Genomic DNA, 132,019 nt, shown 5'->3' with positions numbered 1-132,019 from the left:
CCTCATGGTTCCGGAACTCAATCCCTCGATTAATAAAGGCCAAAACACTGTATGCCTTCTTAACAACCCTGTCAACCTGGGTGGCAACTTTCAGGGATCTGTGTACATGGACACCGAGATCTCTCTGCTCATCTACACTACCAAGAATCTTACCATTAGCCCAGTACTTTGCATTCCGGTTACTCCGACCAAAGTGTATCACCTCACACTTGTCCGCATTAAACTCCATTTGCCACCTCTCAGCCCAGCTCTGCATCCTATCTATGTTTCTCTGCAACCTACTACATCCTTTGTCACTATCCAAAACTCCACTGACCTTAGTGTCATCTGCAAATTTACTAACCCACCCTTCTCAGCCCTCATCCAGGTCATTTATAAAAATGACAAACAGCAGTGGACCCAACACCGAACCTTGCGGTATGCCGCTAGTAACTGGACACCAAGATGAACATGTTCCATCAACCACAACCCTTTGTTTTCTTTCAGCAAGCCAGTTACGGATCCAAACTGCTATGTCTCCCACAATTCCATTCCTCCACATTTTGTATAATAGCCGACTGTGGGGAACCTTATCGAACGCCTTGGTGAAATCCACATACACCACATCAACCGGTTTACTCTCATTTACCTGTTTGGTCACTTTGTCAAAAAACTCAATAAGATTCGTTAGGCACGACCTACCCTTCACAAAACCTGTGCTGACTGTCCCTGATCAGATTATTCTTTTCTAGATGGTTATAAATCCTATCTCTTATAACCTTTTCCAACACTATACCAACAACTGAAGTGAGACTCACTGGTCTGTAATTACCAGGGTTGTCTCTACTACCCTGTTTGAACAAGGGAACCACATTTGCTATCCTCCAGTCCTCAGGCACTATTCCTGTAGACAATGATGATTTGAAGATCAATGCCAAAGGCTCGGCAATCTCTTCCCTTGCTTCCCAGAGAATCCTAGGATAGATCCCATCCGGCCCAGGGGACTTGTCTGTTTTCACACTCTGCAGTATTTCTAATACCTCTTCCTTGTGAACCCTCAATCTCTTCTAGTCTAGATGCAAGTATCTCTGTATCTTCCTCGCTAACATTTTCATTTTCTATAGTGAACACTGTTGAAAAATATTTATTTAGTGCTTCCCCTATCTCCTCTGACTCCACACACAACTTCCCACTATTATCCTTGACTGGCCCTAATTTAACTCTCAACATTCTTTTATTCCTGACATACCTATGGAAAGCCTTAGGTTAACCCTGATCCTATCCGCCAACAACTTCTCATGTCCCCTCCTGGCTCTTCTGAGCTCTCTTTTTAGGTCTTTCCTGACTTCCTTGTAACCCTCAAGTGCCCTAACTGAGTTTTCACATTTTGTCCTAACATAAGCCTTCTTCATCTTCTTGACCAGGGATTCCACTTCCTTCGTAAACCACGGCTCACGCGTTCTATATCTTCCTCCCTGCTTGACAGGTACATACTTACCTAGGACACACAGGAGCTTTTCCTTGAATAAGCTCCACATTTTTAATATGCTCATCCCCTACAGTTTCCTTCCCCATTCTATGCTTCCTAAATCTTTCCTAATTGCATCGTAATTTCCCTTTCCCTAGCTGTAACTCTTGCTCGGTGGAGTACACCTATCCCTTTCCATCACTAAAGTAAACCTGACAGAATTGTGATCGCTGTCTCCAAAGTGCTCACCTACTTCCAAATCTAACACCTGGCCAGGCTTGTTACCCAGTACTAAATTTAAAATGGCTTCACCCCTTGTAGGCCTGTCTACATACTGTGTCAGGAAGCCCTCCTGCACACACTGGTCAAAAGTGTAGGGAATGCTGGATGACAAGAGAAATTGAGGGTTTGGTTAAGAAAAAGAAAGAAGCATATGTCAGGTATAGACAGGATAGATCGAGTGAATCCCTAGAAGAGTAGAAAGGCAGTAGGAGTATACTGAAGAATATACTTAAGGAAGAATGTTGTGAAACTTGAAAGGGTTCAGAACAAGATCTGAGCTATAGGGAGAGGCTGAACAGGCTGGGGCTGTTTTCCCTGGACCGTCGGAGGCTGAGGGGTGACCTTATAGAGGTTTACAAAATCTTGAGGGGCATGGATAGGATAAATAGACAAAGTCCTTTCCCTGGGGTGGGAGAGTCCAGAACTAGAGGGTATAGGTTTAGGGTGAGACGGGAAAGATATAAGAGGGTCCTAAGTGGAAACTTTTTCACGCAGAGAGTGGTGCGTGTGTGGAATGAACTGCCAGAGGAAGTGGTGGAGGCCGGTACGATTGCAACATTTAGAAGGCATCTATATGGGTATATGAATAGGAGGGGTTTGGAGGGATATGGGCCGGGTGCTGGCAAATGGGACTAGATTAGTTTAGGATACCTGGTTGGCATGGACGGGTTGGACCGAAGGTTCTGTTTCTGTGCTGTACACCTCTGTGACTCCATAACTCAAACAGGAAAATCAGAAGGTCAGAAAGAGATAGCTTTGGCAAATAGATTTAAGGAGAATCCAAAGTGGTTCTACAAATACATTGAGGACAAATGTGTAACCAGGGAGAAAATAGGGTCCCTCAAAGATCAGCAAGGCAGACTATGTGTGGAACCACAGGAGATGGGGGAGATACTGAACAAGTATGTTGCATCACTGTTAACTGTGAAGAAGGACATGGAAGATATAGAATGTTGGGAAATAAGTAACAACATCTTGAAAAATGTCCGTATTCCAGAGGAGGAGATGCTGAACACCTTAAAACACAAAAAAGATGGATAAATCTCAGCACCTGATCAGGTGTGCCCTAGAACTCTGTGTGAAGCTAGGGAAGTGATTGCTGGGCCTCTTGCTGAGATAATTGTATCATCGATAGTCAGAGGTGAGGGGCCAGAAGACTGGAGGTTGGCAAACATGGTGCCACTGTTTAAGAAGGGTGGTAAGGACAAGACAGGGAACTGTAGACCAGTGAACCTAACATTGGTGGTGGGTACGTTGTTGGAGGGAATCCTGTGGGACAAGATTTACACGTACAGAGGAACCTCAATTATTCAGCATTCGATTAACCGACTTTTGGATTATCCGAACAAGATCGTAATGTCCCGATGCTTGGCTAACTATGTTATCCAGCATTTGACTATCTGATTAGCCGAACCAAGTACTCCCCGCCCATGTCCTTCAGATAATTGAGGTTCCTCTGTATTTGGAAAGGCAAGGACTGATTAGAGATAGGCAACATGGCTTTGTGTGTGGGAAATCATGTCTCACTAACTTGATTGAGTTTGTTGAAGAAGTTATGAAGCTTGATAAGGGCAGAGCGGTGGACATGATCTGTATTGACTTCAGTAAGTTGTTCGACAAAGTTCCTCATGGTATACTAGTTAACAAGGTTAACATGGAATACAGGGAGAACTAGCCAATTGGATACAGAACTGATTCGAAGGTAGGAAAAAGAGGGTGGTGGTGGAGGGCTGTTTTTCAGACTGGACGCCCGTGACTAGTGGAGTGCCACAAGGATCGGTGCTGGGTCCTCTACTTTTTATTATTTGTGTAAATGACTTGCATGTGAACATAGGATGCATGGTTAGTAAGTTTGCAAATGACACCAACACTGGAGATGCAGTGGACAGTGAAGAAGGTTACCGCAGATTACAATGAGATCTTAATCAGATGGGCCAATGGGCCAAGGAGTGGCAGATGGAGTTTAATTTAGATAAGTGCGAGGTGCTGCATTTTGGAAAAGCAAATCAGGTCGGGGTAAGGTTTAAGATGAGAGGGGAAAAATTTAAAAGGGACCTAAGGGGCAACCTTTTCATGCAGAGGGTGGTGCATGCATGGAACGAGCTGCCACATGAAGTGGTGGAGGTTGGTACGATTACATCTTTTAAAGGCGCTTGGATGGGAATATGAAGGGGAAGGGTTTAGAGGGATATGGGCCAAGTGCTGACAAATGGGACAAGGTTAGGTTAGGATAGCTGGTCGGCATGGATTTGTTGGACCAAAGGGTCTGTTTCTGTGCTGGACATCTCTATGACTCTAATAAGGAGGGCTTAGAGGGATATGGGCCAAATGCTGGCAAGTCATGGACGACTTGGACTGAAGGGTCTGTTTCTGTGCTCTTTATCTCTATGACTCTATATTGGGGACAATTTGTAGTAATACCTACAGCTAGCTGTATTTCAAATATTTCAGCATGTTAATGGTGTAAAGTAATATTAGTACTCAACACCTTTCAGTTACAAAAGTTCATGTTTAGAGCCAGGCTCTTTGGAATTAAGTTAAATAAACTAAAATCTCCTTCTTAGCTAGTCCTTGGAGATTGAGGGTTACTAGTTTCCATTTTGGTTCAGAAGTGGTCATGAACTGGAATCACCTCTGATGGGCTCAGAACCAAGGGACAGTTATGGCTCTATTCGTGGACTCCTTGACAACTTGATCCTTTTTCCTCCCATCTTGTAATCCCACAGTGACATCCACTATCAGTTCATGCATTCATGCCCTGGCTTCAAAACACGTGAGACTTTATCGATGAATGATCCTGGTTTAGGATGGCAATGCCTGAGGCGATTACACTTTGATGAGGAGATTGTCTTCAAAGTCCAAGTAGATTAAATGCTTTCTGCCTCAGAAATTATCTACATAAAAAGAAAACTGACCAATGTGCAAACTGCTTCCTATGTACTTCACTGCCTCTGCCTCAGCTCTTCTACTGCTGAAACCCTCCTAGACGCTGCTGTTATATCCGAATGAGATCATTCCAATACAGTTCTGCCTTCTACCCTCTGTAAACTGAAGTCATCCAAGACTCTGCTGCCTCCACCTAACATGCATCACCTTTGTGATCACTGACCTACACAGGCTCCTGACTCAACAGCACCTTAATTTTAAATTTCTCTTTGTTGTTTTCAAAATGCTATGTCTCCTGGTCCCTGTCTAAATCTATAACCTCATCCAGCCCCATGACCCTCTGAAATATCTCACAGATTTCATTCTGGTTAGTGGACAGCTGTGATTTTATTTCCTTCACTATTGATGGTTATGTTCCAGGTGTCACAATCTGAAGCCTAAGAACTCCGTGTCGAATGAAAGTTAATAATATGTATATATTATTTTTGGAGTTCAGATTTCAACATTGAAGCATATAGATCCTGGTTACATTTGTGAAGGCTTTGGGTTTTTTGAAAAACGAGGCCTGAGTCCTTGAGAAACAGTGAGTTTAATCGACATTACTCAAAAATCAAGAGTTTGTAGAGCCCTGAGGTTAACAAAAGCTGAGAAAATTTAAGCTGTCAGTTTTGTGAGTATTCATGTAAGAAACCTCTGTTTTTCATGGGAGACAAATAGGAACAGGCCTAAAAGGAGCGGTAATCAGTTAAGCAGAGCTTAAAGATTTTATATTGAGATTCAATTTCTCTGGCGTTAGTTAATGGTGTTGACAAATATGTTAAAACCATTTTTTGCTATGTTTTAAGATTTTTCTAAACTCTTCCATAATTAGGTAGCTTGTGCCTTTTTGTGTATTAACCGTGTGTCCTTATTTTTAAATAAACAAAGCAGTCTCGTGTAAAGATGTTTCAATGATTGACCACCATGTTTAACTGAGCTATTAAACAAAATGATCCATCAAGCCAGATTTCATCCTGGAAGCTGACCTGTCCAGTAATACCATCAGCTGAGATCATAGACAGCTACTTAAGCTGCTCTGCCTCTTTATCTCATTTTTCTTCCTTAAAGGGCTCATAAAAACCTAACTCTTCGACCAGGTTTTTGGTTGTTTGCCCTAATATCTCTTCACATTATTCAGTGTTAAATTTTGATTATACAGTTCATGTGTATCTCATTGGGGAACTTTATAACATATCAATAAACATCTTGTCTTGGTGTCTATGCTCATCCCTATGGATAGATATCAAGCACTGATCTATATATATTAATTTTTTTTTATTCATTTGTGAGATGTGGGCATCGCTAGCTGGGCCCAGCATTTATTGCCCGTCCCTAGTTGCCTCTTGAGAAGATGGGGATGAGCTGCCTTCTTGACCTGCTGCAGTCCATGTGCTGTAGGTTGACCCATAATGCCCTTAGGGAGAGAATTCCAGGATTTTGACCCAGTGACACTGAAGGAACAGTGATATATTTCCAAGTCAGGATGGTGAGTGACTTGGAGGGGAATGTGCAGGGGATGGTGTTCCCATTTATTTGCTGTACTTGTCCTTCTAGATGGAAGTGGTCATGGGTTTGGAAGGTGCTGTCTGAGGATCTTTGGTGAATTTCTGCAGTGCATTTTGTAGATAGTACACACTGCTGCTACTGGGCGTTGGTGGGGGAGGGAGTGGATGCTTGTGGATGTGGTGTCAATCAAGTGGCTGCTTTGTCCTGGATGGTGTCGAGCTTCTTGAGTGTTGTTGGAGCTGCCCCCATCCAGGCAAGTATTCCATCACACTCCTGACTTGTGCCTTGTAGATAGTGGACAGGCTTTGAGGAGTTAGGAGATAAGTTGCTTGCTGCAGTAATCCTAGCCTCTGACCTGCTCTTGTAGCCACTGTGTTTATGTGGGGAGTGTAGTTGAGTTTCTGGTCAATGAATAACCTCAAGGATGTTGATAGTGAGGGATTCAGTGATGGTACCACTGAACATCAAGGTGGGGTTGTTAGATTGTCTCTTATTGGTGATGGTCATAGCTTGGCATGTGTGTGGCGTGTATGTTACTTGCCATTTATTAGGCCCAGCCTGGATATTGTCCAGACCTTTTTGCATTTGAACATGGACAGCCTCTGTATCTGAGGAGTTGTGAAGGGTGCTGAACATTGAGTGAACTTCCCCATTTCTAACCTTATGATGGAAGCAAAGTCATTGATGAAGCAGCTGAAGACGTTGGGTCCAGGACACTTCCCAGTGGAACTCCTGCAGAGATGTCCTGGAGCTGAGCTGACTGACCTCCAATAACCATAACCATCTTCTTGTATGCTAGGTATAACTCCAACAACTGGAGATTTTGCCCCCTGATACCCATTGATGCCAGTTTTGCTCAGGCTCCTTGATGCCACATTCAGTCAAAAGCAGCCTTGATGTCAAGGGTTGTCACTCTCCCCTCCCTTCTGGAATTCAACTATTCTTTTCCTGTTCGAACCAAGGCTGTAATGAAATCAGGAGCTGAGTGGCCCTGGCAGAATTCAAACAGGGTGTCCTTGAGCTGAGCAGGTGCTGCTTGATATTCATAACTTTCTTTTGCTTTGAAGGTGTAGGCATGTACTGTACCTTTAAGAGAGTTGAAAAGCTAGTAAAGACTGACTGAAAGCAAAGAGAGTCCTGACCAAAGTAAAAAAAAGTAACACTTGGTTGAAACAAATGGCTGGAGTTGTGTTGCTATGGAACAAAAACAAATTCAAATTTGGCCAATCCATTTAAATTATGTCCCAGATACCAAACTCCAATCAAATTTGAATTTTACTATTTGGGGTGACATCAAACCAATGAAATGATCCGAGGTTTTGGTGTATAAAATCAAACTGCCAAGGACACCGACAAGTACAAACCTCTAGCAGAACAGCTCTCTGAAAGGTATCTGTCTATAAGAAGTTTGTGCAGCAGAACATCAAAGCTGACCTAGAGAAATATCGAAAGAGGAAAAGCTACAAAGGAGAATCAACAAGACTGGCTGGATTTGAAACATGATTTTTTAAAAATCTTAATTGGAGGTTTTATCAGGCCAGTATTGTAGAGTGGGAGATAAAAGGTAGGTTTAAGAGAAAGGAGTTGTTGGTTTAAATAGTCTCTGTTGGTCTTAAACAATAAAATTGTTAATTTTATCTGTAAGTAGTGATCTCTGGGATATTTCTTTGCCTGTCAAAATTTAACAGATTACGACACAAGGTGAACTTTTCTGGTGTGTCAGGTTTAAATTAATGGAGGGGCTAACATCATGTTGTTATATTTTAGCTACTTTAATATAAAATTTGACCCTTGATCCAATTGTATTTCGGTGGATAGTCTGTTTTGGTAAAAGATTTGAGTCACTCCTCTATGATCCCTTTAGCTGTGATACTGTGTAATAGGATGGCCTGAAATCTCATAGACATATCCATTATAGTCAACAAATACTGATTCCCACTTTCTGTTTTAGGTAGGGGTCCTGTGCAATTAATTAAGACTCTTGTAAAATGTTCCTCAAATGTGAAATGGGTATTAAAGGTGCTGGTTTTATCACTGCCTGAGGTTTCCCAATTACCTGACACATATGACATTTCCAGCAAAATTCAACCACATCCTTGTGCAATCTAGGCGAAAAAGAATGTTTTTGTAATTTAGTTTGAGTTTTCCTTATTCCTAAATGACCTCCTACTGGTAATTCATGTGTTACCTGTAACACCATCTCTCTGTAATCCACCAATAGTAAAACTAGAAAACACTGGAACTTTTTTATTTCTCTTTCTTCCTCATGAGTTACAGAGTTCTACTCTGTAGTCAATTATCTTTGCTATTTTCAATGAGATCTCCTTTTCCCTTACCACCAGATGATTTCTCTTTTCTCCAATTTCTATTCCTCATGGATTGAAATTGATGCTGGAAGCCAAACTTTGCTTTATGGATCGACTCATAATCATTTGCAATTTCCGTTGCTAATCTTGTTGGTTTAACTCTCTGCTCTTCCACGAGTTCTCACTCCTTCAGGAAGTAAATTTTTGAACTCCTCCAAAATAATCTTCTCTCTAAGAGTGTCATATTGGTTTATTTTCAAGGCCCTTATCCACTTATCAAAATTACTTTGTTTGATTCTTTCAAACGCTACGTACCTTTGACCAGGTTCCCTCTGAGATTGCTGAAATGCTGTCTGTAGGCTTCTGGCACTTGCTCATGTGCACTTAAGATGGCTTTTTTCATCTCATTATAGTCCCCGGATACCTCCTCTGATAGTGATGCAAATACCTTACTCGCTCTACCTTCCGATTTTGTTCGGATCAACAAAGCCTACATGGTCACCAGCCAATTCGTTTGTTCAACAAGTTTGTGCAACTTTCCATTGTGTGAAAATCCAAATGTACCACATCCAAGGATTCTCCCCTATTCAGTCTACCAGCTATTTCTTTCATTAACTCTTCACAGATTCATGCCTTTCTATTCATTTATCAGCACTGAGTCTACTCAGTTATTTTATTATTTTGTAAATATCCTTTTATCACTTGTCTTACATTCGATTCTGGCATTTTCCTTGTTGCTAGCGTTACGCTAACAGACCCTGGCTGTCATTGTTCTGCCTCCTTCATTTTCTGAACAGTGGGGGAGCATTTTGAACTATCTGCAGGAATTCTGCAAAATTAAAGCTAATACTTCCTTCATCTCTGCAATTACCTTCCCTAAAAACTCAATGTCATCAAATTCAAGGTTTTTATTGGCTTTTAGTCCCACTAGTTACTTCAGAGTTATTTCTTTAGAAATCCTAATGTCTTTATGCCCCTAACTTTCAGTAGCCCCTTGGTTCTCCAACAATTCCAGAATGTTCTTCTTATGTTGTTGCAGATGGATGAAGTGTATTTAAAATGTTCCCAGGATAGTTTCTCCTAAAGTTGTCCTAAGGGACCTCCATTTTCTGTCACTAATCTCTTCCTTGCTTCATACTAATGGAAACTTTTAAAATCTATCTTTAAGCTTCCAACTAATTGATATTCATTTCTTAATTATTTTCTCTCTCTTGTTTTGTGCTATCTCCCTGACTGTGCGGAGGTGATGCCCTTGTAGAGTTATTGCTAACTCAGTAATCTAATGATCTATGGAACATTCTGGGTTCGAGTCTTGCTATGGTGGAAATTGAATTCAGTTCTTCTAAAAAGCAGTCAAGAGCGAAGAAATGAACAATGACTATTATCGGGGAAAAGCCCACCTGACGTATTAATGGGAAGGGAATCTGATATCCTACATGTGACTCCAGACCCATGGTAATGTGGCTGACTATTAACTTGGTAATGTGGCTGACTTTTAGTGATAAATCTTGGCAGAGCCAGTGACATGCTCATCCTGTGAGTGAATTTAAAAAAAGACCAGTGTGTGCTGCCTTTTAAAATCCCACCACCCCCTCCCCCTACCCCACCACCACCGCACCTCATTGGTCTAGTTTACTATTCCGAGAGAAAGTAAGGAAGCAGATGCTGGAGAGTTAGAGTCAAAAAGCACAGCAGGCAAGGCAGCATCTGAGGAGCAGGACAGTCGACGTTTCAGGCATAACCTCTTCATCACTTACTGTGCACCTTGGTATCATTTTTAACGTTTTCCTTTAATGGTTTCTCTACCTTTTCTCGTTAGCCAGTTCGACCATTTCTGTTGTGGCATTTTTATTCCTGAAGGGAAAATATTATCGCTGCAAATTATAAATTAGTTCTTCAAATATATTTTATTGCCTAGATCCCATCACATCTTTTAATATACCTTACTACAAGTTTCCCAGTCCACCTTAGCCACCTCGTTACTCATTCTTAAGACATTGGCCTTGCTCAGACTGAACTAAATCACGTTCAAACTCAATATAAAATTCTATTATATTAGGATCACCACTCCACAGAGGCTCCTCTATTATTAGGTTATTAATTAACCCCATCTCCTTTCAGAATATTTCATCGATAATAGCCTGGTCCCTCTTGGCTCTTTGGGATACCCATCAAGAAAACTATCTATACTGAGCCCTCCCACTGCTCCTCTTTGCACTAATTCCTTGTACTGACCCTTTGTCCTTTACCTGTTACACTAATCTCCAAATGCTGATCCCATTATACCGATACATTGTGTACTGACACCCCTCGTACTGAGCCCCTCAGAGTGATCCCCTTACAGTGATAGCTCTTGTTCTGATACCTTGCTGATTTGATGCACTGATCCCATATGCTATTCTTGTTATTCTTATCCCCCTTATACTGATTCCGTTATGCAAATTCCAGTTGCCGTACATTAATGCTCCTTACATTGATTCCTTGCAATGCTGGATCTGACCTCATTGTACTCACCCCACATGGATTTAAGGGCTAATGAAGTATAAATTCATAATGAACACTTTCCTTTTAAACAAAAGAATGAAACTTTACAAGTTATTGGGAGAATTTACTCATCTCTTCTTTCCTGTAAGTTTATAGAAAAACAAGACCTCCATATTCCTAACGTCTGCAAAACTGTTCGAATGTAAATAAGCTCTCTGTTCAAATCATTCAGAAGTCATTAAAATGCAAGCGACATTTTCTGTGGTTAATGGCTACACCTCTCCAAAATAATTACAGAAAGTTTCCATAATTCTCATGACTCACTGGGCAGCAGCATTGAAATCAAACCCTATTAATCCTGACATCATCACAAAAAAATCACTCAAGGGGCAGCTCGGGAGGGGCAATAAATACTGGCTGGCCAGCCAGTGACACCCACATCCCGTTTTAGTGAATTTAAAAAACTAGAAGTTTTAAAAGAAGTGTTTAAAATCCCCAAACTATTTGATTTTCAGACCCAGGTTTATAGCAACCACAGGATTTGGCATTTAACAAGAATGATGAATTATTAGAAGTAATTAGGTTATAACTACAGATAAATAATTAAATTAAATTAAGTAAACTCTAAAATATAAAGCTCTTATGAACACTCCCTTACAAGACAAACACCACACACAGACACAGACACACACACACACATACACAGACGCACACACAAAGACACACACAGGCACACACGCAGACAGACACACACATACACACAGACACACACACAGACACAGACATACACATACACACAATCACACAGACACCTACACACACAGAGACACACACATGCACACACACAGACACACACAGAGACACACACACAGACACATACACAGACACACACGCACTCACACACACAGACACGCACACAGACACACACACACAGACACACACAGACAGACACACACACACATACACACAGACACACACAGACACAGACACATACACACAGACACAGACACACACACACATACACATAGACACACACACAGACACAGACCCACACACACAGACACATGCACAGATACAGACACACACACAGACACAGACACACACACACAGACACACAGACACACACACACACACACACACATACACACAGGCACATACACAGACCACACACAGACACAGACACACACACACACAGATACAGACAGACACACACAGATACACAGACAGACACGCACACAGACACAGAAACACACACACAGATACAGACAGACACACACAGACACACACAGATACACAGACAGACACACACACAGACACAGACACACACACACACACAGTCTCACACACAGACGCAGTCACAAACACACACTTCACACACGAAATAACTCCAGGATCCTGTTAGAGCTGGAAAAGCGCAGCAGGTCAGGCAGCATCCAAGGAACAGGAGAATCAACGTTTCGGGCAAAAGCCCTTCTTCAGGAATGAAGGCAGGGAGCCTCCAGGGTGGAGAGATAAATGGGAAGAACGGGTGCACACATTCGGGACACCACCCACGCCCTCCACCGCCTCCAAGACATCCCGGTTTCCCCAGCTCCCAACACCTCATCTTCACCATGGATATCCAATCCCTCTACACCTCCATCTGCCATGACTAGAGCCTTCAAGCCCTCTGTTTCTTCCTCTCCCGACGTCCCCAACAGTAGCCTTCCACCAACACTCTCATTCGTTTGGCCTACCAACCTTCACATAAACCAAATCATCCGCCGACATTTCCGCCACCTCCAAATGGACCCCACCACCAGGAATATATTTCCCTCCCCACCCCTTTCCTCATTCCGCAAAGACCGTTCCCTCCGTGACTACCTGGTCAGGTCCACGTCCCCCAACAACCCACCCTCCCGTCCTGGCACATTCCCCTGCCACTGCAGGAACTGCAAAACCTGCGCCCACACCTCCTCCCTCACGTCTATCCAAGGCCCTAAAGGAGCCTTCCACATCCATCAAAGTTTTACCTGCACATCCACTAATATCATTTATTGTATCCGTTGCTCCCGATGCGGTCTCCTCTACATTTGGGGAGACTGGACGCCTCCTAGCAGAGCTCTTTAGGGAACATCTCTGGGACACCCGCACCAATCAACTATACTGCCCTGTGGCCCAACATTTCAACTCCCCCTCCCACTCTGCCGAGGACATGGAGGTCCTGGGCCTCCTTCACCGCTGCTCCCTCACCACCAGACACCTGGAGGAAGAACACCTCATCTTCCATCTCAGAACACTTCAACCCCAGGGCATCAATGTGGACTTCACCAGTTTCCTCATTTCCCCTCCCCCCCTTACCCCAGTTCCAAACTTCCAGCTCATGACCTGTCCTACCTGCCAATCTTCCTTCCCATCTATCTGCTCCACCCTCCTCTCTGACCTATCATCTCCATACCCACCCCCATCCATCTATTGTACTCTTTGCTACCTTCTCCCCAGCAAACCCCCCCCCCCCCCCCCCCCCCCTCACCTCCTATTTATCTCTCCACCCTGGAGGCTCCCAGCCTTCAGTCCTGATTTAGGGCTTTTGCCCGAAATGTCAATTTTCCAGCTCCTCGGATGCTGCCTGGCCTGCTGTGCTTTTCCAGCACCACTGTAATCTAGACTCTGATTTCCAGCATCTGCAGTCCGCACTTTTGCCTAGAACCTCTGTTTCTATCTGTCAGCCAGGGCTCACTGATTGGACCAGATTAACAGCCCCAATCAGGGAACTCATATTCTGTCCTCGTTACACTCACAGCTTCCCTCTCCCTCTGAGTCCGAGGACATAAGCCGTTTTTTCCTGTAGCTCCTCCTGGGGCATTTTAGCACCGGGTCAGGTTACTCCCACTCTGTCTGTAATACGGGGGGATGGCATGTAGCTCACCTCTTGTGCCCGGAGTGTCTCAGAAGAAATCCATTCTTCTCTTCCTCAAAGGTGCCGAGGCAGTGACATCCTCCGTGTCCATCTCAGTTTCTGAGGAATTGTCAACGCTCAATAGAGAGGAAGAACTGATGGCTTTCAGAACAGTTAGGAAGGTTGTCGAGGAGCTGGGCACATTTTGCTCCCGCACCATTTGGGAGTTTGCAGCTTTCATTCGGTCCACGTACTTATTCAGGTCGGTCACACCAACCAGAACTTTGTACATCCCTGGCCCTGACCTCACATCGACCATGCCCCTTACCCACAGAGGGCCATTCCTGGGGTTCCTACACCAAACCTCATCCCCTGAAGTAAATGGTCTCTCTCAGTTAGTGGAGTCTTATTGACATTCCTGATGCTGTTTTACCCTCCACACCAGGTCCAGGAAGAACAGATTTAACCTGGTGCAGAGTTTTCTCTCCAGTAGTAACTCTGCTGGAGCTGAGCCTGTAGTTGCATGACGGGTGGTCCTATAATCAAACAGGAACTGGGACAGTTTAATATTGAGTGAAGCTCCAGGCTGTTGCTTTAAGCCTGCCTTCAAAGTTTGGACTGTTCTTTCAATCAGACCATTGGATGATGGGTGATGTGCAGCTCTCCTTAAATGTTAAATACTATTTGACTTTACGAAATGCTCAAATTCCCTGCTGGTAAATGATGTCCCATTACCTGTGACCAACACTTCCCAGAGGTCGTGTATTGTAAGAGATGCACACAGTTTTTCCATCGTCGTCCCCATGTTTGATGAATGAACTCTATGTGCATCCAGTCACTTTGAGTGGGGAATGACAATGCATAGGAACATTGAGCCCACAAATGGACCTGCATAGTCGCAATATCACCAAAGTGTGGGATTGTTTCCTGGTCAACATGCAAGGTAGCTTTGGCTCATTTGATAGTCCCTAGACCTTCCTGAAAAACATCCAAGTATTTAATTAGGACTTCACTCAGGCAGCCATTTTCTAATGAGAAAATGTTGACCCAGTCTAGGTGAATCTTTCTCAACCAATGTTGCTCATCAAGCTCAGGCTGGAGCCTTTTACTACAACCACTGGGAACTCAACCAACTGCTGCTCGTAGGAGGCTGGAATTGAAGTTGCCCTCTTAATCTGTAAAGGTTCCCTGGATACATTCTCAGTCTAGCTGAGGTCTTCTGCAAAATTAAGGGTCAGAGTCCAGAATGAATTTTGTTAAGGACTGGTTCTGTGATCACTGAAATGTCAATGCCAGTCTTGATATCCATTGGAACTGGGTGACCATTTAACCAGATGCTTATTTTGATTGGTTCTGATTTGTAAGTTGCTAAGAATGTAACTGTTCCAGATGTAGGTGGACTTTCTAGGGTGTGTACTCTCCTGGATGCCGGTCTATGAGTTCTCTTACTCCATTGGGGTCCAGTGAGACTCTTTGGCTGTCCCTAGTCCATATACTGGCAACAACTACAATGGCTTACCGGCCCAGATCCTGAAGAAAATGCTAACCATTTGGCTGAGGCTTGGCTTTGTTTGAGGTTTTGCTGTGTGCTGACCCACAGTCCCTCTGTTCAGGTTATGTATGTTGCTATGAGGCTATGCAATTGCCTGCGCTCAAGTGGTGTTCCCCAAGCTCAACTATTCCATCCTTTATGGGAGACTCTAGCATTTTCCCAATAGCAGACATTAGGTTAACTGGCCCATAGTTACCAGCTTTTTTTGTACCTATCCCTTTTTAAATAAGAGTGTTACGTTGGTAGTTTTCCAATCCTCTAGCACTTCTCCAGAGTTTCTGGATTCCTGGCAGATTACTCCCAGTGCATCCACTATCTCCCTTTGAGATGCATCCCATCAGGTCCAGTCTTTAGCTCCATTAGTTTCTCTAGCACCTTTTCTCTAATAATACTTTTTGGATTTATTTCACCATTTCCTTTCGCCCCTTGATATTGAGTAATTTTGGAATACGGTTAATGTCTTCTATTGGGACGATTGATGCTAAGTATTTATTCAACTCGTCTGCCATTTCCTGGTTCCTCCCATTTTCTGAGGGGCCATTGTTTATTATTCAGCTACTAAATGGCTCTGCAACCTCAGCTCGACTCACTCGCATGCAGATACACAGTGTAACCAGCTATCCAGAGTATCTGGGTGGTGGGAAGCAAGTGTCAGGAAATGGCAAGTGGGAGATGGAAAGCAATGGATGACAGTGTCAAAAAGTAGCAAGTGGTCAGAATAATAAGCAGAAAGAGGATTTTGGATTTAAGGTTTTTAACGCAAACAGTACAGATTAAAAACATGATTCACCCTTAACACCTGCTTTCTGGGGGATTCAAGATGGCGACGATCTGAAGAGATCAGCCTTGCTGAGCTCTGCACCCCACCCCAGGGAAGTAATATTTTTCCACCTCCCACCTCAGTTTCTTTGAAAAAGATTATTGTTAAATGGTAATACAAACATTTAAATCCTTTTTTGAGCATGGGAAAATGACGAAGGGGAAGCAAAACGGCCAAGTCTCAACACTCAGGGCATTCAAAACCATAGGGCGGGCCTGAGACTGTCACTGGGGCAGCAGCTGCAGCTCCCTCAGTAGCTGTGAAAGAAATGCCTGCACAGCAGAACATCGTGGGGGACTCAGGGTGATCCGACAGCTGATCCAGGAGAGTGAGGGAAGAGACTCGGAATCAACTGGAGCCCATCCCAGCCATGCTGCAAAAGCACGAGAAGAAGTCGGAAGGACTCGGGAAGCAAGTGAAACAGATTGAGCGGCGGGCCACGGAGTCGGAGACCGAGGTGGAGTCCTCGGGGGAGGAGGGGGTAGGCGAATCCACGTCCTCGAGGAACAGGTTTGGGCTGTGACTGAGCACAGAGATGACCTGGAAAATCGAGCTCGGAGGAACAATATTCAAGCTGTTGGCCGACCAGTCGGAGTAGAAGGTGGGCAGCAGCAAGTTTTTGTGATGATCGGTTGCCACAGTTTCTTGGCTAGGATGCCGAGGCAGACCGGGTGAAGGTTGACAGAGCTCACCCGGTTGCAGTGTGCAGATCCAGTCAGGGTCAGCGCCCCGGGTTCTGATACAATTTCAATGCTACAGGGACAAGCAGAGAGTTATGGATACTTTTAGAAGGTTAGGGAAAGGTCTGCAGGCCCTATCAGGGAACTAAGATGTTTTTCCAAAACTTCTCTGTGGCAGTGATCCATAAGAGGAAATCGTATGATGAGGTTAAGAGAAGGTTAAAGAACCTCGGTATTCAATATTCGCCCCGTGGGCGGCACGGTGGCTCAGTGGTTAGCACTGCTGCCTCACAGCGCCAGAGACCCGGGTTCAATTCCCACCTCAGGAGACTGACTGTGTGGAGTTTGCACGTTCTCCCCGTGTCTGCGTGGGTTTCCTCCGGGTGCTCCGGTTTCCTCCCACAGTCCAAAGATGTGCAGGTCAGGTGAATTGGCCATGCTAAATTGCCCGTAGTGTTAGGTAAGGGGTAAATGTAGGGGTATGGGTGGGTTGCACTTCGGCAGGTCGGTGTGGACTTGTTGGGCCGAAGGGCCTGTTTCCACACTGTAAGTAATCTAATCTAATCTATTCAATGTGATACCCAACTGTGCTCCTCTTACTTATGAAGAAACTGTGTAGTCGTTTGATTCCTTGCAGCAAGCCAAAAAAGTTTGGACACTTTAAAATAATGTAGATGTATTTATGGACATGAACAATAGTGTCTTGCTTTTATTTCTTGTACTTTCACTCTTTTCCCAAAGAAGCTGTTGTTGGTGGGTTTTTATTCTCTCTGAGCTGGAGTGGTATTGATATATTATCAGGGGTGGGCAGAGTACTCTGGATAGCTGGTACACTGTGTATCTGCATGCGAGTGAGTTGAGCTGAGGTTGCAGAGCCATTTAGTAGCTGAATAATAAACAATGGCCCCTCAGAAAATGGGAGGAACCAGGAAATGGCAGACGAGTTGAAATAAATACAATAACTATCATTAGAGACACTCTACAACTGTAGTGTCTCCCACCCGCCCTCCTCCTCTCACCTAGTTAATAAGGTAAGGTTCATTCTAAACTTTCTCTATTGAATATAAGTTTGTTATTAATTTTATAGCAACTTGAACTAAGCTTTCTACTTTAGTACTGAGTGCGTGTTCAGATAAGCCGGGTACGGATGCTAGGGCAGTTGCTTACTCCTCCTGCAGAATGTGGCAGGTGGGAGACAGGGCACACGTCTCCGCTGGCTACATCTGCGGGAAGTGCACCCAACTCCGGCTCCTTGAAAACCGTGTTAGGGAATTGGAGCTGGAGCTGGATGAACTACGGATCATTCGGGAGGCTGAGGGGGTAATTGAGAGGAGTTACCGGGAGTTGGTCACTCCTAAGGCTCGGGATAAGGATAGATGGGTTACAGTCAGGGGGAGGAAAGGGGACAGACAAACAGTGCAGAGATCCCCTGTCGACATCCCCCTCAGCAATAAGTATACCGTTTTGGATACTGCTGGGGGGGGGGGGGGGGGTGGTGACCTACCAGAGGAAAGTCATAGCAGTCAGTTCTCTGGCACTGAGCCTGACACTGTGGCAAAGAAGGGAAGGGGGCTGAATCGAAAAGTACTCGTGGTAGGGGACTCGATAGTTGGGAATCGACAGGAGATTTTGTGGTCAGGATCGGGATTCTCGGAAGGTATGTTGCCTTCCTGATGCCAGGGTCTGGGACGTCTCCGATCGGGTGTATAAGGTTCTAAAAGGGGAGGGCAAACAGCCAGAAATCGTGTTACATATTGGCACTAATGATATAGCCAGGAAAAGGACTGAGGATATAAAAAGTGATTTCAGGGAGTTAGGATGGAAGCTGCAGAGCAGGACGAACAGAGTAGTGTTCTCGGGTTTACTACCGGTGCCACGAGGTAGCGAGGCGAGGAACAGGGAGCGGGCACAGCTTAACATGTGGCTGCGCAGCTGGTATAGGAGGGAGGGCTTCAGATATGTAGATAATTGGGATGCCTTCTGGGGAAGGTGGGACCTGTATAAGAAGGACGGGTTGCATCCGAACTGGAAGGGGACCAATGTCCTGGGTGGAAGGTTTGCTCGAGTAGTTCGAGAGGGTTTAAACTAGTCTGGCAGGGGGGTGGGAACCTGAGCTGTATACCGGAGGGGAGAGTTGATGCAGATGAGGCAATAGCAAGAGGTAGACCAGCTAGTGGGAAGGATTTTCCTGGGAAGGAACCAAGGGATCAGTTAAAGTGTGTTTGCTTTAACGCAAGGAGTATCAGGAATAAAAGTGACGAACTTAGAGCATGGATCAGTACCTGGTGCTATGATGTTGTGGCCATAACAGAGACATGGGTTTCTCAGGGGCAGGAATGGTTGCTGGATGTTCCAGGGTTTAGAGCATTTAAAAAGAATAGGGAGGGGGGAAAAAGAGGAGGGGGTGTAGCACTACTAATCAGAGAGGGTATCACAGCTACAGAAGCTCCCATTGTCGAGGAAGATCTGCCTATCGAGTGAGTATGGGTGGAAATTAGGAACAGCAAGGGAGCAGTCACCTCATTAGGGGTTTACTACAGGCCCCCCAATAGCAGCAGGGAGATGGAAGAAAGCATAGGTCGGCAGATTTTGGAAAAATGTGGACGTAGTAGGGTTGTTGTAATGGGTGACTTTAACTTTCCCAATATTGATTGGAACCTCCTTCGAGCAGAAGATTTGAATGGAGCTGTTTTTGTAAGGTGTGTTCAGGAGGGTTTCCTAACTCAGTATGTTGACAGGTCGATGAGGGGACAGGCCATTCTAGATTTGGTGCTCGGAAACGAGCCGGGGCAAGTATCAGATCTTGTGGTGGGAGAGCATTTTGGTGATAGTGACCACAACTGCCTCACATTCTACACAGCTATGGAGAAGGAGAGGATGAGAGAAAATGGGAGGATATTTAATTGGGGAAGAGGAAACTATGATGAGATTAGACATGAGTTAGGAAGCATGAACTGGGAGCAATTGTTCCATGCCAAAGGCACTATAGACATGTGGAGACTGTTTAAGGAACAGTTATTGCAAGTGATGAATAAATATGTCCCTCTGAGACAGGCAAGAAGTGGTAAGATAAAGGAACCTTGGATGACGAGAGCGGTGGAGCTTTTCGTCAAAAGGTAAAAGGTTGCTTACATAAGGTGGAGGAAGCTAGGGTCAAGCTCAGCTCTAGAGGATTACAGGCAGGCGAGGAAGGAGCTCAAAAATGGTCTGAGGAGAGCCAGGAGGGGGCACGAGAAAGGCTTGGCAGAACGGATTAGGGAGAACACAAAGGCATTTTACACTTATGTGAGGAATAAGAGAATGGTCAAAGAAAGAGTAAGGCCAATCAGGTATAGCATAGGGAACTTATGTGTGGAGTCTGAGGAGGTAGGGGAAGCCCTAAATGAGTCTTTTGCTTCTGTCTTTATGAAAGAAACAAACTTTGTAGTGAATGAAACCTTTAAAGAGCAGGTGTGCATGCTGGAATGGATAGAGATAGAGGAAGCTGATGTGCTGAAAGTTTTGTCAAACATTAAGCTTGACAAGTCACCAGGCCCGGACCAGATTTGTCCTCGGCTGCTTTGGGAAACGAGAAATGCAATTGCTTCGCCACTTGCGAAGATCTTTACATCCTCGCTCTCCACTGGAGTCATACCTGAGGACTGGAGAGAGGCAAATGTAATTCCTCTCTTCAAGAAAGGAAATAGGGAAATCCCCGGCAATTACAGACCAGTAAGTCTCACGTCTGTTGTCTGCAAGGTGTTAGAAAGGATTCTGAGGGATAGGATTTATGACCATCTGGAAGAGCATGGATTGATTAAATGCAGTCAACACGGCTTTGTGAGGGGCAGGTCATGCCTCACAAACCTTATCGAGTTCTTTGAGGATGTGACTAGAAAAGTTGATGAGGGTCGAGCTGTGGATGTGGTGTATATGGACTTCAGCAAGGCATTTGATAAGGTTCCCCATGGTAGGCTCATTCAGAAGGTCAGGAGGAATGGGATTCAGGGGAACTTAGCTGTCTGGATACAGAATTGGCTGGCCAACAGAAGACAGCGAGTGGCAGTAGAAGGAAAATATTCTGCCTGGAAGTCAGTGGTGAGTGGTGTTCCACAGGGCTCTGTCCTTGGGCTTCTACAGTTTGTAATTTTTATTAATGACTTGGATGAGGGGATTGAAGGATGGGTCAGCAAGTTAGCAGATGACACAAAGGTTGGAGGTGTCGTTGACAGTATAGAGGGCTGTTGTAGGCTGCAGCGGGACATTGACAGGATGCAGAGATGGGCTGAGAGGTGGCAGATGGAGTTCAACCTGGATAAATGCGAGATGATGCATTTTAGAAGGTCGAATTTGAAAGCTGAGTACAGGATTAAGGATAGCATTCTCGGCAGTGTGGAGGAACAGAGGGATATTGGTATGCAGGTACATAGATCCCTTAAAATGGCTGCCCAAGTGGACAGGGTTGTTAAGAAAGCATATGGTGTTTTGGCTTTCATTAACAGGGGGATTGAGTTTAAGAGTCGTGAGATCTTGTTGCAGCTCTATAAAACTTTGGTTAGACCGCACTTGGAATACTGCATCCAGTTCTGGTCGCCCTATTATAGGAAAGATATGGATGCTTTGGAGAGGGTTCAGAGGAGATTTACCAGGATGCTGCCTGGACTGGAGGGCTTATCTTATGAACAGAGTTTGACTGAGCTCGGATTTTTTTCATTGGAGAAAAGGAGGAGGAGAGGGGACCTAATTGAGGTATACAAGATAATGAGAGGCATAGATAGAGTCAATAGCCAGAGACTATTTCCCAGGGCAGAAATGACAAACACGAGAGGCCATAGTTTTAAGCTGGTTGGAGGAAAGTATAGAGGGGATGTCAGAGGCGGGTTCTTTACACAGAGAGTTGTGAGAGCATGGAATGCGTTGCCGGCAGCAGTTGTGGAAGCAAGGTCATTGGGGACATTTAAGAGACTACTGGACATGCATATGGTCACAGAAATTTGAGGGTGCATACATGAGGATCAGTGGTCGGCACAACATTGTGGGCTGAAGGGCCTGTTCTGTGCTGTACTGTTCTATGTTCTATGTTCACCAAGTCCTTTGGTTGGTTTCTTCCATTGCTTGGGTTTGGGGTGCGGTTTGAGCTGGAGGGGCTGAGTGGAGGGGTGTGTGGGAAATGTAAGTGCCCTCTGTGGGCAGGGGATAGAGGCCCCCATTAAGTGCCTTTTGTATTTTGTAGTTAACTTTTTTTGTTTTTTTTTGTGAATAGACTCTATGAGTCTCCTTTTGAGTTTGCTCAGTGTGTTTCAAGACAAATTCTTTTTCCCAGCAGGTCAAAGGTGATTGCAAAGGATCATGGTTAGCAGCATTCTTAAATGGTGCACCTGGAATATCAGAGGGATTCATTCGCCAGTTAAAAGAAAAAAAGATGTTGCCGAGCCTTAAAAAGGAGAGGGTAGATGTTATCCTATTACAGGAGACTGATCTTAATGACAAGGTACAAGTTACAGCCGGGTGGGTTTGATCAGATGATTTTCTCGTCTTTTAGTACCAGGAGCAGAGGAGTGGCAATAGCCGTCCGAAAGGGTCTCCCATTTAATTTAACAGATTGTGTTAAAGATGAGGATGGTTGGTTTGTTATTCTCAAGGCCCTTATCCATGGCGAGCAATATGGTATTTTGAATGTCAACTGTCCTCGATTTGGAGATGCCAGTGTTGGACTGGGGTGTACAAAGTTAAAAATCACACAACACCAGGTTATAGTCCAACAGGTTTAATTGGAAGCACACTAGCTTTCGGAGCGACGCTCCTTCATCAGGTGATGTATGCAGCTTTTGAGCAAAGTGCAATGTAACTCTGCAAGTACAAATTCACCACACAAAATATATGTGTGCATGTGGGTCTTTGTCTGTGTGTGTGTGTGTGTCTGTCTGGGGTGGGGGTTGTGAGTGTGAGAAAGTGTGTGTGTGTATGTGTGTAGTGAGTGCAGAGTGTCTTAAGTCTGTGAGGGGGTGCATGTGTGAGTGTGGGAGTGTGTGTGTCTATAAGGGTGTGTGTGGGTGTCTGTGTGTGCGTCTGTGTGTACCTGTGTCCGTGTGTATGTGAGAGTGTGTGTGTGTAGGAATATCTGTGTGTGTGTGTGTGTGTGTAGTGCAATGGTGGTCACCTGTAATGTGACATGAACCCAAGGTCCCAGTTGAGGCCCTCCCTATGGATACCGAACTTAGCTATCAGCCTCTGCTCAGCCACTTTCCTCTGCTGCCTGTCCCGAAGTCCACCTTGGAGGATGGTCACCCGAAGGTCCGAGGCTGAATGTCCTGGACCACTGAAGTGTTCCCCAACTGGGAGGGAACCCTCCTGTCTGTTGATTGTTGTCTGGTGCCCATTCATCCGTTGTCGTAGCCTTTGCTCGGTTTCCCCAATGTACCATGCCTCCGGGCATCCCTGCCTGCAACGTATAAGATAGACAACGTTGGCTGAGTCACATGAGTACCTGCCATGTACAAGGTGGGAGGTGTTCCCACGCGTAATAGTGGTATCTATGTCCACAATCTGACACGTCTTGCAGCGTCCACCGTGACAGGGTTGTGTGGAGTTGTCCTGAGAGCCGGGCAGTTTGCTACGAACAATGATCTGTTTGAGGTTTGGCAGTTGTTTAAAGGCAAGTAGTGGAGGTGTGGGGAAGGTCTTGGTGAGGTGCTCATCCTCACTGACAATGTGTTGCAGGTCAGAGATGGAAGAGATGAATAATTACAGAGGGGTCAATATTGGGGTTCAGTGCAGGGATTATAAACAAGGACAACTCAATATCCATGGTAAAGGGTCACCACTAACCCACTGTCATAACCTTCCACAACTTTAAAGGAAACTTAACAAATCTAATTGGCGATTATTCCCATGGGGGATGATGATGCATCAGCAGCTCCCCCACTGTACAGAATTACAAACGCCTGAAACAAAGCAGCCAACACAATATATTTTCTCTCTCGGATCATTCAAGCACAGATGTCGATGTGAAAGAGAGGCAGAGAGTTGGGATAAATGACCCTTTGAACACCCAATGATGGGTTCAATAGAAGGGGGATCAGTACAGGGGAACAGTGAAATGCTGCATCCCAGGAAATATCCTGGTGAATCTCCTCTGCACCCTCTCCTGTGAACTCGCAGCCTTCTCACAGCGTGGGGACCAGAATCGAAGTGGTGACCTTTGATTGTTATTCATCTGTGTCTCACCTGAAATGCAGGTGGCCAGCAATTTTTAAGAATTCATTCACAAGGCATTGGCGTCACTGGCTGGGCCAGCATTTATTGCCCCTTGGAGAAAGTTAGGACAGCAGAAGCTGGATATCAGAGTCAAAAAGTATCACCATGGAAAGGCACAGCAGGTCAGGTAGCTCTGAGGAGCAGGAGAGTCAATAAGCTCTTCATCAGGAATGGGAGGGATGGGGGGAACATGGAGAAGGGGTGTTAGATATAAATAGGAGGGCGGAGGTGGAGGTGAGGTAGCTGGGAATGCGATAGACAGGTGCAGGTGGGGGGGGGTTGCGAGGGGGGGTGATGGTGATCGGTCGGAGAGGAGGATGGATCGGGCAGGTGGGAAGAAAGATGGACAGGTAGGACAGTTCAAGAGGGTGGTGCCGAGTTGGAGGGTTGGATCTGGGGTGAGGTGGGGGGAGGGAAGATGAAGAAACTGGTGAAATCGATGTTGATGCCGTGTGGTTGGAGGGTCCCAAGATGAAAGGTGAGGCATTCTTCCTCCAGGCATTGGGTGGCTTGGATTTGGCAGTGGAGGCAGACCAAGGTCTGCATGTCCTTGGCGGGGTGGGAGGGGGAGTTGAAGTGGTCGGCTATAGGATGGTGGGGTTGTCCCAGAATATTCCCTGAAACATTGCCCCATCCCTAAATACCCAGAGGCAGTTATGAGTCAATCAGATTGCTGTGGGTCTGGAGTCAGACCTGGTAAAGATGGCAACTTCCTTCCCTGAAGGACATTCGTGAGGATGGGCTTCTCCTGACAATCGACAATAGTCATCATTAGACTCTTAGTTCTAAATATTTATTGAATTTAAATTTAAATATCAACTCTGGCAGAAATCAAACCCGGATCCCCAGCATATTACCTGGGTCTCTGGATTAATACTCTAGCGATAATACCACTAGGCGTTCACCTCCCCCAGTTCATAACTGGGATCTGGGTACACTACCATCTGATATTTCTGGCATGGTATTCAATTTCCTTAACAATCCTCTTTCCACAAAGAAAACTCTTGCCCAATTTCCCTCCACGTCAAATCTTGTTGCACTATTTGGTCAGACACAGTATTGGTGAAGGTGACCAAAGATTTTCTGTTTGAGACACGTGTCATTGATTATGTAGTTTGCAACATTGGAATGAGAATCAAACTAAAATAAATCTCAGTAATATTTCAGGGTGGTGGGTATTCTGTGTGTTACTGTAACATACATTCTACAAGCATTAGGACTGTGTAGAATAGTTAAAAAAAACAGCAGTCTGAAAAGGGTATGTGAGGTAGGATCACAGGAATATACACAGCAAGCTAGACACATTTCTAAAAGACTGTGAGCCTCAGTGGAAAGCCAGTAATGATGTCTTATTCAGTCTTTGATCTGTTGCAATTTATAATCATTGTGAATAAGTTGGAAACAATTGGGGCTATTGATTACGTTCTGAATACATCAGCCTCTAGCTCATTACAATGTTAGATATCAGACTCACTGAGCTCTTGAGAAAAAAACGCAAGGTCGTTCGATATCACCTATCTGAAACAATATCTTCATCAATGCTTAAAAATCACACAACACCAGGTTATAGTCCAACAGGTTTAATTGGAAGCACTAGCTTTCGGAGCGCTGCCCCTTCATCAGGTGGTTGTGAAGGAACGTCGCTCCGAAAGCTAGTGCTTCCAATTAAACCTGTTGGACTATAACCTGGTGTTGTGTGATTTTTACCTTTGTACACCCCAGTCCAACACCGGTACCTACAAATCATGACTTCATCAATGGTGTTTAGAATGACATTGTACTGATTGCATTTCAAGTATCTGCTCAAGCCATTTTGGCAAAATAAAACTAATAATAGTGAACTAACACTGTGAAGCTAATGTGAATGATAGCACATGCAACTGAAGAATGAAGAGGCCTCATTGTACATGTGGAAAAATGATCTAATAAGAAACAAAGAGGAATCTGATAAGGGTCTGAGCAATCTGGACTATGGTGGGAATTGATGGCAGAATCTGGTGGGAAGTCAGGAGTATATTGTCCATCTTTTATGTTTTTGCTGGGAGTGATGTGACTTTCTCACTCAAGGGGCCAGCTCCCCTCATTTGTAGTCAGTTTTCAATCTTCCCAAACTATCCCTTTTATACCAGGATCTATAGCATTCTTCATGAATGTATTGTGTGATACTGTATCAAACACCTCCTGGAAATCTGTATAATGCAACCCTCATCATCCCATTATGTAACCGCTTCAATAAACTTCAATAAGTCAGTTAAACATAATTTCCTCCATCATATTCCATGATGACCCTCCCTAATCAAGCCATCTGTCCCAATGTGATTCCTAATTCTATCCTGGATAATTGTTTCTAGAAACTTCCCCACCACCAAAGTTAGACTGACTGGTCTGTAATTGCTGGGATTATCCTTACAAACCTTCTTGAATAAATGTCTGTAATTCTCCCACCTCCTGGCACCTCCCCTGAGCCAGGGCAGACTGGACGACAGTGCCCATTGACCCACAACTTCACCCCTCACCTTCTTCAAAACCATTGGATGCCTCTCCTCTGGTCCAGTGCCTTGTTGCCTTTAATTGCCAACTGTCTACCCGAGACCTTTATCTTATTAATTTGGATCCTTTTCAGTGACTGGGATTCCTCTCTGACACCATGTCCTGGGCAGCAGACTCCCCTTTTGCAAAGATTGATGCAGAGTATTCATTTGATATCTCAGTTGTGTCTCTTGCCTCCATTTATAAATTTCCTTTCTCGTCTCGGATCAACGCTATTCCTTCCCTAACCATTTTCTTACATGTCTCTAGAAGACTCTGGGATTTCCCTTTATGTTAACTGCTAATCTTCATCATGGGTCCTCTTTGTTTTTTCACCTCATCCCTGCACCTTTAGTATTCCTGTTGATTCTCAATTACTTTTTCTGCTTCTCTTCTATCATAAGCACACCTTTTTCATTCTAACGTTAATTTCTATCTCCTTTGTCATCTGGGGAATTTGTTTGACTATCTTTTCCATTAGAGGGGATATGCATTGATTATACCTGACCAACCTGCTCTTTGAAAGTGGCCCATTGTTCAGTTACTGATCTTCCCACCAACCACTTTTTCCAATCAATTGTGATGAGCTCTGTTCTAGCCCCATTGAAGGCAGCTCTCTGCCAATGGGTTTTTCTGACCCTGGATTGTCACATGTTATTCTCCACCATTATCCTGAACCTTATGATATAATGATCACTGTCTCCTAAATATCCCTCCGCTGACACCTGATCATCTTGGCCTGCCCCATTTCCAAGGACCAGGTCCAACAATGTATCTTCCCTTGTTGGGCTGGACACATATTGCAGTAGGAAACTCTCTCAGATACAGTCCAGGATCACCTGACCTACACTGCCGATGACACACTATATTTGGCTAATTGAAGTTCTCCATTATAACTTCTCCATAATGTGGCCTTTCTCTGTAATTTCCCTGCAGATTTGCATCTCTACATCCTCTGCCCAAGTGGTACTTTGTAGGCTACATTAGGAAGTGTAATTGTCCCTTTTTAAATTCTGTAGCTCTGACCAAATTAACTCCATCCTTGAACCCTCTGAGATACCCTCCCTCTCCAGCACTGTAGTGCCCCCTTCATCAAAACTGCTGCAATTCTTTCTTTGCCTATTTTTTGTGAATAACATTTACCCAGGAATATTTAACATCAAGTCTTGCAAGTCTTTCAGCCAGGTCTCTGTCGCCATGACAGCATCATAATTCTGCATTGTAATATTGCAGCTGTAACAACTCACCCTCATGTGCTATACAATTGCACATGCACTGACTCTGTCTTCATCTATTTACTTACTGTACTCTATTCTAGTGCCTGCTCTGTCCCAAAGTATTTGCAAGCATTAGGTTCCTTAAGCTTTGGATTTTGCCAACCTGTGCAGAAGCTGTGTTTGAACTCAGGTCAGTAGGATGTGTCGGTGCAGGAAGAGAATCTTATTCCAGCCACAGTAAAGCGAGCCTTTGTAGGTGCAATATTTTGTTTGGGGACTTCTGGGTGTTCTACTCGTGGAAAATTAATTATGCCGATAAAAAAGTGCCATTTATTATTGAGCTTGCAGTTTTTTAAATTTACTCACGGGATGTGGGCACCTCTGCCTAGGTAGCATTCATTACCCATACATAATTGCCTAGAGGGCAGTTAAGAGTCAACCACATTACAGTGGGCTTGGAGTCCCATGGAGACCAGACCAGGTGAGGAGGGCAGTTTCCTTCCCTAAAGGATGTTAGTGACCCAGATGGGCTTTCCCAACAATTGACAATGGTTCATGGTCAACATTACACTCTTAATTCCAGATTTATTAAATTGAATTCAAATTCCACTAACTTCTGTGGAGGAATTCAAACCCATGTCCCCAGAACATTACCTTTGTATTGCTGCTTTTGTGTTCTTTCAATTATGCAATCTATTTCAGACCTACCTCCAAGTCATTCTAATGAAGATTACACTGTATGTGAGCCACAGACAAGTTGTTTCCTTATCATCGTCTTGCACCTACACTACCTCTCAGCTTCCCCATCACACTGGCCACAAGGAAGTCAAGGTCACCAAATCAGGCTGTTGGTCATTGAAGCACTTTTCAATATAAATATGCAACAGAATTAAAATGTTGTAATTACAGATTTGTTTTGATTTACTGGTCATGTTGAATTACATATAATGAAATTAAGCCATTGAGTCATAGATATATATAGCACGGAATCAGACCCTTCAGTCCAACCTGTCCATGCCGACCAGATATCCCAACCTAATCTAGTCCCACCTGCCAGCACCTGGCCCATATCCCTCCAAACCTTTCCTACTCTTACACCCATCCAGAACCCTTTTAAATGTTGCAATGTACCAGCCTCCACCACATCCTCTGGCAGCCCATTCCACACATCACCCTCTGTGTGAAAATGTTGCCTCTTCGGTTCCATTGCCCCTCCCACCTTAAACTTGTGCCCTCTAGTTCTGGACTTTCCCACCCCTGGAAAAAGACCTTGTTTATTTGGCCTATCCATGTCCCTCATGATTTTATAAAACTCGAAGGTCACCCCTCAGCCTCCAACGCTCCAGGGAAAACAGCCCCAAACTGTTCAGCCTCTCCCTATAGCTCAAATCCTCCAACTCTGGTATCGTCCTTGTCAATCTTTTCTGAACCCTTTCTAGTTTCACAACATCTTTCCTACAGGACGGAGACCAGAATTGCATACAATATTCCAACAGTGGCCTAACCAATGTCCTGTACAGCCGCAACATGACCTCCCAACTCCTATACTCAATACTCTGACCAAAAAACAAAAGCATACGAAATGCCTTCTTCACTATCCTATCTACCTGTGACTCCACTTTCAAGGAACTATGAACCTGCACACCAAGGTCTCTTTGTTCAGCAACACTCCCTAGGACCTTACCATTAAGTGTATAAGTCCTGCTAAGATTTGCTATCCCAAAATGCAGCGCCTCGCATTTATTTGAATTAAACTCCATCTGCCACTTCTCAGCCCATTGGCCCATCTGATCAAGATCCTGTTGTAATCTGAGGTAACCCTCTTCGCTGTCCACTACACCTCCAATTTTGGTGTCATCTGCAAACTTACTAACTGTACCTCTTATGCTCACATCCAAATCATTTATGTAAATGATAAAAAGTAGAGGGTCCAGCACCGATCCTTGTGACATTCCACTGGTCACAGGCCTCCAGTCTGAAAAACAACCCTCCACCACCACCCTCTGTCTTCTACCTTTGAGCCAGTTCTGTATCCAGATGGCTAATTCTCCCTGTATTCCATGAGATCTAACTTTGCTAACCAGTCTCCCATGGAGAACCTTGTCGAACACTACTGAAGTCCATATAGATCACATCTACCGCTCTGCCCTCATCAATCCTCTTTGTTACTTCTTCAAAAAACTCAATCAAGTTTGTGAGACATGATTTCCCAAGCACAAAGCCATGTTGACTATCCCGAATCAGTCCTTGCCTTTGTATATCCCGTCCCTCAGGTTTCCCTCCAACAACTTGCCCACCACTGACATCAGACTCACTGGTCTATAGTTCCCTGGCTTGTCCTTACCACCTTTCTTAAACAGTAGTACCACGCTAGCCAACCTCCAGTCTTCCAGCACCTCGCCTGTGACTATCAATGATACAAATATCTCAGCAAGGGGCCCAGCAATCACTTCCCTAGCTTCCCACAGAATTCTAGGATACACGTGATCAGGTTCTGGGGAATTATCCACTTTTAAGCATTTCAAGACATCCAGCACCTCCTCCTCTGTAATTTGGACATTAATCAAGATGTCACCATCTATTTCCCTACAGTCTATATCTTCCATATCTTTTTCCACAGTAAACACTGATACAAAATATTCATTTAATATCTCGCCCATCTTCTGGGGCTCCATACAAAGGCCGCCTTGCTGATCTTTGAGGGACCCTATTCTCTCCCTTGCTACCCTTTTGTCCCTAATGTATTTATGAAAACCCTTCTTCACCCTATTTGCCAAAGCTATCTCATGTCCCCTTTTTGCCCTCCTGATTTCCCTCTTAAGTATACTCCTACTGCCTTATACTCATCTAAGGATTCACTCGATCTATCCTGTCTATACCTGACATATGCTTCCTTCTCTTTCTTAACCAAACCCTCAATTTCTTTAGTCATCCAGCGTTCCCTACACCTACCAGCCTTCCCTTTCACCCTGACAGGAATATACTTTCTCTGGATTCTCGTTATCTCATTTCTGAAGGCTTCCCATTTTCCATCCGTCCCTTTAACTGTGAACATCTGACCTCCAATCAGCTTTTGAAAGTTCTTGCCTAATACCGTCAAAATTAGCCTTTCTCCAATTTAGAACTTCAACTTTTAGATCTGGTCTATCCTTTTCCATCACTATTTTAAATCTAATAGAATTATGGTCGCTGGCCCCAAAGTGCTCCCCCACTGACACCTCAGTCACCTGCCCTGCCTTATTTCCCAAGAGTAGGTCAAGTTTTGCACCTTCTCTAGTAGGTACATCCACATAATGAATCAGAAAATTGTCTTGTACACACTTACCAAATTCCTCTCCATCTAAACCCTTAACACTATGGCAGTCCCAGTCGATGTTTGGAAAGTTAAAATCCCCTACCATAACTACCCTATTATTCTTACAGATAACTGAAATCTCCTTGCAAATTTGTTTCTCAATTTCCCTCTGACTATTGGGGGGTCTATAATACAATCCCAATAAAGTGATCATCCCTTTCTTATTTCTCAGTTCCACCCAAATAACTTCCCTGGATGTATTTCCAGGAATATCCTCCTTCAGCACAGCTGTAATGCTATCCCTTATCAAAAATGCCACTCCCCCTCCTCTCTTGCCTCCCTTTCTATCCTTCCTGTAGCATTTGTATCCTGGAACATTAAGCTGCCAGTCCTGTCCATCCCTGAGCCATGTTTCCGTAATTGCTATGATATCCCAGTCCCATGTTCCTAACCATGCCCTGAGTTAATCTGCCTTCCCTGTTAGGCCCTTTGCATTGAAGTAAGTGCAGTTGACTTTATCAGTCCTACTTGTTCTCTGCTTTGTCCCTATCTGCCCTGACTATTTGACATGCTCCTTTTCCCAACTGTACTAGTCTCAGATCGATCTCTTTCCTCACTATCTCCCTAGGTCCCACTCCCCCATCTTACTAGTTTAAATCCTCCTGAGCAACTCTATCAAATTTCCCTGCCAGTACATTCGTCCCCTTCCAATTGAGCCGCATCGATCCTTCTTGTACAGGTTACTTTTACCCCAGAAGAGATTCCAATGATCCAAAACTTGAACCATTCTGCCCTGCACCAGCTCCTCAGCCATGCATTCATCTGCTCTATCTTCCTATTCCTGCCCTCACTAGCTCGTAGCACTGGGAGTAATCCAGATATTACTATCCTTGAGGACCTCCTTTTTAAATTTCTGCCTAACTTTCTATATTTTCCCTTCAGAATCTCACCCTTTTCCCTTCTTATGTCTTTGTTACAATGTGTACAATGACCTCCTGCTGTCCCTCTCCCTTTGAGAACATTCTGCACCCTCTCTGAGGTATCCTTGTTCCTGGCGCCAGGGAAGCAACACACCATTCTGAGATTTCACTGCTGGCCACAGAAACGTCTGTCTGTGCCCCAGACTAGTGAGACCCCTATCACAATAATCACTTGGAAGCCTATCGCGATACCAGAATCTTGGGCTGCTTCTGCTACATTCCCCAGAGAGTCCACCATCACCTACATTTTCCAAAACAGCATACTTGTGTGGCCACTGCCTGTTGTCTGTCTTCCTCACTTTTAACAGTATCATTGTTTTGACTTTCTTTCGCCCAAAGTTCCAAAAGAACACAACAGCTTATATAAAAGGAATTGTTTCTCCTGGAATTTGAGGAAACCACCTTCAAAAAAGGAGCAGCTCTTAACGCCATATATTTTCCCATCCCCTATCTTGGATTATCCAGAATCCTTCCAAATATTTAAATTTCTCCATTTCATCATAGAATCCCTACAGTGTGGAAACTGGCCATTTGGCCCTGCAAGACCACACAACCCTCTGAAGATTATCCCACCTAGACCTATTCCCCTACAGAAACGTCTGTCTGTGCCCCAGACTAGTGAGACCCCTATCACAATAATCACTTGGAAGCCTATCGCGATACCAGAATCTTGGGCTGCTTGTGCTACATTCCCCAGAGAGTCCATCATCACCTACATTTTCCAAAACAGCATACTTGTTTGAAATGGGGATACGCACAAAAGACTCCTGTACAACCTATCTACCTCTCCTAGCTTTCCTGGAGTTAACACATCTATGTGACTGTATCTGTGGCTTTTCTCCCTTCCTATAACTGCCATCCATCACACCCCATCACTTGTAAATTCCTCATTGCCTCTAACTGCCACGCCAAACGATCCATGTAATCTGGTAGGAATCGCAACCAAAGACACTTCCTGCAGACAAAATCACCTGTAACATGGAAACTTTCCCTAAACTCCCACATCCGACAAGAGGAGCATATCACTCTGCTAAAGGCCATCTTTGCTCCTTCACAATCTACAGACCCAGAACATAGCACCATCTTATTGCTCTAAAAAACAGTGTTCCAGGCTAACTTAGTATTTCTGGTTTATGTTTTAAATTTTAATCAAGGCAGATTTCAATAAAACATATAATCAAGAGAGAACCCACTCTAGTCACTGCTATAGACATATAGCAAGGTTACATGTTAAAAATTATGCACTTCCCTGTTCCTATGCTGTGAGCTCTCCCACATTGGTTCCTCCCAGTTTAGCTGTGGATTTCACTGTTTGTTAATTTTTTCCTGGACACACTCTGATGTCCAGAGATACATGAACTCAAACAGCAAAGGCAGTAACTGTGCAGATTCACTGCTGTGTCAGTTAGCAGTGTAGGTTTCTTTCTCTCTCTGTCTCTCACTGACCGTGTGGCCACTGCCTGTTGTCTGTCTTCCTCACTTTTAACAGTACCATTGTTTTGACTTTCTTTCGCCCAAAGTTCCAAAAGAACACAACAGCTTATATAAAAGGAATTGTTTCTCCTGGAATTTGAGGAAACCACCTTCAAAAAAGGAGCAGCTCTTAAAGCCATATATTTTCCCATCCCCTATCTTGGATTATCCAGAATCCTTTCAAATATTTAAATTTCTCCATTTCATCATAGAATCCCTACAGTGTGGAAACTGGCCATTTGGCCCTGCAAGACCACACAACCCTCTGAAGATTATCCCACCCAGACCTATTCCCCTACCCTATTACTCTACATTTCCCCAGACTAATGAACCTAACCTGCACATCCCTGAACACTATGGGCAATTTAGCATGGCCAATCCACCTAACCTGCACAACTTTGGACTGTGGGAGGAAATCCACACAGACACAGGGAGAATGTGCAAACTCCACACAGACAATCGCCCAAGATTGGAATCAAACCCAGGTCCCTGGCGCTGTGAGGCAGCAGTGCTAACCACTGAGCCACTGTGTTGCCCTTAGAAAGGATAACTCATTGGGGATTTGAGCCCATGACCTCCAGCATGTCTGCGCGGTAGAAGACCAAAGAGCTCTAGCCCCTCAAAAATACATTTCCTTGGGATTTGGCTCGAATACAATGAAAAATTAGCATTTAATTTGTCTTTTTGACAAAAGGGAACCATTAGAGGGAGAAAAACCGAGCTGATAGATTTGGACGGCAGCAGCTGGAAAGGGAAAAGATGAAGTGAAATGTAAGATTAGTTTTCTTATGGAAATTACCAAGTAAAAGTTAATCAAATACCATGGGAACATCTCAAAGTTGTTGACATGAATGTAGAGAATTTATCTTATCCTTGAATATTCACGGTGCTCTTGTTATAATGCTTCGTTTTTGAGAATGGAAAAGATTCAGAGAAAAGTAACAATATTGGAAGCAGTTTGGATGCTCACTCCTAGTGATGTCAGTACTTAGAACACCAGTTTATGAAGTGCAATGTCCTCTAAGGCTCTATTCATATCCTTGGGGAAAATATTGAGGTGATATATGATTTAAACTGTCAGTGTGTATCTCCAACTCTGAAGTGGCCTAGTGTGGATTATAATATTCTACCTTTCCCAGTCTAACTAAAAGAGTCTTATTGAGTAAACTGTATAAAGTTTATTGACTTACTGCAAGTAATTACAGATTATCTGAATTAGATGTACTGTACCACAGGCACCGTTAGGGGCAGCATTCAGGTCTCTGCTCTGTCTCCTGTAAGCTTCTTCTTTATTGACTATTTATATAATTATGACATAATCATAGCCATCTTTCTCCAATGAGAGAAAATTCTCATGGGATTATGATAACCTTACTGCACAACTTCTTGAGTGGCACAGACAGCCTAATTGTTGTCTTTTTGCTTGTATTCCATTTGAGCAAAGTAATTAAACAGCTCCTTAAATGTCTTTCACTGTTACTCAACTGTCCTACCTTTTAATCTTCCTAACCCCAGCCCAAAAGGGCCACATCTGTCCTGATGCCAATGTAATTACCTTTGTTTAAGACCAGAACACTCATTTCTCATCCTCAAACTAAATGTGAACTACCAGCATGTTGTGATTACTCTTCCCTAAAGGATCATTTACAACAGATCATTAATAAATATCACCTCATTACACAACAGTAAATCCAAAACAACCTGCTCAGATTGGAGGGAATGGTAACCTGAACCCAAGTCTTCTGTCTTAAAGGTAAGGATGTTATCACTGCACCACAAGAAACTGTCAAATGTCATCATCTGCCATGGAATGAATGCTTGTGATTTGTTCCAGGATGGTCCTTGCAAAATGTAGGACTCCCCCTCATGTTTATTAATGGAAACAACTGAATTGTTCTTTCTGTAGGTGCTTATTCGATGAAAATTTTAGAAGTAACTATTCCTAAACTGTTATGTACACATTGAAGTGAAAATTCTGTATAAACATTTAGTTTGACAACTCGTACATCGTTATGCCATTCCAGCCTATAAGTCAAACATATAACAGATTGTAATATATAAAATAGAGTGGCTAAATTGATGTTTCATATTTCCATTGGACTGGAGGTGTCATCTCAGCTACTTCCATTACATAATAAAATGGTAAATTAATGGAATTGTGTGGATAATCCACCAATTGGATGTTGTGCCAGTGAATTATTCAAACAGTCAGCATTTCACCTTTTAATATTGTTATAGGTCACTCAAAAACTCCTATCTTATTTTCAGAAGCTATGGATTTTGGCATATTCAACAGAAATAAAAAAAACTTGAAATAGATATATGAGAAAGTGATAAACTGCAATATATTTTGAAGCTTTGATTTCTTTTAGCTGTGAAGGTGTATCAGAGAGTGACAATGTTAATGATTGGTGCCTGTAGCAAGCATACTTGTTCAACATTCATAATCAGCTGAAAGGGTAGTTGCTGTAGAACATTTGACTCATTAATAGATTAATAGATTCATTAAATGATTTCATAAAACCCTTCTTGGGACTTTTCTACTCCATCTGATTATCTTCTGAAAGCTCAGAGTTCTTAGAGGACAAAAAGCTTAATTTATTCAATTTTATGCTTCACTGAACATTTTTTAATTTACTTTCATGGAACAGTTCAAGGTCCCTGAGCAGATCATCATTCATTTAATTCCAATTCAGACCCCATTAGAAAGTTATAAAATTAAGATTTAAATGCCAGCTTTGTTCATATTAGAGAGGTGGAAACTTTAGTTACCCTAGTTCCAGGAATAGCAATGGAAAGATGAGGTGAGCTCTTGAAAATCTATATCCATGTGCAAGCAGGTAATTACATAGAGAAATTAGAGAGCGCAGCACTATATATTTACAAAAACTGATTGACCTTGCTGAACAATTAAAACATTACTTACCTTCTCCTGTAAGCAAAATTAAAGAATCTGGCATTTAAGCAAATACTTTGTGAATATTTAAATTTTCAGTGCGTTTAAAAATAAATTCTTTGGCAATAATTTTAACATCTGAAGCACTAATCAACAAATGATTTCAATTCAATAATGTTGGTCGTAACCATCTTGTCAGCAACAAAGCAGAGGCCCTCAGTATTGACTTTAATTTTGAACACAGTCGTAGAGTCACAGGGATATACAACACGGAAACAGGCCCTTTGGCCCAACTCGTCCATGCTGGCCGGGTTTCCTAAACCAGTCCCATTTGCCTGCCGTTGGCCCAGTAGAATAAAATTACATTCCCACCTTTCTCATTCATACTCTCGTCAGTCAAATGGCTACATCAGCAGGTCGGCTCTGCTGCTTGTTACCAGCAAAGACTTTACTCCTCGGGCGTCCCATTGAGATCTATCTCCAACTCAATGATAGCTAAATGTTTTTAAACATTTGCTATTTGATCTGATGTGGTTTTAATTGCTGCTCACCCCATCACATCGCCCCCCCCCCCCCCCCCCCGCACCGCTAGTACATCCTTCACCCCACCCCAATAGACAACCCCCACTCCTCTATTTACTCTCAACCCTGGCACCCCAGCTTCACTCTCCCTGTGCCCAGATCCCCTGACCAGTCTCCCCCACCCTGACACGCCCACAGTGCTCCGCTTCGAGACCCTCGTCTGCATCCACATCCCTCAGACATGGTGCCACCTCCCTATCCTGGTTCACCCCCACCCCTCCCTCGGGTTCTATTCCATGTCACTCCCTTCACCCATGACCCTTCTCCCTCCATCACCCATCCCATCACAAAACCCCAGCTCCACTCCTGCTCCTGATAGAGTCATTGAGTCATAGAGATGTACAGCATGGAATCAGACCTTTCGGTCCAACCTGTCCATGCCAACCAGATATCCCAACCCAATCTAGTCCCCCTGCCAGCACCCGGCCCATATCCCTCCAAACCCTTCCTATTCATATGCCCATCCAAATGCCTCTTAAATGTTGCAATTGTACCAGCTTCCCCACTTTCTATGGCAGCTCATTCCATACACATACCACCCTCTGTGTGAAAATGTTGCCCCTTAGGTCTCTTTTATATCTTTCCCCTCTCACCCTAAACCTATACGCTCTAGTTCTGGATTCCTGCAATCCATGGAAAAGACTTTGTCTATTTATCCTATCCATGCCCCTCATGATTTTGTAAACCTCTATAAGGTCACCCCTCAGCCTCCGACGCTTCAGGGAAAACAGCCCCAGCCTGTTCAGCCTCTCCCTGTAGCTCAGATCCCCCAACCCTGGCAACATCCTTGTAAATCTTTTCTGAACCCTTTCAAGTTTCATGACATCCTTCCGCAATATTCCAACAGTGGCCTAACCAATTTCCTGTACAGCTGCAACATGACCTTCCAACTCCTGTACTCCATACTCTGACCAATAAAGGAAAGCATACCAAACGCCTTCTTCACTATCCTGGATGATTTTAGCAGTTGAAATGGTGTCTTGTTACCATCCACAGGGAAGATAACTTCCATTCTCTCCTGGAGAACATCGAGGAGGCATCATGAATGCAAGGTGCTGCATTTTAGCTGCTTCCTGACATTTCCAGGGAGGGCTGCAAGTCTCCCTGTTTCTGGAGACATTTTCTTATCAACTGTTCAGAGATGTTATTGCATACCTCGGTGGAACTTGGACCAATGCCTGATGACCCAGAGGTAAGGACACTACCACTGTACCATAAGACCCTGGCCAGGCCGTTCTTTGATGATAATTTTCCAAAGTGCCTTCAGATCATTAGCAGCTTCTTTCTGATGTAGGCAGTACCTGGTGCTGACCAAAAGGCATCAAGTTGAGTTTCAGCACATCTCCCACATTGATGTTAATACTGCCCACTTGTAGGTTTAGGGGAATCTCTGCATCCTCATTTTGATTTGGTAACAAGTTCAGTGCCTCCAAGGCAATCGCTTTAGTATCAGGTCTCTAACAGGTGCTCAATTGTTTGTGATCAATTTCCACAGTGAATTGCTTATAGAACAGGTATGTGTATTGTCACCAAATACCAGAGTGTTTCAGGCTCTGCTTTGGAATGATTGGTTTGCATTTTTGTCACAATTCAACTGGGAAGATTGCCCCATTTTTCAGAGTCACAAATGTAGAACTACCCAATTAAACCACAAAGGTGATCAATTTGCTTGTTATACTGTGAGTTGGGATAAAATAAATTCATAGCAGCTTTCCCCTTGAAAATGCATATAACTCAATTTATTGTCAACAAACTTATTCTTTAAGAATTGACAGGCAAATTAGATGTGCAAGGATGCCTGCCTTGAAGAAGTTTTCCTCCTCTCTCTACAAGAATCTCAGGGAGTCTCTCTCTCACTGAAACTCCCAGGTCATTTCCTCAGCCCTGAAGCTCTTCAACCATGTCCTGCCGCCTCGGAACACTTCAACCCCAGGGCATCAATGTGGATTTCAACAGTTTCCTCATTTCCCCTTCCCCCACCTCATCCTAGCTTCTAACCTCCCGCAACTCGATCCCCTGACCTGTCCGGACTTGTCCGACCTGCCCAGCTCCTTTTCCACCTATCCACTCCACCCTCTCCTCCCTGACCTATCACCTTCATCTCCTTCCCCACTGACCTATTGTACTCTATGCCACTCTCTCCCCACCCCCACCCTCCTCTAGCTTATCTCTCCACACTTCAGGCTCTCTGCCTTTATTCCTGATGAAGGGCTTTTGCCCGAAACATCGATTTTGCCTGTCCTCGGATGCTGCCTGAATTGCTGTGCTCTTCCAGCACCACTGATCCAGAAAGAGGCAAATTAGATTACTCATTATTACTATAAGATGCAAACTAACCCCTTTAAAATTCCAAACATGCACACACTCAGTCCCACATAAACAAGTGACCCAAATATGGCAAGAAAAATCTAGGCAGGAAAATCAAATTCTGTCAATTAAAATTCCAGCCCACAAGGGTAGACAGTTATCTCTAATAGTTGTTTTCTTCATCTTTACAATGACAACATTATGCTTTTTGCAGCGTGATGGTCAATTATCGCTTCAATAGCTGATCAGCTAGACCTAGGTCTTTTCTTGTATTACAATTATTTATTTTCAAAGTCTTTGGGATGTTTTTGTCTTGCTCACTCATAGGAAGCTGGTGAGTGATGTTTCCTGTCTGTGGCTCTGGCTGCACTATTCTCAAATATGTAACAAACTGCAGCTGCATCAGTTCAAAGGTGGTCATTAGGCATTAGGTCATTTTCCTTAACTCAAAGTCTCCTGAAGTCACTTTGTCTCACAGTATCACAGTATGAAAAAGAACATGTATATGCTAGCATAACTAAAATGTACACAACACAATCTGACTGGGTCTTTAAATTCCAGAGAAAAAAATATTCTCCTGGCACTTTCTAGTTGTTTAACAGTGTTCAACTTCTATTTTCCAGATTATAGCCCAAGGGAAAAGCATGCAGCTTCTTACTCTGTTGGGTCCAATACACAGGGTATTTTACCATCTTACATGAGAGCTCTCCTGCCTCAAAGCTGAAGAAAGAAATGAACAAGGAAAAGAAGAAGATGAAATGTACACTGGCCTGGAGTGAACAAGCTCTGACAAACACTCCCCAACGTGCCAGCACCGAATAAAAAACTGCAGATGCTGAAGATCTGAAACAAAAACAGAAATTGTTGGAGAAGCTCAACAGTATCTGTAGAGAGAAGCCAGAGTTAACCTTTGCAGTCCAAAGATTCTTCTTCAGAACAGTCTCCAATACAGAGAATTTGTTTACTCAAAGGAAGCTCAGTCCTTTAGTATATTTACATTGGGGGTTAATACATTTCTGGTTCCCAAAGATATGAAGGGTCTGGGGATACTGTGGGGAAAAGGCATTGAAGTCTTCAGTCTTGATTGAGCCCATTAAAAAGTGATGACCAGTGGAGTCTTTGTGTATATATTCAAGGGGATTGACTTTAACAGATCCTCTGGATTTGGAGTCATAGAGTCATGGAGTAATACAGCATGGAAACAGGTCCTCCAGTCTAAACTGGTCCATGCTAACCCCAAATCAGCTTATTCCAATTACCTGCATTTGGTCCATATCCCTCTAAACCCTTCCCATCCATGTACCTCTCCAAGTGATTTTTAAATGTTGCTATTATACTGGCCTCAACCACTTTCCCTGGAAGCCCATTCCATATGCGCACCACTGTCTGTGTGAAGAAGTTACTCCTCAGGTCTTTCTTAAATCTTTCCCCTCTCACCTTAAACCCATGCCCTCAAGTTTTTAATATCCCATCCCTGGGAAAAAAGATGATATGCATTCATTCTTTCTATGCCCCTCATGGTTTTAGATTAGATTAGATTAGATTAGATTACTTACAGTGTGGAAACAGGCCCTTCGGCCCAACAAGTCCACACTGCCCCGCTGAAACGCAACCCACCCATACCCCTACATCTACCCCTTACCTAACACTACGGGCAATTTAGCATGGCCAATTCACCTGACCTGCACATCTTTGGACTGTGGGAGGAAACCGGAGCACCCGGAGGAAACCCACGCAGACACGGGGAGAATATGCAAACTCCATACAGTCAGTCGCCTGATTCCCCTCATTCTCTTACATTCCAAGGAATAAAGTCCTATCTCAGCCAACCCCTCCCTGTAACTCAGGCCTACTAGTCCTGGAAACATTTGGATAAATCTTCTTTGCACTCTTTCCAGTTTAACCATGGCTTTCTATAACAGGGTGACCAAAATTGTACACTATACTCCAAGAGTGGCCTTGCCAATGACTTTTCCACCTGTAACATAACATCCCAACTCCCATACTCAATGCCTCGACTGATGAAGGCCAACAGGCTAAATTCCTTCTTCACCGCCCTGTCTACCTGTGATACCACTTTGAGAAAACTATGTACTGTTGCTCCGAGGTCCCTCTGTTCCACAACACTCCTCAGGACCTTACCATTTACTACCTTAGTCCTACCTTAGTTTGACTTTCAGTGTTTCAAGACTGAAAAAAGGAATCAAGCTCTAGAAAAATGAAAAGAAGAAAGATCGGGAAATGCACAGCACGTCACTCACCATTTGGAAAGTGAGAAATGAATGGTTACTGTTTCAGATGGGACTCCTGCCCAATGCCCCCTCCTCCGACTCCTTGTGAACTGACCAGTCCTTCAGCTTCTCAGCTACCCAATGGAGGTGGGGTGGGGGAGCGGGCATGGTTCCCAGCAGAAAACCTCAAATTCCAGGAACAACAATTACCATTTTATATGCTGTTGCATTGTTTTGGAACTTTGGAGAGAAAAAAGTAAAAACACCAGCACTTTTAAAAGGGAGAGGAACAGACAAAGGCAGGGCATGGTGAGGTCAGTGCAGGGGACAGAGAGAAAGAGAGAGAGAGAGAAAAGCCCACACTGCTAACTGACACAGCAGTGAACCTGCACAGTTACTGCATTTACTGTTTGAATTCATGTATCGCTGGACATTGGAGCGTGTCTGGGAAAATTAACAACAGTGAAATTCAAAACTAATTTTGGAGGAACCTGTTTGGGAGAGGTCACAGCACAGAAACAGATAAGTGGGTAGTGTTAAGCGTGGCCTGACAGTTACTCTGCAGTAGTGTATAGAGTGGGTTCTTTCTTGGTTATGTGCTTTATTGAGGTATGTCTCTTGATTAAACTTAAATATAAGCCATAAGTATTCATTTAACTTGGAGCAATGTTTTGTAGAGGAATAAGACAGTGCGATTTTCTGGGTCTTTAGTAGAGTGATATGCTCTTCTTGTCAGATGTGGGAGTTTAGGGAGAGTTTGCAGGCTACTGAGGATTATATCAGCAATAAATGCCATTGGCTGAGAATCATATCAGATCGAATGGGTCGGTTGGAGCGGTAGAGGCAATGAGGAATTTACAAGAGCAAGGGAGTGTGATGGATGGCAATTATAAGAAGAGGGAAAGGTTTCAGATACAGTCACATAGATGGATTAACTCTAGGAAAGGTAAGAGAGGTAGGCAGGTAGTGCAGGAGTCTTCGGTGGCGATCCCCATTTCAAACAAGTATGCTGCTATGGAAAATGTAGGGGGTGATGGACTCTATGGTGAATGTAGCATGATCAGTCAAATATTGGTATTGAGACTGGCTCTAATACAATGAGGGGTACGTTGGGTTCCAAGAGATCGATTGTGTGAGGGGACTCTCTAGTCCGAGGCACAGACAGACCTTTCTGTGGCCAGCAGCGAAAAATCAGAATGGTGTGTTACTTCCCTGGTGCCAGGTTCAAGGATGTCTCAGAGAGGGTGCAGAATGTTCTCAAGGGGGAGAGGGACAGTGGTTCAGTGATTAGCACTGCTGCCTCACAGCACCAGGGTCCCAGATGCGATTCTAGCCTCGGGTGACTGTCTGTGTGGTGTTTGCACATTCTCCCCGTGTCTGCGTGGGTTTCCTCTGGGTGCTCCGATTTCCTCCCGCAGTCCAAAGATGTGCAGGTCAGATGTATTGGCCATGCTAAATTGCTCATAGTGTTAGGTGCATTAGTCAGAGTGAAATGGGTCTGGGTGGGTTACTCTTCGGAGGGTCGGTGTGAACTGGTTGGGCCGAAAGGCCTGTTTCCACACTTGAGGGAATCTAATCTAATCAAAGGGATAGTGGGAGGTCATTGTACACATTGGAACCAATGACAGAGGAAGGGAAAAAGATAAGATTCTGAAGGGAGAGTATAGAGAGTTAGATAGGAATTTAAAAAGGAGATCCTCGAGGGTAGTAATATCTGGATTACTCTCGGTACTATGAGCTAGTGAGGGCAGGAATAGGAGATTAGAGCAGATGAATGCATGACTGAGGAGCTGTATGGGAGAAGGATTCAAATAGGGATGATCACTTTATTGGGATTGTATTATAGACCCCCCAATAGTCAGTGGGAAATTGAGAAACAAATTTTTAAGGAGATCTCAGCTATCTGTAGGAATAATAGGGTGGTTGTGGTAGGGGATTTTAACTTTCCAAATATAGATTGGGACTGCCATATTGTTAAGAATTTAGATGGAGAGGAATTTGTTAAGCGTGTACAAGACAATTTTCTGATTCAGTATGTGGATGTACCTACTAGAGAAGGTGCAAAACCTGATCTACTCTTGGGAAATAAGGCAGGGCAGGTGACTGAGGTGTCAGTGGGGGAGCACTTTGGGGCCAGCGACCATAATTCTATTAGATTTAAAATAGTGATGGAAAAGGATAGACCAGATTTAAAAGTTGAAGTTCTAAATTGGAGAAAGGCTAATTTTGATGGTATTAGGCAAGAACTTTCCAAAGCTGATTGGGGGTCAGATGTTCACAGTTAAAGGGACGGATGGAAAATGGGAAGCCTTCAGAAATGAGATAACGAGAATCCAGAGAAAGTATATTCCTGTCAGGGTGAAAGGGAAGGCTGGTAGGTATAGGGAACACTGGATGACTAAAGAAATTGAGGATTTGGTTAAGAAAAAGAAGGAAGCATATGTAAGGTATAGACAGGATAGATCGAGTGAATCCTTAGAAGAGTATAAAGGCAGTAGGAGTATACTGAAGAGGGAGATTAGGAGGGCAAAAAGGGGACATGAGATAGCTTTGGCAAATAGAATTAAGGAGAATCCAAATGACTTTTACAAATACATTAAGGACAAAAGGGTAAGTAGGGAAAGAATAGGGTCCCTCAAAGATCAGCAAGGCAGCCTTTGTGTGTAGCCGCAGGAGATGGGGAGATACTTAATGAGTATTTTGCATGAGCGTTTACTGTGGAAAAGGACATAGAAGATATAGAATGTAGGGAAATAGATGGTGACATCTTGAAAAATGTCCATATTACAGAGGAGGAAGTGCTTGATGCCTTGAAATGCATAAATGTGGTTAAATCCCCAGGACCTGATCAGGTGTACCCAAGAACTCTGTGGGAAGCTAGAGAAGTGATTGCTGAGCCTTTTACTGAGATATTTGTATCATCGATAGTCACAGGTGAGGTGCTGGAAGACTGGAGGTTGGCTAACGTGGTGCCACTGTTTAAGAAGTGTGGTAAGGACAAGCCAGGGAACTATAGACCAGTCAGCCTGACGTCGGTGGTGGGCAAGTTGTTGGAGGGAATCCTGAGGGGCAAGATGTACATGTATTTGGAAAGGCAAGGACTGATTAGGGATAGTCAACATGGCTTTGTGCTTGGGAAATCATGTCTTACAAACTTGATTGAGTTTTTTGAAGAAGTAACAAAGAAGATTGATGAGGGCAGAGCAGTAGATGTGATCTATATGGACTTCAGTAAGGCGTTCGACAAGGTTCCCATGGGAGACTGATTAGCAAGGTTAGATCTCACGGAATACAGGGAGAACTAGCTATTTGGATACAGAACTGGCTCAAAGGTAGAAGACAGAGGGTGATGGTGGAGGGTTGTTTTTCAGACTGGAGGCCTGTGACCAGTGGAGTGCCACAAGGATCGGTGCTGGGTCCTCTATTTTTCGTCATTTATATAAGTGATTTGGATGTGGCCTCTTTTCCTGCAGTTGGCAGGGTGGTTTTGCGAATGTTGAGTTCCAGACTTGAAGGGAGGCCTGTAATTACAACTCCATTCGTGAGTTAAAATACGTTTAGTTTCCATGCAGAGCTACCATGAGTGTACTTCAGCATCAATGTACCAATCCAAGGAATGGGTGACCCATTGTATACAGTCAGCTTTGCTGCTGTGGGATGGATCATTGGCTCCCAATGGCCCAAATACCTGTCCTTCAGAACTCTGGCTGGTAAGGTGTTTACACCAGTTCCGGAATCATCTTGGGTCTGGTGAGTGGGTTTACCAAATAATAATGGAAAATGCTGAAGGCATTCAGCAGGTCTGACCTTACCTGTGAAGACACAGGCAGAGTTCAAGCTTTGAAAAGGAAACTGTCCCAAGAAGAGTCATGGGACTTGAAACATGAACTTGGTTTTTCTCTCCACATTGATGTTACCAGACCTGTTGAGTTTCTCCAGCATACTCTGTTTTTATTTTAGATTTCCAGCAGATTATGTTTTTATTTATTTTGTACCAATTTTCTTTGAGTGCACCCATTTGTCAGTGATAAAGAGATCTTCATCTGTTCTGCCATCTTTAGCAGTGCATCATGGCATGGGATATCTTTTACTCCAAGAGGTTTATTCTTTGGGAGTTGGACTTTCCCATTATCTGCTCAGCCAGCTCAGCCTCTGAGAAACTGTACTTGCCCTCGTCATGGCAATTCATTCCCGTTGTCGCAGCCTTTAGGAAATCAGCTGGAGGTGCTGAGCTCTGAAGTTCACTTTTGCACATTGTTGATCCACCTGTATTTTCTCGCATTTCACACAATCCCTCCAGTCCTCAGACTGTCGACTAGATGATGCAAGAGCAGAGTAGGCCATTCAATCCATTGAGTCTGCTCTGCCATTCATGACTTCCTTGCTTTATCTCCATTACTCCTGATTTCTGTAATGATTAGAAATGTATGTATTGCAGCCTTGAATATACTTAATTACACAGCCTCTACAGCCCTTCTGTGGTGAGGAATTCCACAGATCCATCACACTCAGAGAAAAAAAAATCTTCCTCATCTCTGTCTTAAATGTGTGACCCCTTATTCTGAGACGATACCCTTTAGTTCTAGACTCTCCTGTAAGGGGGATCTACCTCCACATCTTCCCTGTCAAGGCCCCCAAGAATTTTATTAAGGTCTCCTGCCTTCCTTCTGAACCCCAATGAGTACAGGCACCATCGACACAATCCCTCCTCATAAGAAAATCGTTATGTGGCACTTCCTGGAATGCTGCAGCTAAAATTGGGGACAGGCTTTCAGAGTGAAACTACATCGCAGCTTCAGCGATGGGTTTAAGTACATTCACTCAGTCTACTCGAACTGATTACATTGTTTATAAGTTAGAGTTAATGACAAAGGCTGAAATAGGATGGACAGAGCTTTCATTTCCCTGATGGTTTTACCTTTGTGTTCATCAATGTTCATCATGAGAATGAGAGCTGGCTGATGGAGACGTGGAGGAAATGTAAACTGATCATCCACCACAGGGAATTATAATCTATCCTTATTGGTTAAATACATTTCTGTCAGATTGTAAATACATTTCTGTCAGATTGTAACCGATGAGAATAAATATCACAGCATCTGACAAATTTCATTTCAATTCAAGAAAAATATTTCATTTCCCAGATTGGAAGGTCAGTTTCCTAAAAGGAAAAGCGCAGCAGGTCAGGCAGCATCCAAGGAGCAGGAGAATCGACGTTTCGGGCATGAGCCCTTCGGGAATCCTGAAGAAGGGCTTATGCCCGAAACGTCGATTCTCCTGCTCCTTGGATGCTGCCTGACCTGCTGCGCTTTTCCAGCAACACATTTTGAGCTCTGATCTCCAGCATCTGCAGCCCTCACTTTCTCCTAAAGAGAAAACAAACCATTCCCCTTCTGGACAGAGTGGTGTAGTGAACCTTGTGAAAGTCAAAACATACTGACACCAAGTGGAGAGAGCCAGAGAAAACGTCAGCCGTGTGTCATCATCATTACATGACTGTGACAATATTATGGATGTTGTTTTAAAACAGCCAGGTTACAACATTCTAATAACACACTGACATCTCTGTCTTTCTCGGCTGTCTTTAGAAAAGTGAATTGGAAGGGCATTGGAAACTTGCAATAAGTATGAGGTCTTGGTGAACCACAAAAGAAAGCTTAGATTGAGTTTTCATTTTTGTTGCACGTGTAATTGTTACTTCAGATACTTTGCTGCAGAGGGCAGTGTCTCTGTCCTTCACATTGTGTAATCTGGAGTACTTTCAGTCTCCTTCAGTAAGAAAGGATATTGTTGCATTTGAAGCCGTACAGAGAAGGTTCACTCTCCTGGGTTCTGAGGAAGGGTGGCCCAAAATGTTAACTCTGATTTCTCTCCATTGGTGCTGCCAGACCTGCCGAGCTTTTCCAGCAATTTTTGTTTTTTCTCATTCAACTAAATCCAAGGATGAACAGGTTCTATTACTAGGAAAGGTTTGGCCTATGTCCATTGGAATTTAGATAAAATTAGAGAAGATTTTAGATAAACAAATAAGATCCTGAGAGAACTTGACAGAGTATATACTGGGAGAAAGTGAGGACTGCAGATGCTGGAGAGTGAGAGGTGGCTGATGGCTGATGGAGAGTATATACTGGAAAGAGGTTTCCCCGAAAAAAAAGTTGCTGGAAAAGCTCAACAGGTTTGACATCATCTGTCGAGAGAGAAACAGTTAACATTTCGGTTCTGGTTCCCCTTCTTCAGAATGCATTCTGAACAAGAGTCATGCCAGACTCGGAATGGTAACTCTGCTTTCTTCCTACAGATGCTGCCAGACCTACTGAGTTTCTCCAGCAATTTCCATTGGTGTCTGATTTCTTGTATCCACAGTTTTTTTTGTTTTAGATGTTACTCCTCACTGGGAAATCTAGAAAAAGAGGACCCAGTTTAAAAATTAGGAACGTCCCAGTTAGGATTGAGTAGAGGAGAAATCTTTTCTCTCAGTGTGTTTGTTAGTCTGAGGAATTCAGTGAATCTATTCAAGTTTGAATTTGATGGATTGAGGTGGTCTAGGGCTATCGAGGACAGCTTGGGAAGTGGAGTCAAGGTCACAATGAGATTGGTCATGATTTTACCAAATAGCAGGGGATGTTTGAAAAGCAAAATATCCAACTCTTGCTCCTGATTCTTTTGCAATTTATCAGCATCCTATCAAACAGAGGCAGTACAGATGAATGATGTTTTTAGATTAGATACCCTACAGTGTGGAAACAGGCCCTTCAACCCAACAAGTCCACATTGACCCTCCGAAGAGTAACCAACCCAGACCCATGTCCGTCTTACTAATGCACCTAACACTACGGGCAATTTAGCATGGCCAATTCACCTGACCTGCACATCTTTGGACTGTGGGAGGAAACCGGAGCACCTGGAGGAAACCCATTCAGACATGGGGAGAATGTGCAAACTCCACACAGTCAGTCAAACGAGGCCAGAATCGAACTTGGGTCCCTGGTGCTAACCATTGAGCCACCGTACACCATCTTTGCAATAGGCACCTCTGATAGAGTGCTCTGGTTGACTTCAACACACTGTAGACATCAGGTGTCCGTGTGCTGTGTTCGAGAGAGAGGGTAGTTGATGCACCCAGCCCATCAGATGTCTGAACCATTCTTTCATGAAATGTTGACTTTCCCGCATCCCTCCCATTGACTAACCAGGTCATACCCTCTACCTGTCTTCAGCTATCCCCACTTCACCCCCCTGCCCCCGCCAGCCCTTTATCTGCAGCTCCCCCTACACCCTCCCCCTGTCCTGAAGAAGGGTTACACCTGAAATGTTGACTTCTCTCCCTCCTGATGCTGACTGGTTTGCTGTGTTCTCCCAGCCTCCTGCTTGTCTACCCTGGATTCCAGCGTCTGCAGTTTCTTTTGTCTCAGCTGTGGATATCACAGACCGATACTGTTTTGTATATCCTCACTCTTTGTCTTTCTCCATCCCTTGTTCGCTTCTCCCGAGGAGTAAGTACAGAAGCCTTTCCCTGGGACGGTCTGTGACTCTAATAAAGTAAACATTCTCCAATTGCATGACTTCAGTCTGGGAAAACCCCCCTTTAAGTTTACCTTTCCTGGTGGATTGCTACCTAACAGACATCTCCTACTCAAGAACCGAAACCTAATGACAAAGGCCTATACCATTCCACATCACGTGTGGGTAACTGAAGGCTAATGGATAGTGGAAAAGGAAATAAAGCAAATTAATACAATGAATCTGTGGACATTATTGTTCAACACTAGTTCAATCAGATTGGAAAGAAAGGAGATGTAAGGTTCTGGATAGCACAGGACCCAAAACTGGTCATCAAGATGAAGGAGCAGACACTGTTTGGAAAACACAGAGATGTAATTAGCACCAAACCGTTCCAAGCAGCTTGAGAAACAGCTCTGGGGGGCTGGGTAGGTGAGTAAGAGCACATACAAGATAAGGGACTGCAACAATTATCAGAATGCAGCTCGATGTGAGACCAGTGGACAGCTGCAGGAGGGGAAGGGTTTCACAGATATCACCGGGAGCTGTGGCACAACAAAACGTGTGAGCCCGAGACTGAGGGCGGATGCTAGTTTGTCTGTCAGACTTGATGGTCATGGTTGGTCACTGGGAAGCAGGTGGATGAGTACAGCCAAGTTTTCCAATGCCTGCACAGTCGGAATACTGCAAGGGCATGTAACCTGAATTAACGGGAAATGTCTATAATCATCAAAGTGAAGGCGGACAGACAGAGAGAGAGAGAGAGAGACAGAGGGAGATACTGTCTGTCAGTGTGGTACTGTCTATTAGTGTGGTACTGTCTGTTAGTGTGGTACTGTCTGTCAGTGTGGTACTGTCTGTTAGTGTGGTACTGTCTGTCAGTGTGGTACTGTCTGTCAGTGTGGTACTGTCTGTCAGTGTGGTACTGTCTGTTAGTGTAGTACTGTCTGTCAGTGTGTTTCTATCTGTCAGTGTGGCTCTGTCTGTCAGTGTGGTACTGTCTGTCAGTGTGGTACTGTCTGTTAGTGTGATACTGTCTGTCAGTGTGTTTCTATCTGTCAGTGTAGCTCTGTCTGTCAGTGTGGTACTGTCTGTCAGTGTGGTACTGTCTGTTAGTGTGATACTGTCTGTCAGTGTGGTACTGTCTGTTAGTGTGATACTGTCTGTCAGTGTGGTACTGTCTGTTAGTGTAGTACTGTCTGTCAGTGTGTTTCTATCTGTCAGTGTGGCTCTGTCTGTCAGTGTGGTACTGTCTGTCAGTGTGGTACTGTCTGTTAGTGTGATACTGTCTGTCAGTGTGGTACTGTCTGTTAGTGTGATACTGTCTGTCAGTGTGGTACTGTCTGTCAGTGTGTTTCTATCTGTCTGTGTGGCTCTGTCTGTCAGTGTGGTACTGTCTGCCAGTGTGATACTGTCTGTCAGTGTGTTTCTATCTGTCAGTGTGGCTCTGTCTGTCAGTGTGGTACTGTCTGTCAGTGTGGTACTGTCTGTTAGTGTGATACTGTCTGTCAGTGTGGTACTGTCTGTTAGTGTGGTACTGTCTGTCAGTGTTGTACTGTCTGTCAGTGTGGTACTGTCTGTCAGTGTGTTTCTATCTGTCTGTGTGGCTCTGTCTGTCAGTGTGGTACTGTCTGTCAGTGTGATACTGTCTGTCACTGTGATACTGTCTGCCAGTGTGATACTGTCTGTCAGTGTGGCTCTGTCTGTCAGTGTGGTACTGACTGTCAGTGTGATACTGTCTGTCAGTGTTGTACTGTCTGTCAGTGTGGCTCTGTCTGTCAGTGTGATACTGTCTGTCAGTGTGGTACTGTCTGTCAGTGTGGTACTGTCTGTCAGTGTGGTACTGTCTCACAATGTAGTACTGTCTGCCAGTGTGATACAGTCTGTCAGTGCGGTACTGTCTGTCAGTGTGGTACTGTCTGTCAGTGTGATCCTGTCTGTCAGTGTGGCTCTGTCTGTCAGTGTTGTACTGTCTGTCTGTGTTGTACTGTCTGTCAGTGTGGTACTGTCTGTCAGTGTGATACTGTCTGTCAGTGTGGTACTGTTGGCCTCCTTCTTTAGAGACCGCAATTTCCCTTCCCACGTGGTTAAAGATGCCCTCCAACGCATCTCATCCACATCCCGCACCTCCGCCCTCAGACCCAACCCCTCCAACCGCAACAAGGACAGAACGCCCCTGGTGCTCACCTTCCACCCTACCAACCTTCGCATAAACCAAATAATCCGCCGACATTTCCGCCACCTCCAAACAGACCCCACCACCAGGGATATATTTCCCTCCCCACCCCTCTCCGCCTTCCGCAAAGACCGTTCCCTCCGTGACTACCTGGTCAGGTCCACGCCCCCCTACGACCCACCCTCCCATCCTGGCACTTTCCCCTGCCACCGCAGGAACTGTAAAACCTGCGCCCACATCTCCTCCCTCACCTCCATCCAAGGCCCCAAAGGAGCTTTCCACATCCATCAAAGTTTTACCTGCACATCCACTAATATCATCTATTGTATCCGTTGCTCCCGATGCGGTCTCCTCTACATTGGGGAGACTGGACGCCTCCTAGCAGAGCGCTTTAGGGAACATCTCCGAGACACCCGCACCAATCAACCACATCGCCCAGTGGCTCAACATTTCAACTCCCCCTCCCACTCTGCCGAGGATATGGAGGTGCTGGGCCTCCTCCACCGCCGCTCCCTCACCACCAGACGCCTGGAGGAAGAACGCCTCATCTTCCGCCTCGGAACACTTCAACCCCAGGGCATCAATGTGGATTTTAACAGTTTCCTCATTTCCCCTTCCCCCACCTCATCCTAGCTTCTAACCTCCAGAAACTCGATCCCCTGACCTGTCCGGACTTGTCCGACCTGCCCAGCTCCTTTTCCACCTATCCACTCCACCCTCTCCTCCCTGACCTATCACCTTCATCTCCTTCCCCACTGACCTATTGTACTCTATGCCACTCTCTCCCACCCCCACCCTCCTCTAGCTTATCTCTCCACGCTTCAGGCTCTCTGCCTTTATTCCTGATGAAGGGCTTTTGCCCGAAACGTCGATTTTGCCTGTCCTCGGATGCTGCCTGAATTGCTGTGCTCTTCCAGCACCACTGATCCAGATACTGTCTGTCAGTGTTGTACTGTCTGTCAGTGTGGTACTGTCTGTCAGTGTGGCTCTGTCTGTCAGTGTTGCTCTGTCTGTCAGTGTTGTACTGTCTGTCAGTGTGGCTCTGTCTGTCAGTGTGGTACTGTCTGTCAGTGTGGTACTGTCTGTCAGTGTGGCTCTGTCTGTCAGTGTGGTACTGTCTGTCAGTGTGGTACTGTCTGTCAGTGTGGTACTGTCTGTCAGTGTGATACTGTCTGTCAGTGTGGCTCTGTCTGTCAGGGTGGTAGTCTGTCAGTGTTGTACTGTCTGTCAGTGTGGCTCTGTCTGTCAGTGTGGCTCTGTCTGTCAGTGTTGTACTGTCTGTCAGTGTGATACTGTCTGTCAGTGTGGCTCTGTCTGTCAGGGTGGTACTGTCTGTCAGTGTTGTACTGTCTGTCAGTGTGGCTCTGTCTGTCAGTGTGGTACTGTCTGTCAGTGTGGCTCTGTCTGTCAGTGTGGTACTGTCTGTCAGTGTGGCTCTGTCTGTCAGTGTGGTACTGTCTGTCAGTGTGGCTCTGATGTCAGTGTGATACTGTCTGTCAGTGTGGTACTGTCTGTCAGTGTGGCTCTGTCTGTCAGTGTGGTACTGTCTGTCAGTGTGGCTCTGTCTGTCAGTGTGGTACTGTCTGTCAGTGTGGCTCTGATGTCAGTGTGATACTGTCTGTCAGTGTGGTACTGTCTGTCTGTGTGGCTCTGTCTGTCAGTGTGATACTGTCTGTCAGTGTTGTACTGACTGTCAGTGTGATACTGTCTGTCAGTGTGGAACTGTCTGTCAGTGTGATACTGTCTGTCAGTGTGATCCTGTCTGTCAGTGTGGCTCTGTCTGTCAGTGTGATACTGTCTGTCAGTGTGGTACTGTCTGTCAGTGTGATACTGTCTCTCAGTGTGATACTGTCTCTCAGTGTGATACTGTCTGTCAGTACCTATAGCCTTCCATCTTTGCACAGCTGTGATGTGTGAACCGTAGCCTCTCAGGACGCTGAGACTGTCAGATCAGATATTGCGAGTCGGTCAATGTCGAATTTGCAGATCAACTCTGTGAGGCTAAATCACATTCCTACATTATGAAACAATGTTGCTGAAGATCATACATCATTGGAGCACTACCTGCCAATTGCACACTGACACAGCAATAACTGCTCCCCCCAGGGAACGTTTAAAATGCCAATTTCCGACTGTAAACCTGATATCCGGAACTGGTCACTTGTTTGTTTCTCTGGCAGATCACAAACCTACTGAGACACACAGAAGAATGAATGTACCTTCCACAGCTACATCATCATGTGTTGTACATGGGTCAATAATTCAAAGTATTATTAGAAATTCAATTTCTAAAAAATAATTATTTGCAGGCAGTACCTTTGTCATTGTAGCTTCTGCTACGTAATAGTAACCACACTCCATCACAATTACTGCAGCTATTGACAGACGGGCAAGGATAATTAGGCTAGCATGCTCACAGTCTCAACTTCAGATATGTTAAAGCATTGCAAAAGACACTGGGCCCTGAATCTCATTGGAATTTCTGCTATTGTACTATCTTTACTACAAGTAGGATGGGATCTCATTAATGCAATAAGTGAGGTTTTATTGACTTCTGCCAAGGTTATGGGTTATCTGAGGAAATGATACACAGTTCTCCTTTCTGAACACTGAGTTATGGTCAGAACAATGCTGTTTGCACAGTGTGTGAGGGTGGCTGACTTTGGTCACGACCAAACCCTGTCCCCATTGGCAAGAAAGCCCATCAGAACAACAGCCAATCAGATGCAAGTGTTGGGTTCTCAGCAGGCTCCTGGTCTTATCACAGGCCACACCAGGAAAGGGGACTACCCTGCCTGAAGTTGCTGGCCAATCAGGAGCCTGCAGCCACTGGGACCTCCCAAGAGTCACGGGAGATCCAGGCTGCACAGCTGTAAGGTCTGGGATTGACAAAAAGGGTGGGTGCTGTTTTCAGGGGGAGTGACTGAGTGGGGAGTGCAAGGAGAAGGGAGGGAGTCAAAAGGGGTCAGAGACAAGGACAGGGCAATGGGTTTCAGTGACTACCTCCCGTCCACAACCATACCCCCAAATTGCCCCCAGGTTGAGGCACATGGTGGGCCATGTTGGTGAGGTGGCCTAAGAGGGATGAGTACCTTTCCAATGCCAACCCACCTCATTAGTTGCCCTTCCCACCAGCTGGCCCACCACTCCTAAGAAAGTGTAAAGCTGTCCTGTTCATTTGTTTTGATTTCACTTTTATTACCGGTTGTTACAGTGAAACGTCAAAAAGTCAAAGTCCAACAGGCATTCTTAACCCTTAATTCCAAAATGTGTTTCTTTAAAAGAGGGTTGATATAGACAGAAATTACTGTGGATGTAAATTAATGGCTATCTAAAGATAGTGACCAAGGAATGTAACACTCAAAAGGTCAAAGTTAAAAATCCCACAACAGCAGGTTATAGCCCAACAGGTTTAATCCCACAGCAGCATGAACAATCATCTGATGAAGGAGCGTCGCTCTGAAAGCTAGTACTTCCAATTAAACCTGTTGGACTATAACCTGGTGTTGTGTGATTTTTAACTTTGTACACCCCAGTCCAACACCGGCATCTCCAAATCATAAAAAGGTCAAAGAATCTTCAGACTGCACTATGATATCTTGTGACTACAAAGTGTGATGATGCTGTCACTTTAAGAGGTTATTTTGTCCAAGTTTTCTTTGAAGAGAGGTTACAAGGCAAGAGGTGCTGAGTTGGCCACTGCAGACCACTTGAGTAAACAACTTGGGAGGCCTCTGGGTATTTTAACAGCCTGAATGGGTGTGGCCAGTTCTCACAGATTGGCATTTCTGACTAGCATCAGAAGCTATTGGGGTCTCACAAGAGTTGGAAGCTTCAGTGCATGTCTCCCAGCTGCTACTCTCTCTGAACCTTATCTTGATGGTTTTTCCTCCAGGATTAGAGAACTGCATGTGAGAATCTGTGTCTGAATTTTTCTTTTTTGCCAAGAGGTATGTTTATGGGGATGTTACTATATTGAAACAGTATCTATTATTCTGTTATGTTTCCAGTCGAGTTAAGTTATTCTAAAGTCTACTTTTTTTGGTTGTACTTTAATGACAGCGTTTAACTAAATTGCATTTTGCTTAACATTGAGTAGTTTGACCAGTTGCATCCCATCGTGAAAACATACTTTACATCTGCCTTTAAAGTAAGAAAAGGTTAGCATTTAGGCTGCCTTATTAACATATTTTGAGGGGGTCTGGTTTGGCCAATAACAAAAAATAACGAGGTACTGACGATTCCCTGCTCAACATTAAGCCACCCTGTGAATTATGTCCCAAAATTCAGACACTATTGATGCTTTTCTCTTGGAACAAGGCCATGGGTTAAAAAATTGTTTTCAACTCTGCTGGAGTGGACTAGTGGGACTGAATGCGGTTACATATACCAGCTTGGGTTTGAGCATTAACATGCTCCATCAGCAATAGTTGAGGAATTATCCCTGTTTATCCTAGTGTCACAGGTAAAGATCTTCTCCAACTCTAATGTGTTGCAAACCAATTTTAAAAATAAGTAGGAAAAAGGAAAATCAATCAGCTCACAAACCAGGAATCTGCTGAAAACAGCTGCTCACCTATCAATGTCAATGCTTGTTGTAGCCACCATTGCAGCGGCTGTAACATTCAACAGTCAGCTCTTTACAAACAATTCGGAGACTGCTCCTTCTGCCTGCTTCTGATTAACTTTTGTCTTTTGGGCTCCCCTCTTATTTTGGGTCTGGGTGTATGTTGCACTCGGATCTCTTCTCATTCAGTGATTAATAAACGCATTCTATTTTGTTAATGGAAGTGAGCCTGGTTAAAACCTGACTTCCTGTGAGTCTGGGAGAAGGGGAGGGATCAGTTTTAATGATCCCAAGGGACTGGCTGAATGCAGACGGGTATTCAGCAATGTTCCCTCTAACATTTATCTGCACTCCAAACAACAACCTTTGAACAGAGAGGTCAGTGTGTTGGCACATTGATAGTTCATTCTTCCTCACCTAGTCTGGGGTAACCCATCTGGAGCTTAATGAACTGTGGAACTTTACCCTTGGATCTGGTTGTAACAGTGGTCTTGCTCCAAGGAGCACTGAATGAGACTGGAAGAGTAAGCAAACTCTCAAAAGAAAGCAAATGGAGTCTCTTTGAACATGCCAAATGTGCAGAAGAATTTGAATTACCATGAGAAGTTTTAACAAATGAAGTTCAAGAGAGTACCGGTGAGGGACGCAGCTCAACAACATTAGAGACCAGGCTTAACCAGACTCCAACAGAGGGGCCATCTTTGGATGCTAACTGAAAATTAGTGTTTGAAATAACATGGCACTTGGATCATTCACCAAGACACTTAGACAACAGCATTCCAGCAAGGATTGTAATGCTCATTCCATGGATGATATATAGTGACTGAAGGGCACTAAAGATATACAGCCAGTTCTAAGCTGAGACCATTCCCTTGCAGAGGAGCAGGCTTAGAGGCACGTTTTCAAAATCCAAAGAAGTCTAGATTGAGTAAACATGGAGGAACCATTTCTGCTCGCAAGAAGTTCAAAAGTGACAGGGTATGGATATAAAGTGATTTGCAAAAGAAGTAAATGCGATGTGAGAAAATCACAAATAGTTGGGCTTGAGAATGCACTGCCTGGAAGTGTGGTCGAGGCAGTTTCAATCAAGGAGAAAGTGAGGGCTGCAGATGCTGGAGATCAGAGCTGGAAATGTGTTGCTGGAAAAGCGCAGCAGGTCAGGCAGCATCCAAGGAACAGGAGAATCGACGTTTCGGGCGTAAGTCCTTCTTCAGGAATGAGGAGGATGTGCCAAGCAGGCTAAGATAAAAGGTAGGGAGGAGGGACTTGGGGGAGGGGCGTCGGAAATGCGATAGGTGGAGGGAGGTCAAGGTGAGGGTGATAGGCCGGAGTGCAGTGGGGGCGGAGAGGTCAGGAAGAAGATTGCAGGTTAGGAAGGTGGTGCTGAGTTCGAGGGATTTGACTGAGACAAGGGGGGAGGGGAAATGAGGAAACTGGAGAAATCTGAGTTCATCCCTTATAGTTGGAGGGTTCCCAGGCAGAAGATGAGGCGCTCTTCCTCCAACCGTCGTGTTGCCATGGTCTGGCGATGGAGGAGTCCAAAGGCCTGCATGTCCTTGGTGGAGTGGGAGGGGGAGTTAAAGTGTTGGGCTACGGGGTGGTTGGGTTGGTTGGTCCGGGTGTCCCAGAGGTTTCAATCAAGGCATTTAAGAGGGCATTAAATAATTATTTGAACAGAAATAATGTGCAGAGAGCTGGTACAAACATGCTGGGCCAAATGGCTTTGTTCTACACCATAATAATTCTGTGATTCTGTGAGTTCAGTCCAAGTACTAAACAGGTTAGAGTGATCCAGACAGACAACCTGCTTCAGCATGTTACTGCCAGGTCAGGAAGAGCTGAAGGCTGTTGGCAACAGTCTATATTTCAGCACAAAACCAGTTAAAAATAAAGGAAATTAATATCTGGATTGGGAAAAGCAGGGTTTCCTCAAGAAACCCAGCAGTAAAAACAATTTTCTGTTTATTTAGGTACAATGAAAATTAAGTGAATAGCATTTAGAATAATCATTTTAAACACCATTAAATCATATAAAAATATCATTTTAATTATTCACACTATCTCTGACCTATTAGGATCTAGACTCATTTTAATGCATTTCAGGTCCATGCTCACCATTCATTTTATTTCTTACCTCTCATCCTGAGCTTCTCCAGGGACGGCTTATGGTTAACTTTCAAATCCACGCAGAAGTGGTTTAATTGATTGTAACGTGAGCAGTCACTTCAGAGAAACCTGGGGCTGGCCTGGGAAATCCGGAACTCAGAAAAATCGTTACAGTTTAGAACATAAAACAAGGAACAGTGCAGCACAGTCCAGGCCCGTCAGCCTGTGCCGTGCATTTATCTTAATCTAAGATCAATCTAACCTACACCCCCCTCAATTTACTGCCGTCCATGTGCTTGCTTGTCCAGCAGTCGCTTAAATGTCCCTAGTCTCTCTGACACTACTCCCACCAATGGCAGTGCATTCCATACACCCACCACTCTCTGTGTAAAGAACCTACCTCTGACATCTCCCCAAAACCTTCCTCCCATCACCTTAAAATTATGACCCCTCGTGACAGCCATTTCTGCCCTGGGGTAAAGTCTCTGACTATCTCGTCTATCGAAGCCTCTCATTACCTCGTACACCTCTATCAAGTCACCTCTCTTCCTTCTTCTCTCCAGTGTGAAAAGCCCCAGCTCTCTCAACCTCTCTTCATAAGACATGCCCTCTAATCCAGGCAGCATCCTGGTAAATCTCCTCTGTACCCTCTCTAAAGCATCTACATCCTCCCTATAATGACCAGAACTGGACACAATATTCCAAGTGTGGTCTAACAAGGGTTTTATAAAACTGCAGTAAAACCTCAGGGCTCTTAAACTCAATTCCCTTTTAATGAAAGCCAAAACACCATACGCCTTCTTAATAATCCTATCAACTTGGGTGGCAACTTTGAGGGATCTATGTACATGGATCCCAAGATCCTGCTGTTCCTCGACACTGCCAAGAATCCTGTCTTTAACCCCAAAATAAATAATTTCGCATTTATCCAGATGGATCTCCACCTGCCACTTCTCAGCCCAGTTCTGCATCCTGTCAAAGATGGGAGAGCACTTTGTGTAGAAAATATTCTCTGACAGTACAGTCTTCTTTAAAACTTCTATATACTAAAAATGTAGCAGAGAGGAAACTTAACGGCTCAGTATTTAAAAGATGAAAAGAAATAAAACCTGTAATGGTCAGCAAAGTAATGAACAAAGGGAAGAATGTCTCTTCCATTCTGTTAGACCTGGGCCTAGTGCAAGCCCAGCCATTGATCTCCTGCTGAGGGAACCTGGAGAATTTTGAATTTGAATCTGAGCTTCAACATCTGTCTAAGTGCCTGTTGATGTGTTAGCTTTTTATCTGGTACACTGTTGTCTTTGGATCCCAGTTGGTTCCAACCTCAAAGAAGCTAATATGACCTGTTCCTTGCAGATTTATCAGCATGAAACAGCAAGTCTTCAGCTTTGGTAGACACTGTATTGAATAGAATGTTCATCTTACACTCATTAGCAATGTAATGACATATTAGGTGTACTCAGTCAAAACTTAGTAAACTCCTTGCTGATGTTTCCCATTCGGTTTCAAGAACAGTCTCAAGGCTCTCAATGTAAGGCAGATCTATCTCTCGCTGACGGCGACCACTGTCAACACACTTGTTCAGTTTATCCTTGGCAGTCTATATGCCTCAGGATCATTAAAAATCTAAATGTGAAGTAGAGTCATATAATGGCCATGCCATATATGTGACAGATTCCCTTCCCTGACAGTCTATATATATTTCTAAATTACAAATCACGTAATACCAGGTTATAGTCCAACAGGTTTGTTTCAAAGCACAAGCTTTCAGAGCACTGCTCATTGCTGTCCTGTTGCTAACCCACAAATTAGCATGATTCAGAACATACCATGGTGAGATTTGAACTCATAACCTCTTCTTTCACAAAGATGAGATTCCTACACTCTACCACAATCATTCTCTTTTATTTATTTTTGCATTAATGAAAGGGTGGCCCTTGTGGTTTTCTTAGCTTTTGAACAACCTTCTCTTTAAAATTCCTCCTGGTCGTTGGGTTGACGGTTGACATCAGTTGAAACTAATTGTAGCAGGAGATCACTCTTTGTTCAGGAAACCTGGGTTTCCTACCTCATTTGGCGATGTTTTCCTGGCTTCGACACCTGTAGGCCTACCAGCCAGCAGATCCTGTACTGACATGCTTCAGTAACTGAGTGCCTTTTCATGTGCCCAGGTTGTTACTCAAGGAAGACAATCAGGAGACTTGAATAACAGCCAGTCAGGCAGCCCACAGCTCAGGCGACTCAACATTGAGGTCTCCAATTTCAAATAACCTCCCTTCCCATCCTCTCAACCCTCCCTTCCATTGCTCTCAATGACCCTTCCTTCAGCTACCAATCGGATTTGTTCCTCTCATTGACCAATCAGGCTGTACCCTCTACCTCTATCCCCACCACACCTCTCCACCCCTCTTCCCACCAAAACCCTCCCCCACCCCCCTTTACCTGCAGCTTCCCCCTACACCCTCTCCCTGTCCTGAAGAAGGGTTACTTCTCCAACTCCTGATGCTGCCTGGCTTGCTGTGTTCTTCCAGCCTCCTGCTTGACTACTTTGGATTCCAGCACCTGCAGGTGTTTTTGTCTCTAACTCAGATTGTTAATCAGACTGACATCTCTCCACCCAGGGGGCTGACCAGATGTAACAAGGAGGTGAAAGTGAGGATTGCAGATGCTGGAGATCAGAGTCTAGATTAGAGTGGTGCTGGAAAAGCACAGCAGGTCAGGCAGCATCCGAGGAGCAAGAAAATCAATGTTTCGAGCAGGAGCCCTTCATCAGGAATGCCCTTCATCCTGATGAAGGCCTCCTGCCCAAAACGTTGATTTTCCTGCTCCTCGGGTGCTGCCTGACCAGATGTAACAAGGAGATGCTATATGATCATGTGTAAGTACAGGGCTATCCCTCTCAGCACACCCCCCCCCCCCCCCCCCCCAGGAAGGAGGAGATGCCAGCACTGACCCTTGAGGAACAGAGTTAGTCGAAATGACATTGACCTGTTTTTGATGTGTGGGTAAATAAGGTGCAATCGAAGCAAATATGTTGAATTTGTCTCTTCCCATTGAATCTGACAATATTGATTTGATGGCCAGTTAGAACCCAGGGTCTGTTGTTGTTCTCTTGCCTGCACACGTGTTGTTGACTGTCAAGTTTTTGGAAATGAATACAAAACGTCAGAATTCCTTTGGTCTCACCTGATTCAACCCAGGGTTCCAGCACCTGCAGTCCTTGTTTTTACACGGTTGTTACTCTGACAGCTTTAATGGGTGTGAAGACCAGGTAACTCAATTCAACAAAACGTTTCTCTGGGACAGATTGTATAGAAGGCAGTGAGTGGGGGAACCCTTTAATATGGAGTGTAACAGGAACTGTACTGTCATTGGCCATTGACATAAACACTGCCAGCATTTGTTGACACAGTATGAAAAGAAGCAAATGGTTATATTTTATTTCAAAAATATGTTTTATTCATAGAGTCCCTACAGTGTGAGATCAGGCCATTCTGTCCATTGAGTCCACACCAATCCTCTGAAGGCATCCCACCCAATCCCTGTAGCCCCACATTTCCCATGGCTAAGCCACACATCCCTGGATGCAATGGAGCAATTTCCCATGGCCAATCCTCCTACTCTGCACATTTTTGGACCAAGGGTGGAAGCCATTATAGGAAACCCACGCAGACAAGGGGAGAATGTGCAAACTCCACACAGTCACCGAGCTTGATATCGAAGCCAGGTCCCTGGTGCTGTGAGGTAGCAGTGCCAACCACTGAGCTGTCATGCCACTCAAAATTCATCTCGAAAGATCTTTATGTACATACACAGTTACTAAAGCAGTTGGGTGCTGTATAGTCTTCCCACATGGAGAAACAAACAAAGAAGCCAGTGATTAAATCTGTGTAAATGCAGGGCTCTGATGGGGTGCTCAGCTCTTACCTACCATGTTGAGGTCAGTACTCTATTTTTAACTCTGCCGAAGTCATACAGAGTGTTTAAATATTGACAGCGCTGGCACGTTGCTGTTGGCCCTGTATCGTCCTTCTAGAGGCCCTGCACTGCCAGGTGTCTTATTGAGTTCCTTGCTCTGCTTGATGTTCTTTAGCACCTCCTCCACATCTGTAACAGGAAAGCTAGGAGCTCGTTCCTCTCCTGCAAATGTGCCAACCATTTAAAAACAGGACTCAATGCTGAATTTCCACAGGCCTGTCCCTTTAAATCCTACGGCAGAACATGACTTTCCGCTCCCCAGCAGGTGAACTTCAAATCAGACGCATTCCCAAATCCGCAGCACACAATAAATATTTTAATTAGGATTGTCCTGGGAATAATTGTGGAGTCAGCAGCATATTTGCCAGATTGATGTTTGGTTAATGTGAATTGCATTTCACCTCCTTTCTGCTGGGGATTGTATTCAAGTGGAAAAGGGAGACTCGACTCATGTTGCAGACTGCACCCCGTTCTGGAACTATCATTTGGCAGGAGTCACCTTCTTCAGAAAGGAAGGGTAACTCAACCTGTTCAAACTGAAAACAGGTATTGTTAGTTTGTTAATGCATCGACCCGAATATCTGACTGAAATATCTTTACGCCTTTGGTTTCTAAACACAGCAGTGAACACAGGAGCTAGCTCGTCATTAAAATAAACATTTTTGCATTTTACACATTGATGGGAAAATCTATGATGCATATGATTATGAGATGGATCAACACATTAGCATTCAGGGCTTGAATCATAATGCATTTATTTGAAGTTAACTGTATGTTACTTATGTGGTGCTTGCCATTCATGTTAAAATCATCAAAATGTCTTCTTTTCTGAAGAACTCAGCTGAAAATTCCCAAGACTGTGGTAACTTCACAGAACATGTGTTTATTTGTCCCTGCAGAGCAGCTTTCAGACTGAAATATTTTAACAGGTGAGTGCATGGACTATCATAACAGCTTTTGGTGTCAGCTATGCTGGTGGTTAATGCTCTAATGACGCACTCATTTCTGTTCCCATGGTTCAGCAACTCAGCTAGATTCTACAGTGAGATTAATTATCATTCTTAACTCTTCAAAACAAGCCATTCTGAATGCAAGGTTATGAAACATTAAGACAAATCTAATGTATTGGATAGAAAATCAGGCCCATTCCACCACAAATGTGCAATTCCTTTTTCCAAATTTTCCTCTATAGTCTCTATCTAGGTGAAAGTTTACACACAGGAATAAAGGGAAAGATGCATCTGTGCAATTCAGAGCTAAGGATTGTTGGTACAGAAGTAGGACATTGTGCTCCTGAACATGTTTCCTGAACAACTTTTATAACTTCTTTCAGGGTTGTGTGTTTGGCTGGCCAGGAATTTGCTTTATGGTTAGTGTCCATCCCTAATTGTCCTCGAGCAGATGGTGGGGTAACTGACGCACTCCCTGAGGTGGCGATATACCCAAAGTGCTCCATGGATGGCAGTTCCAGAATTTTGACCCAGCAATGGCAAAGGCATGTTCCAAGGCAGGATGGTGAGTGGCCTGGGGAGAAGTTGCAGTGAGGGTCTTCCCATGTAGCTGCTGCTCTTTCCTTTCTCAGTGGCTTTGAAATGTGCTGCAGAAGGAACCTTGGTGAGTTACTGCCGTATGTTTTGTAACTAGTACACACTGCTGCCCGTGTGCACCGGGGGTGGAGGGTGAGTAGTGAATATGGTGCCAATCAAGTGGGCTGCTTTGTCCTGGATGGTGTCAGCTTGTTGAGTGTTGTTGGAGCTGTACCCATCCAGGGCAAGTGGGGAGTATTCCATCACCCTGCTGCCTTGTGTTTTACAGATGCTGACTGGCTATGTCAGAGACAAACATTGCTAGGCTCAGTCCTGCTCTTGCAGCTACAGTATTTGTAGATGTTTTTAAACGGCCTGTCCAGAGGAATGATGATACACATCTGGAGCAGATGGGATTTGAACCTAAACCTTCTGGCTGAAAGTAGGGACACTGCCATGCCACCACAAGGGCCTCTGCTAGGGAGACTCGGCTCACGTTGCAGACTTCACCCGTTCTGCTACATTTAAATGCCTCACCCAGGCCAGCTTTAGCTCCCACAATGACGGACACATTGAGTTCAGTGATAATAATTCAAGGGAAGATGAATCAATTCTGTCTTGTCAGAGATGGTCATTGCCTGATATCGGATAAATATTGCTTTGTCACTCACCAGCCCAAACCATCATGTGGTCCAGGTCCTGCTGCATATGGACATGGGCCGTTTCAAATTTGAGGACTCATGAATCAGACTGAATATTGTGCAACCATTCGTGACCATCCCCACTTCTGACCTTATGATGGAGGGAAGATTATTGATGAAGCAGCTGAAGGTGGTTGGGCCTCGGACATTACCTTGAGGAACTCTTGCAGAGATGTCCTGGAGCTGAGATGACTGACCCTCCAACAACCACAATCACCTCCTTGTGCTAGGTATGAGAAATGGCAGATCAATGGAGAGTGGTCTCTCTGATTCCGTTTGGCTCCAATTTTGCCATGACTCCTTGGTGCCAAACTTGGTAAAATGCAGCCCCAGGAACTCAGGAATGAGAGTAGTTCATCTCTCAAGCCTTGATGACAAAGGCAGTCACAATCACGTCATAAGTTGACTTCAGTTCATTTCTCCATGTTTTACCCAAGGCTGTAATGAGGTCAGAAGCTGAGTGGCCCTAGGGGAACCCAAACTGGGCGTCACAGAGCAGGTTATTGCTGAGTAGCTTAAAAATGTGTTGCTGGAAAAGTGCAGCAGGTCAGGCAGCATCAAAGGAGCAGGAGAATCGACGTTTCGGGCATAAGCCCTTCTTCTTATGCCTGAAACGTCGATTCTCCTGCTCCTTGGATGCTGCCTGACCTGCTGCGCTTTTCCAGCAACACATTTTTAAGCTCTGATCTCCAGCATCTGCAGTCCTCACTTTCTCCTATTGCTGAGTAGTCATGATTTGGAGATGCCGGTGTTGGACTGGGGTGTACAAAGTTAAAAATCACACAACACCAGGTTATAGTGCAACAGGTTTAATTGGAAGCACTAGCTTTCGGAGCGCTGCTCCTTCAGGTGTTGTGTGATTGTTAGCATTGCTGAGCAGGTGCTGCTTGACAGTGCTGTTGTTGACCCCCTTCCATCACTTTTACTGAATTGACTGATGGGGAGGTAATTGGTCAGGTTGATTTTGCCGAGCTTTTTTTTTGAACCCAGACCTGGTCAATTTTCCATATTCTTGGATAGATGATAGTACTGTAGCTGTACTAGATAGCTTAGCTTGGGACATAGCTAACTGCAGCACTATTCTTCATTACAATTGTTGGAATGTTCACAGGGCTCATAGCTAGTTCATGGCTTCAACTCTAGCCATTCAGTTGATTTCTTTATTCCTTAATGCCTTTACCTAACCATTCTGGGAAGCAGATTTTCAATAAACAATGGGCATTAAATTAACTTCTTTATTTCACTCTTAACTGGCTCAGTTCATATATTGAGAGTATGCGTGCTTGTTCTGGTTTACCCCAGAAGAAATGATATCTCTCTGTATACCCAATTGAATATTGAAGTTTAGACACTGTGGGTGATAAGGATCTAGTAACAGAGACATAGAAAGTCCAGTGACTTCACACGGGTGGTAAAGATCAGTGAATGCACCATCACATGACATTTCTTACTCAGTGACCTACTAGTTCCACACACTGTTCAAGACACGAACCTGCACTCAATCACTGGACAGCATTCTGGATCCAAACCTAACAGGCAGGGAGTTCACCTCACCCTCACACATATTCCCCTGCTACTGGCCTCACACACCGGCTCCCCTGTTTCCACACAGACCCTGCTACTCCACTGTCAGTACTGCCCAAACACAAGGCCATTCCATGCATGGTATTCTCCTTTCCTTCTTTCTTACAAATGTTACTCAGTCAAAGCAAGCATTGCTGGGTTGGCAGGGAATGAAGATGGTAAACACAGGGCAAAAACAAGGGCTGCAGGTGCTGGAAACCAGATTCTGGAGTAGAGTGGTGCTGGAAAAGCACAGCAGGTCAGAGAGCATCCGAGCAGCAGGAAAATCGACATTTCGGGCAAAAGCCCTTCATCAGGAATACAGGCAGAGAGCCTGAAGGGTGGAGAGATAAATGAGAGGAGGGTGGGGGTGGGGAGAAAGTAGCATAGAGTATTCTTGTAGAGAGAGGAGGAAAACTTCTTCAAGGCAGGCATCCTTGCAAGAGGATTCGCAGTAGGGTTAAAATCAACGAGGTAAAAACAATGACTGCAGATGCTGGAAACCAGACTCTAGATTAGAGTGGTGCTGGAAAAGCACAGCAGTTCAGGCAGTATCCAAGGAGCAGGAAAATCGACGTTTCGGGCAAAAGCCCTTCATTAGGAATACAGGGAGAGTGCCTGAAAGTAAGGAGTGAAGATGCTTGCATCCTTGGTAATGTTGATTCTCCACACAATAGGACAGACTAGATAGAACCATACATAATAGGTGCAGGAGTAGGCCATTCAGCCCTTCGAGCCTGGCCCACCATACAATACAATCATGGCTGATCATACAATCTCAGTATTCCATTCCCACCCTCTCCCCATCCCATTGATCCCTATAGCTGCAAGGGCCATGCCCAGCTCCCTCTTGAATCCATCGAATGAACTGGCCCCATCAGCTTCCTGTGGGAGAGAATTCCACAGATTCACAACTCTCTGGGTGAAGAAATTCTTCCTCATCTCAGCCCCGAATGGATGACCACTTATATTTAGACTACAATATCACAGAGAATTTGGAGGATGTTACTATGGTCCTGTTTTATGCCCCTTTTCAACTCCTAGATCATCTTGATCTCACTGTCTGGCTTGATGAGAGGACCACTGATGGAGTCATCTTAAATCTCTAAGAAAGGATGGAGATAGAAGGTTGCTTTTCAGACTGGAGTCCTGTGACCAATAGAGCACCCCAAGGATCAGTGCTGGGTCCACTGCTTTTGTTCATTTATAAGAATGATTTGGATGTGAACATAGGAGTTACATTTAGTGAATTTGCAGATGACGCCAAAATTGGAGGTGCCGTGGACAGTGAAGAGGGTTACCTCAGAGTACAATGGGATCTTGATCAGACAGGCTATTGGGCAGAGAAATGGCAGATGGAGTTTAATTTAGATAAATGTGATGTGTTGCATTTTGAAAAGGCAAATCAGGGCAGGACTTATACACTTAATGGTAAGGACCAAGGCAGTGTTGATGAAAAGAGAGACCTTGGACTGCAGGTTCATAGTTCCTTGAAAGTATGGCCTTTAACGGTCAGTGCATTGAGTTTAGGAGATGGGTCATGTTGTGGATGTACAGGACATTGGTTAGGCCAATTTTGGAATACTTCTTTTCAATTCTGGTTTCCCTGCTATAGGAAGGATGTTGTGAAACTTGAAAGGGTTCAGAAAAGATTTATAAGGATGTTGCCAGGGTTGGAGGATTTGGGCTATAGGGAGAGGCTGAGTAGGCTAGGGCTGTTTTCCCTGGAGCGTCAGAGGCTGAGGGGTGACCTTATAGAGGCTTATAAAATCAGGAGGGGCCTGGATAGGGTAAATAGACAATGTCTTTCCCTGGGGTGGGGAGTCCAGAACTAGAGGGCATCAGTTTAGGGTGAGAGGGGAAAAAATGTAAAAGGGACCTACGGTGCAACTTTTTCATGCAGAAGACGGTGCGTGTATAGAATTAGCTGCCAGAGGAAGTGGAGGATGCTAGTAGAATTGTGGCATTTAAAAGGCATATGGATGGGTACATGAATAGGAAGGGTTTAGAGGAAGATGGACCAAGAGCTGGCATATGGGACTAGATTAATTTGGGATACCTGGTCGGTATGGACAAGCTAGACCAAAGGGTCTGTTTGCATGCTATACAGCTCTATGATTGTATGTGATAGATCAAGGAAATAAAACATCGGACAAAGAATAGTACTGCACAGGAACAGGCCCCTTCAGCCTGATATTGTGCTGAACATGACACCAATAGGACTCAATGGATTTCTTGACAGAGAGCCAATGGGACAATCGACATTTTTCTGTGCTAAATGATTCGATAAACGATATAGGTTAAACAATTTCAAAATAATATCCACGGTCTGTTTATCCTGCTGAAAAGCACTTAACTGTAATGTCACTGGCAATGATTTTGTAATTTGTGACTGTAAGAAGGTATCCTTAATTTTAAAGGAGTAATAGGTCTCAGTGGGATCGTTTATTGAAATGTAATCATTATTTGCGTTTTGCAACATTAATTGCTGATAGTCAATGCCACTGTAAACATGACGTCTTTAACAAACCATACTTCAATGTGTATCAGATATCAGGGGGTGAGAATATAATATAATCCCCTATTCGTTGATTTGTTTATTCACATTTCAAATAGAAGGTTAAGTAATGATTCAGATATTGCCTTGTTCGGTCAAATGGAAAAACATTTGAGCCCAATTGAGGTGGGCTCTATAATCAATCACAGTGTCCTTCAAATTGGAGCCAAGAACCAATCAGAGGTTGCAAACCCAAAAAAAAGAAAGACCTTTTATTCATGTAGTACTTTCCTGGACACGGGATGCTTTTAAATTGTCATCACTTTCACAACGAAGGAGACAGTCAGTTGGCATCCATCAGTTGAGTGAGCTGTCAGGGTAAAACTGGTCCCCCATGGCTCGTGTGTACCCTGAGGGCAGCATTTCCAGCAGGCTGCTTCATGTCAACACCTTGAAGGGCACACTAATAGAACGGGGGAAAGAATCAGGAGGAGAGGGAGGAAGCAACATGGAGGCTAAATGTGGAAGCCACCAATTTCACAAATCACTGACAGAAAGTGACAAACCCTGCACCCAGGTGTTCCTTAAAGACCAATCAACGTGGTCACTCTGTGATATCTCTGGGTGCGGTCGATTGGTGGGAGCTTGGGCTGAGAGCAATCTGAGCAGCAGCTTAAATAGTGACACAGTGGTTAGCACTGCTGCCTCACAGCGCCAGAGACCCGGGTTCAATTCCTGCCTCCGGCGACTGACTGTGTGGAGTTTGCACATTCTCCCCGTGTCTGCGTGAGTTTCCTCCCACAGTCCAAAAATGTGAAGGTTAGGTGAATTGGCCATGTTAAATTGCCCGTAGTATTAGGTTAAGGGGGAAATGTAAGGCAATGGGTCTGGGTGGGTTGCTCTTGCAGGGTCGGGGTAGGCTTGTTGGGCCGAAGGGCCTGTTTCCACACTGTAAGTAATCTAATCTAATAACCTTTGAGTCAGAACAGTATCAGTCACCTCCAACATGACTCTGATACTTGTCCCATTCAAAGGACAAAGGAAACCTGTCCTTTAGGTCACACCCAATACTCAAGCCTGATGGAGAAAATGTTTCCAATTAGGCCACAACTTCCTCAGGGACATTGTGGATCTCACAGTTGGAGAAGTGAAAGCCAGAACTGCACAACACCGGCACCACATGTTTCCAATGGGTTATTCTGCTTTTAGATAGATGACAGAATTCTGAGGTGCAGAGGGATCAGTGGTTGAGGACTCTGGGTCTGTACTCAATGGTGTTTGAAAGGATGAGGCAGGATGTGATTGAAACTTACAGAATACTGAGAGGCCTAAGTAGAGTGGACATGGAGAAGATGTTTCCACTATTAGGACAGACAAGGACCCGATGACACAGCCTCAGAGTGAAGGGATGAAGGGAGATGATGAGGAATTTCTTCTGCCAGAGGATGGGGAATCTGTGGAACTCATTGCCGTAGAGGGCTGTGGAGAGAAAGTCACTGAGTGTCTTTAGGACAGAGGGAGATAGGTTTCTGATTAGTAAGGGGTTTCAAGGGTGCAGGAAGAAGGCAGGAGGATGGAGTTGAGAAACATCTCAGCCATGATCAAATGGTGGAGGAGACTCAATGGGCTGAAAGGCCTAACTCTCCTCCTATATCTTATGGTCATATGGTCTTGATATTCTAGTGTTTGAATCTCAAATGGTTAGTATGCAAGTAATTCGGAAATCCAATGGACTGTTATTGTGAGGAGGATTTAAGGAAAAGTAGGGAGGTTATGCTTCAGCTAAACAGGGCATTAGACACACCAGATCTGGAGTCCTGTGTGCAGTACTGGTCCCTTATTTAAGGAAAGTTATCAATGTTCTCGAAGCAGTTCAGAGAAGGTTTCCTAAGCTAATACCTGGAATGTATCCAGGCAGGAGGCTGGAAGAACACAGCAAGCTAGGCAGCATCAGGAGGGGGAGAAGTCAACATTTCAGATATAACCCTTCTCCCCCTCCTGCTGCTGCCTGGCTTGCTGTGTTCTCCCAGCCTCCTGCTTGTCCACTTTGGATTCCAGCATCTGCAGTTTTTTTTGTCTCTAATACCTGGAATGGCAGAATAATTTCTGAGGAAAGGTTGATGGACTAGGTTTGCATCTGCTGGAGTTTGGAACAATAGGATGTGATTTGGTTGTAATGTACAGGATGCCGAGGGATACCGACTGGTTGGAAATGGAGAGAATATTTCCTTTGTGGAAGAAGCTGAGAACTAGGGGTCACTGTTTAAATAACTGGTCTCCCATTTATACAGAAATAAGGAGACATTATTTTTCATGGAGGTTGTGAGAATGTTGAACTGTTAACCTTGCAATGCAGTGTAAGTGGAGCCTTTACATATAGTTGAAGGCAGAGTTAGATTACCTAGTCAGGGAGTGAAGGTTACTGGGGGTTAAGTGGGAAGGTGGGGTCACAGCAACAGCCATGATCTCACTTAGCAGTGAAGACAGTTCCAGGGTTGGTTGTCAACTCCTGTTTCTAATTAAACATTTATTCATATATCTGGCCCCAAATAGGAACAAGAACTAGCCAATGCTTCTAGTGATTGTGATTATTTTGAATCTCTGTAAATCAATTCTGAGTGCAAACACTGAAGTCGGACGATACCAGGTTATAGTCCAACAGGTTTATTTGAAATCTCAAACGTTTGGAGCACTGCTCCTTTGTCATGTTAAGTATGACTTCACCTGATAAATACCTGATGAAGGAGCAGTGCTCCAAAAGCTTGTGATTTCAAATAATTTAGGGCGGCATGGTGGCTCAGTGGTTAGCACTGCTGCCTCACAGCGCCAGGGTCCCGGGTTTGATTCCAGCCTCGGGTGACTGACTGTGTGGAGTTTGCACATTCTCCCCGTGTCTGAGTGGGTTTCCTCCGGGTGCTCCAGTTTCCTCCCACAGTCCAAGGTTACGCAGGTCAGATGAATTGGTCATGCTAAATTGTCCGTAGTGTTAGGTGCATTAGTCAGGGCGAATGGGTCTGGGCAGGGTTGGTGTGGACTGGTTGGGCCGAAGGGCCTGTTTCCACAGTGTAGGGAATCTAATCTAATCTAAAAACCTGTTGAACTATAATCTGGTGTCGTGCAACTTCTGACCATAAAATATAGGAGCAGAGGACATTCAGCCCATCGAGTCTGCTCTGGCATTCAATCAGATCATGACTGATCTAATCTTCCTCAACTCCACTCTCCTGCTGCTTCCAATGGCCCTGGCTTGTCTGATTAAAAATCTGTCTATCGCAGCTTTGAATATACATATTGACTGAGCTTCCAACCTCTGTGCTAAAGAATTCCACAGGTTCACTACCCTGTAAGACGGGAAACTCCTCCTCATCTGTGTCTTAAACATGAGACCCCCTTACCCTGAGATTATGCCCTCTGGCCCTGGAAGGGAAGTGTTTAAGAGAGGGATTGAGGAAATAGAAAGGAGGTTAAACATTGCATGACTTGTGCTGCCAGCTCATTAGCAATACTGTGAGATAGCCTTCAGTCCATATCAATTTCAGCACATTTGTTTGTTTTAAATTGATATGCAGTTTTAAGTTCACTGACTGTATTACCCACCAAAGCAACATAGAATTACAGTTAAACATTCACATACATATTTGATAAAGATTAATCCTTTTAAATGTCTTTTATATTTATGCTCCTTTCTCCTCTGTGCCTGGTGGCACATGAGGCAGTCCATTTTTTTTCCAGCAGATAGTGCTGTGGGTTGTTTCCTTAACAAAGGCCTTTTTCATGTGGATAGCTCATTAGGCTGACTCACAACTCTCTATCGGGCAGAGCAGCCTATACAATGGCTGAGGGGGAGGGACACCACGCCACTCCTAATGGATACAAGTATCCTGCCGGAATTCAACGGAGTATTTAGAGAGGAGAACTCTTGTCTTTGTTTGCTGGGGCTCTCTGGAGTGGGGCTTTGAACCCACCTTTATCTCAGAAATGTGAATACTGCAACTCACTGTTTAGTGCAAGCACATTGTAGCATCTGAATGGACACTTCCACAACCAACATCATAAAGTACTTTCTATGATTTGTCATTACTATCTTCAAATAATAGCAAACAACATAAAAAATATAGTTTCTTCCCAATCTTCTCAATCCAGACAGATACACAATATTGTGCCAAAGTCCTTTAAATGGGTCGTTAAACCCAGATTAGTTTACAAGTTTCTTAAAATTGCAGTCAGTTAAATGATTCAATAATTCAAGCTATAAACTAAACAAAACTAACAACATGTCAAAAGAAAGTGATAAAATAAATGACTGGACCATCTGTAAGATTCCAGGCAATGGATCCAGTCGCAGTATTTAGGGTCTATTTTTAACAGAGGCCGGCGGGTGGGGGCTAAGGTTTATTTATGGGACTGGTCAGTGTTCCTGATTATCTTCCCAGGCCTATCAGGGCTGGGATCCTCTCTGTGTGGTCAGAGGGGTCAGTGGTCAAAGATCCTGTCTAGTCAGTGCCTTTATTCCTGATGAAGGGTTTTGCCCGAATCGTCGATTTCGAAGCTCCTTGGATGCTGCCTGAACTGCTGTGCTCTTCCAGCACCACTGATCCAGAATCTGGTTTCCAGCATCTGCAGTCATTGTTTTTACCTTCCTGATTATCTTCCCAGGCCTATCAGGGCCTGGGACCCTATCACTGGTCCTCACCTACCACCCCACCAACCTCCATGTACAACGTATCATCTGCTGCCATTTCCGCCACCTCCAAACGGACCCCACCACCAGTGATATATTTCCCTCCCCTCCCCTATCAGTGTTCCGAAAAGACCACTCCCTCCGTGACTCCCTTGTCAGGTCCACACCCCCCACCAACCCAACCTCCACTCCCGGCACCTTCCTCTGCAACCGCAAGAAATGCAAAACTTGCGCCCACACCTCCCCCCTTACTTCCCTCCAAGGCCCCAAGGGACACTTCCATATCCGCCACAAATTCACCTGCACCTCCACACACATCATCTATTGCATCCGCTGCATCTGATGTGGCCTCCTCTACATTGGGGAGACAGGCCGCCTACTTGCGGAATGTTTCAGAGAACACCTCTGGGACACCCGGACCAACCAACCCAACCACCCCGTGGCTCAACACTTCAACTCCCCCTCCCACTCCACCAAGGACATGAAGGTCCTTGGACTCCTCCATCGCCAGACCATAGCAACACGACGGTTGGAGGAAGAGCGCCTCATCTTCTGCCTGGGAACCCTCCAACCACAAGGGATGAACTCGGATTTCTCCAGTTTCCTCATTTCCCCTCCCCCCCACCTTGTCTCAGTCAAATCCCTCGAACTCAGCACCGCCTTCCTAACCTGCAATCATCTTCCTGACCTCTCCGCCCCCCACCCCACTCCGGCCTATCACCCTCACCTTGACCTCCCTCCACCTATCGCATTTCCAAAGCCCCTCCCCCAAGTCCCTCCTCCCTACCTTTTATCTTAGCCTGCTGGACACACTTTCCTCATTCCTGAAGAAGGGCTTATGCCCGAAACATCGATTCTCCTGTTCCCTGGATGCTGCCTGACTTGCTGCGCTTTTCCAGCAATACATTTTCAACTTTGTAGGAATTAGAAAAGCAGGGAGAGTATGAAATGCAGCAGGTAATCCTCAACTATCAGTAGCCCTTTCTCACGGCAAGTGAATTAAAATTGGATTTTTAGAAATGTGTTTGCTTTAAATGTGGATATTGGGGATAGTCAATGTTAAGATTTACATTTTCCTGTTCCATGTCAGAGTTACTGACTGTTATAAGTGAATATTGTTGTATGCTGGTCCTCTTCAATATGAGAACTTGAATTGGCTGTGGGTTTTTTATTCTGCATTCGACTTTGTGTGTCGTTGTGGAAAGTTCCCTTGCAATTCTTCAAAGGGTTAATCTTTGCACGCCACATCCATACAATACAAAACCACGCTTTCAGCCAATCTACATATCAATACCGTGCAGAGCCAACAATATTCGGAATGACCATCACACTTGCAGCTGTGTAGTTGCAGCCTATTCACTGTCTGCCAACTATTAATCCCAAGCAGCAGAAAATGGTTTCATCCATCCGGGATTCTCAGCATTTGATTGATTCGTAACAAAAAGCTTTTTGACAAGTCAGTTAATTTATTTTCACTTTGTTGTTGTGGGTTGGCGAGAGACAGGGTAGCTATATCTTACAATCCCCATGCTTCCTCAGATAAAACTAGCCCGTGCGTTCTATATTACGAGATCAGCATAACTTAGTCAGGCTGCCCCCCGCCCACCCCCCCACCCCCCCCCACGTCACCATCCTTCTCCTCTGCCAAACCAAATTATTCATGCTGGGAAACCGTTCTGCAGAGGCCACCAGCCTTCCAGTGCCTCAGTCAAATGACCTTTATTAATGTGTGAACAGGGACAGTGAGCATCAGTTAATTATTCAACCATGGGAGCTTTTCCACCAATGTTTCTCACCCTTATTATTCCGGCACATAGTTTCCAGCAGCATTCACTGGATTTTATCAGGAACAGAATGCGTTGACAATTTCTAAGTTTCTGTGCTCATTGGTACTGTGACCAATCTAACTCCACTGCAGTTGAACTTGTCCTAACCTGGCAAGAAGATCGTCATAATGGTTTTGAATATTAAATGCATTGGGGCTATTGGGAAATAGAGGGATAAAACTGACTGGGCCCATCACTGGTTGGTGGGATGGCTTTGTTCCATTACCTTGTGATTGGTTGGTTTTTTTCAGATTAGGTTAGATTCCCTACAGTGTGGAAACAGGCCCTTCGGCCCAACAAGTCCACACCAACCCTCCGAAGAGTAACCCACCCAGACTCATTTTCCCTCTGACTAACGCACCTAACACTGAGGACATGGCCAATCCACCCTAGCCTGCACATCTTTGGGAGGAGGCCGGAGCACCCGGAGGAAACCCACACAGAGAGTCACCCGAGGCTGGAATCGAACCTGGGACCCTGGTTGAGGCAGAACATGGTCAATCTCATCCTGCATGATCATCTGATTGATTACAGTCTCCAACCCGAAGTGAAGTGTGCTGCTGACTCTCTGTAGTGTTGGTGAGACCTCTTGTAGAGTACAGTGTCCAGTTCTGGTCACCCTGTTATAGGACCCAGGTTCAATTCCAGCCTCAGGTGACTGTCTGTGTGGAGTTTGCACATTCTCCCCGTGTCTGCATGGGTTTCCTCCCACAATCCAAAGATGTGCAGGTTAGGGTGGATTGGCCATGCTAAATTGGCCACAGTGTTCAGGGATATGTAAGTTGGGTGAATTAGTCAGGGGCAAATGTAGAGTAACAGGTTAGGGGAAAGGGTCTGGGTGGGATACTTTTTGGAGGGTCGGTGTTGGGCCAAATGGCCTGTTTCCACACTGTAGGGATTCGATGATTAAACTGGAGATGGTTCAGAAAAGATTTACCAGGATGTTGCAGAATGGGGGGTTTGAGTTATAAAAATAGGCCAAATAGGCTGGGAATTCTTTCACTGGCATGGAGGAGGTTGAGGGGTGGCTCTTATTAGAGGTTTTTAAAATCATGAAGGGCAGAGATAAGGTGAATGGCAAAGGTCTTTTCCCGAGGGTAGGGGAGTTCAAAACTAAAAGGGGCATCTTTTTAAGATAAGCAGAGAAAGATTTAAAAAGGAAACAAGGGGCAACTTTTTACGCAAAGTGCTTAGTATGTGAAATGAACTGCCAGAGGAAGTGGTGGATGCAGGTACAGTTACAACGTGTAAAAGACATTTGGATAAGTCCATGATAGGAAAAGTTTGGAGGAAAAGGACCAAATGCAGGCAGGTGAAACCAGTTTAGTTTGGGAACATGGTTGGCATGGACTAGTGGGGCCGAAGGGTCAGCTCCATGCTGTGGGACTCTGACTAAAGGGCCCAGGTACCTGTGCAATGCACAACTCAGCTGCACTTCTTAAAGGACAGCCTATCCCTCTGAAAGGAAGGTGCATTCATACGGCAACATACAGGTATTATGGCTGGATTGTTAATCTAGACACCCAGGTAATGTTCTGAGGACCCAGGTTCGAATCCAGCAATGGCAGGTGGTGGAATTTGAATTTGATAAATATCTGGTATTAAGAGTCTAGTGATGACCATGAAACCATTGCCAATTGTCAAGAAAAACTCATCTGGTTCAGTGGTGCCCTTTGGGGAAGGAAGATGCCTTCCTTACCTGGTCTGGTCTATATGTGACTCCACACTCACAGCAATCTGGGTGACTCTTAACTGCCCTTGGGGTAATTAGGGGTGGGCAATAAGTGCTGGCTTGGCCAGAGATGTCCATATCATGTGAATGAATAAAAATAACACAGCTGCAGGATTGTGCCCAAAAGTCTTTGAGGGCAGGAGGAGGCCTGTCGATCAGGGGGCAGGTCAGAGAGAGGCCGGTCATATTGGAGCCTCAGGTGAGGACGCTGTAAGGAGTGGTGAGGCCACTGAGTCAGGCCCCAAGGGTCAGGCCATAGTTCCATAAAGAAATTCAGTAATTTCACACAATTGGTCAAGATCATCTGCACCATCAATCTCTGTAGAATGTGTGGGACTATGGGGATTCAATGTCCTAGCCCAGGACAGTTCTCAGGCTGGTCTTTTTCTGCTCTGCAACTGACAAGTAAAGTTAATATGAGAATACAGTAGCAACGAGGAAGGGAAAGAATAGGAAATTTAATCTCCTTCTGTGCTCTTGAGTATAGTAGTTAGTACATTAAAGGGTTAACTGAATTAAGGGATAAGGTCCACCTATCAGGATATAAAGGCCTGTTCCTGGGAGGACCGAGCCCCTGCTCTACTATAATCTAATTCTATTTGTAGCCTCTAATGGCTCAGGAGCAGGAAAACCTACTTACTCTTAAATATAGGGAGAAAGTGAGGATGAGGAAGCTGATGACGGACTTATGCCCAAAACATCGATTCTCCTGCTCCTCGGATGCTGCCTGACATGCTGTGCTTTTCCAGCACCACACTCTCAACGCTTAATCTTAAATATACCTGATATTACTCAAGAGGCAATTAACTCAGATAGTGTCATGGAGTCAAACAGCATGGAGAAGGACCCTTTTGTCAAACCAGTCCATGCTGAACATAAATAAGATTTATTGTAACTAGCTACTAATTACTACATAATAAATAAATTCGGTTGAAGCCTTTGAGAGGGCATGCTTCCTCATTTGGAACAGAAACAGAAAGCTCAGTTTTACCAGGCTCGCAGCGATGTGAGCTACGGTGAAGTAAGATTTTCAACAAGACGCACTGTGATCATAGAATTCTCACCGTATGGAATCAGGCCATTCAGCCTACACGGGCCATCCAAAGGACATCCCACTAATCCGTGTACACCTGCAATTCTCATGGCCAATCTACCCAACCTGCACATCTTTGGATTGTGGGAGGAAACCGGAGCACCCGGAGGAAACCCACACAGACACGGGGAGAATGTGCAAACTCCACACAGTCAGTCGCCTGAGGCTAGAATCGAACCTGGGACCCTGGTGCTGTGAGGCAGCAGTGCTAGCCACTGTGCCACCCCCCAATGTTTTCAAAAGGTGTGGTAACTTTCTTGCACAGCAGTAGTAAGTTACTAATTTACACTCCTTATTGTTAACCCCCACCTCACTAGAGATTGTCATCATTTAACTAGCTTTCTAAACTAGCAACTGGGGCATCTCTCTCTCTGCTATTTCCAAGCAAAGCTCAGGGACCACACAGGGTAGCTCCGCACGGATACACTGCTTGTCCAGGTACACAGCTGTTAAAGATGCTGGAGGTGGAATGGGATACCAATCAATTCCAGGATCTCCAGTGAGTGATGAGTTGCTGTGTGGGTAAGATGGGGTTGGAACTGATCATGAGTGTGGCATATTTAGTAATGTATGGTGGAAAAACTACAATAAACTCACTTCCAATTGCATTTCGCTAAATAACTGTAAGACTCAGCTCTTAGATTAAGAAGGACAGGTGGCAGAGAATCTAATTCAAGACCCCAGATGGTTCTGGTCAAATATCACATACAGACAGCAGAGGGGAGAGTCTGCCATTTTTACCTGGAATACAACCTGAGACTCTCCACTAGATATTTCTACTCCCTTTAAGTTAGTTACTTATTGTTGGACTCAGTTTTGGGACAATGTTGTAGGAAGTTATTAATCCATTGAATATTACCAGTCCTCAGGAAAGGAGCTGGGAGTGAGATGAGTTAATAAAACAACCGCGAATGATGCTCAGATTGAAGCCTGACTTTGTGACTTGCTGCAGAATGGTATTTTTATTAAACTTCAATGGGATGAGGGCAACGCTGGCTCGGCCCAGCATTTATCACCCATCCCCAATTACCCAGGGGCAGGTATGTCTCAACCCCATTGCTGTGGGTGTGGAGTCACATGTAGGCCAGACCAGGTAAGGATGGCCATTTCCTTCCCTAAAGGACATTAGTGAAGCAGATGGGGTATTTTGTACAACAATTAATAATGGTTACATAGCCATCCTTTAGTTAGCTTTTTAGAACATAGAACATAGAAAAGTAAGGCACAGAACAGGCCCATTGGCCCATGATGTTGTGCTGAGATTTAATCCTAATGTAAAACATAGTAACTTAACCTACACACCCCTCAACTCACTGCTATCCATGTGCATGTCCAGCAGTCGTTTAAATGTCCCCAATGACTCTGCTTCCACCATCACAACTGGCAACGCAATCCATGCATTCACAACTCTCTGCGTAAACAACCTACCTTTGACGTCTCCTTTATACCTTCCTCCTAATATCTTCAAACGATGACTCCTCGTACCAGTCAATCCTGCGCTGGGGAAAAGTCTCTGGCTATTGACTCTATCTATTCCTCTCATTTTTATTCCATATTTTTATTGAATTCAAATTTCACCATTTGCCATGTGGAATTCAAACAGCTCACCCCAGATAATAATCCCCATTGGGATTACTTGCCCAGTGACATTACCACTAAGCCCCTGCCTCCTGTGATACTCCCAATTCAGGAATAGCAGTGGCCCTGGTGCTCACTGACCAAGAGGTGGCCAACTGATACATTCAATGAACCATCTAAGTAAGAGCTCCCCATTGCCCCGGCAGTATTTTGGTTGTCATTGTGATGGGCACCTGCCATGTCAGCTCGCTGTGGAGCCCCTCCAGGATGTCTTCCTTTCTGGGTACTCCACCTTCACTCAGAGGACCTCATCGTTTCAAGAATGCTTCCTGCAGGGTTAATGTCATGGTTAGAGGGTTCACCCCTACAATGATCAGGACGGGTGCCCAACCTCAGCACGTTAACAACACCTCATTATTCAGCCTTCAAGAAGGCTCCATCTTCTCCTCCCATCAGCCTCAGCAGTGACTCGCTCTGTAGGTGTTGGTATCGACATGCCAACCTTCTGATGAGGCAGTCAGCAAAGGAAGGCAGGTCCCAGACCTCAATCAGGTGGCATTCTCTTAATTAGCATCTAGCTGGGGGAGGCAATGGCCCCTAGTGGTTTTATTGCTAGAGTTTTAAAGAGAGCCCCAGGTAATGTTCTGGAGACCTGCGTTTGAATCCTGCCATGGCAGATGGTGGAATTTGAATTCAATAAATATCTGGAATTAAGAGTCTAACACCGACCATGAATTGATTTTCAGGAAAATCCCATCTGGTTCAATAATGTCCTTTTGGGAAGGAAACTGTCATCCTTACCTGGTCTGGCCTACATGTGACTCCAGACCCACAGCAATTGCCTCTGAGCAATACCTACTGGCCCAGCCAGCAATGCCCTTAACTCAGGGAACAAATGAAAACAAATCTGTGAAATTGCCCAAATTCTGGGCAGGACCCATCTCTGATCAGAATGCTTACCTTAAAATTCCAGTCACTGTTTCTAGTTCTTCCAAGATAATATCAATCTTTCCTCCAAAAAAAACAAGTCCTGGCTGGATGATGAAATTGCACACTTTCTCCATTCAAACTCCAAACTAAAATTTACAATAAGGTCCTGACGATGGTTTGTCTTCAGTCTAGAAGCGGTACTAGTCAATTTCAACAATTAGTGCACTTTCTCAATAAGGTCTCCCCCACAAACAGATGTCCAAAACAACAACAACTTACTTCTCCCCATGGGCCAGCGATTCACTGATGAACACAATCAGAAAAACTGACATGAACACAAACTTGAAAAGCAGTGCTTTACACCATTCCTATGCTTTACACAACTCCCACTTTGTGCCTGTTTTAATCAATAGCTGAACATCTCTGTCATATCATCTGGTTAAAATGTGCTGCATCTGAATCCATTTCATTCCATTAGGTCAACAGAATCTGTCCTTGAATATGGAGAATATGGTGTTTCTATTCAGTTTCATATGTCTACCATAAGGATGAAGCTAAACTATAATCCTACAGACATCTGGCATGCAGAGTTGTCACTACACACATGGAAAAAGCTTCTCCCACTTCCGATCAAAATGTTGTATTTTCCTGGAAATCACATTGGTGTTTGTGTATGTGTGTGATTGGGTGATTGAGAGATTGAGTGAAAATTGACCAAGAGATGCAGAGTTAGCCAGAAATAAGGCCACATTTTGAGGCCCAGAGAGGAACAAGGGAACAAGAAAGAACCATGTGCACAAGGAAACGGATTGAATTCGGAAAAAACCCAGGGACAGCAGGAAAAATAGGCACAAAGTGCTCAAGAAGCTTCTTTGTTCATGAGTTTGTTTAAGTTAGTTTGCTGAGATCAGGAGGAGGCCGTTCAGCCAACTGAGGCATCTTCACCATTCACAATGAGATTATGGTTATTCTTTGAACTCAGTGCAGGAAAGTTGCACTAACTCCATATTCCTTAGTGTGTTAGTTTCTGGTAATCTATCAATTTCTGACTTGGATATTCTCAATTACTGAGCTTCAACAGTCTTGTGGAGCTGAGAATTCCAAATATTTACTACCCTCTGAGTGAAGCAATTCCTTTTTATCTCAGTCTGAAATAACCTGCCCCTTATTCTGGAATGATATCCTCTGGTTTTAGAGACACCAGCCAGGGGAAACATTTTACCACACAGTCAGGATTTTGTCACTTTCAATTATTTCACGTCTTATTCTTCAAAACTCCGTAATGCTGACTCAGATTTCTCAATCTCTCCTCATGAGACAGTCCCTACACCCTTGAGATTAATCTGTTGAAGATCCATTTAATTCCATTAGGACAACAGAATCTGTCCTTGGATAAGGAGAATAAAACCATTGACAGCACTCAAGCACCATCTCACCAAGTTTCAATACAACTGCAGTAAGGTATTTTTATACTGGGATTCAAATCCACCTGCAATGGAGACAAACACACCATTTGCCTATCTAGTTCCTTGTTGTATCTGCATGCTAACCTTCAGTGACTCAAACAGGGACACTCAGGCTCCTTCAACACTCTCTGATTGTTTAAGAAATGTACTTATGAGCAAAGTTAGAGTTTAGGAAATGAACAAGACAGTGGCAAAAGGTTGCAAAATTTGCCGAGAGACAGGAAATGTAGAGTAATGGTTAACAGTTGTGTTTCAGACTGGATGATGGTTAAAATGGAGCACCCCCATAGACTACTGTCTGAATCCTGTTTCTCTTGATACATCTTGTTGCACTGGGCCTGGTCTACAGGGCACATTTTCAAAATTTATGGACAATCTAAAATGATGAAACGTTGTGAGATGTGAGCTGGACATTATAGAATTGCAAAGGGACGTAGACAGGTTGTCGGAGTTTAATGTAGAGTGGTGTAAAATAATTCATTTTAACAGGAAAAAAAGGCAGACAATATACAACTCTGAAGGGAGTGTAGGAGCAGAGATACCTGGATACACCGGTGTCAAGTTGTTCAAACTGGCAGGTCACATTGTGTGTGTGATGCATGGCATCCTGGGCTTTATTAATAAAGGCTATAACCATCCGATCCTGAAAGAGGGTCCAAAATTCAGAATGAGCTGTCCCGAGGCGAGAATCCCAAATCTCTCCAGTTCCAGACAGCGACCGTCAATCCATTAAGCTATCAGTCCTGGGTTATTCAGCCATCTCTTCAGTGATCATAAGAAGGAACATTCCAGAAGGTTCCCAATACTTGTGAATACCTTTCTGCCAGATATAAAATCACTTCTATTTTAAAAGAAGTCTATTTAAACAAGCTTAATTAATTTGACAATTTGCACCACAGTGGTTCAGTGGTTAATACTGCTCCCTTACAGATCCGATTCCACCCTCAGGGAGACTCTCTGTGTGGAGTTTGCACATTCTCCCCGTGTGTGCGTGGGATTCCTCCGGGTGCTCCCGTTTCCTCCCACAGTCCAAGGATATGCAGGTTAGGGTGGATTGGCCATGAGAAATGCAGGGTCACAAAGATGGCTGTAAAAACGGCGGGTCTGGGTGGTATGTTCTTCAGAGGAACAGTGCAGAAATGATAGGCCAAATGGTCTCTTTCCACATGATCGGAATTCTATGGTGATTAAAAGAACTGGTTTATTAATTACTAGATGTGCAAAGAATTAGTAGCATGACACACATGCACAGAGATTAGAACTTAGAGGTGAACAGTAAATAAAAATATGTTGGCTCTCAATTTTTTTGGAAGCACATATAGTTGAATGTTGTTACTATTGTAGTAGATATTAACAGATATTGGTAATTTAACAGTCAATTTTGAGATTTTTGGCTTGGTATGTGATTGAAAATCTTTTGACCTGATTCCTTTCAACGGTGGATGTTGGTCAGCTGCCTTTGAGCACTTTGAGTGAGAGAGTGAGAATCCTACTGCTGTCCTGTTTCCTTTTCACCAGCTTATTGGTAAATCGGCTTCCAGTAGTCAACGTGAGAAAGTGCCATTTCCCATGTTTTATCTGCATTGCAGGAATGTTTAATGGCAGTTCTCAGGCTGTGGCCTTCACTGTAGACTAGTCCATACAGGAAAAAAAGTCAGGTCAGTATTATAACTGGCTTTTACCCCTGTTTTTAGACCAGAAGATATAGGAGCATGAGTAGGCCATTCGGCCCATTGTATCTGCTCCATTGTTCAATCATGGCTGATAAGTTTCTCAATCCCATTCCCCTGCCTTCTCCCCATAACCCTTTGATTTCCCCATTACTAATCAATAACCTATCAATCTCTGTCTTAAATACATGCAATGACAAGGGTGGCATGGTAGCTCAGTGGTTAGCACTGCTGCCTCACAGCGCCAGGGCCTCAGGTGACTGTCTGTGTGAAGTTTGCACATGCCCCCCTCCAGAGTCTGTGTGGGTTTGCTCTGGTTTCCTCCCATAGTCCAAAGATATGCAGGTTAGGGTGGATTGGTCATGCTCAATTGTCCCGTAATATTTACGTGCGAGGTGGGTTAAATATTGTAAATGATGGGTCTGGGTGGGATACTCTTCAGAGGGTTGAATGGCCCTCTGTCTACACTGTATGGATTCTATGATCTGGTCTATACAGCCCTCTGTGACAATGAGTCCCACAGAGTCACCACCCTCTGCCTGAAGAAATTCTTCTGCATTTCAGTTCTCAAGGGTCCTCCCTTCACTCTGAGGCTGTGTCCCTGAGTCCCAATCTTTCCGACTAGTGGAAACATCTTCTCCACATCCACTCTATCCAGGCCTCTCCGTATTGAATCAGATCCACCCCTCATCCTTCTAAATCCCATTGAGTACAGACCCAGAGTCCTCAACCGCTCCTCACGTGACAAGCCCTTCATCCTCGGCATCATTTTTGTAAACCACATTTGGACTCCCTTCAATGCCAGCACATCCTTTCTTAGATGCAGAGCCCAAAACTACTCAGAATATCCCAAATGCAGTCTCACCAATGTGTTATACATCCTCAGCAGTATATCTCTGCTCTTGTATTGTAGCCCTCTTGAAATGAATGCTAACATTGTGTTTGCTTTCCTAACTGCCACCTGAACCTGCATATTAAGAGAATCCTGAGCTAGGACCCCCAACTCTCTTTGTACTTCAGATTTCTGAAGAGTTTGCCCATTTAGAAAACAGTCTACAGCTCTATTCTTCCTGCCAAAGTTCATACTTTCCCACATTGTATTCAATCTGTCACTTCTTTGCTCACTCTCCCAGCCTGTCCAAGTCCTTCTGCAGCCTCTCCACTTCCTCAACACGACCTGTCCCATCACCTCATAGAGTCAACATGGAGACAGACCTTTCAGTCCAACTCACCCATACCAACCAAGTTTCCCAAACCAAACTAGTCTCATTTGCCTGCACTTGGCCCCTATCCTTCTAAATCTTTCTTATTCATGTACCTGGCCAAATGTCTGTTATATGTCTCTTAAACTTGTCAAAGGTCTTCTGGAAATTCAATAGATCATGTACACTGGCTCTCCTTTGTCTAACATGCTCATTACCTCAAAGAATTCTAACAGATTTGTCAGGCATCACCTCCCCTTCACAAAGCCGTGCTAACTCAGCCCTATTTTACCATGAGCAGTTAACACTGTCTGTGGTAGTTTGGGGTTCTAATTCACCATCCTGTAAAGTACAAAAGCATGGAAGTTATATTTAATCTGAACAAAGTACCCTATGGATGACACTTTGTTGTCATAATGTTATCCGGTTCAACATGAGTGTAGTGATCACATTTGGGCACTAAATTGTAGGAAGGACATGAGACATTAGACAGAGCACAGATATGATACACAAGAATGTTTCTGGAGTGACATAGATCGATTGGAGAAACTAGGGCTCTCCTTTAAGAAGAGAGGGTTGAAAGATCAAGGTCGAAAGTGAACAGAGCAGGTAGTGGGAAACACTTCCCAGTGGAGGAAACACAAATTCAAGCCTACTGACAAAAGGTGCAATAGTGACGTGAGGATGAACCACCACAGAGTGAGTGGTTAGGATCCAGAAAGCACTGCCTGGGAATATTGTGACTTCAACTGAGGCATTCAAGAGGAAATTGGATAATTATCGGAAAAGGAAGAGCCTACTGAGCTCTGGGGAGATGGTGAATGGGTGGGATTTGTGGAATTGATCCTTCAGAGAGTTAGTATGGACAGGACGGGCTGAATGTGCTCTATCTAGTCCATGAAAATAAATGGCTATGTCTGTTGATTTTTTTTTTTGAATTCATGCCAATTGGGAGTGGTTTGCAGGGAAACCAGAATAGGAGGCATTATTTCTGAGGCTGTAGCAGAAATTGTGAAACGCTGTAATCAAAGTGTGGCTGGTTCACTCAGTTAGCAAGATTTGGTTAAGAATAACAGCAATAGTGCAAGATAGGCCCATCCCAGGTAAGGTAGACCTGGGAGCAGCCTCCTTGCTCTAGTCTGAGAGTGCACAGTAAATCAGTGCCAGGGAAAACCACTTCACAAAGCATCAGCCAACAAACCTCAGGTTCCCTTTCAACAGCTGCCCACATTGCGACAATGAGCAGAAAGAAATAGCTGCAGAATCATACCTTTGTGGGTGTGATGGTTGGAATGTAAATTTTGAATGGATAGATCAACATGATGTGGAAAACCAGGAACATTTCATTACCTAGGTTCATCTCAAAAGTGGAATCTTGGAAAAGACAATAAAAAAGCTGGCTTTCTGCCAAAGGTATTAAACATAACGACCAGGGTGGCATTAGTGATCCTAAATGACCAGGGTGGCACGGTGGCTCAGTGGTTAGCACTGCTGCCTCATAGCACTAGGGTCCCAAGTTCGATTCCAGCCTCAGGCGACTGTCTGTGTGGAGTTTGCACATTCTCCCCGTGTCTGCGTGGGTTTCCTCCGGGTGCTCCGGTTTCCTCCCGCAGTCCAAAGATGTGCAGGTTAGGTGAATTGGCCATGCTAAATTACCCGTAGTGTTAGGTGCATTAGTCAGGGATGAATGAATGGGTTGTTCTTCGAAGGATCGGTGTGGACTAGTTGGGCCAAAGGGCCTGTTTCCACACTGTAGGGAATCTAATCTAAATGAGAAGAGTCCGAACACTGTGAATTCCACACCATATGAATTAGAGGAGCTGGTGTTGGACTGGGGTGGACAAAGTTCAAAATCACACAACACCAGGTTGTAGTCCAACAGATTTATTTGGAATTGTAACTTGGTGTAGTCTGATTTTTAACTTTGTACACTGTATGAAGTTACTGAGGTGACAGCAAAATTGTATGTGAAAAATGCAACATAAAGAAAGACTTACTAAATTAAGTCAGAAACTCAACTGTACTACCTAGGTAAATACAGTAGCAATAAAAGCAGGTGAAAAGTTTAGAATTCTGTGATAAATAACTATCTCCAAATTCTCTAAAGCCTGTCCAGAGTTTACAAGGCAGAAGTCATGGAAGACTCTCCACTTGCCATGTGAGCAACCTCAGTAACACTCGTTAAGATTCTCAACAAACAGCAGTTTTAAAAGGGAGATGGCAGACAAAGGAAGCACATGGTGAGGTCAGTGCAGGAGAGAGAGAAACTGACACTGCCTTTGCTGTTTGAATTCATGTATCGTTGGACATCGGAGTGCATCTGGGAAAATTAACAAACAGTGAAATTCACAACTGATCTTGGAGGAACTGTTGGGTGAAGTTCACAGCACAGAATCAGATAAGTGAATTGTTCTAAGTGTGACCTACAGAAAGTCTGCAGTAGTGAGTAGAGTGTGTTCTTTCTTGATTATATGTTTTTGGAGTTATGTCTCTTGATTAAACTTAAAATATAAGCCATAACTAATAATTTAACCTGGGGCAGTGTTTGTAGAGGAATAAGACAGTGTTATTTTCTGGGTCTGTAGATTGTGAAGGAGCAAAAATGGCCTTTGCAGTGATATGTACTTCTTGTCAGATGTGGGAGTTTAAAGAGAGTTTAAGGATTACTGTGGATTATATCTGCCATAAAAGCTGCTGGCTGTGAATCTTATCAGATCGAGTGGATCGGTTGGAGAGACAGATAGAAGCAATGAGGAATTTGCAACAGCAACAGTATGTGATGGATGGCAGTTATAGGAAGGGGGGGAAGTCTCAGATACAGTCACATAGATGGATTAACTCCAGGAAGGGTAAGAGAGGTAGGCAGCTAGTGCAGGAATCTTTTGTGGCTATACCCATTTCAAACAGGTATGCTGTTTTGGAAAATGTAGGGGGTGATGGATTTTCAGGGGAACGTAGCATGAACAGCCAAGTTTCTGGTATTGAGACTGGCTCTAATGCAACGAGGGGTACGTCGGCTTCCAAGAGATCAATTGTGTTAGGGGATTCTCTAGTCTGAGGTATAGACAGACGTTTCTGTGGCCAACAGCGAAAATTCAGAATTGTGTGTTGCTTCCCTGGTGCCAGGATCAAGGATATCTCAGAGAGGGTGCAGAATGTTCTCACGGGGGTGAGGGGCCAGCAAGAGGTCATTGTCCACATTGGAACCAACGATATAGGAAGGGAAAAGGTTGAGATTCTGAAGGGAGATAGAACATAGAACATAGAACAATACAGCGCAGAACAGGCCCTTCGGCCCTCGATGTTGCACTGACCTGTGAACTATTCTCAGCTTGTCCCCCTACACTATCCCATCATCATCCATGCACTTTATCCAAGGATTGTTTAAATCTCCCTAATGTGGCTGAGTTGACTACATTAGCAGGTAGGGCATTCCATGCCCTTACCACTCTCTGAGTAAAGAACCTGACTCTGACATCTGTCTTAAATCTATCACCCCTCAATGTGTAGTTATGCCCCCTGGTACAAGCTGACGTCATCATCTGAGGAAAAAGACTTTCACTGTCTACCCTATCTAATCCTCAATTACAGAGAGTTAGGCAGAAATTTAAAAAGGAGGTCCTCAAGAGTAGTAGTATCCGGATTACTCCCTGTGGTAAGAGTTAGTGAGGGCAGGAATAGGAGAATAGAGCAGGTAAATGCATGGCTGAGGAGCTGGTGTATGGGAGAAGGATTCACATTTTTGGATCATTGGAATCTCTTTTGGGGTAGAAGTGACCTGTACAAGAAGGATGGGTCGCACTGGCAGGGAGATTTGCTAGAGCTGCTCGGGAAGCTTTAAACTAGTAAGGTGGGGGGGGTGGGATCCAGGGAGATAGTGAGGAATGAGATCGGTCTGAGACGGGTACAGCTGAGAACAGAAGTGAGTCAAACAGTCAGGGCAGGCAGGGACAAGGTAGGACGAATAAATTAAACTGCATTCATTTTAATGCAAGAGGCCTAACAGGGAAGGCAGATGAACTCAGGACATGGTTAGGAACATGGGACTGGGATATCATAGCAATTACAGAAACATGGCTCGGGAATATTCAGGACTGGCAGCTTAATGTTCCAGGATACAAAGGCTACAGGAAGGATAGAAAGGGAGGCAAGAGAGGAGGGGGAGTGGCATTTTTGATAATGCCACTAATACTACAGGCATTAGTATGGCCTGTCACAGAGTGAGAAAATAGGGCCCCTCAAAGATCAACAAGACGGTCTTTGTGTGGAGCTGCAGAAAATGGGGTAGATACTAAACGAGTATTTAGCATCAGTATTTACTGTGGAAAAGGATATGGAAGAGAGAGACTGTAGGGAAATAGATGGTGACACCTTGCAAATATCCAAATTACAGAGGAGGAAGTGCTGGATGTCTTGAAACGCATAAAGGTGGATAAATCCCCAGGATCTGATCAGGTGTACCCGAGAACTCTGTGGGAAGCGAGAGAAGTGATTGCTGGGCCTCTTGCTGAGATATTTGTATCATCGATTGTCACAGGTGTGGTGCCAGAAGACTGGAGGTTGGTTAACGTGGTGCCACTGTTTAAGAAGGGTGGTAAGGACAAGCCAGGGAACTATAGACCAGTGAGGCTGACGTTGGTGGTGGGCAAGTTGTTGGAGGGAATCCTGAGGGATAGGATGTACAAGTATTTGGAAAGGCAAGGACTGATTCGGGATAGTCAACATGGCTTTGTGTGTGGGAAATCATGTCTCACAAACTTGATTGAGTTTTTTTGAGGAAGGAACAAAGAGGATTGATGAGGGCAGAGTGGTAGATGTGATCTATATGGACTTAGAACATAGAACATAGAACAATACAGCGCAGAACAGGCCCTTTTGCCCTTGATGTTGCGCCGACTTGTGAACTAATCTCAGCTTGTCCCCCTACACTGTCCCATCATCATCCATGACCTTATCTAAGGATTATTTAAATCTCCCTAATGTGGCTGAGTTGACTACACTGGCAAGTAGGGCATTCCACACCCTTACCACTCTCTGAGTAAAGAACCTACCTCTGACATCTGTCTTAAATCTATCACCCCTCAATGTGTAGCTATGCCTCCTCGTACAAGCTGATGTCATCATCCTGGGAAAAAGACTTTCACTGTCCACCCTATCTAATCCTCTGATCGTCTTGTATATCTCTATCAAATCCCCTCTTATTCTTCTTCTTTGCAATGAGAACAGACCCAAGTCTCTCAGCCTTTCCTCATAAGACCTTCCCTCCAGACCAGGCAACATCCTGGTAAATCTCCTTTGCACCTTTTCCAATGCTTCCACATCCTTCCTGTAATGGGGTGACCAAAACTATACACAATATTCCAAGTGTGGCCGCATCAGCGTTTTGTATAGTTGCAGCATGTTATTGTGGCTCCGGTACCCAATTCCTCTACCAATGAAACCTAACACACTGTATGCCTTCTTAACAGCACTATCCACATGGGTGGCAACTTTCAGGGATCTATGTACATGGACTCCAAGATCCCTCTACACATCCACACTACCAAGAATCTTTCCATTGACTCAGTACTCTGCTTTCCTGTTATTTTTCCCAAAGTGCATCACCTCACATTTAGCTGCATTGAACTCCATTTGCCACCTCTCAGCCCAATTCTGCAGTTTATCCAAGTCCCCCTGCAACCTGTGACATTGTTCCACACTGTCCACTACTCCACCGACTTTAGTGTCGTCTGCAAATTTACTAATCCAACCACCTATGCCTGCGTCTAAGTCATTTATAAAAATGACAAACAGCACTGGTCCCAAAATAGATCCTTGTGGCACACCACTAGTAACCAGACTCCAGGCTGAATATTTTCCATCAACTACTACTCGCTGCTTTCTTTCAGAAAGCCAGTTTCTAATCCAAACTGTTAAATCACCCTTAATCCCATGCCTCTGCATTTTCTCCATCAGCCTACCATGTGGAACCTTATCAAAGACTTTACTGAAGTCCATGTACACCATGTCAACTGCCCTACCCTCATCTACATGCTTGGTCACCTTCTCAAAAAACTCAATGAGGTTTGTCAGACATGACCTGCCCTTGACGAAACCATATTGATGATCTGAAATCAAATTGTTGCTTGCTGGATGATTATAAATCTTATCGCTTATAATCCTTTCCAAAACCTTTCCTACAACAGAAGTAAGGCTCACTGGTCTATAATTACCTGGGTCATCTCCATTGCCCTTCTTGAACAATGGCACAACATTTGCAATCCTCCAGTCCTCAGGTACTAAACATGTAGACAATGATGACTCAAATATCAAAGCCAAAGGCTCTGCTATCTCCTCCTAGCTTCCTAGAGAATCCTCGGATAAATCCTATCTTGCCCAGGGGACTTGTCTACTTTCATTCCTTCTAGAATTGATAACACCTGTGCGTAACTAACCTCGATGCCTCGATCCTTTCTAGTCTAATATCCCGTACCTCATTTTTCTCCTCTACAATATTCTCCTTTTCCTGAGTGAAAACCGATGAGAAATGTTCGTTTAGCACCTCTCCAATCTCTACAGGGTCCACACTCAACTTTCCACTTCTGTCTTTGACTGGCCCTATTCCTACCCTAATCATCCTTTTATTCCTCACATACCGATCGAAAGCTTTAGGGATCTCCTTTATTCTATTTGCTAAAGACAGTTCGTGTCCTCTCTTTGCTCTTCTTAACTCTCTCATTAAATCCTTCCGAGCTGATCTGTAACTCTCCGTCGCCTCACCTGTACCATCTTGCCTCATCAACACATAAGCCTCCTTCTTCTTCTGAACAAGTGATAAGGTTCCCTTACCTTATCACTTCCTCCCTGCCTGACAGGAACATACCTATCAAGGACACGTCATATCTGTTCAATGAGGCGTTCGACAAGGTTCCCCATGGAGACTGGTTAGCTAGGTTAGATCTTATGGAGTACAGGGAGAACTAGCCATTTGAATACAGAACTGGCTCAAAGGCAGAAGACAGAGGGTTGTGGTGGAGGGTTGTTTTTCAGACTGGAGGCCTGTGACCAGTGGAGTGCCACAAGGATCGGTGCTGGGTCCTCTACTTTTTGTCATTTACATAAATGATTTGGATGTGAGCATAAGAGGTACAGTTAGTAAGTTTGCAGATGACACCAAAATTGGAGGTGTAGTGGACAGCGAAGAGGGTTACCTCAGATTACAACAGGATCTGGACCAGATGGGCCAATGGGCTGAGAAGTGGCAGATGGAGTTTAATTCAGATAAATGCGAGGTGCTGCATTTTGGGAAAGCAAATCTTAGCAGGACTTATACACTTAATGGTAAGGTCCTAGGGAGTGTTGCTGAACAAAGAGACCTTGGAATGCAGGTTCATAGCTCCTTGAAAGTGGAGTCGCAGGTAGATAGGATAGTGAAGAAGGCATTTGGTATGCTTTCCTTCATCGGTCAGAGTATTGAGTACAGGAGTTGGGAGGTCATGTTACAGCTGTACAGGACATTGGTTAGGCCACTGTTGGAATATTGCATGCAATTCTGGTCTCCTTCCTATTGGAAAGATGTTGTGAAACTTGAAAGGGTTCAGAAAAGATTTACAAGGATGTTACCAGGGTTGGAGGATTTGAGCTACAGGGAGAGGCTGAATAGACTGGGGCGGTTTTCCCTGGAGCATCGGAGGCTGAGGGGTGACCTTCTAGAGGTTTACAAAATTATGAGGGGGATGGATAGGATAAGTAGACACAATATTTTCCCTGGGGTCTAGCAGTCCAGAACTAGAGGGCATAGGTTTAGGGTGAGAGGGAAAAGATATAGAAGAGAACTAAGAGGCAACTTGTTCACACAGAGAGTGGTATGTGTATGGAATGAGCTGCCAGAGGAAGTGGTGGAGGCTGGTACAATTGCAACATTTAAAAGGTATCTGGATGGGTATATGAATAAGAAGGGTTTAGAGGGATTTGGGCCGGGTGCTGGCAGGTGGGACTAGATTGGGTTGGGATATCTGGTCGGCATGGATGGGTTGGACCGAAGGGTCTGTTTCCGTGCTGTATAAGACTCTATGACTCTATCTGGGATGAAGCGGCCTGCTGGATTAGCACCACCATCACCATCTTCAAATTTCACTCCATCCATCACTGGCATAAGGTGGCAGCTGGCAGTGCCATCTACATAATGTAGCAACTGACCAAGGCTCCTTCAACACCACCTTCCAACTCACAACCTGTACCATTTTGAAGACAAGGGCAGCAGCTACATGGGAACACCACAACCTCCAAGCTCCCTTCCAAAGCATATACCATCCTGACTTAGAAGTATTCATAATGCATTCATAATATTCATAAATATTCATAAAGCATTCATAGAATCCCTGCCCAACAAGTCCACACTGACCCTCTGATGAGTAATCCACCCAGAACCATTCCCCTACCCTATTATTCTATATTTACCCCTGACAAATGCACCTAACCTACACATCCCTGATAACTATGGGCAATTTAACATAGCCAATTCACCTAACCTGCACGTATCGTGGATTGTGGGAGGAAACCAGAGCACCTTGGAGGAAACCAACCCAAAATATATCTCTGTTCCTTTACGTTTGTTGGGTCAAAATCCCAGAACTACCTCCCTAACCGTATAGTGGGTCTACTCACAGCACATGGACTACTGAGGTTCACAAAGACAGCTCACCATCACCTTCTCAAGGGCAATAAATGCTAATCCAGCCAGTGGTGCCACATCCATGAATGAAGAAAGAAAATTGGCCCATTGAGCATTTACAGCTTTTCTGTTTAGTTTCAGATTGATGTTGAAGTGGTGTGCTAATTTTTCAGGTCAGTCTAAAACATCATTTTATGGGAGAGAACAGGACTTTGGGTGTCCCCTGAGAAAGTCTATCCTACCCTGAATGTCCCTTATTACATTGTGAGAAGCCACACAAAGTATCCTCTGCTTTTACCCAGAAACCAACAGATGGCCAGGATCTCTCTGATCTCTGGATCAGTGGTGCTGGCTGTGCTCTTCCAGCACCACTGATCCAGAATCTGGTTTCCAGCATCTGCAGTCATTGTTTTTATCTCTCTGATCTCTGCCTACTGGCAGCTATTCATCCTTGGCCTTTCGAAATAGCTAAATTCAAACTGTAAAACATGGAATAATTGAGGACAACATTGGTTAGAGAACAGAAGAGTACATGTGCAGGCCAGAGCTAGCTGATAGATGGAAAGTTGCAGCATGTAACCAACTGCACTGGGATGGTTTGTTCAGAAATAACTGAACCAGTTTACAGAGGCTGGTTCCATTATTCATGGATAACATCAGCATAACACAGTGGCACAAACATGACATTAAAGGGAAGAGGAAAGCAAAGTCCTGCTGATAATTGAAAACTGTAACTCAAAACAGAAAAGCTGAACAAACCAAACAGGTCAAGCAGAATCCATGTCAGGGTAATTGGCCTTTCCTGTCCACTGGTCGATTTTACTGATGCACAGCTTTCCGAATGGAGAGAAGGGGGAGGGGAAAATCACCAACAGGCACGAAAGGAAATAGAATGACCTGTGAGGCGCTTGGGTACAGGACACAAGGTGATTAAATCGCAGACATGATACAAGTGAGAGACAAAGGCAGGTTAAACCTGAGCAAGCATCAAACAGAGCAAGGGTTTACACAACCGGAATTTTTGTCTCAACAGATCATTTTCACCTTTTTTTGTTTCAACAACAGAAGGAAGGTTTTGTAGGGAGAAATTGTGCTCGCTTGAGGCTGTGCACTTTTAAAATGTTCAATAGTGAATTGTAAAAAATACCCTGCTGAGGAATATTCAATAAAAAAATAGATTTGGCATATCAAAGCTTTACATTGGCAAAGTTTCAAAGGAACATTAGCATTTTGTTCAGCTCTCTACACAACTATTCTTCCCAACTCCCGCCTTGGAGATTGCTTTCCAGATAGCTCTGAATTGATAAACTTCAGCATGACTGAAAGAGGTCGAGCTGGCCTATACAGCTCGATCCGTCAGTGCCCTTCCGGCCCTTATACTCCCAGATTGTTTGGCACAGCCTCTGGCTTTGCAGGGGATTCCTACTGTACATATGTCATCTATTCACTGACACCAAAAATAGATGTGAGAGCTGAGGTTAGACAGAGAGGTAGTAGATGTCTCACCCTGCAGACGTACAACTGTATATTTCAGTGTTCCTGGCAGGGGGAGAAGCGTACACCGTTCTCTGCCTGGGCAAAAGTGAGGCCTGCAGATGCTGGAAACCAGAGTTTATATCAGAGTGATGTTGGAAAAGCACAGCAGGTCAGGCAGCTTCCGAGGAGCAGGAAAATCAGCGTTTCAGGCAAAAGCATTTCATCAGGAATAAAGCTATTCCTGATAAAGGGCTTTTGCCCGAAACGTTGATTTTTCTGCTCCTTAGAAGCTGCCTGACCCACCGTTCCCTGCCTGTCTATATATCCCTTTACCTGTCGGCAGAAAAGCAACCTTAAATATTCAGCTCAGATGTTAGATTTTGTGCAGAGATGGATCTCGTGAACTGATTTTAAGCACACCGTCTGAACATGTGCAGTATGCCTAATTTCACAGGATACATCCTCAAGTCAGAGAGATGTGCAGAACAGAAACAGCCCTTCAGAGCTGAAAATGCGTTGCTGGAAAAGCGCAGCAGATCAGGCAGCATCCAAGGAGCAGGAGAATCGACGTTTCGGGCATGACCCCTTTTTCCAGCAACACATTTTCAGCTCTAATCTCCAGCATGTGCAGTCCTCACTTTCACCTATTTATAAATGTCTGTTTAAAGTTTGCATATCGGGCTCATGCCCGAAACGTCGATTCTCCTCCTTGGATGCTGCCTGACCTGCTGCGCTTTTCCAGCAACACATTTTCAGCTCTGATCTCCAGCATCTGCAGTCCTCACTTTCTCCTAGAAACAGCCCTTCAGTCCAACCTATCCATGCCGACCAGATATCCCAACCCAATCTAGTCCCTTTCGCTTGCACTTGGCCCATATCCCTCTAAAAGGTAAAAACAATGACTGCAGATGCTGGAAACCAGATTCTGGATTGGTGGTGCTGGAAGAGCACAGCATGAACTGCTGTGCTCTTCCAGCACCACCAATCCAGAACCATATCCCTCTAAACCCTTCCTATTCATATACCCATCCAGATTATTTTTAAATATTGTAATTGTACCAGCCTCCACCACATTCTCTGGCAGCTCATTCCATACACGTACCACTCTCTGTGTGAAAAAGTTGCCCCTTAGGTCTCTTTTATATCTTTCCCCTCTCACCTTAACCCTATGCCCTTTAGTTTCAGTCTTCCTACCCTGGGGAAATGACCTTGACTATTCACCCTATCCATGACCCTCTTGATTTAGTCATCTATATAATTAAAATGTATTTCCTATCATAGTGTATCCTTTAAGTAATTTTGCATGATGACAGGACAAATTTCAAAAGCTTTATTTTAGCAAAATTAATGATACAGCAGTGAAGTGGGCTATTTGGCCCATCTTGTCCAAGCCGACTCAAAGACACCCAGATTGCCCTTCTAATTCCGCATGGTGGCTCAGTGGTTAGCACTGTTGCCTCGCAGCTCCAGGGTCCCAAGTTCGATTCCAGCGTTGGGCGACTGTGTGGAGTTTGCACATTCTCCCCGTATCTGTGTGCGTTTCCCCCAGGTGCTCTGGTTTCCTCCCACAGTCACAAAGATGGTGGGCCAGGTGAATTGGCTGTAGTGTTAGGTACATTAGGTAGAGGGGAATGGGTCTGGGTGGGTTACCCTTTGGAGGGTCAGTGTTGACTGGTTGGGCCGAAGGGCCTGTTTCCACACTGTTGGGAATCGAATTGAATCTAATCTAATATTGCTGCAGACAGCTCATAACCCTGCAGCTTCCAGCACTTAAGATGCACATCCAGGCAGTTTGTTTCAAAGCTCAGTGTCTCTGTCTCCACCAGCAACTCAGCCAACAAATTCCAGACACCCATCACCCCTTGAGCGAAAAGCTTATTCCTCATGGCCCCTCTAATCCTTCTGCCAATGGGTTTGAACTGAGTTCTCATTAATTTCTTGATCTTTTTGAAGCAGAGATGTTTTGTTTGTATGTTCTTCACAACAAGCAAGCAAAATGAAAACCAGAAATGATCTAAATATTTACCTGCTGCAATATTTGTTTTGTTTTCAATTAATAGCCATAAACTTCCACAAATTTCAAAATGAAGTTAGGCATAGAGAGAGGGAGTTGGTGAAAATTAGAATGTGGGCGTGGAGGTAGACAGATTAAAAATTATTTGTTAGTTTACTTGTGAAAAACAGAATTCAAATTTTAATTTTGAATTGCCTCTCAAATTGAACAAAGAATTACAGATGTTGAAAATCTGAAACAAAAGCAGAAAGTGCTGGAGAAACTCAGTAAGTCTGGCAGGGTCAGTGGAGAGAGAAAACCAGAGTTAACATTTTGAGTCCAGTGACCCTTCTTCAGACCAGGCTCAAAATGTTAGCTCTATTTTCTTTCCACAGTTGCTGGTTTCGGTTCATTAATTTGCATTTGCAGAGTTGTATTTGCAGATACATTCAATCTTGTTCAAAAAGCACACAATCTGCAGGCAGTCAATCCATCCGATCCTGCCCCACTAGCTATCTAGAAGGAACAGCGCTCCGAAAGCTTGTACTTCCAAGTAAACCTGTTGGACTGTAACCTGGTGTTGTATGATTTTTAATTAAGAAAGAGAAGCAAATTCTGTTTAATGGAAAATGGCTGTATTCATTGCAGGGCTGTTCCATTCCTAACAGAACATTAAGGCAATTTTTGCTTCTGATTCAGGGATGACAGTCACACCACTGATATCTTCAGAGCAATGGAGACTGGGATGGATGCAGGGAAATGGGAAACTTGCTCACTCCTCCTAGCTGTACTCATTGATCTGTAATCAACAATCTGTAATCACTGTCTAGATTAGAGTGGTGCTGGCAAAGCACAGCAGATCAGACAGCATCGGAGGAGCAGGAAAATCGATGTTTCGGGTATACGCCCTTTGGCTTTTGCCCAAAATGTCGATTCCCCTGCTCCTCGGATGCTGCCTGACCTGCTGCGCTTTTCCAGCACCACTCTAATCTAGACTCTGATTTCCAGCATCTGCAGTCCTCACTTTTGTTGAATCAAACTGAATGACCAGTCCAGCATGGACAGCTGGAGGAGGAAGACCAATGCTGGCCTAGCAACTTGGTTGAAGTTACCTTGATGTAAATTTCATATAGTTTCCAAAATTATCCCACCTGGTTTTGGATATTAGAAACAAATCAAAGTTTCTTTATCCACTTGGAGCAAGTTTTGTCACTAACTATATCTTAACTTCATCTGAAGAATATAAGAGTCTTGCTCCGAGGTACAACACTGGAAGACATTTGCTAAAATGCAAACTATTTTGTTTCTGCCCTACATCCTAGACTCACATCAATGATTGCCATATGTTATTGAGGAGCCTGCTACCTAGTCCTGCCTCTCCAGCATCTTGCCCAGTGACGCAGTTGGGGCTACTGTGTTGAACGTTTTTAAGGTAAAGATAGATGGATTTCTGAACGGTAAAGACATTAAGGGTTATGGTGAGCTGGCGGGTGGGTGAAGCTGAGTCCACAACAAGATCAGCCATGATCTTATTGAATGGTGGAGCAGGCTCGAAGGGTCAGATGGTCTACTCCTGCTCCTATTTGTTAGAGTTTTATGAATTAAACACTGTGTGTGTGTGCTTTAAATACATTTCTCCCCGTGCAGGCAAAGCCATCAGCAAGGTTGGTGGACCATCAAAATACAGCCGTTGTATCTCCGTGTCATCCTGCTCTCTGCCCTGGAAGTGTTACCCACGTGATTAGCTACAGTGCTTCGGGCCTCAGGGCTTTTTGCCTATTCTTGGGAACCTTTGGTCAGAAATCCCGGGAAGTAGAGGCAGGAGCCAAGGAATACCCCAGAAGCAGCATTAATACCCTTCTATACCAACTGGAGGGAACAGAATTTTTTAAAAAATCCTTGGAGAAGGAGACACAGATCTCGAATAACAGGCCTTTGTTCCCTTTCTCTGACCTTGGCAACCAAAGAATAGACTTTTCCTGGGGGCTAAAGGTCAAGAAGATCAGCCTTGTGTTTTCCCGCATGCTGAAATGATCATTGTTTTATAAATAGAAAATAATAATGAACAAGCTTTGAGTGTGTGAAGGACTTAGATGATGTCATAAACCTCAAGAGTAAAGCTTATTATTGTCATCTGAACTCTGAGATTAGATTACAGTGTTAGTTACTCTCTGGTTCATGTTCATTTTTAGACTTTTTTTATCTTTGGTCTTTTGATTCCACAGCGGGACCACATTTTTCTTTTTTCAGCCTGACATCATAAGTTCACAATAGGCGCCTTGTGATGGTAACAAAAGGTTGTTAAAGATCTTTATGTTGACGAAGAGGGCTCTCATCAGTCAGTCTGCGTTCTTACACAGTACATCATAATATAGGTGCTCTGGAGCAGGAACAAATGTTAAATGTTTAGTAAATTCAATTAGGGAGGATGATGTCACACCCCAGTGCGGGGTGGGGGTAAGGATGAGGTTGTGTAACACCAGCTGCAGACTGTGTGGACTTGTTACTCACTTCTTTCTTAAGGTTTTCTTTGTTAATATTGTCTTTCCTGATAAGTGAACCTAATAACTTTCTTTGTGCTGACTAAAACGTGAAGATCTGTTCAGCTCTGAGCAGCTTGGTGCATTCTCAGCGTTGACAGCTGACTGTTGTTTCACTGCGTTTCACCCTCCCACTGTTCCTGAGCATGCCACCTTACCGTTTCTCAACTTGTCCTTCAGTTACCTTGAGAGAAAGTGAGGTCTGCAGATGCTGGAGATCAGAGCTGAAAATGTGTTGCTGGAAAAGCGCAGCAGGTCAGGCAGCATCCAAGGAACAGGAGAATCGACGTTTCGGGCATAAGCCCTTCTTCCCCGAAACTTCGATTCTCCTGTTCCTTGGATGCTGCCTGACCTGCTGCGCTTTTCCAGCAACACATTTTCAGCTCTTCAGTTACCTTGGGCCATCGTTCTTCCTACTACAGCCACTCCCCCTCGCTGAAGCCATGTGGAAGGAATGTTTAACAGATTTATACATCGCCTTTACCTCCTGCATCTGAATAGCAAATCAGTCTGTATATTTTACATCATTAACTCGATAAGAAATAGGAACAGGAGGAGGCTGTTCAGCCCCTCAAACCTGCTCCAGTGTTCAATAAGATCATGAATGATCCAACATTTCTCACCTCCACTTTCTCACGTTATCCCCATAATCCTTGATTCCCTGACTGATCAAGAATCTGTCTCAGCCTTAAATATACACAAGATCTCTGCTCCCATTGTTCTCTGAGTTCCAAAAACTCGCAACCCTCTCAGAGAAGAAATTCCACTTCATCTCAGTCTTAAACCAGTGTCCTTTTATTCTGAGACCGTGCCCTCTGGTTCCAGACTCCCCCATGAGGGGAAACACTCTCTCAGCATTGACCTTATCAAACCATTCAGCCATAGAGTTAGAGAGTCATACAGGAGAACAGACCCTTCGGTCCAACCTGTCCATGCCGACCAAATATCCCAATCCAATCTAGTCCCACCTGCCTGCTCCAGGCCCATATCCCTCCAAACCTTTCCTATTCGTGTATCCATCCAAATGTCTTTTAATTGTGCCTATATCCACCACTTCCTCTGGAAGTTCATTGCACATGGGAACCACCCCCTATACCAAAGATTTGCCCCTTATGTCTTTTTTAAATCTCTCTCCTGTCACCTTAAAGATGTGTCCCCTAGTCTTGAAATTCCTCATCCGAGGGAAAAAACAACTACCATTAACCCTATCTATATGCCTCATGACTTTATAAACTTCGATGTTTGTAAAATCATGAGGGACATGGATAGGGTGAATAGCCAAGGTCTTTTCCCCAGGGTGCGAGAGTCCCAAACTAGAGGGCATAGGTTTTGGGTGAGAGGGGACAGATTTAAAAGGGACCTAAGGGGCAACATTTTCACGTAGAGGGTGGTACATGTATGCAATGAGTTGCCAGAGGAAGTGGTGGAGGCTGGTACAATTAAAAGCTATCTGGGATGGGTATATGAATAGGAAGGGATTAGAGGGATATGGGCCAAATGCTGTCAAATGGGACTAGATTAATTTAGGAAATCTGGTCAGCATGGACAAGTTAGATTGAAGGGCCTGTTTCTGTACAGTACATCAACATGACACTATAAGGTCTTTTCTCAAATTTCTAAACTCCAGTGAACAACTCCCAACCTATCCAGCCTTTCTTTATAACTCAAACTTTCCATACCCAGCAACATCCTGGTAAATCTCTTCTGAACCCTCTTCAGCTTCATAATATCCTTCCTGAACCTGGTCGACCAGAACTGGACACAGTGTTCCAGAAGAGACCTCACCAATGTCCTGTACAACCTCAACATAACACTCCAACTCCTCTGCAAAGGACTGAACAAAGGCAAGTGTGCCATATGCCTTTTTAACCAGCCTGTCTGTATGTGAAGCAAACTTCAAAGAATTATGTGCCTGAACTCCTAGGTCGCTCTGTTCTACAAAACTACTAAAGGCCCTACCATTAATTGTATAAGTTCTACCCTTAGAACATAGAACATTAAAACACAGTACAGGCTCTTCAGTCCTCGATGCTGCGCCGACCTGTGAAAACAATCTGATGCCCATCGAACCTAAACCGTTCCATTATTATCCATATGTACGTCCAATGCCCTTAACATCGGAGAGTCTACTACTGTTGCAGGCAGGTCGTTCCACATCCCTATTAGTCTCTAAATGAAGAAACTATCCCCGACATCTGTCCTATATCTATCACCCCTCAATTTAAAGCTAATGTCCCCTCGTATTAGCCTTCACCATCCGAGGAAAAAGGCTCTCACTGTCCACCTTATCTAACCCTCCGATTGTCTTATACATCGCGATTAAGTCACCTCTCAACCTTCTTCTTTACAATAAAAGCAGCCTCGGTTCCCTCATCTTTCTCTCGTAAGACCTTCCCTCCATACCCAGCACCATCCTAGTAAATCTCCTCTGAACCCTTTCCAAAGGTTCCACATCCTTCCTATAATGCGGTGACCAGAACTGCGTGTAATACTCCAGGTGCGGCCACACCAGTGTCTTGTACAGCTGAAGCATGACCTCATGGCTCAAACTCAACCCCCTACCAATAACCACCAACACACCATATGCCTTCTTAACAACCCTATCAATCTGGGTGGCAACTTTCAGGGATTTATGCACCTGGACACAGATCTATGTTCATCTACACTGCCAAGAATTTCACCATGACCCTAGTACTCTGCATTCCTGTTATTTCTTCTAAAGTGAACTACCGCACACTTTTCCACATTAAACTCCATTTGCCACCTCTCAGCCCAGCTCTGCATTTTATCTATGTCCCTCTGTAACCCACAACATCCTTCAGCACTATCCACAACTCTGCATCCCTTACTGTCACCCGCAAATTTACTAACCCATCCTTCTACTCCAACATCCAGGTCATTTGTAAAAATGACCAACAGCAATGGCCCCAAAACAGATCCTTGTGGTTTCACCACTGGTAACTGAGCTCCAGGATGAACATTTCCCATCAACCACCACCCTCTGTCTTCTTTCAGCTAGCCACTTTCTGCTCCAAATCGCTAAATCACCTTCAATCCTAAAACTCCGTATTTTGTGCAATAGCCTACAGTGCGGAACCTTATCAAATGCCTTGCTGAAGTTCACATACACCACGTCAACCACCTTACCTTCATCCACCTGTTTTGTCACCTTCTCGAAGAACTCAATAAGATTAGTGAGGCATGACCTACCTTTTCATAAAACTGTGTTGACTATCCCTAATCAAACTGTTCCTTTTATAAATAGAATTATAAATCCTATCTCTTATAACCTTTTCCAACACCTTACCCACAACTGAAGTAAGGCTTACTGGTTGTCCTGACTCGCCTTCTTAAACAAGGGGCAACATTTGCTATCCTCCAGTCTTCTGGCACTACTCAATAATAATGATATAAAGATCAAAGCCAAAAGCTCTGCAATCTCCTCCCTGGCTTCCCGAAGAATCCGAGGATAAATCCCATCCAGCCCAGGGATTGTTGTACCAAAATGCAATACCTCGCATTTATCCAGATTGAACTCTATCTACCATTTTTCAGCCCATGACCCATTTGATCAAGGTCTCTTCATGATTTTAGGGAACTTTTTTCACTATCTACCGTGCCACCAATTTTGGTGTTGTCTGAAAAATGACAAATCATGCCTTCTGCATTCTCATCCAAGTCATTTATATAAATGATAAACAAAAGTGGATCCAGAACCAATCCCTGTGGAGCACTGCTGCTCGGAGGCCTCCAGCCCGAAAAACAGCCCTCCACCATTACTCTGTCTTTTGCTGTTAAGCTAATTATGTGACAAGTTGACAAGCTCACGCTGAATCCCATGTGACCTAACTTTGCTAATTAGTCCACCGTGCGGAACATGGTTGAAATCTTTACTAAAATGCAAGCTTTAAAAATCCTGTAGGTTTCAGTGAGATCACCTCTCATTTGTCTCAGCTCTAATAAGTAGGGACCCATGGCATGTCAGAGATGCTTGTGCAGGTTAGATTCACATTGCCTATTTATTCATTTAAACATGTTCTTCCTATAGATCAACTTGCAGAGGTCAATAAAATGAATTTGAGTCAGAGAGTAGTGGATTCCAGGTTTGAGTGTCTTCCGTATTGGATAGCTGATCCCAGAGTTGTTCACCAGATTGGACTATCCCTGCAGAGGTGGGCATTATGAGAATAAACAGGAGTGATGTTTCGGATTGCCCTCTGACTGCATGCTGTTAGCAGCGGTTGGTTTGTCATATTCCACAATGGTCCAATTTCCTCGTGATACTTCCGCTAAGCTACAAGGAATGGCGAGTTAGACTGATGAAGGGTCACTGGACCCAGAATGTTAACTCTGCTTTCTCTTCCCAGATGCTGCTGAGTTTCTCCAGCAATTTCCATTTGTGTTTCTATTTTCAGCTCCACAATTTTTTGGGTTTTTTTTTGTTATGGCAATTTAGATAATGCACAGAAGGTCAACCTGCATTTGTGCCATTCCTCTGATAACAACCTCACCAATGTTGCTGGAATTCTAAAACTGCTCTCAATATATTACAGGCCTCAGAAATGAGCAGAATATCAAAGAAAAGCAGTGGGATGTGCCCGGTTTGCAGAGGCATGCAGCTTCCCCCTACATTCATGTAGCTGCAGCTCCTACTTGAATTAAGCATGAACATCATCTGAAAATTGAAATCTTTGCATAATCAATTTGTTCTTCAGGCTTTGCAGTGGCTTTATCGTTGATCTTTAAAGGAATCAATACAGGCCATGGTGATGCAAACAGATGAGTAGTTTTACCTCGTATTAATATAATCCCAAAGGAGCATTTGCATCCCCCATTCCTGAACTCTAATCTACCTATCCCCTGTCCCCATGTCTCCATCATGTCTGCAGTACTGTGACTCATGGGATTGTCAGTTCAGGCACCTCTGTATCAAAGATGTTGGCGCTTCAAGTCGATAGTGCCTACTAACAGGTGCAAAAGATGAGAGAGGATTACAACCTATGGCGATTTTGCCCTCAGGCATTATTGCAAAAAATCAACACACTGACAAAACCAATTGGGAGTCCTGAAGCAACTAGCGACTTCAAATTCTGGCAGGGATTGGATGGCCAAACCTATACTTGCTGAGATGGATCACGGATTCAAAACCTCTCTCTGAAGGTGATCGCAAAGACTCCAACATTGTCTTTTGCCCTCAGATAGTGAGCGCTGTTGTCATTGAGAATAAGGATGTTCATGATGTTTTATGTCTCAGGTTGTTTTGCCAATCAGCATTTACAATGGATTGTAACAGGAGGACAGAGCTTTAACCTCATCCTCTGGCAGTCCAATCCCTCAGTTCTATCTTTTGTGGGCTGCTTCATTAGTTTAGTATGCATGTAGTCTGACTGTGTCACTCCATCAAGATGGCGCCCATCCTGAGGCCTTGACAATGCTGCTGTTGTATACTTCGGATTGAACCTGGTTTGGTCCCAGGCTGGACGGTAATGCTAGAGTCAGGAATATGCCAGGCCATGAGGTGACAGATTGTGCTGGAATACAGTTCTGCTGCTGCTGACATACTGCACATTATGGATGCCTAACCTGAGCTATTGGGTCTGTCCTAACTCTATTCCATTTAGCACCGTGGTAATGCCACACATCCTGACAGAGTGTGTCCTATTAACTTCCACAGTATAGTGGCCACTCATACCAACACCTGCCAAAGACAGATGCACCTGAGGATGAACAGGTTTGTTTCCTCATGTTGATTGGTCACTGTCTGCCACAGGCCTATTCTCTTGATATATATCCTTAAGATTTTAGCCAGCTTGCTCAGTAAGGATGTTATCTTCGAGGAGAAAGTGAGGTCTGCAGATGCTGGAGATCAAAGTTGAGACTTTATTGCTGGAACAGCACAGCAGGTCAGGCAGCATCCAGGGAACAGGAGATTCGACGTTTCGGGCACATGCCCTTCTTCAGGAATGAGCAGAGAGTGTTCAGCAGGAGAAGATAAAAGGTAGGGAGGAGGGACTTGGAGGAGGGGCGTTGGAAATGTGATAGGTGGAAAGAGGTCAAGGTGAGGGTGATAGGTCGGAGTAGGATGGAGGCGGAGAGGTCAAGAAGAAGACTGCAGGTCAGGAAGGCGGTGCCGGGCTGGAAGGATCCGGCTGAGACAAGGTGGGGGGAGGGGGGATGAAGACTGGGAACCCTCCAACCGCAGGGGATGAACTTGGACTTCACCAGTTTCTTCATCCCCCCTCCCCCCACCTTGTCTCAGCCGGATCCTTCCAGCCCGGCACCGCCTTCCTGACCTGCAGTCTTCTTCTTGACCTCTCCGCCTCCATCCTACTCCGACCTATCACCCTCACCTTGACCTCTTTCCACCTATCACATTTCCAACTCCCCTCCTCCAAGTCCCTCCTCCCTACCTTTTATCTTCTCCTGCTGAACACTCTCTGCTCATTCCTGAAGAAGGGCATGTGCCCGAAACGTCGAATCTCCTGTTCCCTGGATGCTGCCTGACCTGCTGTGCTGTTCCAGCAATAAAGTCTCAACAGTAAGGATGTTACCATCACTCTGCATGACGTTCATCAAAGTGACGCTGTACATGGAGGCATACTGATTCATCAGCTGAGGCAAGAGAAAGATGCCAATCACCAGGATACTTCTTTGCTCCGATTTGTCCTGCTGCTAAGAGACTGTGTGGGGTCCAGAGGAATCCCAAGTGTGCCACCATCCCTGGCTTGTATGTCCTACCAACAGGACAGCACATAGACATGGATGGTGAACAAGGTATCTGAAAGTTTAGATTCTGTGGACTGTGGCAGGGAATTAAACTGTCTATTGGAACATTCTTCCAGATATTAGCAAGGGCTTTGCAGCACTGTTTGAGCTTTATTGCTCCCATATCTGGTTCTAGGTTGATGCTGGGGCTTGTGTTTGTTTCTACTCTTAGTATAAAGGGAAACTCGCCAGAGTCCCAAGCTCTCATTACAGAGCGGGGGATATGGGACCAGCAGCAGTTTAACCCAAGGATCATCACACCTCAGGCAAGGGGAGAGATTACAAAGGAGAGTCCTTCAGAGTAAGCCCAGCCAGTGCAGAAATTGCACCCACACTGTTGGTATCAGTCTGCACATCCCAAACCAGCTGCCATGCCAACTGAGCTAACAATGTCCTGTTACCATTGACGCTCTGTCACCTGTAACAGTGCTGTGGTCTGGCCACTGGGTGGTACTGTGGTGCAGATTTGTCAACCTTCCTGCAAACCTGTCTTTCACCAGCGTTTCTCTCAGCACCTTTCACTTTAAATTTGTAAAAAAATTAATTAAACAGAAATTAAAACTCTGAAAATACAAATTTCACAGCATTACAGTTACATTTATTGGGAATCACTTTGTGTCTTTTAATGCCTTTATTTAAAGTTTGTATCTGAGATCCTTAGCCTGTGGACTTTGGTAAAATACATAGTTGAAGGAATTTCAAATCATAACCATTCATGTGGTTCATAACCAGACAACTGAGCATGTGCACTTTCCTAACTTTACCCATGAGTAATTTATCCACTAGCAGGAGTTGAACAGTAAAAGGGTAAGTCCCTCAACCGCCGGGGAACTGAGTTATTTCCCTGTTTCAGCATGACTTTGAACAAAACAGGAGATTACTTTTATCAGGCAGGTGGTGCATTTATGTAAATATATTGCAATGGTGCTTTTCCAAAATGAACTCCCCTCACTGAAGATACGTATGGGAATAATAATAGCTGCTCGTGTTTATTTAGAACATAGAACATAGAACATAGAAAAATACAGCGCAGTACAGGCCCTTTGGCCCTCGATGTTGCGCCGTTCCAAGCCCACCTAACCTACACTAGCCCGCTATCCTCCATATGCCTATCCAATGCCCGTTTAAATGCCCATAATGAGGGAGAGTCCACCACTGCTACTGGCAGGGCATTCCATGAACTCACGACTCGCTGAGTAAAGAACCTACCCCTAACATCTGTCCTATACCTACCCCTCCCTTAATTTAAAGCTATGCCCCCTTGTAATAGCTGACTCCATATGTGGAAAAAGGTTCTCATGGTCACCATTTTGAGTGATGGTTAGGAATCAGAATAGGGTACGTTATCAACCGGACAATGTGAGAGAAAATTTGACAAAAATCTTTGGCAAAAACCAAGTTAGTTCTTTAGCAAGCAAATTATCCTTTTTATTTATCTGTTCATAAGTTGTTGGTGAGATCAGTCTTCACTGAGTCTGTCAGAATATTCCAGAGGGCAGTTGGTAGTCGTGTGGGTCCTTCAGCCGTGTGTATGCCAGAGGAGGAAGGACTGGGTTCTGAGGAAGAGTCACTCTGATTTCTCTCCACAGATGCTGCCAGACCTGCTGAGCATTTCCAGGAATTTCTGTTTTTTTAGGCAAGACTGGATTCTTTTGTTTGTTCACCATTTTAATTTCATTGTGTCAATCACCATGTTGGATTTAAATCTATTGGCCCAGGAATTAGTTTGCACCATAACTGGAGCATACCCCAGCCACAATTACACAGTAGGTTAGTGGTAAGACCTTGGAAATCTGGTGTGCCAGCCTTGCCAGTATCCAGACTAGACAGGCGAGAGGTGGAAAGGTGTTCCTGATAGTAGGGGAGGCCAGAACCAGGGGTCTTAGTTTAAGGTGAAGGGGCAAACCATTTCAGAGTGAGATGAGGAAAAATGTCTTCATCCAGAAAGTGGGGAGCCAGTGGAATTCTCTACCACAGGAAGTGGTTAAGGCCAAAACATTGTGTGTCTTCAAGAAGGAGGTAGGTGTAGCTCTTGTGGCTAAAGGGATGAGGCGATATTGGGGGGGAGGGAAGGATTGGGGAATTGAACTCTATGATCAGCCATGATCATTATTGAATGGTGGAGCAGACTCAAGGGGCTGAATGGCCTACTGCTGCACCTACCTTCTATGTTTCATGTTTCTATTGGTCAATTAAGGACTTGAGGTAGGTCACAGAATAAAAAAGTCATCAGAATGGCTGGGGTCAACAGTAACTGACAGCACCCTAGGGTTTGAATGTGGAATCCAGAGGAAAATAAGTGTGTATCGGGGTAATCTTGCGCTCCCCGCCCATGACTTTCCATCTCTCTTTTTTACATAGCAAACATTGACACGGAAATTCTCTTTAGCCAAAGCATAAAGGTCGGAACTGGCTAACAATGGGCAAGGTGATGTTGGGAGAATCTGACAGTGAACACGTGTAAGGCCAGTACCTGATCATTTGAAAGGCAGATTCCTGACCCCTCCTATTCCCCACTGTTACCCCAATATTCCCCAGTACAGCAACCCACACTGGGACCAAAGCAAATACATTGAGACCTGCTGAAACTGTGTAACTCCTGCCTCACATTCTCCAATCCTTACCTCGTGTTCATTCATGTGAAGTGAGTGTTTCCAATATGCCAGTAACCACTGACCGACATGGGAGCATGCATTCATAAACCCCCGTGGTTTTCTGGTACTTTGTTCGAGTTGTTGATCTCCATATAAAAGCCTAAATTATGACAATTGGGAAAGCAAAAAAATTGCAGATGCAAGAAATCATCCACAGATAAAGATACATATTGGGCTTACAACATTAGATTATCCACAGTATGGAAACAGGCCCTTCAGACCAACAAGTCCACACCAACCTTCCAAAGAGTAACCCACTCAGACCCCTTACCCTATATTTACCCTGACTAAGGCACCTAACACTGTGAGCAATTTAGCATGGCCAATTCACCTAACCTGCACATCTTTTAATTGTGGGAGGAAACCCATGAAGACACGGGGAGAATGTGCAAATTCCAGACAGACAGTCACCCGAGGCCAGAATCCAACCTGGCACCCTGGTGCTGTGAGGCAGCAGTGCTAACCACTGAGACAACAGTTTTTCTCTCTCCTGCCAGATGCTGTTAGACCTGGTGAGTGCACTTTCTGAGCTAGTAACAGGTTACCTATGGTTTTGAAATCAACTCAACCATCCGACTGCCGTCCGGACTGAACTCAGTTAATTAGCACACAGAATCAAACCCAGGACTTTGCAGTTAATGGGGCTTAATTTGAACTCTTCCACTAAGGCAAGATGGTATTAATTTTATTGAACAAAAAAACTGGGACAAAGCATCAGCTACCATACTGCTACCCATTTTCCACTTGAGATTTCCCAGGAATTCACCAAAGATTAGATTACTTACAGTGTGGAAACAGGCCCTTTGGCCCAACAAGTCCACACCGACCCGCCGAAGCGAAACCCACCCATGCCTCTACATTTACCCCTTACCTAACACTACGGGCAGTTTAGCATGGCCAATTCACCTGACCTGCACATCTTTGGACTGTGGGAGGAAACCGGAGCACCCGGAGGAAACCCACGCAGATACTGGGAGAATGTGCAAGCTCCACACAGTCAGTCGCCTGAGGCGGGAATTGAACCCGGGTCTCTGGCGCTGTGAGGCAGCAGTGCTAACCACTGTGCCACCGTGCCGCCCATCTTACACAGCACATTTCAAATCCACAAGCACTTCCATCTAGAAAGACAAGGGCAGCAGATAGATCAGAACATCACCTCTTGCATGTTCCCCTCCAATCTAACCCTTTCTCCTTCTCACCATCCTGATTTGGAAATATATCGCTGTTCCTTCACTATCACAGGGTCAGAATCCTGGAATTCCCTTCCTAAGGGCATTGTGGGTCAACAATGAACTGCAGTTGTTCAAGAAGGTGGCTCACCACCATATCTCAGGGGCAAATAGGGATGGGCAATAAATTTCAGGCGATCATTCCTGACGAAGGGCTTTTACCCGAAACGTCGATTTTCCTGCTCCTCGGATGCTGCCTGACCTGCTGTGCTTTTCCAGCACCACTCTAATCTAGATGGGCAATAAATGCTGACCCAGCCGGTGATACCCATGTCCAACCAAGTGAATAAACAAGAGACTTGACTGGCATTGTTAAAACTGACCATTTCAACACAGCAGCTGAAGTATCTTTCCCCATGAAGTCACTGTGTGGCTGAAAATGGGTGACAATTAAAATCAACTTTCTTTGTCAAAGGTTTGTTCAGATCAACACGGTAGTTCTCAGTGTCAGATATATTCCATCTGTGACATCATCCAGGATATTGCAATTCTGCTGAACTACAGGAAGGAATCAGTTAAATCCCTGAAGCTCAGAAGAAGTTGGCTGATGTGACAAGAGTGACCTCTGAGCTGGCTCTACCCTTGCGTACTGCTGCTGTCTTGCTGCTCATCTACATCCGTATTAATTATGGATGAGGCCTAACTACCTTGGGAAGATGAAAAAGAAATGAAATGGGTTCTAAAAATGTACAGTTCCTGATTAAGCCAGAGCAGAATAGGTCTTATGTTTCCTGCCACTTAATTTTTAAAAAGGGATGAGAGAAACTGGAAGTAACCAAGTATGTTGCTGTACATAATCCAGGATGAATAGATAAGGACATACTATGAGCTGAACAAAATAATATGGGTTGAGGGCTTATATGATTGCATTGGTGACGAAGCTGTTAGTATTCAGTTCTTTAACAAAATTAAATTCTTCTTTAAGATTAGCAAATAAGATTAGGTTTATATATATCACATGTTATAAGGTAGTAGCTGTGGATGACTGCACAAACCAAAAACCAAATCCACACATCCAAGGAACGCAGTAAACGTTTGCTGCTTTAATACACGGATCTTAAATTGTTGAGGTGACTCAGGGACCTGGGAGTTGAAGCAGTGACAACTCTAGGGGTGGGCCAGTGCTGGTGAACTCTTTAAAAAACTTTCTCCCCTAATTTGGTGCCTGACAGCTATCCAAAGGCAGAATCAATGGCACTACTGACACCGTGAAATGACTATCTCTCTATCTCTCTATCCATTCTTTCATTTACAGGATGCGGGCATTGCTGGCTCAGCCAGCAATTATTCCCTGTCCCTAATTGCCCTTAAGAAGGTCGTGGTGATGACCTAATATCGTTAACTGCTGCAGTCCATGTGCATTAGGAACATTCACATTGTACTTAAAAAGGCAATTTAGGACTTTGACCCAGAGACAGTAAAGGAACAATGATATTGTTCCATATTTGGATGCTGTGTGGAGGGAAACTTGCATCTGCCACCTTGGTCGTTTCTTGTCCTGTCTGTCCATTCTTGGTGGTCTTGGTTGTGAGTTTGGAAAATGCTATTGAAAGAGCCTGGGGGAGTTACTGCCGTGCTTCTTGTAGACTTTACTACAAGCTCTGCACCAGTGATGGAGGGAATAAATGCTTAAGGTGATGAATGGACTGTCAGTCAAGTGAGCTGGTGTGTCCTGGCTGGTGTTGACCCTCGTTAGCTTTGCTGGATCATACAGTCATATGAAGGAGGCCATTCAGCCCTTGAGCCTGCTGTACCATTCAATAAGGTTATGGCTGATCAGTTTGTGTTCTGAGTTCCACATTCCCACTGACCTGTGATAACCCCTCATTCCATTGCCTCAGAAGAGTTTATCTACTGCCACCTTAAAAATATTCAATGGTACTGTCTTCATGGCCTTCTGGGATTATATACTTCCACATAAGTGGGAGATATTCTATCACATTCCTGATATGTACCTTGTGGATGGTAACAGGCTTTATTTCGGGAGTCAGGATATGAGTTACTCACTGCAGGAATCCTGGCCTCTGACCTGGTCTTGTAGCCAAAGTATTTATATGGCTGGTCCATTTCCGTTTCCAGTCAATGCTGTTATAAAGTGGAGGTTGACGTCCCTCAGATAATTAAAACCGAAACACTCAGAGGGTAGCATCTCACTTCGTAATCTGATAAAGAACTGTGACAAGGGATATAACCTACTTTTAGGGTGGCACGGTGGCTCAGTGATTAGCACTGCTACCTCACAGCACCAGGGTCCCAGGTTTGATTCCAGCCTTGGGTGTCTGTCTGTGTGGAGTTTGCACATTCTCCCCGTGTCTGTGTGGGTTTCCTCCGGGTGCTCCGGTTTCCTCCCACAGGCCAAAGAGGTGCAGGTCAGGTGAATTGGCCATGCTAAATTGCCCGTAGTGTTAGGTTCGTTCGACAGAGGGGAGTGGGTTATTCATCGGAGGGCCAGTTTGAACTTGTTGGACTGAAGGGCCTGTTTCCACACTGTCGGGAATCTAATCTAACCTTTCACCCTCCTCCCCACCCCCCAATCTGTTAGAAAGAAGTGATGAAATGAAATCCTTTCACCTGCTCTACAGTTAACAATTAATTTATCTAACTTGAACAGTGAACAAATGATTAGAAATCCTAACCAACTGAACAATCCCTCTCAAAGTACTTACTCCCAAATAAAACAAAATTCTATGGTATACTGTTTCAATAACACAGTCCCACTTATATAAATCCAATTAATAAAAACAATAAATTAAAACTGAGTCTCTCAAAGGTCACACAGAATGGATGCTCCGGAACTTTCTGTACCTTTTTTCCATCGTTTTCCTCTGTCCCAATGCCTTCTCAGTCGGTTTCTGGTGTCAAGAATACTTGCTAAATGTGCCGTGTACCTTGTAGGGAGATGGTGCTTTTTAGAGAGGGTGGAGATCTCTTCTGAGAGCTCGGCATTTCCCTCTCAGGTGGGACTTCACTCTCACTCCTTCAGATGGCAGTTGGCTCTTCCCTCTCTGTCCAATTGCCTCTCTGTTATGTGCCTCCCCATGACACATCAAATTCTTATAATATGATTGGTTTCAGGTTGTCAACGCCAACAGATTTGAATATAATTGGTCCAAGTGCCTTTTTAAAATGTTTGGCTGAATTTAAACTGTTGCCACAACATTAAAACAAGGCTGCTGTTTAGCCTGCCTGCTGCAGACCCTTTGATATGCTTGTTTTAATTTTGAGGCTTGCAAGCTTCCACGCACAGATAAAGCACAACCTCTTAAAGGGCTGTCACAATGCTTTCCCCCATTTTACAATTTTACCAGTTTTACACACCAGCTTCAGGACAATGTTCACCCACGGGGTGTGAACGGTGCAGATTCAGAGCTAGTGTTTATTATCATGGGTCCCACCTACAATTCTCACTTGTTTGGCATGATCATGCTTACATTTTTGTAAAGTGACTGTTATCTTTAATCATTTTAATCGTTTATCAGTCCAGCCTGGATCTTGTTCCATTCTTGCTGCATACTGTCAGGGACTGCATCAGTATCTGAGGAGTCATGAACAATATTGAATCTTGTGCATTGATCAGCTGACATCCCCACTTTGGACATTTAAATGAAAATGGTTGGACCTGGGAAACTCCCATGACTGAGAAACTCCCATGACTGAGGTGATCAACCACCAACAACACTACCATCTTGCTTTGTGCGAGCCATGATCCAAAAGCAATGTCAAGCCTACCCCTGATTCCTATTAACTTCCCTTTCCCGGGGTTCCTCATTGCCACACTCCACCATATATCAAGGGTCGTCATTCTCACCTCAATTGTTTGGTCCATATTTGGGACAAGGTTAAAATGCAGCCTGGGGCTACGTGGCCCTTTGTAAGTGCACAGTATACCAACAATGATCTAAATGTGCCTCGTACAAATTTACAATCACTTCCTTGATTTGTCCAAACCAAAGAATGACTCTCCATTTGCTCTTACAGTGGATTCTGTAGAATTGCTAAACCTCCAGCTTCTTTTTGACCTTCACATTCTTTCTGACATTGGTCCTGGGTTATGGGAGGAATTTGGATTATAAAACATTTCCTCCACTCTTCCACTGTCAGATTTTCTCTTTCAAGCAAATGATCTTATTGATAGTCATACAGAACTGAAACAGACCCTTCAGCCCAACCAGTCCATGCTGACCATCATCCCAACTAAACCAGTCTCACTTGCCTGCGCTTGGCACATCTCCCTCCAAACTACTCCTATTCATATATCTATCTAAATGCCTTTTCTACAAAGTAAGGTGCCCACATCCACCACTTCCTCTGACAGTTCATTCCACATATGAACCAGTCTCTGTGTAAACATTTTGCCCCTCCTCCTTTTTAAATTTTTCTCCTCTCACCTTAAAAGAAATGCTCTCTCATTTTGAACTCCCCCACCCTGGGGAAAAGACCCTTGCTAGTCACCTTATCTAAGGCCCTCATGATGTTATAAACCTCTAAAAGGTCACCGCTCCCCCCCGCCCCACCCCCCAACCTCCTCCAGTGAAAAATGTCTCAGTCTATCTTTATAACTCAAACGGTTCATTCCCAGCAGCGCCTACTTTACACCGGTGGAGTCTCATTCCAATCCTCACTAGATTTGTGAATACACCTCCTCTCTCTAAAACAACTTAATTCACACATTTCTCCAGACCATCTTGATGGTTTTTCACCATGACTTTCTGACCAGTACCGAACTCTCCAAATTTCAAGTGTATTGTGGAATGACTCATCTTCACTTTGTCTTGGTTTTCCCTTACGTAATGATTGACGTCAGGTTTAAGTAACCTAAACATAGTCCAAGCATGTTTAAACACAAACTCAGAAGGTGAACAGTCTGTGTGAGGTTTCTGCAAGAGAATAGGAAATTGCCTGGCCTCAGTCAAAGCGAAACATAGAAGTTATTATCGAGCTTAGCACCTAGAGAATACTTCTGCAAAGATCTTGTTGCAATCTGAACACTTCCCAGCACCATTTGTTGCTCGGTGGCATAAATAGCACTAAAGATAAAGATACCATAATGGAGGGCTGCTCTTCCTGGGGAGAGAGAGATGACTAGGCAATAGACAATAGACAATAGGTGCAGGAGTAGGCCATTCTGCCCTTCGAGCCTGCACCACCATTCAATATGATCATGGCTGATCATCCTTAATCAGTATCCTGTTCCTGCCTTATCTCCATAACCCTTGATTCCACTATCCTTGAGAGCTCTATCCAACTCTTTCCTAAACGAATCCAGAAACTGGGCCTCCACTGCCCTCTGGGGCAGAGCATTCCACACACCCACCACTCTCTGGGTGAAGACGTTTCTCCTCATCTCTGTCCTATATGGCCTACACCTTATTTTTAAGCTGTGTCCTCTGTCCATCAGCGGAAACATGTATCCTGCCACCAGAGTGTCCAATCCTTTAATAATCTTATATGTCTCTCTCAGTCTTCGAAACTCAAGGGTATACAATCCCATTCGCTCCAGTCTTTCAGTGTAAGGTAGTCCCGCCATTCCAGGAATTGACCTTGTGAACCTATGCTGCACTCCCTCAATAGCCAGAATGTCTTTCCTGAAATTTGGAGACCAGAACTGCACACAATATTCCAGGTGCAGTCTCACCAGGGCCCTGTACAGCTGCAGAAGAACCTCTTTGCTTCTATACTCAATCCCTCTTGTTATGAAGGCTAGCATGCTATTAGCCTTCTTCACTACCTACTGTACCTGCATGCTTGCCTTCATTGACTGGTGTACAAGAACACCCAGATCTCTTTGTACTGCCCCTTTACCTAAATTGACTCCATTTAGTTAGTAATCTGCCTTCCTGTTCTTGCCATCAAAGTGGATAACCATACATTTATCCACATTAAACTGCATCTGCCATGCATCTGTCCACTCACCTAACAAATTTGCTAATGTTACTATTAATACCATCTTCTATATTATTAATGTATATTGTAAAAAGCTGCGGTCCCAGCACTGATCCCTGCGGTACCCCACTGGTCACTGCCTGCCATTCCGAAAGGGAGCCGTTTATCACTACTCTTTGTTTCCTGTCAGCCAACCAACTTTCAATCCAAGTTAGTACTTTGCTCACAATATCATGCGCCCTAATTTTGCTGACTAACCTCCTATGTGGGACTTTCTGAAAGTCCAGGTACACTACATCCACTGGATCTCCCTTGCCCATCTTCAGATTACATCCTCAAAAAATTCCAGAAGATTAGTCAAGCATGATTTCCCCTTCATAAATCCATGCTGACTCTGACCTATGCTGTTACTGCTATCCAGATGTGTCGTAATTTCATCCTAGTGGGAGTTTAACCTGAGGGTTGCCACGCCTCAGATAATGGGACAAGGAGAGTTCTTCATGGTAATCTCAGTTGATGCAGGAATTAAACCCACCCTGTTGGCATCACGCTGCATCACAAACTGGCATCCAGCCAACTGAGCTAACTGCACCCCCCAGAATAGTTGTGTCACCATGTGACATTGGACACAGACTCAACATTAATCCACTTTGCTGGAGCTGTCAGTCAAAACAAGGTACATTTCCTTTTCCATTTCAATGAAATGAGCACGTACCCGATCCCATGGTTTTCTAATGTTTGACCATAGAAAGAAAAGAAACTTAATTGAATCATTAATAATAAATAGAACACAGGAAATCTTGGAGAACCTGAACGGTTCTGGCAGCATCTGTGGAGAACGAAACAGAGCTAATGCTTTGAGTACAGTATGACTCTACTTCTGAATTGAAAGGGGCTGGAAAATGATGTTTTATTTCTACTGTGACCAGAGGGGGAGGGGGAGTGAGTGGAGCAGATGGTGAGGGTGCCCTGAGCAGAAAGCCAATCCAGCTGGAAGGTGGGGGCCATTTTTACCAACAGACTGGAGGTGTTCCTAAATCAGACACCTGGTCTGTGATTAGTCTAAAGGAGACTGCTCATGAAAGTCTGCGGAACAAGATCTCATTTTCCACTAAGGGTCTTTACAACATCCAGGACACACGTTTAAGTGTAATGCCTTCAGTGCATCACTCTGTCCTCCTCCACCCAGTCCCCACTTGTGCCCTGCTTGTATCTTGTTGACTCTATGTTAGCAGAGTGGTCTCGTTTTCTCCAGTTCACACCTATCATTGACCATTTTCCATTTCTATCTCTCCTTTACCACCATTCACTCGCCCTTTTGTTATTTATTCTCACCATCTGTTCCACTTGTTCCTCCCTCCCCTTTGTCAACAGCAGAAAAACATTCTTTTCCAGCCCCTTTGAGTTCTAAAAAAAAGTCATAATCCACTTAAAACATTAATTCTGTTCCTCTCTCCAGAGATGCTCCCAGACCTGCTGAGATTTTCTAGCATTTTCTGTTTTTATTTCATATTTCCTGCATCTGCCATATTTTACTTTGATTTGATTAGATTTTTATTCATTCTAAAATCATAGATTTGGAAAGCAAGATAGCTTCTTGCTATTACTTTCAGATCCCTGTGTGCTTTTGACGAGGCTCCTCAAATACTCTGTCTCTCGAGAACCTTGTCAGAGGTCACACGACACCAGGTTATAGTCCAACAGGTTTATTTGAAAACATAAGCTTTTGGAGCAACATTCTGAAAGCGTGTGATTTCAAATAAACCTGGTGTCGTGTGACCTCTGACCTAGTCCACCCCAGTCCAACACCAGCACCTCAATATCCTATCTAAACTTTGACAGAACGGTCATTCTAAAATAACTCGATCGAAATCAATCTCAAACTCTGCTCAGTTAATTTCTTCCTGCGATTTTTCAACATCACATTCTTTAATCCAGCCAGTAATAAGATAATTGAGTACCACATTCCTATAAATGTCTTTTAAAAATTCATCTAGCAGTCTCTGGCATGTCAATTGCATGTGTAAAGCATTTCAAGTAATAGGAATCTGGAAAGACCATCTGCATGTGCAGAATCTGCTGCCCAACGGCGTTTATTATGGGTCACCATAGCAAAGAATATCTCTAAGGCTGTGCTGACATTGGGGGCAGTACTAGCTCCCTTGAAACAATTCTGACCATGAAGGTTTGGTGGTCACTTAGAGTCATAGAGTCATAGAGATGTACAGCATGGAAACAGACCCTTTGGTCCAACCCGTCCATGCCAACCAGATATCCCAACCCAATCTAGTCCCACCTGCCAGCACCCGGCCCATAGCCCTCCAAACCCTTCCTATTCATATACCCATCCAAATGCCTCTTAAATGCTGTAATTGTACCAGCCTCCACCACATCCTCTGGCAGCTCATTTCATACACGTACCACCCTCTGTGTGAAAAAGTTGCCCCTTAGCTCTCTTTTACATCTTTCCCCTCTCACCCTGAACCTATGCCCTCTAGTTCGGGACTCCCCGACGCCAGGGAAAAGACTTTGTCTATTTGCCCTATCCATGCACTGATGATTTTATAAACCTCTACAAAGTCACCCCTCAGCCTCTGACACTCCAGGGAAAACAGCCCCAGCCTGTTCAGCCTGTCCCTATAGCTCAAATCCTCCAACCATGGCAATATCCTTGTAAATCTTTTCTGAACCCTTTCAAGTTTCACAACATCCTTCCGATAGGAAGGAGACCAGAATTGCACACAATATTCCAACAGTGGCCTAACCAATATCCTGTACAGCTGCAACATGACCTCCCAACTCCTGTACTCAATACTCTGACCAATAAAGGAAAGCATACCAAACACCTTCTTCACTATTCTATCTACCTGTGACTCCACTTTCAAGGAGCTATGAACCTGCACTCCAAGGTCTCTTTGTTCAGCAACACTCCCTAGGACCTTACCATTAAGTGTAGAAGTCCTGCTAAGATTTGCTTTCCCTAAATGCAGCACCTCCATATGTCACTCCTCAGCCCATTGGCCCATCTGATCAAGATCCAGTTGTAATCTGAAGTAACCTTCTTAACAAAGGGTCTTAGCATTAATCAGAGTAATACCTGAGAAGAAACATTTAACTCACTAAGTACTTAATCCATGATGCTCTGGAACATTAAGGGAGCAACAGACGCCCCAAACAGTAACGGATGCCTTTCTTGCTTTATGGGAATGTTCAGGCAGTTCTTGCTTCTGTTCATTAATTTTGAATGACAGTCTATTTTCCCAAACACCTTTCCATTGGCTAAATTAGAAATCAAATCTTGTCTGATTGGCAGTGGAATGTGTCATTCTCATCCATCTGATTTTAGAAACACCATAATTCCAAATGTTTGAACTCCCAGTATAAATGCAGTTCCCCCATATACTACTCTTCACTTTCCTTTTCCCTCTTCTTCCTATTATTATCTGCTTTAGCTGGGCCTAGTGTTACAAAATGTCAGCTGTACATTTTGCTTTATCTTGACTTCTGTCTCATGATGCTTAATGTTTGTATTCCTTGTTCAAAGGCCACCTTGTGCTTACTTAACACCTTCCTCAGCATCAGATGTTCTGCTACTAATGAGAACAACAAATGCTGGAGATCACAGCGGGTCAGGCAGCATCCATGGAGAGAGAGCGAGCTAACATTTCTAGTCTAGGTGACTCTTCATCAGAGCTGACGTGAAATGTGGAGGGGGCTGCATTTATGCTATATTTTGGAGGAGGGAGTGGAGTGCTGGGGGGAGACGTGTTGCTGATAGTGCAGATTAAGTGATCAAAATGAAATGCTACCAATCCCTATTTTAAATAACATGGCTGACTATAACCTTCCTTTCTGCTTTATTCCGTCCTCTCCCTACTACTGGGAGTGAACTCAAAGACTGTGTTCTCATATACCACCTTAACTCTAACATGACCTGGCATTGGCACATTCTTGAAATAACTCATTTATTTCCCATTAGCTCTGTGCCAGACAATGTGGTTTAGAGATTTTATTGGATAACAGGCACAGCCACAGTGATATCAATGATGAAAGTAAGATGTAAATCTTTGCGTTTTGTTGCTATAGTGAAACTGACATTTCATCCTCAGCCCTATTACTCTCATTGTCAATGCATTGTTTCTCTTTATCTCTGACTGAGCACAACACTTCATCTTCCTTCTTGAAAACATCAATTTCTGTTTCCAGCTCAATCAGAGATACATTCGAGGATTTCCAGACTCCTGACCTAACTTTAGGTTCACCTCAACATCAGCTTGGTGAACAGCTGTCATCTAGAGCATTACCTCAACTTCCAGCATTGCGTTTTTGTTCTACTCCTGCATGTACCTAGTTATGACTGACTTTCCCACAAGCATAGCACTTTAGGAGTGGGAACATTTAAGTGGGGGGTGATGGGGTGTTATAACCAGAACTGGTGAGGCTATGATTCTAGACAGGATATCCAAAACTGTTACATTCCTGGTGAGAAGGAATATTCCGGCTCCTCATCTGCCCTCTTAGTGGTTGCAACATGGTTAATTTACATTTACATCAAAAAAGGATGCATTTATTCCAAACACAAACTAAGTTATGCATTAAAAGGTGACACTTTAACCGGACTTTCTTAAATTAACAAAAAAGTGAATTTATTAATTACTACATTAGGGCGGCACGGTGGCACAGTGGTTAGCACTGCTGCCTCACAGCGCCAGAGACCTGGGTTCAATTCCCGACTCAGGCGACTGTCCGTGTGGAGTTTGCACACTCTCCCAGTGCCTGCGTGGGTTTCCTCCGGGTGCTCCGGTTTCCTCCCACAGTCCAAAGATGTGCAGGTCAGGTGAATTGGCCATGCTAAATTGCCCGTAGTGTTAGATAAAGGGGTAAATGTAGGGGAATGGGTGGGTTACGCTTCGGCGGGTCGGTGTGGACTTGTTGGGCCGAACGGCCTGTTTCCACACTGTAAGTAATCTAATCTAATCTACATGCGACCAAAAGAGCGTCGCTCTGAAAGCTAGTGTGCTTCCAATTAAACCTGTTGGACTATAACCTGGTGTTGTGTGATTTTTAACTTTGTCCACCCCAGTCCAACACCGGCATCTCCGAATCATGAACACAATACATGTATGTATAGATGGGAAATGGGGGCGGGTGAGTCAAAAAAGATAAAAATGCAGATGCAAATGCAAATTGTTTGCAAAAAGCAAATCAATTGAACATTGCCAGCATGACAGTGGAGGTGAGTGGTGACGTTAACATTGGCAGGTGAGTAGTCAACCTCTTGATGCTTAGTTTTGCAGGTTGGTTGAGATTCTGTAGTCCTGATTGTTATGGACCAGGACAGACCGCTCAAAACATGCTTAAGTGTGCAGCTCAGACCATAACTTTGCTATTTGTTTCGGTCAGTGTACAGTGAACATTACCCGGAGTAAGATAGCTAGGTTGACAACTAGATTTTAAAACAGACAGAAATTTATTCACAAAATTACACAATGAAACACAAAGAACAGAATAAAGAACCCCTACAGAACTCAGTCGATCCAAACTAGATATATTCTAGAAATATACATAACAGTCCCAATAAGCAAACCACTTTAAAACATGGGAAAAACTGAACAGATGCTTACAGGTTGAAATTAAAAGGGCAGAAGAAAGAGAGAGAGAGAGAATGGTTCCACACAGTTGAATTCTTAACTAGTTTTGGCCTGAACTGCTCAGTGAGAGAGCTGACCACTCCCATTGCTTTATACAGGTCACTTCTAAAACATGACCACTTTGGCCTGAAGTCTCATCTGTTTACATATAAACAAAATGCCTCTCAAAATCCTTTTCATCTCTGTACCAAACTAGTCTAATCAGAGACCGGCCCATTTACGACCCCTCTGAGAAAAACCAAGGACACAGTATCCTTGAGAAAAGGAACAACGTTTAGAAAAAAAGGGACCAGCTTTGTGACATGATACTTTTCAATGATATTCAAATATCTGCATTCTGAGCGACAGAGAGAGAGAGTGAGCTTTATTGTCCTGTTTAATTGGTTTGTAGCTCTCAGAGCCACGGTGAGGCTTTACCTGGAACACAACTGTAACAAGGCGATGGTCCTTTAACTAGTTGATTACAGCATCTTCCTACCTGAACGCAGGCTGGTTACACAATAGTGTTCAGTCCCACAATCTATTCCAGTCAAGTTGAAACTAATCTTTTAACTTGTACCGTTGCATGTTCTTCAAAGGGAAAAATAAAAAAAATGTGTTTGCAATTTGTGCAGTGAATGACTTGCCATTGAGGAAGGGGTTGTCATGCTTGATTACCCTTATGACCGTTCTATTTGAAGTTTCCTTGACATTTTCAGTGTTACTTTCCACAGGTCTCTCACTCTCTCTAGATAACCAATAAAAGAATGCTGTAGCCATTTTTTCTGTAATAGCCCCCTTTTTAACAAGCACATTTTGGAAGTACAAGTTACACATGTCCACAATACTTCAGGCATCTGACCCATCATCGGAACACAGCTACCATGGAAGAGGCAGTATCTACATTTCGGATTGTGAGACCACAGACTGCGTTGCTGTGACCTGGATCCCGCTGAGGTCTGATGCACCTCCTCTGTCAGCTCAGGGGAAACATCCCCTTGCAATTTTGATTTCTTTCTTTCAGCAATTTGCATGGCTGTTGTTTCATTCCAGCCTGCTTACATATTAGTTTATCGGTTTTGTCCAGAAACTTGGATTGGAATTTAATTAACTTTAGGTCTCCTAAAGTGTGCAATGAAAGTTGATTTCAAAGTTCTTGTCATACCCACAGAAGTGGAAGAGATTCTTTCCTTCAAGAGCATAATCTGCAACATTCTTACTTACTTTCTGCTCTCTTTCATTGGAATAGAACCTCGGAGTGCAATTCATTTTCACTCATGAGACCAAAATGTCATTAACTTTAGAATATTGTATTAGGGCTTTGTGGACAACATTGGTTAGATATCACCCCAAAGTCATTTGGTTTCATTGTGCTGAAGAAAACATTTAGTTTAATCGCAACATCTGTGGAGAGAAAACAGAGTTAGCATTTAGAGTCCAGTTACCCTTCAAATCAGGCCAAGAGCAGTAAATTCAAAGGTCAGTGCACTCAAAAGTTACTCTGCTTTCTTTCCACAGATGCTGCCAGAGCTGCTGAGTTTCTCCACCAGTTTCTGTTATTGTCTCAGATTTTTAGCATCCACAGTTTTATTTATTGAGTTTATCCTCATCTCCTGTTTTATTCACTGTATAACCTTCATTCATAAATAAACCTTCCTCTTTGTTCAGATTGAATTCTCCCATTATTTCCAAATATGTGATAACTTCATGAATAGGAATGGTTTGAAGAGATATGATCCAAGCACAGGCAGGTGGGACTAGTTTAGTTTGGGATCATGGTCAGCATGCACTGGTTGGGCTGAAGGGTCTGCTTCCCTGCTGTATGAATCTACGACACTATGTCTTCAGTGCCAGTTTCTTTCATGAGCCTGAGTACAATATCACCCACAAAGAAATCTTTTAAATCTCTCAGATCAGATTCCCTCAAAAACAACTTGAGAAGCTCCAAATGATGAATCACAATGTTGTTTAATCTTTAAATTCTCAGACTAAACTTTAAAAGGGATCCCATCTCAACCCTGTCGTCATCTTTCTATTGGGTAATGTACTAAATAAGATGAATGGATTCTGAATAGCGGGCAGTCACTGTTGAACTAAATTCATTAACACCCCCCCACCCACCCCAATAGAGAGGGTAATGGTCAGATTTGACAATATCTCCCCGCAGTCTTGAAACTTCCCCAGAATCCATTGGGCTGAGAAGGTTAGAGGGAGAAAGTTCCAGGTCACAACTGTCCAACATGTGAAAAATAATTTCCAGACTTCCCTCCGAAATGTTCTCAGTCCATATTGAAGGTGATGTCCTCTTGTTCTGGATTTGCCCACCAGAGGGAATAGTTTCTCTGTATGACCCACAGCCAATCCCTTTATCATTTTCAACATCTTGATGAGGTCACTCTTCAACCTTCTAAACTCCATGAAGTTAAATATCATTTCCACAGAAATAAAAGTTGTTGGTGATATCAAACATACTGCTGATTTGTTGTAATCCATTTTACGGCAACCCACAAGTCACAGTCTCCACAAGGAAGCGAAGATGTGCGCTTGTAATAGTTTCATCATCAGAAGCTCACACTCAAAACATTTCAACTGCGTTAATAAATTGAATGCTGACACTTGCAAAGGAGGAATTGAATGGCTAAAACAAACTGGTCAGGTCAGGAAGACAAGAGAGCAGCCGAGAATTGCAGAAACAGAGATTTCAGTGTTACATTAAGCATTTTCTTGATAACGCATGTGAAATCCAGACTCATAATTTTAATATTTTAATTTCCTCTAGATAGCAGATATTGGTTTAAAATTGTAAGAAGGCAATAGGCGAGGGATATGTTATTTCTTCTGTTGTGTTCTATTGTGTAACAGTTCAATTATTATTAAGTAATCATCCGAAGTTTGGAAGGGAAAGATTTTCTCTATGCAATTTGTAACAAAATTGAAAACACAAGGTCAGGTGAGTTCACCAGGGGAAATGCAAAGTTACAGAGATAGGGTGAGGGGTGTGAATCTGTGTGGGATGTGCTGCAGATGGGTTGAATGGCCTCTATTTTTAAAGTATTGAACATGAATTTATGGCTTCCCCCACAATTCTTCTCCATCAGCATAAACGTAGAGAGAAAATATTGAGAAAGCAATCTGCAAGCTTTCTTCATATGAAGGAAGGTTGGAAATCTTCTATTGAAGTGATATCATCTCATGTGTAAGGGTTTTGAATTCAAATCCAACCTGATGAATGAGAAACCTCAGACCACTGATTCTAAGCATCCTTCATGAATTCAGTTTGGATCGTCCCAATGTCTAAATTGGTCCTAATTAACCAGAGCTTTTATTGCCTCTGTATTCACACAAGATTTGTGTCCATCTCAGAGATGCCATAAGGATGGCTCTGTTGTGACAAATGTTGTAGACCTTTCCCAAGATGAAAAGATAGACATTCATGACCAAGGAATCACAAGTGTGATGGAATCAAACGTGACCTCACTTCACAGTCTTACTACAGCACACTGGTCAGGGAGACTTACCCACTTCCAAATACAACCAGCACTGCACTTCAATATGGTTTGGAATGTTTCCCAGTTGTGGTAAGTGGAGATTGTGCTCCAGAGCTGGTGTATCAGAGACCATCAACAATGCTGCCTATTCATTGCTGCAATTATTTACTGCCCACAGCCATTGTGGACCCAAGTCTCTGCTCTCACTGTAACCCTCAATGTTACACTTCTATACTGGATGGCTATCTCTGCCTCAACTGTCCCATTATGGGCGAAATCTCTGTCAACAGGCTGAACGGATGGAGCTTGAGGCATTGCGCATCATGGGTACACCGTAATCCAGGGGTCACCCAGCTCTCAGTCCCTGGTCAGCACTGAGCTGTCTGATCTCGATATCCACAGTGAAAGGTGTACCATGGGGTGGATGTGTGTGTGTGTGTGGCGGGGGGGGTTCGGTGAGGATCCCACTTCTGCAGTCAACCTCTGTTGGTATTTTGTTTCCTAATAAAGCGATGTTTCTTGGGCCTGGAGTAAAACATTGTAACTAAGATTAGGTTACTTACAGTGTGGAAAAAGGCCCTTCAGCCCAACAAGTCCATACCGACCCACTGAAGAGCAACCCACCCAGACCCATTCCCCTACACCTAACACGACGGGCAATTTAGCATGGCCAATTCACCTGACCTGCACATTTTTGGACTGTGGGAGGAAACCGGAGCACCCGGAGGAAACCCATGCAGACAATGTGCAAACTCCACACAGTCAGTCGCCTGAGGCGGGAATAGAACCCGGGTCTCTGGCGCTGTGAGGCAGCAGTGCTAACCACTGAGCCACTGTGCCGCCTAAAGTTAAAATTATTAGTGGATGGAGTCTCTTTCTGTGAATTCTACTATGTAAGCAATTAAGCTACCACGTAGCTGCAATTTATAAATTAGGAATCAAATTAAGGCAATTTAATATCTGTTCATGTTGCATTTTAAGTTATGGATAAAATGTACAAAAAATGACAAAGGGATCTCTGGAGAGATACAGTCAAAAGTATGGCAACCTCAAGAAGAAGCAAGCTTGTGGTCTGGGAACTCTGTGATAGGCCTAGTTCCCCCTCCCCCTCCTTTTCTTTTGTATTTAATTTTCCTTTTTGACCGTTACCTTATTCAAAACCTTGAAACCAGGCTTTCTATCTGTGTCATTGTCTCACAAATCCACTGTGAAAGAATTCCTTGGAGGCTTAAACTGCGTGAAGTATTTATGGATTGAAACTCTGCCCTCCAGTAGATGTTGGGTGTCATTTTCAGCACGTCAGTATTATTCACTGATAAAATATGACTGGGAGCTTCGAAGACTAGCTGCAGGGAACGGTTGACTGAAAGGTTGAAACAACAAGCCGAGAAAATCTGTCAAAGCCCATTGAACAGCTAACATTTATAGGTACATTGACAACGATGTGACCACTTGCTTTTTCTCTCATCTAGATATGCATTTGCATACTAAAACTTTAATCCCACAGTTTGCGTTTTCTTTAAAACTTTCAGACACTTGCAGTTGTAGCTGTAAATCAAATTCCACTGAACGATACAGAAGCAAAATCAAAGTTAAAGTACTACAGTATAGCTGTAGCAATTTAAAGAGTTTGACAAATCCACTGTGCCCACCTGACAGTGTGACTGTCTGTCACAATTAGGTATGAGGTACAAAGGGCAGGTGAAATTTTGTGAATTTATAGTTGACCCATGAGCTGGAAATTTCATTCTAGGCACATGGAGCAATGAATATATTGATCTTCAAAACTCCAGCTGCTTGCGGACAACTGGTGGAGGGCCGCTGTTCATGTTTTACTCCTGTATTCCACGTGGAGTGGCTGATGCCTCCTGTCAGCTCAGAGTGAGTTGGACAGGGCTTGTCGCGAATGTCTCAGGCCTCCCACTGTTAGATGTTATTGTTAACAATACCTCCAGTGAGACACAGTAGTGTGTGGGTGTTGGGGTGGAGGGGAAGGGACTGAAATCACTCCAGAGAGGCTGGTATCCCATCATCGAGTCTCCCTTTATTTACACTTGGAGAATCCTTGACACTGACCCAGCTCCTTCAGAGCCAGCTCTCAGAGTGAACAGAACCTCTGACATTCCTGGGTTTTTTTTTCCCTTTTTTTTCTTTGGCCAATATTGATAAAGGCACTTTACTTTTCCTTTTCGCATTTCTCAGACTAGATGATGGGTCTCTGCTCATTAAACCAGTTCATGCTCTTGGTGTTACACCCCCAGTGGTGTTAATTAAGGAATTTCCAAGATGCTGAACCAGTGAAAATGAAGAAACATTGATACATGTCCAAGTTAGCAAAGTGTCTGAATTTGGAGGGGATCTTGGAGGACAAGATGTTCCCATAGAATTCCTGGTTTTATTTTCATGGTTATGATCACAAAGGAGAATAATACTGCTGAAGTAATCCTGATAAATATTTGGACTGCTGAATGAAATAACTACAGAGGCTGGTTTCCTGTTTTCAAGTCACCCTTTTTTTATATGTGGAGAATTGACACTGATCCAGCTCCCTCAGAGCCAGCTCTCAGAATGAACAGAACCCCTGACACTCCTGTTTATATCTGTCAGCCAGGGCTCCCTGATTGGACCAGATTAACAGCCCCAATCAGGGAACTCCTACTCTATAGGGTCCACCCATAGAGTTACAATCGCTACAGGGTGTACATGTGTAAATAACATTAAAGATTAGACTTTTTTTGTCTGTGAGGTGATGATCTTAACTAAATATTCCATGGTTCTTGCTATCTTCTGTTCCAACTTTGTGATTATCAGTATTACAACATTTTTAGGATTGAAATAAGAAGTACAGTCATACTTTCAGGGCTGGATTTTGTTTGAGACATTCAACTGGTTAAAGCAACAGCAAATGTAATTGTCTTTGCTGTTTGCCTGAAACAAATGTTTAAATTTATTTCCCAGAATAGCAATCAGTTGAATTACTTATTGTTCTTTTTAAATACAGACCCGCATAGCAATCTAGAAAACTAGGCAATGCCGTCAATGTGTAATAGAATGTTGATGCAAAGACAGTCCTGAATTCCAGTCTAGGAAATTTGAAAATAAGTATTTATATTGAAAGTGCAATGGGATCCAAGCTTATTCCTTAAAATATAGGTATGAGTTGTTCTGCTATAACACACGTTTCTTCAGCACAAATTAGCTATAACACAATTGATGAGTTGTGGATGATGTTCAGATAATGCAAACTTTCTACTGAACGAGTATAGTGATTTTCTACAGAGTGATCTTCTAGAGAGTGATTTTCTGTGGCATGAGGTATCAGAGGAACACAGCTGTCACATTACAGCAGAATGACCTGTATACAGCCTTCATCACTATTATCCCCTCGAGACTGATTACTAAACCTAGTGATCTCTGACTAAGCCCCACTCTCTGCAATTGGATCCTCAGTTTCCTGACCCACAGGCTGCAATCAGTGAAGATTGGGGACAATATTTCATCCTCACTAACACTCAACACTGGAGCCCCCCAGGGCTGCGTACTCAGCCCCCTACTGTACTCACTGTATACCCATGACTGCATCACCAAATACCAGACTAATGCCATTTACAAGTTCTCTGATGACACCACCACAGTCGGTCAAATCTCAGATGGCAATGAAACAGAATACAGGCGGGAGATGGAAGACCTGGAAAAATGGTGCACTGAGAACGACCTAGCTCTCAATGCTGGCAAAATCAAGGAACTCATTATTGACTTTTGGCGTGATGTTACCCATGCCCCGCCCCCTACACATTAACAGCACAGAGGTGGAACGAGTGGAGAGTGTCAAGCTCCTGGGAATGGTCATCCACAACAAGCTTTCTTGGACTCTTCATGTGGATGCACTGGTTACAAAGGCCCAACAACGGCTCTTTTTCCTCAGGCAGCTGAGGAAATTTGGCATGACGGCGAATACCCTCGCCAACTTTTATAGGTGATTGAGGCAAGATATAATCTGTAACAACATAATGATAAGGAGCAGGAGGAGGCCATTCAGCCCCTCAAGCCTGCTCCAACATTCAATATGATCATGGCTGACCCCATCTCAGTCTCAACTCCACTCTCTTCCCTGCTGTCCATAATCCTTCAACCTATTACTAATTAAACATCTGATGTGCTCACTGGGCCAGTGAATTCCACAGACTGGAAAACGAATTTTGTGATACCAGCCCATGTGCTGGCTCCCCTGGCTGAACCCACCTCAGCCACCAGCTGAGTCCCTGTGGCCCTGGGGGGGACTGTACAATGAGGGCTGAAGGCAGCATTCTGAGCTCAGCTCCAGCTGGAGTCACACATTGCCCCAGTTTGGAGTCACACAGCACGAGAAACAGGCCCTTCGGCCCACCACGTCTATACTGACCAACAAACACCAAACTACACTACTCCCATTTACTTCCATTTGGTCCAGTGCCCACCTAGATGCTGCTTAAATGTTGTAAGAGTACCTGCCTCCAGCACCCTCTCAGTCAAAACTCCCACCATGACACATCTCTCCGAAAGCTTATGATTTCAAATAAACCTTTTGGACTATAACTTGGTATCATGTAATTTTAGACTTTGTCCACTCCAGTCCACCACTCGCAGACCTCCATAATAATAGAAGCATGCTTGTTGGACTGGAGCCCTGTGACTAGTGGAGCACTTCAGGGGTCGGTGCAGGGCCCATTGCTGTTGGAGAAAGTGAGGCCTGCAGATGCTGGAGATCAGAGGCGAGAGTGCGGTGCTGGAAAAGTTCAGCAGGTCAGGCAGCATCGGAGGAGCAGGAGGATCGACATTTCGGGCATAAGCCCTTCATCAGGAATGAGGCTTATGGGCCGGGAGGCTGAGAGATAAATGGGAGAGGGCGGGGTGGGTGGAGGGGCTGGGGGTAGGTGGGAATGCAATAGATAGATGAAGGAAGGGGAGAAGGTGATAGATCGGAGAGGAGGGTGGAGCGGAGAGATGGGAAAGATGATGGACAGGTCAAGAGGGTAGTGTCGAGTTGGAGGTTTGGGACTTGGATAATGTGGGTGGAGGGGAAATGAGGAAACTGGTGAAATCCACATTGATGCCATTTGGTTGGAGAATCCCCAGGCAGAAGATGAGACATTCTTCCTCCTGGCATCAGGTTGTTAGGGGGTGGCGATGGAGGAGGCCCAGGACCTGCATGTCATTGGTGAGGTGGGAGGGGGATTGAAGTGCTCAGCTATGGGGCGGTGGGGTTGGTTGGTGCGGGTGGCCCGGAGATGTTCTCTGAAACAATCCACAAGTTGGCATCCCGTTGGCGTGCTGTTTGTTATCTATATAAATGATTTGGATGAGAATGTACAAGGCATGATTGGTAAATTTGCTGATGACACTAAAATAGGCGGTATTGTGGACGGTGAGGAAGGTTATCAGAAATTGCAGCAGGACCTTGATCAGCCGAGAAATGGCAATGTATAGGTAAGTGTGAGGTCTTGTATTTTGGAAAGTCAAATCAAGGTAGGAGTTTCATGGTGAATGGTAGGGCCTCAAGGAGTGGAGTGGAACAGAGGGATCTTGGAGTTCAGGTTCACAGTTCTCTGAAAGTGGAGTCCCAGGTAGACAGGGCAGTGAAGAAGGCTTTTGGCACACTGGCCTTCATCAGTCAGGGCATTGAGTATAGAAATTGGGAAGTTATGTTGTAGCTATACAGGATGTTAGTGAGGTGCACTTGGAGTATTGTGTTCAGTTTTGGTCACCTTGCTATAGGAAGGATGTCATTAAACTGGAAAGTGTGCAGAAGAAAACTACAAGGATGTTGCCAGGACTCAAGGGACTGAGTTATAGGGAGAGGTTGGACAAGCTCGGACCTTTTTTCTTTAGACCATAGGAGACTGAGGGTGGACTCTATTAAGGTGTATAAGATCATGAGAGGCATGGATAGGGTGAACGCACTCATGGATTTTCCCAGGGTTGGGGAATCGAGGACGAGAGGGAATCAGTTTAAGGTTAGAGGGGAAAGAATAAAAGGGAACCTGAGGGGTAACGTTTTTACACAGAGGGTGGTACGCATATGGAACGAGCTGCCAGCGGAAGTGATTGAGGCAGGTACATTAACAACATTTCAAAGGCATTTGAACAAATACATGGATAGGAAAGGATTTGAAGGATATGGGCCAAATGCGAGGAAATGGGGTTAGCATAGAAAGACATTTTGGTCAGCATGGACCAGTTTAGGTCGAAGGGTCTTTCTCCCTGCTGTAGGACTCTGTGACTCAATGACTCTACAACATCCGGTAAGGCTTTGAGAAGCTGCCTGCCATCTTTGATTGAAAGTCAAAGATTCTTCACTTTGCAGAAAATCATAATTGTTCACTACTGAGCGTATGGGTGTTCCTGACCCTTGTTTGAGTCTGATAGCATGATCGTAAACCAGCAGAGAACATCCTGCTCTTAGTCACTGCAGGAATGATGGGACCTTTCGAAGGTTCGAACCAAAACAAAAACGCGGTGGGCTTTGCCACAACCCTTTCATTCAGTCACAGCATCAGCATCCACTCCCAAGAGCTCTGACTAACTGGACTGGGCAGGCATGTGCATGTCAAATCTGTCAAAGGAAAGATTCCTCTCTAAACAACTCTGAAAAGACCCACACGGATTTCTGATAATGCTGCAACTAGCAAGGGGAGCTGGGAAAGCAAACCCGTGTCCCTTTTCCACCTTTCCCATTCATGTCTGGACCAAAAGGAGGGACTCTAGTGAGTCGGTCTCTCCTAGGCTCAGGAGGAAGAGAACAATCTCTTGGGAATGGCATGGCTAGAGTGAAAAATATGAGGCTTTTTCCCAGGGTGAAGGGGTCATTTACGAAGGGACGTCGGTTCAAGTTGCCAGGGGGGTGAAATTAAAAGAGATGTGTGAGGCAAGTTTTTCATACAAAGGGTGGTGAAATTTTCTGATTCAGTATGTGGATGTACCTACTAGAGAAGGTGCAAACCTTGACCTTCTCTTGGGAAATAAGGCAGGGCAGGTGACTGAGATGTCAGTGGGGGAGCACTTTGGGGCCAGCAACCATAATTCTATTAGATTTAAAATAGTGTTGGAAAAGGATAGACCAGATCTAAAAGTTAAAGTTCTAAATTGGAGAAGGGCCAATTTTGACGGTATTAGGCAAGAACTTTTGAAAGCTGATTGGAGGCAGATGTTCGTAGGTAAAGGGACGGCTGGAAAATAGGAAGCCTTCAGAAATGAGATAACAAGAATCCAGAGAAAGTATATTCCTGTCAGGGTGAAAGGGAAGGCTGGTAG

General features: G+C 44.2%; 1 long non-coding RNA gene across 1 annotated transcript; it reads right to left on the bottom strand.

The window, feature by feature from the left end:
• Window positions 1–23,126: 23,126 nt before the first annotated feature.
• Window positions 23,127–112,650, bottom strand: LOC148150068 (uncharacterized). Its single transcript, XR_015756811.1, has 3 exons — window positions 112,534–112,650; window positions 108,470–108,599; window positions 23,127–23,301 (listed from the first exon to the last, which is right to left on the bottom strand). It is a non-coding gene; the product is annotated as an uncharacterized LOC148150068 (long non-coding RNA).
• Window positions 112,651–132,019: the final 19,369 nt, after the last annotated feature.

Source organism: Chiloscyllium plagiosum, unplaced genomic scaffold, assembly GCF_037043375.1.
Source record: "Chiloscyllium plagiosum isolate Xiang-an unplaced genomic scaffold, Cpla_swu_hap1 HiC_scaffold_4, whole genome shotgun sequence".
NCBI classification, from domain to species: Eukaryota; Metazoa; Chordata; class Chondrichthyes; order Orectolobiformes; family Hemiscylliidae; genus Chiloscyllium; species Chiloscyllium plagiosum.
The sequence above is the reverse complement of the archived record's forward strand: the minus strand, read 5'-3'. Positions and strand labels throughout refer to the sequence as shown.